At 41.4% G+C, this 144,179-nt stretch overlaps 4 protein-coding genes and 1 pseudogene across 5 annotated transcripts; all 5 read right to left on the bottom strand.

Annotated features, from left to right (window-relative positions):
- Positions 1–44,731: 44,731 nt before the first annotated feature.
- On the bottom strand, positions 44,732–68,716 carry LOC125902607 (sodium- and chloride-dependent GABA transporter 2-like). The gene is made up of 16 exons (XM_049599092.1): positions 68,624–68,716; positions 65,507–65,710; positions 65,209–65,343; positions 65,062–65,101; positions 60,045–60,145; positions 59,585–59,669; positions 59,360–59,492; positions 58,748–58,882; positions 50,468–50,571; positions 50,249–50,373; positions 49,929–50,041; positions 48,548–48,685; positions 48,299–48,401; positions 48,091–48,191; positions 46,774–46,944; positions 44,732–46,240 (listed from the first exon to the last, which is right to left on the bottom strand). Exons 1-16 carry the CDS (start codon positions 68,646–68,648, stop codon positions 46,103–46,105), a joined length of 1,851 nt encoding a protein of 616 aa, XP_049455049.1. The 5' UTR covers positions 68,649–68,716; the 3' UTR covers positions 44,732–46,102.
- A 4,896-nt stretch (positions 68,717–73,612) lies between these two features.
- Positions 73,613–88,905, bottom strand: LOC125902579 (sodium- and chloride-dependent GABA transporter 2-like). The gene is made up of 17 exons (XM_049599044.1): positions 88,873–88,905; positions 85,510–85,552; positions 85,252–85,323; positions 83,289–83,493; positions 83,005–83,139; positions 82,753–82,893; positions 81,349–81,433; positions 81,124–81,256; positions 80,519–80,653; positions 79,962–80,065; positions 79,721–79,845; positions 79,419–79,531; positions 78,178–78,315; positions 77,864–77,966; positions 77,567–77,667; positions 74,421–74,591; positions 73,613–74,058 (listed from the first exon to the last, which is right to left on the bottom strand). The coding sequence occupies exons 4-17, from the start codon at positions 83,473–83,475 to the stop codon at positions 73,924–73,926; spliced, it is 1,806 nt and encodes a 601-aa protein (XP_049455001.1). The 5' UTR covers positions 83,476–83,493; positions 85,252–85,323; positions 85,510–85,552; positions 88,873–88,905; the 3' UTR covers positions 73,613–73,923.
- Positions 88,906–92,069: 3,164 nt separating this feature from the next.
- LOC125902581 (sodium- and chloride-dependent GABA transporter 2-like) lies at positions 92,070–116,894 on the bottom strand. 2 transcript variants are annotated; one of them, XM_049599047.1, is made up of 15 exons: positions 116,582–116,894; positions 111,175–111,377; positions 108,712–108,846; positions 108,480–108,620; positions 108,194–108,278; positions 107,985–108,117; positions 107,728–107,862; positions 104,154–104,257; positions 103,926–104,050; positions 94,516–94,628; positions 94,116–94,253; positions 93,856–93,958; positions 93,308–93,408; positions 92,982–93,152; positions 92,070–92,752 (listed from the first exon to the last, which is right to left on the bottom strand). In XM_049599047.1, exons 2-15 carry the CDS (start codon positions 111,362–111,364, stop codon positions 92,633–92,635), a joined length of 1,794 nt encoding a protein of 597 aa, XP_049455004.1. In that variant the 5' UTR covers positions 111,365–111,377; positions 116,582–116,894; the 3' UTR covers positions 92,070–92,632. The 2 variants fall into 2 exon arrangements, with proteins under 2 accessions (XP_049455004.1, XP_049455005.1); XM_049599048.1 differs by having other exon boundaries at positions 111,175–111,374.
- A 6,137-nt stretch (positions 116,895–123,031) lies between these two features.
- Positions 123,032–124,590, bottom strand: LOC125902023 (sodium- and chloride-dependent GABA transporter 2-like; annotated as a pseudogene).
- A 4,303-nt stretch (positions 124,591–128,893) lies between these two features.
- On the bottom strand, positions 128,894–138,806 carry LOC125902022 (sodium- and chloride-dependent GABA transporter 2-like). The gene is made up of 14 exons (XM_049598109.1): positions 138,610–138,806; positions 138,365–138,499; positions 138,114–138,254; positions 137,817–137,901; positions 137,608–137,740; positions 137,353–137,487; positions 135,184–135,287; positions 134,955–135,079; positions 133,603–133,715; positions 132,781–132,918; positions 132,523–132,625; positions 129,609–129,709; positions 129,281–129,451; positions 128,894–129,013 (listed from the first exon to the last, which is right to left on the bottom strand). Exons 1-14 carry the CDS (start codon positions 138,797–138,799, stop codon positions 128,894–128,896), a joined length of 1,794 nt encoding a protein of 597 aa, XP_049454066.1. The 5' UTR covers positions 138,800–138,806.
- Between the last annotated feature and the right edge of the window lie 5,373 nt (positions 138,807–144,179).

The following is a 144,179-nucleotide window of genomic DNA, read 5'->3' as shown; positions in this document are numbered from 1 at the left end:
CACTTAGACATAATCTTTTTTTTCTTATTTAATTTCCCACCATCCTCTCAGCTGATTCTCCCCCTGTCACTTTAGACGCAGCTGAGAGAGTGATTTGGCTTCCATAATCTCTTCTTGCATTCCCCCTCTCCTCTACTTGAAGAAACCTCGAAATATCATAAGGAGATTATTTCATTCGTAATTGATTGAGTGGCTCCTCACCACAGACCAAGATACTTCAAAGTGTCTGAATTAAGACTTGGGGTGGGGGGGACTGAGGCAGGGAGGGGTGCGAGGAGGCAACGTGGCTCCATGAGGCTACTGCCGGGGTCGAGCAGCTGAGCCTCTTTGGCTGGCAAATAAGAGTTGAGTCTGATCCTGTGATGGCAGCTAATTGGCTAAAGCAAAGTCGTATCGGTTGGGGGAACATTTAGATGAGGCTCCTCAGCTCCTACACACTGATTTCAGGCTACAACTTGGGCCACTAAGGCAGATTCTTATGAGGAGGAAGTTTGTAAACTTCAGACACCTCTAGCCTTTTTCCAGACAAGTTTTGATGCAGTTTTCAGTCTCTTAGCGCACTTTTCCTGAAGGTTTAGTTGTAAAGGAATAGGTAGGACAGTTGCTTTTTTGTAATGCGTTTGGCGGTGCAGACCAGTCAGCATCCAATGAGGAGTTAGTGGCATCTACAGAGGTAGAGTGGGTCGTCCACTAATTAGAAGATTTGAGGTTTGATCCCTGGTTCCCTCCAGCCCACATGTTGAAGTATCCTTGGGCAAGATACTGGACCCCAAATTGCTCCCAATGGCTTTTCCATTGGTGCATGAGTGCAAATTAATGGTTACTGAGTAGCAGGTGGCAGCCTGCATGGTAGCCTCTACCACCAATGTGTGAATGGGTAACTATAAATGTGACCCTCCATGTTGTCTTTCACAGTTGGAGAAGTAATAACCCGTGCAACATCCTTACGCACTCAGTATGGGAAGCTACTGCATCCTACATCGTAGCCTTCGATTCAGTAGGCACTCTCATCGTAAAGTCTGCACACATCAAACTTGATGTTGTACCCAAGTTAATAAGATCCATGTCGCACAGTGTAGCTGCACTAAACTTGCTAAAATAAAAGATTGCTAAAATCTCACAGTCTCTATGAGGCTTAAAGCAAAGTGTAAAAACAACTAGTTGTGGTTTTACGGAAGGTTACATGCTTGACGGATTCTTGGCTGGGAGCAGTGGCTTCCTGGACTTCCCTTTTGCGCGTACACTTTGTATGGATTAAACAAATGAGATGTAGCATGCAAATTAATGAGCTTTAGCGCTGCTGAAGGGCAGACCTTGTTACCTCTATCCAGAGCCAGACTAACTGTTTCCCCCTGTTTCCAGTCTTTATGCTAAGCTAGGCTAACAATGCCCTGGCTTCATATTTGATAGATAGAGTGGTATCAATCTTCGTTTTTAACTCATGACAAGAAAGCAAATGTCTCATTATATCTTCAAAAGGCAGGTGGGGGCCATCTGTGTCTGTTAAGACTTTCAGTATGGTATCTTTGGAACCAAAAATGGGGATGGTACGGTTCCATTGGTACCATCCACAGCTTTTCACAGTGGAAACGGAAAAAAAGTGTACAGAACTGGACTGAACCATACTATACTGCTCGGGGGAAATGGGGCTTTATTGACCACAGGAATGCTCTATCTTACAGATTTCAAGCTTCCTGAGCGCTCAGCGTTTGAACTCCCAGTCCGCTCAAACCTTCCTGCAGCCTTCAAGCTCTTCCCTCAGCTGTGGAGGTGCCGTCGACCCCCCGTTGTCTGCAGAGTCAGTCCAAGTATCAGGTTAAGCATTATCCCGCCGCTCCCTATCAGGGGGACGCACAGATCCCAAATGATCACTTATGAGTCTGAATCAAAGTCTCCGGGACCTGAAGGAGAGAGGATGAGAGGGACAGTTTCTCGAGTCTCCATTTCACATCTCTTCCCCTCAAATCACCCATCTCTCGCTCATTTTCTCTCCTCTCTTTTACCCCCTTTTCTCCTTTCTCTTCCACTCATCCTTTTGTCCCGCCATCACCCCATTCCTCACTATCAGGCCTGACCCATTGCTGATCTTAATCCTCTTACCTCACGGCTCCATTACCCACTTCAGCCATTTTTGCATACACACCAAAGAAAGAGGGGCTCCTCTCCTCTTTCCCAAACCCCCAAAGCTCAGTCCTCCAATCTCCCCCCCAAATATAGATCCCCCCAAACCTCTGCCACATATACCGTCTCTTATTGTATATGATTTCATTTTCAATCAAGTGTGGATGTTTCTAAATCTGAGGGGACAATTTTATGGGGCGACAATGAAGCTTTGGAGGGAGGGGGTAAATTATTCGTACCCCTTTTCTTCTTCCATGCCCTCATCCAAATTGAAAACGGCGTAAGTCAGTTCCCAGGCGGGTGTGGCCGAGCTGTGGGATTATCTCCTGTTTTGTGTTGTTTTTAATCCCTAAATGCCACTTCTGGTCCCATCGCTGCTGATAGGGAAATGCAAATGTATCCCCACGCTGCTCATTTGCTGTATCGTAATTTACCACGTCATTGTCGGTAACATACGTGAACAAGAAGTCATCCTTCAGGCCATTTCTTTATTTATCTGAAACATGCTTTTTCATGCTCTGTAATTCATCACGTCAGCTATCTGCCTTTCAACGCGGCTGTTTATGATCTCTTCTTTTTCTCCCCTTCCTTCCTTTCCTTTCTAATTTACTGTTTCTCTCTCTCAGGGGAGAGATTAACCCCTAATCCCCTCATGTCCCATGGTTAATTGATATGATTTAACTATTACAAGGCCCTGGGTGGTTCCACACTGCTACCTCAGAGAGCGCTCACCCTCCGCTGAGAACCACGACCTTCCCTCGTTCCCCCGTCCGACCCTCCCCTATAGCCTCCCCCTCCTTCGATCCTCCTCTCCTCCTTTTTTCTCCCATCTATCTCTTTCATCTCGCATCTTGTTGTGCCTCCCCTTTCCCTCCACCACATCCCCACTTCTGTTCTCCCCTGACACCACTCTCTGCTGTTCCCAAGGGTCACCGTTTAGAAGCAGTTAGCGGAGCACACTGGGAGTTAGTCCGCACCTCGAGACCAAAAGTTCAGCTGACAGACTTTATAGAGCCCGAAGTGCCTTGGGATGGTACGTATTGTAATGTATCAGAATTATATGTATGAGGTTTCCCTTTCCACCTTTTCTGTTCACCACTGTGACAAAAACATAGGGCTGCCGTCGACTAAGAATTTTCCTCGTTGACCAATAGTCATCATTTAGGGCCATCAGTCGACTAGTCGCTGCATGTTTATGATATCAATTTAATGAATAAATCATATATTTTGGGCGGGGCAACACAATGGTTTGAGTTGAAGGTGTGAGAAAGAATAGTATCAGTAACATTGTTAACACTGTGCTACATTACAGAGAAATACAAAACTGTACTAATGAACCTTCATTAGTATAGGTCTATATTTTATCTACAAGTGCACGTCACACACTGAGCGAGCCGCCTGTTAATGACGCTGTGGGCTAATGGGCATGTAGCTACTTCCATGTTTCAGATGATACGTCATGTTTGTAGTCGACCAATGAAGATGAGTTTACATATCACCTTGGGTTCGTCCTTCACCTCATCAAAATGATCCCACACTTTGGATTTCCTGCACGACATGTTATTAACTAGCCTGTGGAATAACCGCAGGTACCAGCCCTGGAAATTAACCTGACTCCTGTCTGACTGCTGAGCGTGGACACTTCCTGTGTCTGTCCTTTCAAATTAAATTCCCACATGGTCCAGTCATATAGGTTTTGATTTGTTTTGACAAGGCGCAGCTCCTGAAAGAGTTTCACGTTTGTTTGTTTCTTTTGGGGGGGTTTTCTGCGACTAAGCGACCAATGAAATCTTGCGGACTAATAACCTTTCTGGTCGACTATAAGGGGGCAGCCCTACAAAAAAATCACCAAAACACAAAACAATTTTCTGTCTAATATTAGACGAACATGTTGAAGTAATATTCAGTGTAGGAAATTTGTTGCTCGTTGTTCAAAAAACGTCAAAGCTCTAGCATTGGCAGTGTATATGCCGCAGCTTTACCAAATAAGTTTTCAACCTCATCTTTAAAATAATAATTATTTTTTTAATCTTTCATTAATAGCGTATTGCCACACCCTGTTATGAACCTCTGATGGCTCAGGGTCATGAAGGCAAATAGTGAAAGCGCTGTGTATCTCTGAGTGGATTTAAAACTAAACCACAGTAGAAAATCCCAGGATTTTTGAGCATTTCCCACAACAAATCCAGCGATTAGTCCGCGTCTCTGTTGCCTATAATCTTCAAATCTTGTTTGTGCACTAGCAACATGACGCCATGAAAATCCCATAAAAAGAGACACTAATAGGTTTTATACATTTCTTTTGTGCTTTCTGTATTTCTGTTGTTCTAAATAAATTAATTAAATCAGTTTGGTAATGTCTTTCCCCTCCCTCACACTGCCTTTGACTTACCCATGTGAACACTGAAGACCTTATCTCTATAGTTCTTTGAAGCTCAATAGTTACTCATAAACATGTTTGAATTTAAAGGAATTGTGCATTTAAAAAAAAACACTCATTTGTTTTCTTGCTTAATGTTAAATGAGAAGCTTGATATTATTTTCATGTCTGTATGGTGAATATGAGGCTACAGTCAGGAGACAATAAGCTTAACTTACCAAAATGACTGAAAGCAGGGGAAACAGAAAGCCTCATCCACAGGTTAAACAGCTTCTCTAAAGCTCACTAATGCCACACAGTCTGTAATTATCTGCTGCTCGGGGTCTCACAATCAAAACAATAACAAAAGAGGGTGTTCACTGCTCAGATGATGAGCCAAATTATCTGCAGAAGTCTCTTCCTCTCCAAAACAAATGGACAAGGTAATTCAAACTGGTTTCATGTTGAAAATCAGTGTTTCTCAGACGCTGTTTGTCTCGTTGCAGATGGGCCATTAGCCTAGCTTCTGCTAATGTGTGCTCACCATTTTTCTCTGATAACTTAAGAGCCAGCTGTTCAATAGGTTTTTACTGGGAGCCAATTTATCTGCAGAGGTCTCTTCCTCTCTAAAACAAACTGACCCACTGATTTAAACCGGTAAAAACACTGAATAAAGCAGTTTCATGTTAAAAGTCAGTGTTTCAGTAATCAGAGGCTCCAATCAGTGGAGCCGAGCTGTTACTAACGTTTGCTCAGCTTGTTTCTCTGATAACTTAAGATCCAGACGTCCATTTCCTACAATCCTTCATGTGGTTAAAACATATAGTTAAAACAACCAATATCTAAAAAGTATATCATAAAAATGTGACTTAAAACAGGATAAAAAGTCAATTCATGACGGCTTCTTACAGACAACCACAACCCTGACACATGCACAAAGAGGATATGACACCACTGAGAGGTGACGTGACCTTGAGCACACTCACTGATTTCTCTGGGTTTGAACATTGCTGAAAACATTTGGAATAATGTAAGTACACTAGACAAAAAATATAACATTGATGTAGTTGTTTTTAGTCATTTTTTTAATGCAAGAAAGTTACATATTATATCTTGAACACAATTTATCTTGTTTGTTTAATATGTACAAGAAACAAAGTGTAATAAGGATTAAAATGAGATATAACATGTTTGTGCTGGTAGGAGGACTTTCTTTGGGCACATTCACACCAGGATAGTCCGGGGGACTTGTTTCGATTGGGCGGAAATGCCAAAACATTTCACACCTTCATTTGGTTCGGTTCATTTCACACTGCACTTTTTAAAGCGGACCAAACCGCCTGGACAACATCACGCAGTTTGGGGGCGGTATTGCCCAAAATGAGCACTGACCAGGAAGAAGAAAACGCGCTCAAAGTCACTTCCTCTCTTTGGTTCACTGGATAGATTTCCCACTGTAAGCGAACAACACCAGGGTTCACTTGCAAGTGAACCGAGACCTCCAGTTTTCAAGTGGAACAGGTTTCGCTCCTTTGGTCTGCACCAGAGTTCAAATGAGTGTTCACACCACTCCAAACGAACCGAACTATCCGTGGAAGCGGACCAGGGTTCGCTTAAAGCGGACCAAATAGCGCCAGTGTGAATGCGTCCTTAGACACATTAATGTGGAGGAAACACAGGTCACAGCAATGAACAAATTCATGCAGTACTGGGCCATGATTATATTCTGATCCATGAAGACGGCTTACAATAACACAGTCGTCTGCGTACTTAGGGATAAATCTTGATGTATCTATCTTTCCATCTACCTCTCAGCAAAACAATCAAATAATTGTTCTCCCCAAGATGCCAAACTATTGCTTTACCACAACCTGCATGTCATTAAGTAAAACAGCTGTATTTCCTGGCTCCTCAAAGGTTTATATGGTGCTTTAGATTCACTCATTTAAGCTTGACTCTGTAGTCTGATTGAATAAATTGTATCTGAGTGAGTTTGTGGTGAAGAGGAGCTTTTATCTGACACTCTTGCATTCCTCATATACATCCCTCTGCCCCTAAACCTGTGCAGAGTGTGTTGACTCTATTATCAGCCCGGTGCTGAAATGTTACACCTCGACTGCAAATACGTAACATGAACCTTTCACCACGTCTCTCGCTTTCTTCTCTCTCATCTCTTCCCTTCCTCTCTCAGTATATATACATAATCATTTTCTGGCGTCCATACAGACTCACACATGTCGTCCACACACACCAATACATCCCTGCCTACCTGCGTTGAAACCTGAGAGTGTGTCGGTGAAATCACTGTCATATTTCTCAGGCTGATGGAACATTCTGCCCAGGTCTGAAAACATAATAAATAGAGGGCCGCACTGTCTGCTCTCGGCTTTAGCATGTATTCGTAATGTGATCATTCTCCAACCCGCAACCTCCTCGGGTGCTTTTATCCTCGGCTCAGATCACAACATCCCTCCCTCTGCCAAAAAATACTTAGGTTGCCTTTGATATTGTCCCAAATTAAAAGAGATATTATCTTAAAATTGACCGCAACATGCCCTCTGTTTGTGTTTTGAAAAGTTAGTTTCTGACAAGTTGAACATGTGTAATGAAAAAGAAAATGATGCAATGAACAAGGCCTTGTGTTTTCAGTGTGTGTAGTTGTTGTGTCAGCTGAGGACCTGGCTGTATTTTCCTCTGAGCCCTGCGTAGGTGTTGAGAGAACATGTCGTCAGAGGGATAGAGGTGTTTTGGGTTTGGAGTGTCGATGGGGTGGGGCTGACAGGGTATCTGTGTGTGTGTGTTCGGGGTTATCTGTGTGCGTTGCCCTGCCGTTTACCTTTTGGCTCACCTAATCGTCTGCATCAACTCGTCTTTCTTCTCCTCCCACTCATCTTCCTGCCCTGTTCCTTGTAGCTCCCGTTAAGTCTCTGAGGTATTTCCACAGCAGTGTGTCAGTGTTAATATTTACTCTGATCTCATGGCTGGACGCAGGAGCCCCTCTGCGTCGCCTGGCGCACACCTCTCATAACCTGTCGGCCCTGTTTACAACACTGAATGCCAAAAACTGAGTGTATGAAAACAGAGCCAGCTAAAAATAAAACTCCTGCAGATTATTACTGATTTTATTTCAAGCATTAGGATGTGTCTGATTGTGTTTGGATCGCCAAACAAAGATTGTAAATGTAATTCAAACAGTCATCAACCATCAGTGTTAGAGAATAATAGTTACATGGAACAGTGTTACGTGATTACAGTACAAAATAAATATGTAAAAGTAAAAAAAAATGTATTTAAATTACAGTTACTAATCAAAATGTTGGTGATTACAAAGGGGTTACATCCTAATCAACACATTCTCACTTCGTCCTTGTCACATATTGACATTTGGGTCATGGACTTTCCATGTTCAGGTACGATGTGCAAGGTACCCTGAGTGCGTTGGTTGTTGACGTTTTAGGACGCCATGTCAAGTTCTCTTCTTTCAGATACATATCTGTTTTCACAGGAAATTTACTTTTTACATACAGTTGTTTTTTTTTTTAAACAAAACCTACTACGTCAGTACAACACCAGAAATTAATTTTTTTTTTCCTTCAACAACTAACACACATGGTTGGCTTTAGGAAAAAAGTACAGGTTTGGCTTTATAATCTCACAGGACGCGAACACCACTCTCTGCCGGGCTTAAACTTAAACTATAACGGCAACCGGCTGCATATCATGCAGACATTAAAGGACGGCTTTTTTCATCTGTGTCTGATGCCGGTAGTCACTGCCCAAGCACTGGATTTCGACAGTTTCGGAGTGAGATGGGATTGTCCGAATATATTCTTTTTTACTTATTTAAATAACTGGATTGACTTTTGGTTTCACACTGGGCATGAACAATGATCTCCAGGGTGAAAGTCTGGAGTTTGTTTGACCTGTCCTCCTCCCTCCCAACTGCCCTATGTGGGCTGTCTTGTTCTTTGTACTACAGTAGTTGTGGGGGCTGTCTGGTGTGTCATATACTGTCGTTAAATGGTTGCCTCAGTGTGTTGGTATATGACGCTGAGGGCCACTGACCAAGCGTCAGTTTTTGATGAGTTGGGACGGAGACTGGTTTGAACTTACAGGTGTAACAGTGTTGTTCATTTATTAAAGAAAATGTCTCCTCACGCTTTTCTGGTGCTCACTTTACCTCAAATGGCCTTTTCATCTTCTTCTTTTGTTTCAAGTCGTAATTTCCGACATTTCCCAGAATTACTATTAAAAAACTTTAGCAGCACTGAAGTTATAATTAGGCTTCTGTAATCACAGATGTAAACATCTCTGCTCACCTAAGGATGTTACAGGTAGCAGCAGACTCACAAAGGAGCCGATGTGCACACCTCCTAAAGCCTGATTTATGGTCCTGTGGCGTACCTACATCGCTGCCGTGACGCCATCGTGAACCCTTCGAACTTCTCCGTCACTCCATTTCGTTATGGTGCAATTCACCACCAGAGCAGTAGGAGGCTGCGTTCCTTTTCTGAATGGTTATCGTCTTCTCTAGTTGATTCTTTGTTTAGCTTCTGGCTTTTCCGGTCACAGAGAAATGAACGCGGAGCACGGACAGACTGCTCCGTCCGTATCCATATCCATATCCGTATCCGTATCCATATCCGTATTGAACGTTGAGCATAAATGGGCCTTAATACTGCAACATCTACATCGCAACAGAAGATGTTTAAAGATGGCGGGGATGGCGCAATCTGGAAATACGGAACTGGAAATGCGTTGCTACCAAGCAAACCAATCACAGCCCTCTCGTTCTGCGCTGTGTCTGCGTCGCCTTGACGTGTAGTTACATTTTTGGGGAGGTGCACGTCAGGCTACACTGGGAGCTACGGCGAGCCTTCTGCGTAGCCACGTACCCTCCGACGTAGTGACGTTGTTGATTTAACGCAGGACCATAAATCAGGCTTAAATCTCAACAATGCATCGTGCTGACCTGCACTTCTAACAGGCTGATTGGCTGGTCAAACTCCTGCAGGGAAGTGGGCTCAAAATAATTGAAAAACGTGTAAACATTACACAAGTTTTGCTAATGACAGCAATGCATTGTGGTCCCTTAAGCCCCTTTTCCACTGGACAAAACCCCCTCTAATACACTTACATCTGGGTTTCGTCTTTAGTGGGAACAGTTACAATCGTCATGGGACAAATGACTTTGCAGTAGTCACAGGTAATCACTGGCTGCATCTCTGATGATTACAGTGATGTAAATATGATACCCAGGTGGACGTGCTAATTTTCACCCTCTTGCCCTCACTGTATCATTAATAAATACAATGAAATTGGGAATGCTGCTCCTGTAAGGTGTCGACAGTTAAAGCCATGTCCTAAATAATAGACAAGTGTAATAGGTAAAAAACTACACATTCTCTGACTGTGAATATTGCATATAAAGTGTAGTAATTACACCCATTAAACCAAGGTTCATCCTGTGTATTTGAATTCATTCAAAGTCCATATTGCTGTGGGGAAAAACCTGTGTTTGAGTCAGTTTGTCTGGATTCTTAATGATCTGTAGCGCCTTCCAGAGGGTAGCAAAGTCACAAATTCTGTCTGTCTTTGTCCAAGGAGTGCTCGAACATTGTTCCAAATTATTTGGCACTGAGTTTGAGAGAGAGACTTAATAAGTAACAAGACATTTTCACTGGCCTCCATGCTGCTTTGAAGTGTTTACTAACCTGTTTTCCAGAGTCTTTGTGACATTAAAAGTGACACTGCAGTGGAAACAAGGCCTAGTCATATACTGCAGAGCTGGCAATAGGAAAGGAGTCTATCACCTTTTTTTCTGCATTTTGAAACCCTGATTATCTGCACTGATTTTGGTGGGAAAAAAGCTATAAGCCTCCTCTGAGAAGAATCTGCTTTTCTATGATTGTCTCTGGTGCAAAGTGGCAACTTCAGAAAGCCTTGCTCGTTTATTCAGACAGACTAATGTGACATTTATATACCTGTCAAGAAATCTAAAAATCTAAAAAAGCCTAATATAAGCCATCAGAGCTCAGGAGTTCACACTGTTATTGTTTATTATTGAATCTTATAATCTGTGCTTGTGTGTGTGTAAGGTAGAAGTGTGTGTGATGTTAGAGGTTTATCTTTGAAAGCGGCGTTCCATGGAGCTGAGTTGTCTCGGCCAAACCTCCGTGTGTGTGTGTGTGTGTGTGTGTGTGTGTTGCAGAAGTGTGTGTGATGTTAGAGTGTTTATCTTTTGAAAGCGGCGTCTCCATGGAGCTGAGTTGTCTCGGTCAAACCTCCAGGTCACAGGGTCGTGAACCCTGGGTAAACTTCAAGCTGCTGCCTCCCAGCAGGAGATAGAGAGGCCCAGTCAGTCTGTTCAGCAGATCAGCTGCACATCAGCTATAATGCTGCGCTGAACATAAAGGCGACATCACAGAGCTCTCTGGGAAATTTAGGAAAACAGGAACATTAAATTATAAACGAGGAGGAAATGCCAGTTTTTTGCAGCATGTTTTGACATTTAGGTAAAGCTTAATTTGTATAAGTCCTGGTTTTGTGTCTTAATTCACATCTGAGCTATTTAATAATACATAAGACCTGTGGGTGGGATGTGGACTTGCTGAAAATCCCTCTCACAAAACCTTCAATTGTTGGTACAATATTTATATTGTTTATCGTCTCTCTGGCCCCGATCACAAAGAGTTTAAAGGTACTTTATCAGCCCTGCGGTTCTGTCTTTTTCTGTCTTGTGTTTTTCCCGATTCATTGTTTTCTCTGCTATTACAGCGGACTATCAGACTTTTAATTGGCCCCTGGCAACAATTTGACAGTCGATAGACCAACGACCCTCATTAAACACCTATTTCACTTCCATCTGAGGAAAAAAAAAAAAACAGGGAAAAAAAACAATCAGCAGAGTCTGACTTTTGATTGAGAACAATGATGATTTAGTTAAACTGAAAATCCAATGCCTCCCTCCCTCAGCCCTGCGATCAGCACAGAAAAACACCTTATCCAGTCGATCCTACAGAAAAAGAAAGGGAGGAGGAAAAAAAGAAAAGCTGGCTCCTTTTCTTTATCCCCAAAGCAGGATAACAGCCCGCGTTAGGGGAATATCCACGCCTGCCAATTGCAGTAATGGCCCCTAATTCCAAATTAATTCAGTCTAAATGAACTGTCAGAGGGAGATTGATTTGTTGGAGCTGCTGTCTTGATGAGTGCTGTCGTGGGAGGGGGTGATTAGGCGCTGAGGCCTGCGCCGCTCTCCCACAGCCGCAGGCTAAGAGGCTAGATTTTTTTTAATTTTTTTTTTTTTTAGACCTGGACCTGAGCAGCAGCAACAGCAGCTGCTTCTGGGATGACAGGTAAGGGGACGTGTGGCCACTTGGGGATGACGTCCGCTGTGGAAGTGGGGAGCAAACGATCTGGGGCACATTTTCATGGAGTTGATGTGACAATCTGACGCTGAGGGGGGGAGGCTGATATGGTTTCTGAATGTGTAAAGAGAGAACTTCCTGCAGAAATACCCAAAAAGACCACCTCATTTTCAATTATTTGCTCACTTACGTCTTTGTGTTTCGTCTATAAATTGAATTCCCGCCTCCTCCGCACCAAAAAGTTCCTTCTGCATATAGTTTCAGGCTTTTTCTCTATGAAGACAACCTTATTAATAGGCTCTCTTCAAAGTTAATTAGCTGTGGAAACGAGGCCAGGGGCACTGGCGTTTTTACCCCAGAGGACTTTGCTATCCCCGCTGATTCCCGGGCTAGGCTAATTATTTCCCAATAACCTTACTTACTGGCCATGCTCCCTCCTCTGGGCCTGAGCCTAACAAGCGTCACCCTGCGACTCGAGAGGCTGTTCTGCTTGGAAGTTTTTAGCCACCTGCCTCCCTGCATGCCCCGCCGCCGCCGAGATGATTTCCTCCTCTTCCTCCTTCTGAGAGGAGGCGAGTTCAGAAGCTCTCGGAGGCGAGAGGGTGCTGGCTTTCTAAAGGCGCCGCTGTTTGATGTTGGAAATTAAATTCCTTCAAATTCGCCATTAACGCTATTACTTAAAGTATTGGACACACTCCTAAGTATCCCAATGGCATTATGTCTGCTGTCATTAATTTTGCCCTCTCCTGTAGCTCTCCCTGCAAATATCAATATATAAAAAAAACCCTAACCTTATTACGCTGGCTGTTTATTTTGACTGTTTATTTACTTTCTTATTTATATATTTCCTCTCCCACACACCCAAAGCAGAATTGTCTGCTCTCATATACCGCACATATGAATAAATATGGGCCACATACATATTCTGAGGGCTGAAAGCTGTTTATCATGCAAAGAGGGAACATCAGAGGCTAAGAGGGGAGGTGGCTAAAATAGGCTGAGCTATTAGAATAGATATTAGAATATATTAGAATATTGGAAATTAAATGTGAACTTGTGATCCTTTGACATACTTGAAGATGAAAGGAGAGAAACACTTTAAAGACCAACATTTAAGATAACAGTTACCGTATAAAATGGCATTTTCCAGGTGAAGGTCACAATAATTATTCAAATGGAGCATCGAGGAATGTCTGTTTCACTAAATTTTGCTTATGACAGCCTGACACCCATTAACCAGTGACTAAGCGGTTAATTTTTGAGGAAAAAATAAAAACACAACATTTCGTTTATCGAATCAATGGGGCGGCATTGATTCAGGGTGTCTGTGGCTCAGGAGGCAGAGCAGGTCATGCTCTAATCAGAAGATCGGCAGTGTGATCCACAGCTCCTCCAGACCACATGTGAAAGCATTCTTGGGCAAGATACTGAACCCCGAGTTGCTCCTGACAGCTGTGTCATAGGTGTGTAACTGTGTGTGCACTGCTAGAGATGCACTGCAACCTAAAGCAGGATTTATACTTGAGTGTCAGCTCTTTGCAGAGTCCAGGCACGTGGCCTACACCGTTGTGAGCATTTATACCTGTGCGGTGGTGTGTCTGTGTCGCTCTGCAGTTACACCTCCGAAACACCAGTCGGTGGCGAGATTTCTGTGAAGTGCTGTAAAGTTTAGTTGATTCAAAACACACATTAAACATGGCTTAATAGCGACAGTTTCCAACTCAAGAACACAAATTGACTTCACTATAACTCGCAGCATTCACAGACAAAGCACTTGTGAGAAGTGAGTCTACAATCTAATATATATATATATATATATATATATATATATGACCCTTTGTAATGTATTTGTCCTATTAATTATCACTCATGTTTGTTTGTACAGGAGTGTTTTTCTCACTCGGCCACACTGCATTAATCCCCCTTTAAAGCTGCCCCATTACAATCCTCACTAAGCACACAGCCTGAGGCCGCTGCACTGCACACACACCAACACACCACGCTCACTAATGGTCAGAGAAACATGTTTTTCTTCTTGAGTGATACCGATCATAACAGATTAACTGTGAGGTTTCTTCATAATAACCCAAGGATGCATGACACGTATCTTTGATAAGTTGGTTGTTTTGTTGCAGACCTGTCATGCATCCAGCTTTAAGTGCTGCTAATTCCTGACAGAACAACACCAGCTGAGAAGAGATGTTTGTCAGATAAGAAAAATATCTGCCTCGGACATGAGATGCTACTTTGTTGTTCTTGTAATCTTTTGCTACCACGAATGTTTTGATCAGATCAGGCACAAAGTGAGTTTGGAGTCATCTTGAGGTGTTAGTGGAATACATATCAGATATTCAGAGAAAAACAGAGGCGATTGGTATCACCACACAGAATCTACTGACTCTAAAAGGATCTTGACTGTGATATTTTGGATTCTCTTTTGGTGCCTTTCAATTACTATAATATAAAACATTTGATTTAAGAAAACTAAAAAGCTCCAGTAATACATATTTAGTATTTCTGTTTAGCCTCGAGAGAGAGAGAGAGAGAGAGAGAGAGAGAGAGAGAGAGAGAGAGAGTGGTTGACTTTAGCTGTTTGTTTACTTTCCTCACTTCTGTTTCTTTTCTCGGGCGCTGAGCTGAACTGCCAATCAGAGTGATTTCATTCACTGACAGGCTCCGCAGTCTTCGACACCAATTTAACGTGCTGAATCGGCTGAAAAAAGCCGACCAGGACCAATGGTGTGGGACACTTGCAAAGACTAGGGCAACGCTCAACAACAGCCAACGATTGGCTTGGTGTGTCAGGGCCTGTACGATGTGTTTTAGCTGTGTGCCACCTTGCTCTGTGAATTGTTATGAGACACCAAGGGGCATGACAAAGCGTCTGTATACATCGACCTTGGAACAAGAACACATTTTCCATACTTGGACTTTATCGCTTTCTATACTTTGTCACCTGGCTTCCTCCTTTGCTCCTACAGCCACTAGAGGTCGCTGCCCAACAAAAATTGGAATTATTGGTCACAATAAGCTGCTTGCAAATTTATTTAGTTATTTTTGGAGCACGGTCTCACTCCAACGTCGTCAAAATCCGGCGCTTAGGAAGTGACTTGCGGCTTCAGAAACCAACGGGAAAAGCCGTCCTTTAACGTCAGCCAGTTGCCGTTATTGGTGCTCCACGGCGTAAGGGGGAAATGCGGCAGGACAGAGTGGTGTTCGCATCCTGTAAGATTCTAAAGCCAATCCCTGATCTTTTTTTTCTAAACCTAACCACATGTTTTTGTTGTTGACGGAAAAACAATGTCAATTTGCGGTGTTTACCGATGCAATGTGTTTATTTTGAACGAGACTGTATATGTAAATTTCCTGTGAAATCAGAAGTGTATTTTGAAAGAAGACAAGGCATGTAACAGGCAGAACTTGACACGGCGTCCCAGAACGTCAACAACCAAAGCACCCAGGGTACCTTGCACGGTATATGTGGACGTAGCAAGTCCATGACCAAACGTCAATATGTGACGAGGTCGGAGTGAGAATGTGTTGAATGCTGACTGTTCTGAAGACACCAGACTGTCCACTTAAAAATAGATTCAACACAATTCAAGTCACCTTTGTCTCCATAAAAACAACAAAGAGATAAAGAAAAAAACTTTTAGCAAAAGACATGAAAAGGAGCAAATAAAGACTTTTTTTGTTACGAACTAAAAATAAAAACCAACATCTCAGAATAAAATAAGCATAATGTGAATTCTCTCCTGTTCTTTTCATTGTCTATAATCTATTTCCACCAAAAGTTTCCTTTTGTCCTCCCATAATGCACCTGGGGCCATAATAGAACCCGGGCGTCTCATTTCCCTGATGGAGCTGCGCTCTGCCTGACACCACTGTCCACACACTCGTTAACAACTTTACTCCTCTGGTTGCCCGCGGCGATGCGCTGGATGGATCGACGGCCCCCGACGTCTCCTTGTCTAACTCTCACTTCGTCTCTCTCCACATCGTTCCTCTTCCTCTCTCTCCTGTACCATAACATTCAGCTCTGACCTATCACTCCTCACCACTATTCTTCTGTTCCCTCGTTTTTTTCTGTCCTCATTTGTTCAAGAACTGGGAGCTATTCTGCTTTAAGCCCGCTCTGTGATCAATACAGAGTGGGGCTTTCTGACTGCATACATCCTACACCATGGCAGCTTAGCCTATCAATACTATTTAAATTCTCCTTATGGCCCCAAACAAGCCACTGCATTATTTAGCAGGTGTGCGGTCAATTGCACATTACCTACACAACATTAACAGGTAAATGGTGTTCGTGTGGAATCTGTCTAACAGTAGTTGTTGAGCAATGTGGCTAACAGCGTCTTTGTCACAGCAGACAGTCAATATGGAGGGTTTAGTCTCTGAATCCAATGTGCAGATCTCCTTATCTGTCTCTAACTTATATGACATTTTCTTAATTCAGTGTAAGACAGAGAAATGCTGGTGTCTTTCAGGAGCAGAAAAAACTTCAGAATAAAGCTATTAGAGAGAAAAACAGCCCCAACATGCCGTTACGAACTGCAGGTAAAACCCACTCTGTTTTTTTTTTTTCACAGTCTCCTTTGTTGCCCCGACTAAATGGAACAACCTTGTTCAATCCGAAGCAGCAACACGACCATAAGTGTAATGTACCTCTAGATGTAGGAAAGAATGGGCTACAATAAAAAACGCTTCTCATTTGGTGTGGGAATGTTTTCCCATCTCCTGAGTTGAAAGGGGAAATATTCATTAAGGAATAAATCAAATGAGGCATGACTGCGACAAGGTTGCAGCGGAAATTCAATTTGTATTCATAAACAGCCACAAGCAAGGAGGTGATAATTCAGAGGAGTTGGGTTACTGAAGCTGTTTGCTACTTGTTATTTAAAAGACCTGTGCTCTGTATGTGTGTGTGTGTGTGTGTGTGTGTGTGTGTGTGTGTGTGTACAGTACATCCATACGTGCGGTTGTGTCTGCCTGTGCGTGTGTGTTTCCTGCACCGGATCCCCTCATAAAATAATGAAGTCTGTTGGATCTATTAGTGATGATCATTTTCCAAGTATTGTTTAAACTCTAAACTCAATCACGCTAAACAGGCGCCATGCAGAGCTAATGTTGTTTCATTAACGTAATGAAACACAAGGTGTTTGTGAATTGTTTTGCAGACTTCATTATTAAAACTATTGTAACACTGGTTTAAATGAAAGTCCCTCACATGTGAAGTAAATAGTTTTTCTTGTATTTGTGAAAATTAGTATATAACCAGTGGCGTCCCCAGAAGTTTTTCACAGGGGTGGCAAGACTGGGCCCCTAAATTCGTAGGGTGGCACACCAAAACCGAAAGTTATCACTGAATTTCAGGAATTCTATTATGGTGTTGTAGTGTGTAGGCCAGTAGACAGTTAGGCCAATTTAAGGAATCGCATACTGCTATACCTAAGTTTCTTCTTTCACAGTTATAAGAATACTAACCATGTGTGTGGAAAACTTCTAGCATGCCTCCATGATGAACGAAGAATCCAAAAAAAGGTGGAACATTCTTCATGAATTGAAGTAAACGAGGACCACATTAAACAACAGCAAAACTATGTCAAAGCATCCATTTATAAACTCACACAATTCCTGCAGTATAATCTAAAGCGGGACTTGCAGTGGTGTGTCTGTGTCACTCTGCAGTTACACCTCCAAAATACTAGTCGGCTGTGGGGTTTCTATGAAATACACAAATCAGCTTCACTATAACTCGCAGCATTCACAGACAAAGCACTTGTCTTTTTCTGGACACATTTTCCCCACAAATACAACATGCTAATGTTTTTAGCACAAGCCTATGGCATTTTACATTGTATAAATTAGCCTAGCAGCTAGCGGACTTTTCCTCTACTCATACGAAGTCAGGGACAACAGCAACATCTAACAAAGGTAACATTACAAAATTTGGCTCCATTACAATTCACAAGGTTCACTGACAAAACAACTGTCTTATACTAAACACGTTTTCCAAACAAATATAACATGCTAACATTATTAGCACAAGCCTATGGCATTTTACATTGTATAAATTAGCCTAGCAAATAACAGAAATTTCCTCTGCTCCTATGAAGCCAGGATAAATCACACACAAGACTTAAAATGCTATTTTAGTGGAGGCTTTATTGGCTTCACTATTTATTGTTTCTTATCTGTAAATTAAAGTAAATAAAAGCTTTGTTTCCACTGAGGGAAATGGTTTCAGCTTCCAGAAACAGACAGGAGGTCTGCGTCTGACCCGGAAATCAATGACCAAGCAGCGATATTTGATGACCTCAGTATAAGACTGGGTTGCCTGGGCGCATGCGTGTGTTTGAACTCTGCCCAAGTGGCGCTCAAATGCACTGGCATGCCCAGGGATGCTCAGGGTGCACTACTGGTATGTGTAAGTGTTGTATATTGTATTGTTTTAGTATTAATGAATGTGTTTGGGAAGTACTACAATTAGACTTTGATGATACAGAAGGAGTTGTGTGAGAATTTGTTTGTGGATGTTTTGATGTAGTTTGCATTTTTCAAATGTGGACACTGTTTTCAATTCAAAAAGTGTTTGCCTTTTGGATTCTCCATTCAATGCGGAGGCATGTTTTCTACACAAATTTAAGGTAACACGCTGTGAGTAATTGATTCATATATTCAGTGAAGCAGTTATTTATTGTTACTAATTAAGTGATGTGCATAGACTAATACCGGTACAGTTAACATTTGGAGTTCCACAACAATCCTGTTTTAATGTGTTACATACCTGTGTATAGATGTGTTAAGGACCTGACATACCAAGTCAATGGCCGCCTGTCAGTCAAAGCTGGGCTGTTGGTGAGCATCTGCTGCCCTAGTCAGTTCAGTGTGTCCTGCACTGTTGCCCCTTGTCGACTTTTTATGTCTGAATAAACATGTTGAAACAGCATTGGTGACAGTGGAGCCCGTTGGTGAATAAAATCAGTCTGATTTGCCACTCAGCTCAGTGCTTGAGAAGAGGACACAGAAGCTAAAGTCAAGAGGGAGTGAGACCAAAACAAACTTTTTATATAAGGTGAAATTATTTTTTTAGCCCCTGAGCTCTTTAGCAGAAATGTTTCGTGATGGTTTGTGTTATTGTTCACTGGCACACAGTAAATATGTTCTGTTCTTTCTGTATTGGATTGTGTTGTTAATGTGCTAACAGGCTAACTAGTGTCAAACATGCTCTTCTGGTTTCCCTGTTTGACTGATGATTACAGACTACCACTGTCTGCTTGTAGGAGGAGTTATTGCCTCTCATGCAGGTGCAGAACGTACGTGCTGGTTGACTGTCAGCTGTCTATCTGTTCATGTGCAATTATTTTGGCTGAGACATGGCAACCTAAGCAACCAATGAAACCTTGCTGACTAATGACCTTTCTAGTCGACTATTTGGGAATTTAAGGGAAATTTTTTTTATTTCAGATGTGTGTAATTCATTTCACTGTAAATCCAACTACACTACCACACAACACCGCCAACTTACATGTACATATAGTTTGAAAGCAGATGAACCCAAAGGCCGAGGTTTGGTAAGTGCACATCTCCTTTGTTACTTTTTAACCGCACCTCTTCAAGCTCACCCCTCCATCCTCACAAACAGCTGGAGCCTCTTCTCTTCTCAAAGTGTATGCTAGAAAAAAAAGAACAACAAACATATTTAGAGCAGAGAGAGAGAAAGGAGGAGAGATGAGAGATGGAAAGAGGATGAGTTCTCTGCTGTGTTAGAGAGGCCGCCAAAATCCATTACCTAAGTGTTCTTTATCTTTTCCATATGCTTTTGTTGTCTAATCTATCTCTGCAAATCCTGGATTCAGAAAACAAACAAATGGATCAGTCCCGCCGCTTGCTGCAACCAAATGCGCCGCTGCAGACACCACAGAGGCGCACACACTGCTGCAGCGCTGCCCAGAGGCCGGGGGCAGGAGTGCAGGGAGACGTGCACAAAGTGACGGGATGGATGGATAAGTGAGAGGGTGTTGAAGATAATCAGAGACAGCAGCTGGAGGAATTCAAGGACAGGAGACGGAGTTGCTAACTCTACTTTCTGCTCTGTCGGATCCTCTGCTTTGGCCCTCGCATCCTTGATCCTCTCGGCTTTGACTCCCCCCACCCCCCCTTTTTCCCTGCTCTCTTCTTTTAAGGAGGATTGGAGTTTATTCCAGACAATCCACCCCAGTTCAGGAAGTGGAACGAGAGGGACTCAGGGAAATGCGGGATCATGGACGGACTTCCGAGGGGGAAAATCGTATCACAATAGTGCTGGGACTCTTATCAGATTTAAGTGAAGGGGTTTGGGGTTTATAAAGCCAAGAGCTCGGGCTCAGTGGTAAACTTTTAGATTGGTGAGGGGGGGTGAAGGGTGGGGGGATGCACTGATTATTGAAATGGGTCTGAGCCTTAAGGAAGAGAGAGTGGAGAACACAGAGGCACATCATGCGTCACCGCTGCAGCACCCTGATTAGCTCTTAGCTAACACTGAAACAAGGTGCTAACTGCTCTGCTAGATGCAGACTCAACAGTAAAGGACAGGTTGTTATGAATCCCACTTTAGTTACTGCATGCAGAGGGCCTCAGCACTTCTACATAGGAGTAACACACAGACTGTATAGTTTAGTCTCTTTCTCTTTGTAGTCTCTCTGAGTTTTTGTTCCTTTACTCCATTACTTAAATTTCTTCTTCGTCTCCTACAGTCGTACCGTGCTTGAGCTACACTACCCTGCCTCCATGATCTCCGATGGTACTGCTCTGTTTAATTGAATCCGTAAGCTTTCAGACAATGTGCACAAATAGGGACGAAATGAACGCAGAGTACAGACACAAGGCTCTGTCCTCGTCTCCATAGCTAATGTTGAGCATAAATGAGTCCTTAGTGGTCATTTTGTGTCTTTTTGTAGTCGTTTTGTGTCTCTTTGGGTAGTTTTGGATCTCTTTGTAGTTGTTTTGTGTCACTTAGTATGTATTTTACATCTCTTTGTAGTTGCTTTGTGGCACTTAGGGGTGATTTTGCATCACTATTGAGTCATTTTGTGTCTCTTAGTGCTCATTTTGCATCTCTGGAGTTGCTTTGCTTTGCTTCGTGGTCATTTTGTATCCTTGTGGTTGTTTTATATCGCTTAGTGGTCACCTAGCATCTGTTTGTTGTTGTTCTGTGACTCTTTATGGTACTTCTGCCTCTCCTTGTCGTCTTTTTCTGTGTCTTGGTGGTCATTTTACAAGTCTTTGTACAGTAGTAGCTCTGTGTCTCTGTGGTCGTTTTTCATCTCTCACTATGCATCTGTTTTTGAGCATTTCTTTGTAGTCATTTTGTGTGTCATAGTGCTCATTTTGCATCTCGTTGTAGTTGCTGTGTGTCACCTGGTGGTTATTTTGTATCTTGTTGTGGTTGTTTTGTGTCTCTTAGTGTGTATTTTCCATCCCTTTGTAGTCATTCTGTGTCTCTATAGGTAGCTTTGCGTCTCTTTTAGTCCCTTGGGGCTCTTAGTGGTCATTTTGCATCACTTTTGAGTTGTTTTTTTGTCTCCTTGTGGTCATTTGCATCTATTTGTAGTCTTTTTCTGTCTCTTGTCATTTTACATGTCTGTACAGTAGCTGTTCTGTCTCTTAGTGGCAATTTTGCATCTCTCGTTATGCATCTCTCTATGGTTTAGCATCTCTTTCAACTCATTTTGAGTGTCATAGTGCTCATTTTGCATCTCTTTGTAGTTGCTTTGTGTCTCTTCATGGTCATTTTGTATGTCTTTGTGGTTGTTTTGCTCCTTTCGTAGTCCTTGTAACTCTCTTTGTGTCTCTTCGCAGCTGTTTCTGGTTCAGTAAATGTTAAGTGACATTTTACAGGAGAGGCCATGGGGACCCTGATTCTTAAACGGTAAGCCCATTCAGTATCCCATCCTGGTTACTGGTGGAGGAGACGTCCCTCCAAGTTTTTAACTACACAGCAAACCCAGATCTGATCTCAGCCTGTAAAGAAATCGTTAGACATTTTACAAAAACCCCAGTTTCACTTTGTTGTCAACAAGAAAAGAGAATTGTCGGCTTGGTGTGCCTGGTCTCTAAGGCTTGAAGTGTGAGTATTGCTGAAATCTGCCCTACCTTTACCTCAAAGGCTCACTAATTAACATGCTGCATCCTGTCTGTTTAATGTGAAAATGTGAAACTAGAACTATTGCTTTAATGTACAGACATGACAAAAGTAAAGTTTCCTCAAATGTCCCCAAATTTGTTCACAAATAAATGCCTTAACATAACAATTTTCAGCCATTATGTCTAAACCCAGCCTTCCGGGTTATTAACACTGATGGGTTCACGATTTTAGCACGCAGGTAGGACGTCAAAAAAAGCCTATTGATGCTCTTTTCCCTGTGTTTAATATCAGTTAACTGCAGACAAATGACTCGCTGGAGCACAGCCACACACTTCTGTCATGCTTCAGCCCTCCTCCTGCCCCCCCCCCAGCATGCTGTAGGCTAAACTAGCGAGTGATCAGTCCCAGTCATTAAGCCCAGCAGCAGAAGCAGCAGCATGCTGTGTGAACAAACATCCCTAATCACAGCCTCTTAAAGACTCCTAATGAGTCTCTGCTAATTAGGCCTCTCTCTCTGAGTCAATCTTTTCTCTCTCTGCCCCACTCTGTTAGCTCGGCCTCATTTGTCTGCTATAGATTAGTGGATGGAGGGTGTGTGTGTGTGTGTATGTGTGTATGTGGTTCCAAATCAGGCTATTGAAAATCACCAGTAGTTAAAGTGAGGGTTTAGTATGGAAAGTCATCAATGATTAAAGTTGAGGTTTCGCCTTATTAGAGGTCTGTTATCCAAAGTCCATCCAAAAATATTCCAGATCAGGACACAGTAAATATCTTCTGTTAGCCTCTGCTGACAAACCATAATTCCTCCTACACGTCTTTGCTAGGTTTCAATAACTAAAGCGCACATTACCTGTGTCGACACTCATTTAGGCCTCCAAACTTTATTGTAAATTAACTTTTTAAAAACTTTTTCCACCTCTTTTGTTCTCCACACAGACTACTTGCCGTTCAAATGCGATCTGTCAATACTACTCGGACTACAAATGGACTAGAAACTGAAACTTGAACGCTTCTGATAACAAAATCTTGTCCCCTTGCTGACAGATTCTCCACGCATATGCAAATGTATGTGTATCTGATTATCCAAAAGAAGACTGCATACATCAAGATGTCATGTTTATGTTTATGCAGTTGTTATTATAAAGAAAATTCTGGGCTTGACAGCAGAGGCCTCGACTTTACTTCCTTGTAATCCTTGTTTGTTGATGAGCATCTGTTGTGCTAAGATCACTAACACAGCCCCAGCATTACTAACGACCCTGTATTAGAATCTGTTATACAGGCCCTCACGTCACTTTTCAGAAAGCTTAACTGGGTCATCAGCCTCTCCACAGAGTCAAGGCTTCCAGCAGCAGCAGCTCCAAAACCCCTGGATTCACATCCACACTGAACAATACAAATCCTGACCAGGAGTCACAGAAAGAGCGACCTCATCATCTGCCAACCTATGAACCATGTATGTGTGTGTGCGTGTGTGTACAGAGATCTCAGAGGATATGTTAGGAGATGAAGATGATTTGCCTTGGGCTGTCACTGACCACACACTCAACTGTTCCCTGTCTGTCTCCTTTATTCTGTCTCCTTTCTTTTCTTTGTTTCAAATCTGTGTATTAACTCTGCTCCATCTCAGTGGGGCTGAATGTGACCGTCGCTGAACAAGCACCCGAACTACATATTTCTAAAAACAACAGCTGTGTACAGATGGTACAGGCTTATTGTCTAGCTCAAAATTCAGTTCAGACAGAATAAAATGAACAAGTTCATGTTTGAATTTTTAACTAAGTTCACAGTCCCCACAAATGAAGCAGTGTTTTTGTTTTTTTTTTAAATGAGGAATGCCAAAAAATTTCACTTCTTCATCTGGCTCGGTTCACTTTCGCACTGCACTTTTTAAAGTGGACCAAACCGCCTGGACAACGTCATGCAGTGACAACAGCTGCTGGTTTGGGGGCGGTATTGCCCGAAATTACCACTGACCAGGAAGAAAAAAAGCATGAGGAAGAAGAAAACCCAGCTCATCGATTGGCCATCCCCTTCAGTCACCTTAATATATTGCTATCGCAGTTTTTTTGTTATTTTTTTACCCTGATGCGATACTGATCCGCCAGCCAATTAAATCCGCGTGCCACGATCCTCTCGCTAAACAATTTAAAAACTGCTTCTCCCGTTTCGCACTGTTGGCTTTGTTTTTTTTCTACCCAAAATGCACTGCATTCTATGTCACTTCCTCTATTTGGTTCACTTCCTCTCTTTAGTTCACTTCCTCTCTTTAGTTCACTTCCTCTCTTTGGTTCACTTCTTCTCTTTGGTTCTCTGGATAGTCCGTTTGCATTTTGCACTGTAAGCGAACCGCACCAGGGTTCACTTGCAAGTGAACCGAGACCCCCAGTTTTCAAGCAGACCAGGGTTCGCTCGTTTTGTCCGCACCAGTGTTCAAATGAGCGTTCAAACCACTCCAAAGAAACCGAACTATCCGTGGAAGCGGACCAGGGTTCGTTTAAAGTGGACCAAAAAGTGCCAGTGTGAATGTGTCCTAAGTGGCTGCGATCAGCCCAGGTTGCTGCCAACTGCCACTGCACTCTACTGGCTGCACTTTTCTAGTTTATATAGTAGTAGGTGGCACGGTGGTGCAGTGGTTAGCACTGCCACCTCACAGCAAAAGGGTTTCTGGTTCAAACTTATGGTGGGGGAGCCCTTCCGTGAGTGCATGTTCTTCTGGTGTCAGCGTTGGTTTTCTCCAGGTACTCCAGCTTCTTCCCACAGTCCAAAGACATGCAGGTTAATTGGTGACTCTAAATTGGCCGTAGGTGTGAATGTGAGTGTGAATGGTTGTCTGTCTCTGTGAGAATCAGCGAACTGTCCAGGGTGTACCCCGCCTGGGATAGACCCCAGTCCCCCTGCGACCCCCAGGCAGCTACGGAAAATGAATATAGTAGTTTTTGTTTTTATTGGTGGAGTCCTCCTCATCAGCACAGGAAAATGGCTCTACTGTTAGCTACATACTTGACATGAAGAAGGAAGCATGCAGCTGTCTTGACTTTCTTCTTCATCAAGACAGTGAAACAATGTGATGCAATGAATCATCTCTGCACATGGTGTGTTTGGCTGTGCCCTAAATAGATACTCAGGTTACTCTTCTTCTGTTACATTTCTGACAGTGTAGCCTCTTAATGTGTTTGCCTCTCCAAGCGGTCGATACACATGTTATTTACAGTGTAATTGTGAGTGTTACTGATCCTTGACACTTGCCATTACTGGTTACCATCAGAAACCAGTAACAGGTGTCACCAAGTAAACCAAGACTTAAATCTCAAGGATTATAACTTTAAACACTCTTCTGTGGGGTATGATTGGTTATAATGGCATTTTACCGGGTTGATATTGATGTGTGAGCTGACAAACCAAACCGATTTCCTTTCGGCAGCTTTGAGAACACACACACACATTAGCGCACATACAAACACACTCCGTACTGCCCCGTGGAGGGAGGCGGTAATGGCTTGTTGAGCTGCTATAAGGCCGGGCCTCGGGGCCGGTCACAGCCATATCTCACACAGTATCGATTAGCTCAGAGCTAAGTGTGGCCCACAGCCCTTCATCCCTTCCTTCTTCATCTCCCTCTCCCCCTGTTCTTGATCCTGTAAAGTTATAACTGTACTCGTGTCAGCCGGGTAATTATCATTGATCTGCTGCTGCAGAAGGTGACAAATTCCACTGTTGCTTTAGCGGCTGATCTGTGATCTGTCATGGCCCGCTGCCCCGACTTCACCACAGTGCACATGGACGTTTGTTGCCATGAGCTGGAAGAAGGAACTTGATTAAGACAGAAGTGTTTAACATCACCATCATCACCCAAAGCCTTATTTGTGCACAGATTGACTTTAGAATAAGTCAGTTCCTCTCTCTGGCACTTATAAACAGTTAAAGGCATATTGTATAGGAGGGTAAAGTTAACACTAAAAACAAGTTAATAACAAGTCATGTTTTCTCAAATTCTAGTTACTGATTATGATACTGATACTGATTTTGCTGACAGGCCACAAGCCTCTTATTAATATTAATATTAGCCATACAAGCACTGGTGTCAGGTAGTTGCAGCTTCTACACGGTTTCTTGTTTAAATGAATGAATGAACTTTCCAATCATATTATAAACACAAACTATGAAGCCCAGTTGTGAGGCTAAAATGTTGGCTTCTGCACAAACGTGCTACATTCGTAAGTTTCACTCATATATCATTGTTTCTAAGGTGACTCTCAAGCTGACTCTGTCATGGAGGGGATGGTAGATGACATGACACCTTGGTGAGATGCCTGCTAAGCTGCAGACTACTGTTCAAGACCAGCAAACACTGTTTTTCATCTGTACTACTGTTAAATCATCGCTGTGGTTCCAGCAGCTTTTTAGCCACCAGACAGGGGTGTTTTTTTAGCAAGCTGTTGCTGTGTTTTCACCCAGGTCTTTTTACAGAGACATTGCTGCATTTCCTGCCAGGATAGTGCCACCAAAAGTGGGTACTTTAAGCCATAACATGATCTTTTCCTTACCATAACTCAGTGGTTTTTGTGCCTAACCAAATGTTAACCACAGGGTTGTTTAAATGTTAAGTAACCATGGTTTGCAGAAACGGTTAATGCCAACAGTTATTGTGGCGATTGGGTTGAACATGATGTTTCCATAATAGTCCAATTGTTTTACCCAAGTGGGCCCAGGATAAGATACCCATTTTGGGCCCACACCCACTTGGTGCCCAGGTAGCCATAGCATACCCCATGTGTGGCCCACTTGGGTAAACCCACCCAAGTCAGCAACTGGCATGGGGCCATTATGGAACCCGTGGAAAATCACATATAGGGCCCATTTTTAAGCTCATTCATTAAACGAAGTACAAACAGCTCGCACACCGCAGGGCTCCAATGCTGAAATGTTTAATGAAGTAACGTTTCGAGCGTTATGCTCTTCATCAGACTTACAAGACAGAGTGTACCACCATCTTAAATATGCACATGATGTGGTCACGTGATGCAATGATGCGTTCAAGGAAAGGAGAAAAAAAAAACCGGTAACAACTACTTAAAGAGAAAATGTACCTTGTTTCATAATATCATAGGGCACCACAATGTACATGTACTTAATATGGAAAAGAAAGAAAGGACAAAGATTGGTAGGTGTGCACATGCACACACACACATGCCTCACAATCAATCTAAATACACGTGAGCGTCTACACACAAATAGATAAGCTAATTTATTAACCGCATGGGGCTCACAAGTAAATGTTGACTGGGTCTCGCCCGTTCACAGCGACAAGTGTTGGACGTCTGTTTGTAGCTTTGTGTCACTGGCTTCTGTTGAAAATGAATTGCAGCCTGTTGCTGTGTCGCTCGTAGTGTGAGCACAGTATAAGAATGCACCTGTACCTATGGTCATAATTAGATCCTAGTCCTAGAACAAAATGATGTGGATTTGGGGTATATCCATACCGAATACTTTCTCAATCTGGTTTTGGACTGATAGGCATTTGTCTGGCTGTGCAGGGTGCATAGTATTAAATGTGATTTCTGTTAACACGAGGGAGTTATTGAAACACTGACAAACTTCATCAACTGCATCCAAACTAGCTTTGGATGATTAATGTCCACCTTTTTACAGCTAAACTTGGATGAAGCCCCCAAAACACAGCTATGCATTGTAAAGGGGGGACAAACAGTGTTGTGAGGGTCCCCGGACTCAACACAAGTAACCATTTAAAAAAGCACTTGTAAAAATTGGGTGTACGTTCAATCACAGTTGTGCAGTATCAAGTGCTTCACTGGCATCATAGAGCATCCTGACGTTTTCATCCCACTTACCTGCCGGTACACACGAGCAGCAAGTTCATCATCATAGAAAAGAGTCTAGATGGTGTCACATCATAACAAATTAGGCGGACAGGGCAACAGGGCAGCAGATTGGTACATTCATCACGGGAGAAATAGATCATGTCACTGTTGTCTGTTCTGCGGAGGCCTATCTGCTGCTGCTGTGGGCCTACGGATGGGGGGCGGCCCAGGTACTACATCAAACGCAACTGTAGGAAATGAGGCCTTCATGACAAGTAATAGGTTTTATTGAGTGGATGATGAGTGTGTTTGAAATATATCAGCGTGTGGCACACTTTGTACTTTCTCACAGAGCACGTAAAGTTGTGCTTTTCCCTCTGGAAGGCTGATGGATGAGTGATTACTGAGGTGAGCAGGAAGATTTATTAGTGTTTATCCCGTCACCTGCGGCGCTGAAACCTCAACAGGAAAAAAGTTTGCATATGTGTTTTGATCCGTCTCTGCTGCCTTTTAAAATGTCTCCCTTCAGTTTGTGTAAGCATTTAAGCAAAACAAAATCAGCAAATCAAAGTCCATTACGGAGGGAGTGTGATTGCGTGTGTCTCAATGTCCCTATATCCTTTTGTAAAACACAACTGATAAATTCCCTTTTTGTAACCTCTGCAGGGTTCAGTGGCCACGTTCAATGACTGTGAGAGAGAAAGAGACAGGGAGAGGAAGAGCGACAGGCAATCATTTCTCTGTGCGAGCGGCAGAGCGGGTAGGCGAGCAGATGAAAGCCCATTTTCCTCTGATTAAGTCCTCTGAAAATATTCCATTTGTCAGTGCCACTGCAGCTGAGACAGGCCCTGGCCTGCACAGCCAGCCGACTGTATCTGTTGACTATGTAGCCGCCGCGATTTACATCGCTCACTGACAACATCATCATTTCCTCCTTTAATGTCCTCCTTCACTTCTGTCTATACCTCCCTCCCATCCCTCTATCCCTCCACCTTCGCCACTGCTTTCCCTCCTTCATTCCCCCTCTCTCATCCCATCCACAGTGCTCAGCGGCACCACCGCCCCCGCCGCCCCCCTAACAGCCTATTTTTGTTTGATCTGCCCTCATTGCAAGGTTGACTGCTACCAAAGAGCGGAGAGCAAAGCGGGACCTGGCTCTGTCTTCGTCATAGTCATTTTCAATGTCATAAATTTCAATTTCCAATCTTTCTGCCCTTTTTTTCCCTCTTGTTCTTCAACCTCCTCCTCCTCCCCCTTCTCTCATGGCATACCCATCATGGGAATTTGTCAATTCTGTTTCTCTCTGTCTTTCCCTCTCATTCATTCTGACTCCGTCTCTCCAAACACCTATTGGCTATTATCCTGTCTCATGTCTTCCCCAGACTTCTGCCACACAGAATGCAATTTTCCCCCGGTCGCATCTGTGATGAGATCCAAATGAAAGATCGTTAATATTTTGTTCAAAAAGAAATGGAGTCGTGTCTCCTATTTTAAATATTGTCATTTTCCCTCCCCGTGCTCGTCTGCCATTGAGATGCTCCTTCTCACCTCCACCACATCAGGGGGATGCAGCTGATCATATTTTTTTTTTTCCTGTTTCTTCTCTCTCCCTCCCCCCAGCTCTGATGAATGCATATGTGTGCATGCGTATGTGTGGGTTTGTAAAAAGCTGTTGAAAACCCGACAGGCATACAAAAAGATATTTGCCCTTTGTCTCCTCAGAAGGTCTTTAACTTGCAGACACTGACAGGAGCAGATGAAGCAGCTGTGAGTGTTGTTGTGTCAGAAAAGACGGAGTGGCACCATTAACAGAACCCGCGCTCTCTGACAGACTGACTCAAGTATAAAGAGAATAACTGTTCAAGTCGAGTTTATTTATTGATGGCACTGATGTACAGGGAAGGCTTTGTTAGTTAAATGAGTGAAATGAAATTACCTCTGAAAGGAGTCTGAGTTGTGGGGGCATCGCGACAGACATGATGTACAAATGTGCTGTATAGGTCGCATTAATGTGTCACTATTCTGTTTTGTGTTTCTTTGCATTATGCTTTTCACACATTTTCTCATTAATTAACACAACTCAGTTTAAGACTGCAGCTTTTGGGGCCTCTCGAGACCCGGGATCCCAGAGTCCACTTTGTCTGGTTGAAATCCCAGTCTTACATCCAACTTCCAATCCAGGAGCCCAATTTAAACGATCTGTTATGCATGGTCTAAAGTGCACAAGTGTGTTTAGGGGGTGTACAACAACTTTTGCGACTTAATCTGGGCACATAATCTGGGTTTAGAGTAAGGCACAAGGGTTTTATTTAGTCCCTTAATTATTATAAGTCTGTTTTGGGTTTAATATGAGTCAGTAGCTGTTTTTACACTGCCTGTTAAAGGCAGGAATATCGCGCCGATATCCTGCCTCGCCATTCTGTATAAAAGGTACGATCGTGAAATGAGGGGGACGGAGTCTTGCCTCTGAGCTGGGAACAGAGGTAGTAACAGTGCCAAAACGATGCATGTATAAGTGGGACAGGTGGCATGAAGGGATCATGGGCAGCATAGGTGTGATGTTTTGGCGATGTGTAATGCATGCGACCTGCTGAAAGAGATTTAAAAGGTAGCTGCCAGCAGTTAGCAGCTAACTCAAACAAGAACAGAGGCCAAAAAAATTGGGAAAACAATGAGATCCGGGAGCTCGTGTTATATGTCATACTAAAGGCGGAAGCTATTGTGTTACATGTCATGCCCCTCACGCCTCTTTTGATTTTGCAATGCTGGCATGCTGTCTAAAATCGCTGAGAGTAATTCAGTAAGGGCAGTAATGTCCCTGCAGCAAATATTGTGGGACAGTTATGTAGCAAAATTAATAGCTGCCATTAAAAAGTTACAGAGCAAACAGCACTAAACCTTTAGCTTCTGAAATAATCAATGAAGTGACGCTGCTCCTTGTGCATAAATGTGCATAGCATCTCTCTTAACGGGGAGTCAGACAGCAGCTCTGCAGCTCTGCTCTGGTCTCTGCTATGTTCACATTTTTAGAGATGTTTTTTTTATATTTTGTCCTCATTAATGATGTGTTATTTCACCCACCTGCAGCCCATCAGAGTGTCCCAGTGTGTGTAACAAGCAGGATGTACACGCACTGTGGACCCACCTATGTAGATGCATCTTACTATCTTAATAATACACCCTTTAAATAGCAGGAAAATACTGTGTCATGCTGACTTTATAGAGGGTTTTTGTTGGTCAGTGGCGCAATCGCAATTCGCCAATGATGCACCTGACCACACCTTATTTTAAGACCTATACACCCATGGGTGCACAGGTGGGTGCATATACTTTTGCTACTTGCCCAGTGTGGGTGCAAGTTATGAAAATGACAACTGCATGAGTCTGAAACTACCAATGACAGTTGTGCTGCATTGTGCGCTGCTTTGTGGTGGGTGTGAGCCCCATGTGTTGAACATGAGGAACACAGTAGAAGCCGACGAAGAAGCACGAGAATCCCAAATACAACAAACAGCAAGACTAGTTGTGTAGAAGCTGAGGATTTCCTTTGCTGAATAGTCGCTGCTGCAGTGTGAGTGTGTGACTGCTGCTTCAGGTGGCTTTAAATCTGAGTTTAATGGAGCTTTGAAAGACGAGCCAGTCCAAATTAACGAGCAAAGAATGAGACTGATCTAACAGACAGGATGATGGGTTTTGATGGAGACTGTGCACCACAGGAAAAAGAAACAATAAAGTTGTGAAATGTAATTTGGGAATTAATCAGCATTCATTAGCCCACAGGGTCTTTCCTCCAAGTCTCTGTGTCTCTCCATCTCCATCTTTCCATCGGTTAATGTTCCCTCTCTCATTGAGGCATCATGGGTAGCCCGCTCACTGCTCACCCAAGCGTTGCCCATTTGCCTGCTGTCTCGCCGGCTCGCTCTCTAACCAAACTTTACCTCCTACCTGACACTCTCCCCCTCCCTCCCTCCCTCCCTCCCTCTGCTCATTAGCATCACATTAGCATTTCATTTGCATGGCCTCCAATCTGAGTCAGTTCAACCTGCTCTGTGTCTCTTTAGTCTTATAGATTTTTTAACTTCTTGGCTGTTGCTAGAATTTGTCCCTTCTTTGTTCTGGATTGTGTTCTTGAACTTTGGCTTTTAATTTTGGGAATTTCAAACACATTCGAAGGAAATTACGTATTTTTTGCTTCTACAAAAGTTTAAAGGGCTGTACCAGTGTTTTTTGCATGGTTTCCACACATGACAAACCCCTTATACTTTACTTTATGGTTAAAAAACATGGTGAAATGTGATCAGTTGATCAGTTTAACATGACGTGTCATTTATCGTCAGCGTTCATTAGCCAGACGGAGATGAAGCTCTCATAGTAAAATATCACTAGAAGGACAAACCTGCTGTACTGTACTGTATTATGACAATGTCACTAACCTCGCTTTTCATGCCAATGAAGCTTGAATGGAGTCGAATTCATTTCAATCTCTTGGCTGGAAAGACACAGTAATTAGCCAGGTGAGCAGAGCGGGGCGGGGTCATGCTCAGGCAATTAAGAAAGTGACAGCCCATCCAGCACGGTGACAGGCCGAGGCCTCACACACACACACACACACACACACGCACAGAAATGCATTTGCAGAAATACAAATGTATATGCACAACCAACACCCTCGTAATAATTTTGTAAAAGTCATCCACGAGCAAACTAATTAACATAACAACACTGGATCTCTGTCGTCCACTCTGTCTCACAGCCTCGTCCTGCTCAGAAGTGGAAACAAGAAATTCAGCGCTGACATTTTTTACCCTCATTTCCATTCATGAGGAGCTTACTGATCATTTTAAGTCATCACTTTTATTTATAAAGCGCTTTTCAAAACAGAGTTACAAAGTTCTTAACATAAAAACAACAACTAGGAAATAAAAGACAGTTTAAATGAACTTAAAACTCAAGCTAAATCAGTAAAGGCTCTCCAATAAAAGTATATTTTAAGAAGAAAGAAGAAGAGAAAAGACATCACTGACTCAGCCAACCTGATTTCCTCGGGCAGATTGTTCTCGAGCCTTGGGGTCCTGACAGCAAACGCTCTGTCCCCTTTAGTTTTCAGCCAGACCTCTGGAACAGACAAAAGAGGACCTCAAAGTACGTCCTGGTGTGTATGGCACTAAGAGGTCAGAGATATAGCTGGGAGAGAGACAATCAGAGACTACTTGTAACATGACACTAAAGCTTTGTGTGTAGAGTGAGCACAAGTAGACCATAATTGTATCAGGAAATTGTGATTGCCATCTCACTGCAGTGACTTGTTGGCGTCATCAGTTACACCTGTGCTTTTCCGTCTATAAGAAGTCTAAATGTCTGTCATGAAAACAGTCTTAAGACCATGGTACGTAATGATTCTATATGGAGAAACACTCCTATGAGTTGCGTTCAAGTGGCAACCTCTAGGGCTGGAAATACCAATAACTGTAATTCTCTGAACGGCCACTTGGGGGTGGCTCCAGAACTGAGTCAATCCCCATAGACCCCCATGTTAAAATGCCTGACTTTAGAGCAGAATTTAACATGTTTACATCCTGGTACAAAAAACAGTTTCGGTCCCTATAGCTAATTTCCCCATTCATAACAACTGTAGAGGGGTGAATGTTTTGTATAACTCACCCACTTACATTTTATTAAGGCCTGTCACTTTGAATGACAGGCTGTCTGCTGATAGTGTCCTTGGCTTCTCAGTCAGATCAGCCCCTCGCTCCTCCATAGGTCCAGTCTCTTCCCCAAATATGGTCAAAAAATAAGATGGTGACAGCTGAAATGCCGAACTTGAGGCTTCAAAATGGGGGTCCACAAACCAATGGGTGACGTCACAGTAGCTATACATCCATTACTTTTACTCTCTGTCTCTTTATTGAGAGGTAGGAAAATATGACCTATGTGGTCGTTTGGGTTGGAGGACTTCTTGTTTTCTTGGCGACTGCAGCTGACTTCATCAACAAGCCATTTAAAAAAAATTGTGCTGTTGATGGTAACTGTACTACAATGCACTATAGATAGAAAATGGAGTGACCTACTCACAACTGAAAAACAATTGTGGATGATGGTGAAGCAGCTCATGGAAGTTCTAAAACTAAACAAATGTATAAATAATTATGAGCGGCATGGTGCTGCAGTGGTTAGCATTGTCCCCTCATAGCAAGAGGATTCCTGGTTTAAGCCTTGTGGTGGGGGAGCCATTCTGTGCAGAGTTTGCACATTCTCCCTGTGTCAGTGTGGGTTTTCTCCTGGTACTCCAGCTTCCTCCCACAGTCCAAAGACATGCAGGTTAATTGGTGACTCTAAGGGCTCATTTATGCTCAACGTTAAATATGGATCCGGATACGGACGGAGCCTTCTGTCCGTGCTCCGCGTTCATTTCGTCCGTATTTCTGTGCGTTTCCATAAAGCTTACAGATACAGGCCAAACGGAGCAGTACCACCGGGAACTGTGGGGGCAGTGTTGCTGTCACTATCTGATACGTAGCTCTAGAGAGACACGAAGAAGAAATAACAATTTAATTTCTCTCATCAGCAGTACTAGAGACAAGAATTCTCCGTCCTCCAGTCGCGATGTATTTAACAGCCTCACCGACCACCGCCTCCTACAACGCTGCCTCTGTTTTTGTCTTTTATGCAAGAGGTACATTATCAATATCTCCTCCACAGTTGCCGTGTTTGTTTTTGAGTTTGTTGTTGTCATAAACTTTTGACACTGGGCTGCCCCCTGGTGGATATATTTGTTGACATCCATGCCAACGTAAAGGGCGCATGGAATTATGTGGGCAGTGACAGTAACATCGTTTTAAACGGACGTGTACATTTTCGTACGTAAAGGGAGCATAAATGAGCCCTAAATTGTCCGTAGGTGTGAATGTGAGTGTGAATGGTTGTCTGTCTCTATGTGTCAGCCCTGTGATAGTCTGGTGACCTGTCCGGGGTGTACCCTGCCTCTCGCCCAATGTCAGCTGGGATTGCTGCTCTTGGACAAAGTTACGTTAGCAAAGTTACTGCTGATTTTGGACTCAAGACAAAGAGAACAAATAGCACTGTGTTGGAGGATGAATTATTGTAGATGTTAACTACAAGCCAGTTCAGTGTTCAAAATCACCCAAATGACACAACTTTTTTATTTATTTATTTTTTTACAGTATCTAGGACCTTGCCAAACCTATTATAAAGTCTGTTTATTAAGTATCAATGTGTGCATGTCTGTGTGTGTCCATGTTTAGAAGCGAACTTTGAGACAGAACTCTTCTGTAGTTCAGGTAGTTCATCTCCAGTTAAATCACTCCCTCATTCTGCATACACACACCTGCTCCTGCTTGCTTTTGCACACACACACGCACACACATGTATTCTCACAGTCATCTACAAAACACACAGTTTGAATGTGATGCAACACTTTCACACAGTGCTCATCTGTGCAGTTAAGTGTTAATGTGTTTGTGACATTAGCCAGAGAGGGGTGAGTTCTCCCTTTGTCTCCCATCTCTGCGTTGCTACCCCAGCACCAAACTCTCAGTGTGTGTGTGTGTGTGTGTGTGTGGATGGGTGTGTGGGTGGGTGTGTGATAGTGTGAGGTGGGATACGGCGTCAGGCAGTTATAAATGGCCATCATTTCCCAAACCACTCTGTTCTCCATTGTGGAGCGCATGTCGCCGCAGGGCAGGAGGGAGGTGATGTGTGTGTGTGAGTGTGTGTAGGAGGATGTAAGGGTGTGTGAGGGGGTAATAGAGGAAGTGAAGGGGCTGGTAGTCCCAGAGGGAAACTGTGACGGTAGAGAGTAGCAGAGACGCACCACTAGGTAGTCTGGAAAGCTGTACTGAAGTCAGTGTGCATAGAGACAATTGTCTGAATATGACGATATCAGACTGAATATTATACAGTGTTGTACCGAACATGACCAAACTCAGATCCTAATATCAAAACATTTCAAGATACTGACTCTGAAAAATATCAGAATCAGTCTTAAAAAAACTACTATGTGTAGTGTGTGTGTGTAATAAAAGGAAGTTAAACACTTCATCAGGTTGTTAAAGGGACAGTTCATCCTAAAAAGAAAAATACATATTTTTCCTCTTACCTGTAGTGCTGTTTATCAGTCTACAGTGTTTTGGTGTGAGTTGCAGAGTGTTGGAGATATCGGCCGTAGAGATGTCTGCCTTCTCTCCAATATAATGAGACTACATGGCACTCAGCTTTTGACAAACTCAGTAGCAATGTGTCAGAGTTTTTTGCTTTAACTTATCATTATCAAGTCTCACTTTCATTTCTGTCTGTTAGCAAGTACGACCTCCTGGGAAAATGAAGGCGTGATACTGCAAAAATGAAGTGCGTCAACCATTGCGCAACCTGGTAGCTGTCCCCAGTCAACACATGCTCACTCCAACCTCGTCACATATTGACATTTGGTCGTGGACTTTCCACGTCCAGATACGACGTGCAAGGTACCCTGGGTGCGTTGGTTGTTGACGTTCTGGGACACCGTGTCAAGTTCTGCCTGTTACATGCATTGTCTTCTTTCAAAATACACTTCCGTTTTCAAAGGAAATTTACTGTTTACATACAGTCTCTTTCAAAATAAAAGCACTATGTCAGTACAACAGCGCAAACTGATGTTTTGTTTTTCCTTCAACACATGCATGTGGTCGGGTTTAGCAGAAAAAGAACAGGGTTTGGCTTTAGAATCTTATGGGACACAAACACCAGCAGGTCCCCCGAAGGTCCCCCGACACTGCCAGCAGGGCCGGCCCTAGCCATTTTGGTGCCCTTTGCGAGATTGAGATTTGGTGCCCCCCGAACCACATTACCCCACTGATACTGGGGACACAAACATCAGGGACCACAATGGTTTCAAGACAAAAAGTGCTGCTGGGGTAGATGTAAATCATAAAATGTCACAGAACTCACTAATAGTAGTAAAACAGCATTTTTTTTATTTAGTCTAATTGCTAATAGGCTATTAGCCAATTTGCAACCCAGTAATCCAGTGTAGACCTAATTCACTGATATATTTCAATATCAATCAAGCTTACTACAATGTGCTACGATGCCAAGTGGCACTCACATCTCTGGTGCAAGCCAGTGCAGAAATTTGTTTTTGTGGATAAGTTTGTGTTAGCCATTATCACTGATATTTGTCAGCAAAATTTCAGCACAAGAAGGAGCAGTTATCCGGATAGCTAGCTATTGGCTTGCCATTCAGTCTCATATCCTTCAATCTGTAACATTATCTGAGTCCAACAGCTATCGTAGCATTATAATGTAGCATTAGCTTTATTGCTACTTAGCTAGCTAGCTGCAACAAATGAAACACCTAACAATGTTACACACAGAACGGCATTTTAAAGATAACATAAGACAGACGACATACCTCTATATCGGACTTTCTTTTCCTCCTCCTCCCGCACCTGCAGGCTTGGACCTTTCCATTATTATGAAATGCAGGTAAAACGTAAATATCTGCCTATCTTGACCAGATTTTGACACAGACCCCACTCTCAGTGCGCACAGTACAGGTGCAGGGGCAGGGCAGATGAAAAATTTTGAGCAACAGGGTGCAAAGTGTATTTCTTTTCTTTCTTGCTTGCTTCCTTTCTCTCTTTCTATCTCTTTCCTGTATTTGTTCATTTGTTACCTCTGGAAAAAAATAGGATGGGCGCCCACGGGCGAATTTTTGACATTATTATTTTTTATTTTATTTTCATTTTTTTCCCAGCGCCCACCAGAAAATGTGGCGCCCTAGGCGACCACCTGTATCGCCTATGCCTTAAGCCGGCCCTGACTGCCAGCCACCGCTAAACTATAATGGCGACCAGCTGCATATCATGCCGACGTAAAGCAAGGCTTTCTTCGATGGCGTCAAACGGCAGAAGTCAATGCTTCAGACTTCACAGTGAGACCGGGTTGCCCTTGTAGAGTATCAATGTATGTTAGAAAGCCCACATTGTTGTGCATTGTTGCTGTTCTTTCTTTTCTTTTCTTTTCTTTTAGCCAAATTGGAGTTTCTGTGTTTTTCAAATAAGCAAAGCTACTCCACCATCTCCTTGCGTAGCCCCTGGTACCTGCAGCAGTACCCTGTGTCTCAGCCTAGCCCTGGTCGGGTATCACTGGATTAAGTTAAATGAATATTAACAGATGTCTTTCAACATTTGGAAATAATTTCATTGCTAAATATCTGTGCCGCAGTGCTGAGCCCTCCATTTCCTCGACTTGTGTTAAGGGTTCATTCAAAGTGTTACTTTCCTAATACTGCAGAGGCCATTTCTGGTGCCAGCTAAACCTTCGGATATAATTGTCTTTTGTTTTATTCATATATCCCTCTTCTTCATCTCCATCTCTCCAGGCATTTTATTCACTCTACTGTTCACTCACTCTTATAACTTAAGAATCTTTTGTTAATGGTATTGTGTTTTCTTCTGGCACTGGTGAAGTTTAGGATTTAAAACTGTTAATGACGTTTGGCTGTGCTTATATTATCCTCTTTTCTCTTAAACTGTTAAAGCAGTTTGGTTACACTGCGAGTCCAACCGCTGAGATTAAATTGGTCTATCGAAAGCAGCTCTTGGCGAGGTTCACTTAGTAATTTGGATTGACATCGGTGGATGTAATATAGAAGATTCCATTGTCTTCTTCTGCGTGAAAGAATAAAGCAGTTGTGTGAAATCTCTTGATTTCTCTTTCCTCAAAGCTGCACTTTGTTTCATAAATTAGGACTTCCTTTTCTCTCTGTCTTTGTCTGTGACACACCAGAGTAACATCTGTGTGCACTGTCTGTCCTTACTGGTGCTGTATGTGAAACTCCATCATTGGGACACATTCACAAATTGTCAAAACCCACTGAGGTTCCTGCTGATGATCTCATTTCCCTCTGTCACTCTGGACCACTGTCATATCGATATCCAACCCTGTCTCCTAGAATTTACGCGAAAGGTCCCACTGTGAGAAGTTGTGGATGGTACCAATTGAACTGTTCCATACCATTCCCATTTTTGGTCCCCCCTCTGTTGGGGTACCTAGCACACAGATCTGGTACTAAGAGGTGGAGCTGTGAACACTGCAGTCTGATTGGTCATTAGAGGACGGTCACTCTGCTCAGGGCTGAGTTGTGGCTGGTTTTGAGGCTCATGTAAACACTGTTCATACTGTGGAGAGTTTTATTAGTAAACTGTAACTATAAAATGAAAGGATGTTTTGCTGCCTCTCGCAGCAGCTGTAGACTGAGAAAAATATCTTAACTCACTGGGCTGACTGCCGGCGACTTTTAAGGTGGAACGTTAACTTGTAATGTTACTCACTGCATGAGGTGACAACTTGAATCCATCAACACACCTTAAATTTCACTTTAACAACTTTGTCCATTACTTTAGTTTTTATATGACATACACTTTTAGTGTATTTAGTGTCAGCGTGCAGCCTCATTCTGTGGACGATAAACAAGGTGCAGACTTCCCACTTTGTCACCTGTAATGAGGAAATACAGTGAGTGCTGGACGGAGCAGTGAGTGACAACAACCCCGCCCACATTTAAGAGTACTGTTTGCAGTGGAGACACTAGGGTCTAGGTACCATGTCTGAAGGGTTACTGTTGGTTCCAAAGGTACCATACCGAAAGTGTTTGGTGGAAACGGGGCTTAAAGGTACAGATGACCCTGGCCCAGGGCCAAGACAGGGCCCATCAAAAGGTCAGTGGTTGACCCTGAAATGGGATCAAGTACAGCAATTTACCCACTGACTTAAATCACTGGTGGCAGAAGTTATACGAATTTACATGATAAATAAATGTAATTTTATGATTAAAACATATTGCAGGTCTCTAAAACAAACGGTCCCAGTGATTAAACTGGTAAAGCATGGAATAAAATCATTTTCACAACAACAGCACTGTTTGTTAATGAGATGCTGTAAACCACAGTGAAAAATGTGAAAATGCAAGTGTCCCTATCTAGAGCCAGTGTTTGGTTTGTCTGTTCCAGGCCACTGTAGAAACATGGCATTGCAACATGGCGGCATCCATGGATGAGGACTCGCTCCCTGTGTAGACATAAATGGCTCATTGTAAGGTAACCAAAACATGATGATTCTTATGTTTAAGTGATTATACACTAAAGAAAACATGCTAATTATATTATATTCCATTTGTGCCAGTAAATCCCCCGAATCCTCCACACTGGACCTTTAAGATTCGGGGAAAGATTGTGATTTTGCGACTTGACAGTTACCTTAATTAGCAGCATTTCCTCATTTTAATAGAGAACATAATTTGCTTGGCATTACACTTCTCTCTAAAGATATTTGCTGTTTCAAATTAGTTGTATATAACCATAGTTTCTAGGAGACAGGCCTGGACCACCACACCTTTCGTCTTGTTCTCGGAAATGTTATAAACGCTCCATCTGTCCCTCTCCCCTCCAAAAGAGGTTAGAAATTAAATGGCCAAAACAGCAGGGGACACTGTGAGAGTGTGTGTACACCCACTTCAATATATTACAAATGTCTTCCACTTAGGCCTTTTCCAACCAGGGGCCTGATACGGTTTTGATACAAGAGACAAGTGAGGAAAAAGAGAGGGCCGGTTAAGGAGGGGAACCGGCCGGTGTTTGACAGGAGGCCTTTCTAAATCCCACACTCATCCATCATAAGTGTCGTTTGTGCACTCTGAAGGCCTGATAATAGCCTTTTGCATTTTCACACAGCGCTTTGCCTTCTGGATTTGATCAGGGAGCGAGAGAACGACAGAGGGAACAAGGTGTGGGATAGTGAGGTGGGGTGAGGGGGACACATATATATATATATATATATATATATATATATATATGTATATATATATACTGCGGTTTCATTCAGTCTTTTCTTTTTTTCCCCCAACTCCTCATCATCCCATCCTCGCTCCTTCAAGGCTGCTTCTCTTCTCTTCCCTTCTACATTTTGGGAAAATCACTCTCTGAATTGGAAAAGGGACCCTGGGGCCACAGGCGAAGGGTCCGTGTTTTTTTTTTTTTTTTTTCCTCCTTTGGATAATTGACTCTCGTTGCCTGGTAATTCATCGCTTGCATATGCCAGCTAATTCATCAGGAGGAGAGAAGCTGCCGACCTCACAACCTTGCATGCCCCGCCACCCCACGTCCCCCAAACACACACACACACACACACACACACACACACACACACACACAATTCATATCCTAACACCTCTCACATCTCAACCTCACATTGCTAAATCGCACAAATGCATGCACACATACACAAACACACACACACACACACACACACACACACAGCCTCCACCCGCCCCAGAAGAGCCAGGAGCTTGGAATGAGAGGAGGGAGCAAGCGGCAAGTTAGTGGATGAAAAACCTGAGATGATAGATGGGGCGCATTGTGGCATTATGAATGAATTATACCTCCCAAATACCTTGAGCAGTGCAGACTGTCAGCCTGTATCTATACTAATCTGGGAGAAAATATAGCTGTTTCCACATTAAAGGGGGCCGGGGAAGAACAGGCCGCAGAATTAATTGAGCAATCAGGCCATTAGAGAGAAACATCATACTGAGCCCCGTTTGTGATGTAACAACATTTATCACCGCTGACCACCAATCTGCTTCCATCCCTGTGTGTTTTTTTCCTCTTCCTTCCTCTCTAATGTGGCCCCATCTTCAAACAGATTAGGATTATTGTGACAAGACAAAGGTATCTTTTGTCTCTTTCCGTAGCCGTGTCAGTGCCTGCTGCATTTATCACGGTTGTCACACAGTCTTAAGGCTTTCAGCTCGCACACCTTGTCCCATTTTTCTCCCAGCGGTGGGTCCATGTTAAATTTGCAAAGAAAAGTACATTATTGGAAAATGTCCCCTGATAAATCGTCGGTCTGTCAGATACACCAGCATTTGTTTGCCTTCTTTTTTTTTTTTTTTACTTTAGTTTTATGTTTATCAGGAGGATCTCGGCAAAATGTGAGTCCGATTTTTTTCTTCCTCAAAGTGACAGATTTTGGTAGATGGTGGTATTAGAGGTGCTCAGTGATATTTGAGATACGACACCAGGGTCAACAGAAAGATAAGTATAAAAAATACAATGAAGTCAAACAAACAGTGTGTGTAACACATTTTTAACAAATACAGTCATCTCACTTTTGTGTGTTAAATGCCAAATATTCATCGATTGCATCAGGACTGAAATCTGAGGATAAAAGTCAGCTCTTGTAGGCGTCTGTTTTTAATGCCTAAATGAGAAATCCACATTTTAGATTAATGATGCAGAGCAACTAATTACATGTAATTAAATTACAATATAAATGTGATTAAAATCAGTTAAAGTTACTCAAATAACTCATCAAAACATTGGTGATTTAAAAGCAGTTGAATACAGTTGGGTTTTTTTTTTGGTGAAAAGTTTATGTATTTTCTATTTATTTAACCTTTATTTAACCAGGAAGTCCCACTGAGATTGAAAGCTAAGGTAGCAGCCAATCAAAACACATTTAAAATGCAACAAATACAACATATAATACAAAAACCTACAATAAAACAACAACTATTCAAACACAGTGGCCTCTCAAGAAAAACAGGAACATGTCTCTGTCACCACATCCTTTATGATGCCCTTAAATTCATCGATGGATAAAAGTGTTTTAGATCTTTTTGGAGGTTGATCCATGTCCAAGGTGCAGAGTAGGAAAAAGCAGTTTCCCCCAGATCTGTTAAAACCCAGGGTACATTAAAAAGCAACCAACTTGGAGGAGCGTAGCTGGTTACTACCAGTGCCAGCACACAGAGGGTTGCAGAGATAGGCTGGAAGTTAAAATAGGAGATAAAAATATACCGGTGCTGTTGTCTGCTAATGGTCAGTGATGTCCAACCAACCAAATCATAAAGAATGCAGTGACGAGTGCGGGACTTTGTATTTGTAATAAAGTGTAGAGATGCAGGGTATACTGAATCAAGGCTACGTAAAACGGAGGAAGCTGCACTGTCACTGTAATCAATCACAGACAGAAAAGAAGCTTCCACAAGTTTTTCTTAGCAATGAAAGTAAAACAAGATTCATTTCTAAAATAAAAGCCAATCTTCACTTCCAACCAGTGGAGCAATATTTGCATTAAATGAAAGCTTGTCATCTCTCCGTATACCCAAACACTTGTATGAGGACACCCCTTCAACGGGTTTACTGTCAGAAGTGGAAATGTTAAAATCATCAATCAACTGTGAGTGAGCTTTAGAGGAGAGCATGAACTCCATTTTCTGAGCATTTAAAATAAATTTTAAACTCAGCAACACAGTAGAATATATGTAGAATAAAACATTCACTCTGTTGCTTTGCATCTTTTCCGTCTTCTACAGTCGTAACCTATTTCTAGACATTTTTCAGTTTTATTGCTCTGTTTAAAACATTTGTTAGAGAAGTTATCAAAAGGTAATAAAATAAAATAAGTTACATTACTTTGATTAAATAATTTAAATAGTTACCTATTAAGATTCAGGGTAACAGGGTAACTAGTAATCTTAAACCTATTAAATATTAAAAGTAACCTTCTATAAAATGATGAATTTTACAGGATTAAATAATAAATGTTTATTTTTTTTCCTCCACGATGAAGATTACTTAGAAGATTACTGATTACTTATTTGAATCTATGGGAGCAAAATTTAGGTTCATCATCATCATCATCATCATCATCATCATTATTATTATTATTATTATTATTATTATCATTACAGCATTCAGTATACTACTCGTATACTGAATGCCAGATGCAGTTGTTGCAGACATTTACAGCTGTATGTAGCACCACTGGCTGAGTCTCTTGGGGACTGTTCAGGATGCCGTGACATCACTATCATTGTATCGTGCATGCTGCGGTACTTCAGTGTACTACAATGCACTAGACCAGGGGTGTCAAACCCACGGCCCATGGGCTAGAATCTGGCCCACTAGATGACTAGAGTAAGAGGTGCAAGGTTTTAAGAGCAGTTTAAACAGTGAGTATCTGCTTTGTGTGAAATGCTGCTATAGAGGCGTTTCCATTTTGACCAGGAAATGGTTCCAGGATATTTATAGATACAGAATATTGTGCAAAATATTGTCAATCAGTAGCTTCAGTTCAAAAGAATCTGTATCAGGAAGTGTCTGGATAAATGAACATGTAATGGCAGTGAGAGGTTGACTGACTGAATGTGGACAAATTGACACTAAACTGAGTTTGACACTCCAGCACTCGATGTTTGTATGTGCTTCTATTGTCCCTCTGACACAGTGAAGGCGCCAACAGTTACCTAATCTACCTAAATCTAGAGGTGATGTGTGTGTGTGTGTGTGTGTGTGTGTGTGTGTGTGTGCTACAGGTGCATGTTTGTACAGTAGCTAGATCCTTTGAGAGGAATTCAGTCAACTAACAAGCAAAGTAAGATGAAGCAGGACATTTTTGCTTGTTCCAGTAGGCGGTAACATTAAGATGCCGTACATCTTTGCACTGTTTGCAGTAACATAACCTTCGTTTTACCCCACTAACGTTTATAAATTTCTGTGCATGTGCCAGAAAAAGTCTCTTACTGCAACAAATCAGCCCAGCAGCTTGTTTGCTTAGCATGGACCATCTTACAGAATAAACCCATTCTAAACCAGAGATCTGTGATGATAATGCACATATAAGATGAGTGTCCTCACAGCGTCTGACGGGACGGGACAGTTGCCTTGGTGGTCTAATATCTAACATCTATCCCCCTCTGCTGGACACATGTGAGAACTGTGCCAAGCTCAAGCTCTGTTTTCTAAACATCAGTGGTTGTTAATGATGTTAAATAGTCAGTAATCTCCCTTTTTTGAAATCACCACCTTAGATTTGAAGTTATAACATGTTCATTTTCACCTACAGTCAACAGAAACTTAATTCTCTACTGACTTTAATCAGCTGATTTATTCATTTAATTATTAGAGGTGGGATACATCATATACATATGCATACATACTGCAAATTCACACATACAATACCGTAAATAAACTCCTGTAAGTTGTTACATGTGTTTTAAGTATGATGCTGATCTTGTCAGAATCCCAACATTTTTGCATTAGGTAACATTAAGTCAACCAAATAAAACATGCTGTTAAATACATTTCAGACCATTTTCAAAAGGATGTTTAAACTCACCCTCCACTCCAAAATGTGTTTATTTCCCCATAAATGTACTCTATGTACAAATGTTGATGAAGTTTTTCAGCATAAAAAAATATTTATATGTTACATCAAAATGTTTTAATAATCAACTTATTTTAAGAGGTTGGTCAAAATCAAAAACATTTTTGACATTTTTGAGTACACTGGAAGCAAGTTAAGTAAGCTGGAATATCTTAAATAAATTAATTTGATCAATAAAAATTACCACAACTTTTGGCTAAATATTAAGTTGGTTCAACTTAATTGAGTTTTTCAAGATCAAAGCAAATCATGCTGATTCTATTAAACTAATTGGGTTTGTCGGATTATTAAGGCCAGAGTTGGAAGTACCAATAAAGATTAATGCAAATTGTTACCTTTAATTGTTTAAGTTAAACCAGTGGATTCTATTTATAGTGTGTCTGACCATGACTATAATGACTTGTATCTGTGCAAAGCTCATCACTAGAGAGATGTTTTCATATTCCTCTACTGAAGGGGGCGATGTCTGTGCACTTTCCCTCAAACCTTAGATTGAAACATGTGCAGGCAAGCTACATCACCACTATGAAAGCCAATCGCTGTCCAGTTTGGTAAACTCATATAGACGGGAACAGACTCCAGAACCTCCAGCACAGACCGGACTTGTCAGGACAGAGAGCAGAGTTAGCATTAGCATAGTGAAAGTTCTGTCAGGAAACATGGGAGAGTGTTTTTGAATGTAAACTGAACCAATGTGAACTCATTGTAGCAGATATTAATAAGTGTTTACAACCACTAATACTGTGTCAGCCAATGCAAGTTACAAGCTAATAAACAACATAAATAAAAGATGTTAACTACACTCACCATTCTGACATGTCTGCTGGGCACCGATTTTTTTTTTTTTTTTGTGCACAACTGACTTCCCATCTGAATCTGCGTCTAACTGAGGCTTAAACATGTATGGCTGAATGTCTTCGATGTTTCCTCGACAGCCATCTTGCTGTGCACTTTTTCAGGGTTTTCTTTTTTTAACTTTTTATGAAGGAAAACTCCAGTAAATAAAATATAGCCTAAATCATAGCAGAGTATTTTTACACACTTCAAAATGAGTCCACAAGGAAACGTTCAAACCTCATTACAGGTGATTTTTTTCAGTCATGTTCAAAGCACACAGTTCATGTTCATCGTAGGAAGGACATGTTTCAGAACTGAGAGTTTTCTTTCGTGGTTCTCTGGACAGGTCATCTGCTGGAGTGGTCATCACGTCCAGTCTCTGTGAGGAGAAAAGGAAAAAGCCACCATGAGTAAAAATATTCTAAGAGGCTGTTATTTATTTATATGGGGGGGGATTTTTTAAGCACTTGGGAGGGACTTGTTTTTGTTGTGAGTTTGGCTTAGGGGAGGGACATACAATTTTAAATGGTTGTACTTTGTAATCATTTTAAAAACCTGCTGAAACCCAAATTCAGCCTTGTTTTAAAAGGCCTGTTTTCTTAAAGAATCAACATAATCCATTTATCACAGCCGAAAACTGTAAAAAGAGAAATTATCGTAGGATTTTCAAATTTCCAGTGGTCCTTAAAAACATGTGGGAGAAATGCTTCCACCAGGAAACCTGAAACCAAACCTTGGCTGTAATGCAGGGTCACACATTTTCCCCCAGTCACTCAGGGAGACTCAAAATATTTGTAGCTTCAGGAAAGGTTAAGATGAAAAAAAACACACACACACACACACACACACACACACACATCCCTCCTCTGATATATAAAGTACAGTCCCTAACATGTGTAATAGCCAGAGTACCTCTCTCAGTGTTCCTGGAGTTACAGTCAGACTGTAGAGAAACCACAGTGGCGCCATGATGACTGAAGACAAAGTGAAAAATAGCCCGAGGGCGTGGCCCCACCAGGGGTACTGGTAGGTGCTGCTGAACCTCAGCGGGCTGAAGTTGACCAGAGAGAAGAGCAATGTGCCCTATAAAAAAAGATACATAACATAACTTAGGCTAATAATAGGGAAAGCGAAGGTACGTTATGCCATGTAAGGTGGGGGCACCATCTTGTGAGAAACACGCTCTGCTATCTGAGCCTGCATTAGGGTTTACCTGCTTACCTACTGTATTTTGTTTGAAAAGAGGAGAGCCACCTTAACTATGTGAGTTGACTGTGTTTGCTGGCTTGTGAATTAGAAGATCTTGCACCCAGCCACCGCAAAGGTAATGCATCTGTGTTTTCCCTTCTCTATCTCTTCCCTTCCCCATCAGATTTGACTGCTAAAACTTTTTAGCAAATCAGAACAAAAGACAAGTACGCTGCAATGGATGCAGTGGACGCCACGCTAATGACATGAAATATGCAATATAAGCGTCTTGAATGAAGCAAGTAACGCTATTTCGCATCATACGCTTACTCGCGAGAGTTGAAAAATCTGAACACAACAACCAATTTGCACCACGATAGCCATACAGCAATGAGATCCTTCAGGGATGCACTGTCAGAAGTTCATTCATCGATTTTACGCGCATGACTTGAGTTATTCGTGCGTATGAAGCGAGTCACACAAAATATTCTAGAGTTAAAACTGGCGTGAGTAACCTGACGCAAAAATCCACCTGAACACAACATGAATGAGACGGTGGCAGGTGCCAGGAAGAAGAGCAGCTTTGCCCGGTCAGCGTCCAAGATGACATTATCGCCATTTTACAGCTCACAGCTACTAAATACAATACAGTGTCTGGCTTTTGTTTGATATCTAGTGTCGACAATAGTTAACACGCATTAGCCCGGAGCGCTAAGTTGGCTTGTTTACTGTATCATGTGAATGTCACTGTCGTCCTGAACGTCCGCCAAACCCCGTTTGAACTCTCAAAACCTGTATTAAAAAAAGGAACAAATAGTCAAATATTTGTATTGAACAGCCAAATCTGATTCAACTGACTAACTCTGAATCGAGTAACGGCCTAAGCACTTAACCACCACAGCAGGCATGGGTAACAAAGCTTGCTCCTCACAAGATGGAGCACCTGTCCCAAAATTACATTACAATACATTTATTGCCTTTCGGTTTTTTTTTACAGCGTAATTCACACCATAGTGACAACAATTCACTGTATATACTTACTGAGCATACACATGGAGTGATGTACCTCCAACAATACTTCATATAGGGCATGGGGCGGTAGCCAATCATGTCTGTAATATTACTGTAGAAGTGATCAGCACCTTGGAGACAGACAGTCATGTTATTATCACATAGGTGCGTTAATCCCTGGCTGGTGAAATGCTTGTTTAGTGCTGGTTGACTGGATGAGATGTTAAATGTTGCTCACCATATACCCATCCTATACAAATGGACTCCAGCATGGCAAAAAGTATCAATGGGATTCCACTGCAGGCGTAGTAGTCAAAAAGCTGAAACACATAAAGTCCTCCCTGCAGACAGAGAGGAAACAGAGGGAGAGATGAGGGGGACATCATTTTTGAAACAGTGGCTCTTTTCTGCTCAGTTGTATGCCACAAACATGCACAAACAGGCCGCTATTTTCTTTAAATCATACAAAAACAAAAAAGGCACATACATCAGTGACCATACAGAGACCGATGAGAAAGCATAAAGCACAGACGACCAGCAGAAGCAGTTTACGTCGATGGCCAGTCAGAAAGAAGGATGGATACATGTCTGATATGGATGTGATTAGGGCCTCCAGATACACAAACTGTGGGTAGAAAAAAAAAAGTTTTTGTAATAGACAACAGCAGAGATTAATGCTCCACATTTACACTGAATCAAATGAGAATTCAGCAGTTCTACAGTTTTTTGTTCAGCAGTCACTTTATGTGCTTGTGATTGTCTCATGGCTTTCACTACTTTTAATGATGACTACTCAGCTCCAACAGGGTGCCCATGTTGAGTCCACTGGCACCACTGTTGCCTTTACTCCTCACATCTTTTCCAGCTCCTTGTTCAGCCCTTGGTATTTTTCCAGCTTCTCGTGTTCCTTTTTCCTGATGTTGCTGTCGCTCGGGATTGCTACATCTATCACCACTGCCTTCTTCTGTTGTTTGTCCATCAACACAATGTCCAGTTGGTTAGCCATCACCAGTGTGTCGGTCTAGATCTGGAAGTCCCACAGGATCTTAGCTTGGTCATTCTCAACCACCTTAGGACATGTCTTCCATTGTGACCTTGGGACTTCCAGCCCATACTCACTGCAGATGTGCCTGTACACTATGCCAGCCACTTGGATATGGCGTTCCATGTTCGCTGTTCCTGCCTGCATCTTACACCCTGCTGTTATGTGCTGAATTATCTCAGGGTGCTGTTTTTCAGTCCAGCCTTTTCCAGCCACTGGTGGATTTCTTGATGTTGACCACTTCTAGCTCAGTGGTTAAGGCTACTGACTTCACGTGGAGGGTTGGGGATTGGATTCCGGGTCAGGGCAGTGTAACACATATCCAGTCTGGGCCCTTAGGCAAGGTCCTTAAAGCTGCTAGACCATCTCAGGTCACTGGCTCGGACGTCGCCGGATCAACAAGGTCCGTGTCAGGTGTTGGGGAACCAGGACATCCTGATGAGAAATGGGCTACTGGAACATGACATGGCTGATCTAAAGTAGAGAATATGGATATATACATGTGTGTGTGTGTGTGTGTGTGTGTGTGTGTGTGTGTGTGTGTGTGTGTGTGTGTGTGTGTGTGTGTGTTTGTATTAGGGTGGTGATAAAAATTGATACAGCATAGTATTGTAATATTTTGTGTAGCAATATGCTACTGATACACTGACGCCAAGTATCGATTTTTATATCACTTATTAATTTTGCTGTAATAAAAATGATTGAAGTGAGAAACATTATATATGCATATAGTCTATGGACAAATTTTAGGGGTAATATTTCCTAAGTTCCTAAGTAAGTTTCCTAAACCCACACAATTTGCCACAGTTTGTTAGTAACACTTCACCTGACTGTCCAGTCCAAGGAAGATAATCATAATGAAGAAGAAGGCAGCCCAGACATGGGGTAAAGGCATCATGGCTACTGCCCGAGGATAGGCAATAAAAGCCAGGCCGGGACCTGCAAGTGGTACAAAGCAGATGCCAAAATATGTTAGCAAATGATTAATACAGTAATGTGCAGCTTCGGCTCATTACAGACAAAGTAATGCAAGTCACCGTTTACAGTATTTCTTTGAAATTTACAATTTACAGTAAGTTTTGAGATGGACATCACAGGTCCTTTTTAATACAGTGCCCTAAAGTGGAGTTACATGCAGCGTCATACCTGATTCAGCCACTGCTGAGATGTCGACATCCAACTCATAAGACATGAAGCCAAGGACAGAGAATATTGCAAAGCCAGCAACAAGGCTGGTTGCACTGTTCAACAGGCACAGGGCAAATGCATCTCTGGAATTGAAAAAAGATTTCACATGTATACTGACTCATATGAAAACTGACATACTGTAGTACAACAGAGAGGACAAATATTTATTTTCCATACTTGTAGCAGTTGTTGTTGTATTTGTTGTAGCTTCCCATAGATGCCATACAGCCTGTGCAGACACAATAGGAGAATAATATCTGGCTTCCAGCATCCATCCATACCTTTGAACAATGAAAAGATATTCAATTGATAATTATCTTTTGTTGTTATTGTTTAGTTACATATCCATTTTATTTAAAGATACAGAAAGACATTTATAAGTCTCATAGTTTCAGATTGTGATTAGGATTGGTTTAGCTGCGTTCAGTACTACTGCACCAACTGGTCACTTATTGTCATGTGGGTATTGGATGCTTTCTTGAGCTAGCAGTACCTTCAAAGACAGGACATAGTTTCCTCCAACATGTGATTCCACCTTGACCAGTTAACTGTCCCAGAGATAACTCCAGACAAAAGACAGGCATTCCACAGGTGAACAGGAACAAAACGTAAGGAACCAGGAAAGCTCCTGCAAGGAGGAATTGTATGAAAAACAACATAAACTGGAGCATTATTTTTGATTGCAACAGGTCTAGCTGTAATTCATACTTTGTGTTCTTGTCTTGCCCTCTATTTTGTCTTTATTTTCTATTTAATTATTGTGTAGATGATACTTTTAGTCATTTTCTTACCTCCTCCATTTTTGAAGCACAGATATGGAAATCTCCAAACATTGCCCAGACCAATGATTTCTCCGATTACTGCCAAAATGAACTCTTTCTTGTTGGCCCACTGGCCTCTCAGATCAGACTTTGATGGAGGTTGATTTGGATCATTGTCATCTTTCATCAGTTCCTTGTCTGGATTACTCACTGGCTCCATTTGGAAAGGTCAACTGAACTGCAATATTGCATCAAAACAGTGACAGTGTGTATCATAAGCAGTAGTGGCAGGGATGCACTATCAGGAGATGTAAACCAGGCGAAGATTTGCATGCACCAGTGAACAACAAAACAAACCGTCACAAAATGTTTCTGCTAAAGAGCTCAATGGCTTGAGAAAAATAATCTTACCTTGCATAACAAGTTTGTTTTGGTCTTACTCCATCTTGATTTTAACTTTGTTTATTTTCCTTACTTCGGTTTCTCTTCTCATGCGCTCAGCTGAACTGCCAATCAGAGTGACTTCATTCACCCACAGGTTCTGCAGTCGCTGATGCCGATACAACATGATGAATTTGTGGAAAAAAGCTAACTAGTGCCGATGAGGCCCAACGGTTTGGGACACAAGGCCTGGGGACACTCACTGACAGCTCAACTTTGACTGGTGAGCGACTGCTGGCTTGGTGTGTCAGGGCCATAAATGGTACCCCTTCTTACTACCGACAGTAAGCTAGCTACCTGTAACTGTAATTCAAACATAGGTGAAACCGTCAACCCAATGAAATGAGCATACCATTCTAGTCACCAGAAATGCATGAAAAACAAGAAGAGGAATAGGGAGGTGTTGTGATGCCTTGATGGGCTTCTTTGCCTGCGGCCCCCCCAGAGTCTAGGATTACCACTGAGTGCTGGACAGTAACTAAATACATTTACTCAAGTACTCTACTTATGTAAACATTTGTAGGCACCTGAGTATTTTAAATGTATGTTAGTTCATACTTAGGGAATGTTGCACTTTCTCTTTGACCAGTCCATTCTTGCTTTTTGTCTCTGTTAAAGAAGTGTGTCCTAAGTATGGATGCTTTTACCCAGAATGCAATACGCCATAACATCATTGCATATTCTCTGTAGTACGTATAGGAACATATCTATTGCCAAACCTCTTTGGCTTTAACTCATGCATAACCATTGAGATTTATGTTTAACTCAGCTCTGAGCATTTCCACTAACAGATAGTTTGTACATTGACTTTGAGAGCAGTGGCTCTGCCGACTTTACTATTACTGTGTTTATAAAACCCGTATCTATGACCTTTTTGTAAAACACTCCACACGGGCCAAGTTACTGAACATGCTATGTTGCTGCCATATAAAGATAGTATTGCTTTAAGTCAGTAATATTATGCATTCTTTATCATTTTGAATTATTACTGAATGGTAGATCACAGCGAGTATATAGTCAATAAATATGATTATTAGTTTTATTGCAGAGCAGGTTAGCATGGATCAAAAGTTCAATGCCAATTCACAAATGATCCTAAATCAGCAGCAAGGTACATAAGAGCTGGTCAGTACTTACATGTGCCTCTGGAGCCCTGTTGCATCAACTGGATGGAAGCTGTGGGGGAGAATCTTATGCAAGTGTTTGGTTGACGCCTACAGAAAGCATTCAACCAATGAATGTCATACACTGGTCAGGCAGTTTTTACTTGTTGCTTTCATAACATTAGTTTAGTTGACAGTGGATCATAGCAGATCACAGATTTAGAAATCAGAGAATCAGATATGCAAATGATATCAAACATGACATCGGTAAATAGTGCTGCCCGTCTGCAGGAGACATGTGGGAGGTCCTGACAGTGGTGTGTGTATAAATATAGGCTTACTGTAGCTTTTTACTGACTGGTTTTAAGGTTTTTCATGTGGTTGAGCTCACAGTTGCAGCTTGATTGGAGTGTCATTGATTTTAAATGATGTTAAATGAATAGCCAGTTATCCCTGAATCTGAAGTTAATACATGCTAATTTTCACCCACAGTCAACACAAACTTAATACTCTACTCACTTTAATCAGCTGATTTATTTATGTGCCTGCTCAAGGTGACATAAAACAAAGACATTTCCATGCAGAGCCTTCATTTTGCCACATACACACTGTAAATACACACATTTAATACATACAATACCATTAAATAAATTTAATAACCACTGAAAATGTAATTACCATTAAACTCCTGCAATATGTAATTTAATTGTTTCATTTTAAGCAGATAATCACTTCAGATTCCTCAAATCTGTCAAAAGTAAAACCATTGGTGCATTATATAGTATTGAGTCAACCAAATAAAACATGCTGTTATATTAATTTTAGAAAATCTTTCAACCCTTAGAATTAAGGTTGATCTTTTTCAGTCATGTTCAAAGCACACAGTTCATGTTCATTTTGGGAAGGACATGTTTCAACTGTAAGAGTTTTCTCCTGTGATGTTCTTGACAGGTCTGCTGGAGTGGTCACCACTTTCAGTCTCTGTGAGGAGAGAAGGAGAGAGCCACCATTAATCAGGGTGTCTGCAAGTCTTTGGAAAGTCTTCAAATGTCTTAAATTATTTAAATGTCAGGTCTTAAATGTCATTGCATAGTCTTAAATTTGAAGTTGTGAAGTCTTTTTTGCAACAAACATTTTATGTAATTTAATTTATCCATCTTTTAATTTCTTTTTTTTAAAATGAGCCAAGTTCTTCTGCATAAACATTTCTGATGTTACAAATCTTTAGACCTACCATTGAACCTAATACTGTCTTTTTACTTTGTACATGCACTTACCTGTTGGCAAAATGTGGATCAATCTAACTAGGGCTGCCCCCTAATAGTCGACCAAACGTTAGTTAACCAGAAAGGTCATTAGTCAGCAAGATTTCGTCGGTCGCTTAATCACAGAAAAAAAAAAGTGAAACTCTATTAGGAGCTGCACCTTGACAAAATAAATCAAAACCTATATGACTGGACCATGTGGGAATTTAATTTGAAAGGACAGACACAGGAAGTGTCCACGCTCAGCAGTCAGACAGGAGTCAGGTTAATTTCCAGGGCTGGTACCTGCGGTTATTCCACAGGCTAGTTAATAACATGTCGGGCAGGAAATCCAAAGTGTGGGATCATTTTGAGAAGGTGAAGGACGAACCCAAGGTGATATGTAAACTCATCTTCATTGGTCGACTACAAACATGACGTATCATCTGAAACATGGAAGTAGCTACATGTCCATTAGCCCACAGCGTCATTAACAGGCGGCTCGCTCAGTGTGTGACGTGCACTTGTAGATAAAATATAGGCCTATATTAATGAAGGTTCATTAGTACGGTTTTGTATTTCTCTGTAATGTAGCACAGTGTTAACAATGTTACTGACACTATTCTTTCTCACACCTTCAACTCAAACCATTGTGTTGCCCCGCCCAAAATATATCATTTAATAATTAGTTTAATATTGTAAACATGCAGGCGACTAGTCGACTACTTGCCCTAACTGATGACTATTGGTTGACTAGGAAAATTCTTAGTCTGGGGCAGCCCTAAACCTAACTCACTCTAATAACCATATTTCTATATAAAACCTACCTCTGCTCAGGACCACATATATACTACTTACCTTTATACGTACCTGCAATGCTTGAAGAAGAAAAGATGATTTCTCCAAAAATCAGTCTTAAATTTGGATAAAAATGATCTCAAAAGGTCTTAAAAGCATTAAATTTAAGTTGCTGATAACTGTAGACTCCCAGTTAATCCACCAAAACTAGAACACCACTCTGAAAACGGTAAAAAGTAAAATATCCTAACATGTGTAATAGTCAGAGTACCTGTCTCAGTGTTCCTGGAGTTACAGACAGACTGTAGAGAAACCACAGTGGTGCCATGATGACTGAAGACAAAGCGAGCAATAGCCCGAGGGCGTGGCCCCACCAGGGGTAGTCGTAGATGTTGTTGTACCTCAGAGGAGTGAATTTGACCAGAGAGAAAATGAATATGCCCTGTGAACAAAGATAAGAGTTGGGGAGCAATGGAATACAAGTAACTAAGTTACATATTTAAAATAGAAAATGTGAGTAACAGTTACAGATTCAGTTTAAATTTTGAGCTGAGCTTTTGGCTCAGCTGATTTGTGAAGTTGAAATGAGGAATTATCTATACAATACCTATAGCTAATAGGTATCAGGGGTACTTGGTCTGCAGCGGCGTTTGAGTGGGTAGAACATGACAGGTGGTATCCACATTAATGCCAGAACCAAAGGTTTCCCAGCAGAACAATGCATTGCAACAAAAATAATCAAAGTTATTCACTTCACCTGTCAGTGGTTATAATGTTTAGGCGTTTAGACATACTGTTTAGCAGGGCTATTCAGCTATATTGTCCAGGGGGCTTAATTTCAAGAAAGCTAGAGCCCAGGGACTGGATGTTTTCCTAAACTATTATTTCTACCAGGGAAACTGAGTTATGACTTGTGAAAAACATCAGATTTTGATGGCAAAACATGAAAATATGATGAATATTCTTAACACTTTCTTTGGTAAGTGACCATGGTACAAGCAGGATCATGCCTTTTGAGGCGTCCATAATCAGGAAAAAAACGACCTTTGTGCCTCCCTGTTGGCAATTAATATTGATAATGGAAACCTTGAAAAGCATTATCCCTTACTTACATTTTTTTATTCTTTTTTAAAGATTATTTTTTTGGGCTTTTTGCCTTTAATGGACAGGACAGATTGAAATGGGGTGAGAGAGAGAGAGAGAGAGAGAGAGAGTGAGTGAGTGGGGGTTGACATGCAGCAAAGGGTTGCAAGCCGGAGCTGAACCTGAGACCACTGCAGGGAGTCATCGCCTCTGTACATGGGGCACCAGCACAACCCACTACGCTACCGACGCCCCAACTTACATTTTTAACAGTGTAATTCACACCATAGTGACTTTGTTTGGCTCAGAGCGACAACAATTCACTGTATATACTTACTGAGCATACACATGGAGTGATGTACCTCCAACAATATTTCATATAGGGCATGGGGCGGTAGCCAATCATGTCTGTAATATTACTGTAGAAGTGATCAGCACCTTGGAGACAGACAGTCATGTTATTATCAGGTCATTTATACTAAAAAATGTTGACATGATGAAATATAAGTCGGGAAAAAAAACAGTTTTATATGAATATCAGAAATAGAAACTTGACTTTGACCCATCAAATCAACATGTAGGTCATGTAAAACTGATGTGGAACTGGACATAGGTGCATGAATCATTGGATAGTGAAATGTTTAGTGCTGGTTGACTGGATGAGATGTTAAATGTTGCTCACCATATACCCATCCTATACAAATGGACTCCAGCATGGCAAAAAGTATCAATGGGATTCCACTGCAGGCGTAGTAGTCAAAAACCTGAAACACATAAAGTCCTCCCTGCAGACAGAGAGGAAACAGAGGGAGTGATTTTTGAAACAGTGGCTCTTATCTGTTCAGTTCAGCAGGAAGTAATATTATGCCTGCATTTCTAACTGTTGGCACAAACATGCTGTCAAACAGACACACAGATGGACACAGAGAGTGACGATTTTTTTAAATCACACAGATAAAAAGACATCCACATCAGTGACCATACAGAGGCCGATGAGAAAGCATAATCCACAGGTGATCAGCAGAAGCAGTTGACGTCGATGACCGGTTAGAAAGAGGGATGGATACATGTCTGATACAGTTGTGACCATAGCTTCCAGATACACAAACTGTGGGTGAAAAAACCCCACCAAAAAACAATCATCATTTTCAGCATAGATCAAATGGACGGTGCACAAAAAAAACAACAACATACTTTTCCTCTTTACTGTTGTGCTATATTTCAAGCTAGAATTTTTTGCTGTGAGTTATTGAATGTATTTTCTCAAAAAATTGGAACTACAGAAATAAGATTCATCACATCGACTGAGCTGCAAACAGATGTCAGCTTGACAGCTTGTTGAAATCTGTCAGAAGCTGTAATGATGGCTGACCATTCAAGTAATTGACGATATGTAAAAATCTACAACGTATGCAGTTATCGCTTATTGCAAAATGCGGCATCAGAGCTCTCCAGGTTGGCCTTCCTCTCAGGTGAGCTTCAAGGTCTTCAAGGTAATGGATATATGAGGAAGTAAAAGTAAAAGTATGTGATTCAGAATGCACCCATGATTTCTGGAAAGAGACACTGCTCAGATGTGTTGTTTTGGTGAATGCCATCTAATAACATTATATACAAGGGAAGACAGACATTTCTGTAGCTGATATCTCCAACACTCGACTGCTCACAGCAAAACAACCTAGACTGATTAATAGCACTGCAGGTAAGGAAAAATGTTGGGGTGAACTGTCCCTTTAATGCTCCATATAACACTGAATCTAATGAGTTTCTATGATGTCAATGGTACAGGTAATACTAATGGCATTGAGCTGTTCTACACAGCACTGAGCTGCTTAGTAACACTTCACCTGACTGTCCAGTCCAAGGAAGATAATCATAATGAAGAAGAAGGTAGCCCAAACCTGGGGTAAAGGCATCATGGCTACTGTCCGAGGATAGGCAATAAAAGCCAGGCCGGGACCTGCAAGTGTACAAAGCAAATGCCAAAATATTTTATGTAATGATTCAAACAGTAATGTACATGTTAGGTTCATTACAGACAAAGTAACACTGTTTACAGTATTTTTTTTTTGGGTTTTGAGTTTAGAGTTTACTTTACGTTTTGAGATATACACCACGTCTTTACCAGTACAGTGGGCCAAAGCTCATACAAGCCACGTGTGACATTACATGCAGCATCATACCTGATTCAGCCACTGCTGAGATGTTGACACCCAACTCATAAGACATGAAGCCGAGGACAGAGAATATTGCAAAGCCAGCAAAAACGCTGGTTGCATCGTGTGGATGCGCGCGCATATGTAGTGGCAGCTTTTGCAAACGTATGCTTGTTATTGTTTCTTAATGTATCCCTTTTTTACTCCACCTCCCTGCATACTGTGGGGTCCGCAGCTAGGCACGATGATTGGCCAGCTCGGTTTATGCTTTTGTCAGTGTGCAAATATGTGCTTGTTAGTAAAGGAGTATTACCCAAAAAGTCCAGAAGAGGGCTCCACCTGTGCTAATAGAACTAGGGTTACAATATAGTAACCTTCATTTGTTTGAATCTACCTTGGCTGTTGGAAAACAACCAGTCAGACCTGAGGAGTCTCTGACGCAGCCGTCAATCATGTCAGTCGCTGCTGGTCAATTATAAAAGTTAATAACCACAGTTTAAATGCAAAACTGTATTTATAAATACCATGTTTGTGTGAGCCTAACATCTTGTTGAGCCAAACTTACCTGTAACAGAGACACCACATGACTGTCGCAAAAGTCTGTTTTAACATATTCTGCTATTTCTTTACCCCTCTGCTGCTGAGGGGTAGAGTGTCTGCTCCCAAAAGAACTAGCAGTGGGCATCCAAGTCTAGATGACCAAGGATCATCAATAAGTGGGTTTGGAGCAGTGGCCAGAACTTTAGAATTGTCTTACCATGTATTGTACTACCTCAGTAACAAACAATGCATTCTGTTTCATTGCATCTTTTAATAAGACTGATGTATAATCCATAAAGGAGAGCACTCATCACCCACATTTGCGCCTCACCTGAGGATCAGCCAGACGTGTTGGGTCAGGAGAAAGGTAAAATAGAATACCATCAATGGCTCCTGGCAGTGTCACACCACGGATCAGCAAAGCAGTCATCATGACATAAGGAAATGTTGCTGTGATGTAGACGGCCTGAATATGTGGGTTGGACAAAATAAAAATGCACTTAACAAAACCTGCAATAAATAAGACTTTGTTAAGCTCATATATATATATTGTTGTGGCTAGTAACTCGGTCCGTGGGGACCTGGCTTGGGAACCGGAGGGTTGCTCAATCAAGTCCCCACATTGACAAAGTTATAGGATGTGGACTGGCAGCTGGAGATGTGCCAGTTCGTCAGGGCACTGCTGAGGTGGCCTTGACCAAGGCACTGAAAGCCCACACTGCTCCAGGGGCACTGTAGAAAGGCTGAGTTTGCGCTTACCCCTCTTGTTAAATGTGTGTGGTGAATGAATAAAAGAGGTGCACAAGAGGAGATACAAATCAACTGTGGATTGTCTGATTGTGTGAATTGACAAACAAAGACATTTAATTCAAATTTAATGAATGTCAAACAGGAACTGACTAAGTTCCTTGGTATTGCTAGACATTATTGTTTGGGAGCTCACCTTTCCCGAGGACTTGACACCTTTCCAAACACAGAAGTAACAAATAATCCAGCTGAGCAGAAGACATCCAGCCAGGTCCCAGTGGATACTTCCCATCTCTTCAATACCTTTAGACAAACCCAGGATTCTCCTCCTGAACACAACATACTCTATGTTTAGGACCATCTTCCTTTCTGAGTCAATCAATGAATTACATTAACAAGTAGAGTATTTGTGAGCACATACTGCCAGAATTCTTCAGCTGAAGAAGCTGCATTCTGAGAAATGTGGCCATTTGATGAATGATTCATTTGAAAGTCAACACAGTCCTCTGGTGGTGAAAAACAGTAAGGGTTACATTGGAAGTTTGTAGTTTATGAATTTAAAATCTCGACACTTAAACCATATTGGTCACCTTACTGTCAGCTCCTAGAAATGCTATCAATGACTCTTCCTTGTATCCCTACTTTTCCATAATTGGATTTCTTTCATCTGTTGTTCAAAATATTTGTTCATGGAGAAGGACTTGCCAACAAATGTAACACGTCAGATCTTGACTACAGCAACAAAACTAACGATCTCTCATGGAATCTTATGGAATTGGCAACACAAAAATATACAATTTCCCTCATAGTTACCCTTAAAATCTGATCTGTAAGCATGTAACATACTGAATAATATCATAGGCCATATTGTATCTGTGCACCTGTGTTCCAGGTGTTGTTGCAGCTGGCCCAGGGGAGTACAGCGTGGAAGGAGGAGAAGAGGTAGAAGAAGGCCCAGGCCAGGATGACGATGTAATACATCAATCAATCAATCAATCAATTTTATTTATAAAGCCCAATATCACAAATCACAATTTGCCTCACAGGGCTTTACAGCATACGACATCCCTCTGTCCTTAAGACCCTCACAGCGGATAAGGAAAAACTCCCCAAAAAAACCCCTTTAACGGGGGAAAAAAAACGGTAGAAACCTCAGGAAGAGCAACTGAGGAGGGATCCCTCTTCCAGGACGGACAGACGTGCAATAGATGTCGTACAGAACAGATCAACATGATAAATTAACAGTAATCCATATGACACAGGGAGAGAGAGAGAGAGAGAGAGAGAGCGAGAGAGAGAGAGAGAGAGAGAGAGATATGCAGGTAATGACAGTATCTTACAACAACATTAATGGAAGTAATAATATTATAGTTATAGTTCTGGTTACTGCGGTACAATATGTTGAAAGTATGTATTAATACCTGGCAGTATACATGTGTGACAATAATCATATGTGTATAATAACAGAAGAAGTATGACTAATGACTAATGATGGCAGCAGCAGCAGGAGGCATCTGGCGGGACCACGGCAGCAGCACAACCACACACGTCACGCTGTCCAGGCACCGCTGTGATATGAGTTAATCTGAGAGACAGTGGAGCACAAAGGCTCCGGAGAAGAAGCCGAGTTAGTGACATCCAGAATGGCCGGGTTAGCTAGATGCAGTAATAGGATACGAGAGAGAGAGAGAGAAGGAGAGAAGGGGCCCGGTGTATTATAGAGGGGTCCTCCGGCAGACTAGGCCTAAGTCAGCCTAACTAAGGGCTGGTACAGGACAAGCCTGAGCCAGCCCTAACTATAAGCTTTATCAAAGAGGAAAGTCTTAAGTCTAGTCTTAAATGTGGAGACTGTCTGCCTCCCGGACCGTAACAGGAAGATGATTCCACAGGAGAGGAGCCTGATAGCTAAAGGCTCTGGCTCCTGATCTACTTTGGAGACTTTAGGGACCAAGAGTAAGCATTCGTTCTCAGAGCGCAGTGTTCTGGTGGGATAATATGTCACTATGAGCTCTCTAAGATATGACGGAGCTTGACCATTTAGAGCTTTATAAGTTAACAGTATGATTTTAAATTCAATTCTGGATTTTACAGGGAGCCAGTGCAGAGAAGCTAAAACAGGAGAGATATGATCGCGTTTCTTAGTTCCTGTTAGTACACGTGCTGCTGCATTCTGAATTAGCTGGAGAGTTTTTAAGGACTTACTAGAGCTACCTGATAATAGAGAGTTACAATAATCCAGCCTTGAGGTAACAAAAGCGTGGACCAATTTTTCTGCATCTTTTCGGGTCAGGATAGGCCTAATTTTCGCAATATTACGCAGATGAAAAAATGCAGTCCGTGAGGTTTGCTTTAAATGAGAATTAAAAGACAAATCAGATCAGATCATCATCAGATAAAGAGTCTCTGAGTTGTTTGGGGCCAAGAACAATAACTTCAGTTTTGTCTGAATTTAACATCAGGAAATTGGTGCTCATCCAAGTTTTTATGTCTTTAAGGCAATTATGGAGTTTAGTTAATTGATTGCTTTCTTCTGGCTTCATTGATAAATACAACTGAGTATCATCCGCATAACAATGGAAATTTATAGAGTGATTTCTAATGATGTTACCTAACGGAAGCATATATAGAGTAAACAGGATTGGTCCGAGCACAGAACCTTGCGGAACTCCAAAACAAACTTTAGTACGTAAGGATGGTTCATTGCTAACGTCAACAAATTGAAAACGATCAGATAAATAAGATTTAAACCAGCTTAGTGCTGAACCTTTTAAGCCAATTAAGTGATCCAGTCTCTGCAGCAGAATTTGATGGTCAATTGTGTCAACGCACTAAGATCTAATAAAACAAGTACAGAGGCAGTCCTTTGTCTGAAGCAATCAGAAGGTCATTTGTAATTTTAACTAGAGCTGTCTCAGTGCTATGATGCACTCTAAATCCTGACTGAAATTCCTCAAATAAATTATTATCCTGGAGAAAATCACACAGCTGGTCTGCGACTACTTTCTCAAGGATCTTTGACATAAAGGGAAGATTAGATATTGGTCTATAGTTGGCTAACACCTCTGGATCCAGGGTGGGCTTTTTTAGTAGAGGTTTAATTACAGCTACCTTAAAAGACTGTGGTACATAGCCTGTTAATAAGGATATATTGATCATATCTAATATATGAGTGTTAACTATAGGTAAGACCTCCTTAAGTAGCCTAGTTGGGATGGGGTCTAAGAGACACGTTGATGATTTGGATGAAGAAATCAATGCAGTCAATTCTTGAAGAGAAATTGGGGAGAAGCAATCTAAATATATATTAGATTTTACAGCTGTGTTTGAGGTTAGATAGGTACTATCTGAGGGCAGGAGGTCATGAATTTTGCCTCTAATAGTTAGAATTTTGTCATTAAAAAGCTCATAAAATCATTACTGCTAAGGGCTAAGGAATACAAGGCTCAATAGAGCTCTGACTCTCAGTCAGCCTGGCTACAGTGCTGAAAAGAAACCTGGGGTTGTTCTTATTGTCTTCTATTAGAGCTGAGTAATAGTTTGCTCTGGCATTGCGGAGGCCCCTCTTATAAGTTTTGAGACTGTCTGTCCAGATTAAGCGAGATTCTTCCAGTTTGGTCGCCAATTCCTTTCAAATTTTATATTTGTTTTAACTTACGGGTTTGAGAGTTATACCAAGGAGCGAACTTTCTTTGCTTTTTAACTTCTTTTTAAGAGGAGCTACAGAGTCGGCGTTGTTAAATGGCGAGCCTACGGTGCTATCAACAAAATGATCAATTCGGGAGAGGTTAAAGTCGGCACGGGAAACCTCTGTTACTGAAGGTATTGGTATTGAATTTAACGTGAAGTAATCTTTTCCTTAAGTTTTTGCGACAGCACTATCTGATAAACATCTAGTATAGTAACTGTTGCTGAGTGGCGTAATCGAGTAAAAGAAATCAAAAGTAATCAGATAATGATCCGATAGCGAGGATTCTGTGGAAAGACTTTTAGGTTATCAATTTCAATTCCATACGTCAGAACTAGATCAAGGGTATGGTTAAAACAATGAGTAGGTTCATGTACACCTGACTGAAGCCAATGGAGTCTAATAATGAGATAAGCGCGGTAGCCAGGAGTCATTATCAACGTCGACATGAATGTTAAAATCGCCTACAATAATAACTTTATCTGATTTAAGAACTAAACTGGATAAAAACTCTGAGAATTCAGATAAAAATTCAGAATACGGGCCAGGAGCACGGTACACTATAACAAATAAAAGTGGCTGCGAGGTTTTCCAGGTCGGATGTAAAGACTAAGAACGAGGCTTTCAAATGAATTATAATCTAGTTTAGGTTTAGGACTGATTAACAGACTAGAGTTAAAAATGGCTGCAACTCCCTCCTCGGCGCTGCCTCGGAATGTGGGTATTATTATGACTGGGAGGAGTGGACTCATTTAGACTAACATATTCATCTGGACACAGCCAGGTTTCAGTGAGACTGAGTAAATCAATATGATTATCTGATGTTAATTCGTTTACTAACACTGCTTTAGACGATAGAGACCTGATATTTAACAGTCCGCATTTAATTCTCCTGTTTTGTCTTTCTGTCACAGAAGAGGTTTTAATTTTTATGAGGTTGTTATGCACAACTCCTCTTTGTTTAATTTTAGATTTAGATAATTTAGGCGGTCGGGGGACAGACACCGTTTGTATAAAACTATTAAAACTATGGCTGGGTAACTGAACTAGAAGCTCAGAGAGGCGTTTAGGACTGCGACTCTGAGTCCTGATCTCAACTCTGGGTTGTCAGGGATTTAAAGTACTAATAAAGTTTGCCAGGTTCCTAGAAATGAGAGCAGCTCCATCCAAAGTGGGATGAATGCCGTCTCTCCTAATAAGACCAGGTTTTCCCCAGAAAGTTTGCCAATTATTAACAAAACCCACATCGTTTGCTGGACACCACCTGGACAGCCAGCGGTTAAATGATGACATGCGGCTAAACATGTCATCACTGGGCAGGTAGGAGGGTCAGAGAAAACTACGAGTCCGACATCGTTTTGCGTATTCACACACGAAGCAATATTAATTTTAGTGACCTCCGATTGGCGTAACCGGGTGTCATTGGCGCCCGACGTGAATAACAATCTTACTGAATCTACGTTTAGCTTTAGCCAGCAGTTTTAAATTTGATTCAATGTCGCCCGCTCTGGCCCCAGGAATACATTTGACTATGGCCGCTGGTGTTGCTAACTTCACGTTTCTCAGAATAGAGCTGCCAATAACCAGAGTTTTATCCTCAGCGGGTGTGTCGCTGAGTGGGGAAAAGCGGTGTCATGACCCGTGACCCAACCTCCCAGCTGAACGGGAGTTACCGGAGGACAGTTAGCAGAGGCTAAGGCTATGCTATGTGGCTCCGCACCGGCTACAGGGGACTGGCTAACTACCGCAGCTGCTGAATGGTTTTCCAAGGTGCGGAGCCGCGCTTCTAATTCACTAAGCCTCGCCTCCAACGCAGCAAATAAGCTACACTTGTTACAATTACCACTGTCGCTAAAGGAGGCAGAGGCATAACTGAACATTTGACACACCGGGCAACAGAGGGCAGGAGAAGGAGAAGCCATGGCTAAGCTAATGTAGCTACCAAGGCTAAGAGCGTGCAAACAACAGCTAAGAGATTAGCGAGAAAGTCGTAGAAAGGAGGAGAGCTATAGGTGCTTAAACAGAACCAGTGTGGGTTATGACTTGAAGTAGACGTTAAAGCAACTGAGGTGAGAAAGCAGGCAAGTGGAATTCACCAGAGCAGTACAGAGACGCTGTCACAGAAACACCGGAAATGACACAACTCGCTTACCGCAATACGTCAGCACGTCAGATGATCAAATCCCCAGGGGGGGCCACTTGCCAACAACATCTCAGTGTATAGCATGATCAATATACCACCGTAGCCTAAAGCTGAGGAAAGAACATTATAAACATTATGTGCAAAATAATTGATCAGCGCACACATTTGATATTATATCTCTTATGTTCCACTGTATTAAATGTTCAGTTAGCAGTACCTTCAAAGACAGGACATATTTTCCTCCAACATGTGATTCCACCCTGCCCAGTTAACTGTCCCAGGGTTAACTCCAGAAAGAAGAGGGGCAATCCACAGGTGAGCAGGAACAAAACGTAAGGAACCAGGAAAGCTCCTGAAGAGAAAAATTGTATGAAAAGCAACACAAACTGGGGCATTGAGGCCTACTGATGATTGCAACATTCCTAGTTGTGACTTACAATGTATATTCTTGTCTTGCCCTCTATTTTCTCCATATTTATTCTTTGTGTGGGTGAGTCCTTTCATCATGTTCTTACCTCCTCCATTTTTGAAGCACAGATATGGAAATCTCCAAACATTGGCCAGACCAACGATTTGTCCAACTACTGTCAAAATGAACTCTTTCTTGTTGGCCCACTGGCCTCTCCCATCAGACTTCGATGGAGGATAATTTGGATTGTTGTTATCCTTCATCAGTTTCTTCCCTGGATTACTCATTCTATTTGGAAAGGTCAGTTGAGCTGAAATGTTACAATCAAACAGTGACAGTGTGTGTTATATGCATTGGTGGGAAATAATTAAGTCCATTGCCTCAAGTATTGTATTTAAGTACACATTTGATAGAGGAGTGTCGTACTTTTTACTCCATTACATTCATTTGATAAGTTTAGTTTCTAGTTACTTTGCAGATTAATATCATTAATACAAAAATCCATCTATCTGTCAGTCATCCGCTTATTCAGGGTCAGTTAGCAGGGGCAGCAGGCTAAGGTAGTCCCAAAGTCCCTCTCCACAGCAACGCTTTCCAGCTCATCCTGGGGGATCCAAAGGCATTCCCAGGCCAGATGAGTTTTATAATCCCCACAGATTTCTGGTTCTATGCCACGGTCTCCTACCAGTTGGAAACCTTTACTGGGAGGCGCCCAGGAGGCCCTCTTTTCAAATGCCCAAACCACCTCAAATGGCCCACTTGATGCGAAGGAACAGTAGCTCTACTCCGAGGTCCCTCCAGATGTGTGAGCTACTCTCCCTGTCTTCAAGGCTGAGCCCACCCAACCTACAGAGGAAGCTCATTTTGGCCACTTGTATCCACAATCTCATTCTTTTGATCACTACCCAAAGCTCATGACTGTAGATAAGGGTCGGAACGTCAATGAACTAATAAAGTGAGAGCTTTGCCTTCCAGCTCAGCTCCCCCTTTACCACCACAGTCTGATGAAATGCCTGCATCACTGCTGATGCCACACCAAACACATGTCAACACCTGTCCATCTTATGCTTCATTTTACCCTCACTCATGAATAAGACCCAAAGATACTCCAGCCCCACAGGCATTGTCCCTGACCTCCACACAACACTGAAAAGGTGTTTCGGCCAAGACAGCCCAACAATGTCCAGAGCCTTCAGCATCTCATGGCAAATTTTATCCACTCCTGGGACCTTGCCAACAAGGGGCTTTTTGACCACCTCAGCAACCTCTGCTAAGGATATGGCAGAGGTCTTCAAACTCTACCTCCTTCTCCACAGAGGACATGTTGGACGATCCCTGCTTTCGATTCCTGAGTTGTCTGATGGTTTGCCAGTACTTCTTTGAGGTCACCTGAAAGTCCTTTTCCATAACATTTTCCTGAACTCCTCCCAAACCAGGGCTTTTGCTTTGGTGACCACCATTGCTGCAGCCCCTCTGACAAATTGATACCCATCTGCTGCTTTAGAAGAACCCCAGGCCAGCCAAACCTGAAAGGCCTCTTTCTAGAGCTTTTTGGCCTTGCTGCTGGTATCCACCATCAGTGGGTTCTTAGGTTGCCACCCAGACATCAACAACCTTCCAACCACAACTTTTAGCAAAAGGTCTCCACAACGGAGGTTTGGACATGGCTCACTCAGATTCCATGTCCCCAACCTCTCCCAGGACCACAAACTCGATCACTGATCTTTGGCCTTTCCCCTTCAAGAATCACCACCCAACCTGGTGGAGGGGTTTGCATGTCCCTACATCCCTTGGCAGGGCTTTCTAAGGGAAAAAAGTGTCCAATGGGAGGGGTCAAACATAGAGTGATTCAACAGACCCTAAAAAATCAGCACCACTGTGTCCTCTTTAAGCCCCAACAAAAGCACCCATTAAAAATTTGGAGAGAAGTATAATTGATTTTGAAGGGCAAATGTTTTTAACATATGAAGCAAGTCAGTATGCTTTAAACATTTAAACATAAATAAAAGAAGAACTTTCTAAGAAGACCTGTGGACATAGTTGTATTGTAAAGTATAGTAACAGGTCAACTGCCAAACCTCTTGGCTTTTGGTCATACATAACAAATGAGATTTATGTTTAACTCAGCACTAACAATTTCCACTGATGGATGGTTTATATATTGACTTTATTTTATCACCGCCTGTTCTAAAACCCACTCAAGATGACATTCACTAATGTTTTCTTAAATTCTACAGTTGTGTAAAAATATTAAGGATTTAAATCACAATTAAAATTTTATAAAGTTATACTATTTTTTGGGGAATTATTTTGATTATTTTACAGAAGTTAGTTTGGTGTCTTAAAATTTACACAACACTAACACTTGAATTCACAACAGTTATTTTAATGGGATCCATCGCATCTAACAATAAGTGAGTGATCATGCTTGAAAATATCACGGGTGGTTTGGGTCGGTGAAACAAAAATTGACAAAGCAGCGTTGAGTAAGTTATTATTAACTTACAACAAAACCATTACTTGAAATAGTCCAACTTTTCTCTAGCTCTCCGTGTCACTTTGTCAGATACACACCACACACGTCTCTGGCCCGACAACTGTGCTATTTTAATACATAAAGTTTACAGTTTGCTGCTTGGGTGGTGGATCAACACATTGTTTTAGAATCTGGTGCATCTTTTTGTGTTATTTTATAGGCAGTACTGACTCTACTACTACTTACGACAGCTTGTTTGGAGTTCACTTTCTGCAGAAGTAACTCTGCTCAAGAATTACTGAATTTTTTGTTCTTTACTTTTTTAATCTTTGGAGTCCAGTCCAACCTCTTTAGCCTTTTGATTAGGCATTAATTCTCTCATCTTTCTTCTCTTTCTTCTTCAGTTTCTGTGGTAACACGGCCCTGGAGTCTCATGTGCTTTTATGTAGATTTGCAGAGCATTTAGCTTTGCTAATTATGATCCAGTGGCATGCACTTTTAACTTATGAGGACAATGGGATCAATCATTATAAGAACACAGTTGCGACCAATTCTGCATGTTAAGAACAAATCATGAATCTGACAGTAAGTTTTCTCATGACCTTTAAGAACAAATGGTAGAAAAAACCTCCAAGGCCCATTAATATTATATATTTTACATGATTTTGGTCAGCATGGATCAAATTCACCACTAATTCACAGATCTGAAATTGGCAGCAAGGTACACAAGGGCTGGTCAGTACTTACATGTGCCTCTGGAGCCCTGTTGCATTAACTGGATGGAAGTTCTTGCAGAGAATCTTATGCAAATGTTTGGTTGACGCCTACAGAGAGCATTTAACCAATGAATGTCATTCAAAGGTCAGGGAATTCTGACTTGTTGCTTTCAAAAAATTTGTGAAGTTGACAGTGGATCATAGCAGATCACAGATTTAGAAATCAGAGAATCAGATATACAAATATTACCAAACATGACATAGGTAAATAGTGCTGCCCGTCTGCAACATACATGTGGGAGGTCCTGACAGTGGTTTGTGTATAAGTAAACACTTATTGCAGCTTTTTACCAACTGGTTTTAACGTTATTCAGGTGGCTGAGTTTACAATTGCAGTTTGATTGGAGTGTCTTATGTTTTGAGGTCACAAACTGGCGGTACATTGGGTCCACCACTGTGTTGGGTCATGATCTTTTTCATCACTTGTGGGCCCTCTGACCCCCTGAAAGTTGTGTTTTTGCTGCACTGCTGTACTGTTGTACTCCAGGACCCTGTGACATCACCCAGCATCATGTGAAACAGGCCTCAATCTTAAAACCAGAGAGGATGGTTAAAGGCCCCCTGTGGAGTTTTCTTGTAAAAAAAAAGAACGTCTACATTCAGTGTTGCACAGTAAAATGTGCTGTGTGTATTTTTGAGGTTTGAAACGCATGATGAATGTGTTTCCACATTTTTAAAGCTGTTAGTTTGAAACCCACATGTCAGGATATTGCTGCATATTTTGGCATGTTGCGTCAGCACTGTTGACATAATCTGAAAGTATAATTAGTTAATATCTGAACGCTTCACTTAGATAAATAAAGATATAAAAGGAGCGTCTTGGGAGGACTGAAGAGTTAGTTATTACATATGAGTAGATGGCAACGTTTCCACTATGGGTTGTTTTAAAAAGACCCCCTAACATCAGAAACATGTTGGTGAGGGCAGATCATCCACCTAAGTCAAGTCAAGTCAAATTTATTTGTATAGCACATTTCACCTGGAACCTGGAAACTACAAATGTGGAAACTATCAACAGAGTAATTTCTTTCACGAAACCAAAACATCCTATCACCCACACATGGGAGAAGTCCTTATTCTTTAAAGCAATGGTGTCAAGCATATGGCCAAAAGGTCCAGTCCAACCCTCTGGATGACTTTGCACACCTAATGTTGATGCATATGTGAAGGCTGAGAGGTTTCAGGAGAAATTTAAGTGGGTAGATACTTCATGTAAAATACTGGCTTACCCTTCTCTAGAAATGTGATTTATTTTTTGATTTACAGTTTGAACACTTTGTCACCCAAAGTCCTTAATAACGGAACTGACATTCCCCCCTTTTTGTAGCTGTCCACTATTACTGATCAGCTATATCCTCTCTGTGTTACTTATCATTTGCGTGGTCTCTTTACTGTTGGTTTCTGGTTATAGATGTTACACCTGGTAAAACACCTGGTATCATCAGTAGTGGGGAGAAAAACTGAGAACGATTCTAAGGCCCCATGACTGACAGGGCCCTAGTATTAGAACATGTGTAATTATTTTTTTCAATAACAGTTATTAACTTGTCATTGTTAACAGAAGACTTCATTTCGAATGTGCAAACTAATACTGACCATTTCATTTTCTTGTTATTCGCAAAAGAAGTAAACAATCAGAGAGCCTCTGTATTGGTCCTTCCCCCTGTATTTTTATGAAACAGTTCAGTCCTCCGACTGCAAATCTGGAACGAACGGCACAGGCTAGCAGAGAGAGGAGTGGGGTTTTTCAGTGGAGCTGTGCTTCATGTCTCAGCTTCTAAGAAAAAATCGGGGAGCAAAAACGGAAAGAAACATAGGAGAGAGCAAAGAAAGGGTGACTGTATGTCACCCAATTCTTCACAAAGAAAGGTGGGTCACAGCTGGTAGTGGAAATTATGTTTTCTCCAATGTTAAATAGACTATGTTTGCTCCCCTAACAGTTAATATATTCACAGAAAATTCTGAGTGTTTCCATTCTGCTCCTCTTCAAAACATCATTTAATCATTACAGACAAACTTTTAGTAAGCTATTCATACTCAGCCAGTCGTCCCTGTCCCTGCCGGTACCAGGCCAAAGTACAGAGGCCTCGTCCTCAGCAGCCTTGTCTCCCCAAACCTCCCATTATTAATGAACCAGCCAGAGGCCGACTCCCAATTGAGGAAGGAAGTGAGCAGCTATCAAATAACATGTCAGTTCATAGTAACAGAAGTTTTAGTATTTATGATGTTTTTACCAGTGGTGAAAGAAGTACTCAGATTCTGAGGAAAAAACCACAGTCTAGAAATACTCGCTTACACGATAAAGTCCTGGATTCACAGTGTTACCTAAGTAAAAGTTAAACTGTATTACCAGCAAAATATACTAAATGTATCAAAAATAAATGGCTCATTTCAAAGTATCATAACCTAATTTAAAGCTTTGAATAGGCTGATTGGGTCTTGGAGGTGTGGTTACAGTAAATGTGCAAGATTCACAGTTGGGCTCTGATGGTGGGGCCCAATGTGATATCATTTGATGGGGCCCCAAATCCCTGATGGTGCCCCTGCCTGGTATGGGACAAATAGAGCTACCTCTTTAGTATTATCCCAAACTAGATGATGGCCTTTAGGCACGATGGTGGTCAGGGACACCCTTTTGAGTGTCTACCTCTTGATGTATATTTGTGTATATACGGTTTCTTCTCATTTTTTTCTCCTTTGGGAATGTTGATTATCTCCCCTAGATGAGGAGAGATGATGCCTGGAGGGGGTCATGCGTTTGGTCATGTATTTGCGTGCATGCATGTGTGAATGACATGTGTGTATCTTTCTGTCTGCAGTTAATCTCACAAACTACTGGACCAATCAGCCTAATATTTTGTGTGCACATGTATGACTTATTGTGTTTACTCAAGGACCTTTTATGGTTGGGGTGATTCACAGTTGTTGAAAAACTTGTTTTATTGACTGTTTTATACCATTATTGAATGCTGACTCCTTACTCCTCTCACGGGCCGGTAGGACACAAGTTTTCTGGGAAAGTGGCTCGGCGAACCATCTTTTGCAAGCCACATTTTGGCCTTCATGTTGACTTAAAAAACTGATATCCACAGAAAAGTCTGGTCTTATTTTGAACCGGAGCATCTACACATGAATTCTGTCCCCAATATATGTATAATTTTTTGTTATCTTTGCCACCATCTTGATTGTAAAGGAACCAGGAGGGAAAATTCCATCAGACACAGACTTGCGACTCGGCTTGTTCTGTTTGCCGCATGGCGTCATGCCTAGTCTCTATATACAGACTCTACATTCAGTGAATGTAGAGTCTGCAGGCAAACCCTGGAGATCTTGCCTCCGGAAGAAGAGCGGAAGAGCCCTGGTTTCCGGTTGTAGGCTGTTTGTAGTCCGCGTGATATTGACCAATCACGTTTGAGCCGGCTGCAGTTGTTGCCAGGTTAAACGGTCCGTGTGGTGAACTAACGAGGAGGAACATAATTGGCGTCACTGCAAACTCTGAATCCATCACAATGGTTCAGCATATTTACTTATATATAAGGGTCTGCCCCCAGAGGCTGTATCGCTGTCTGCCAGAAGTCAGATGCCGAATACAGCCGATGGGTTCCAAGAAGGCATCATGCCTAATTTTTAGACTCACAGATTTGTTATTTTTTCTTGATATTTGTGCTCCTACTATAAGTAACTGAGTAGGCAGTTCATTTTTTGGTCTATTTTAATTGTGTTTATTGTTGTTATTTCCTCCTTTGTTGTGCTGTGGCCCACACACAAAATTAATATTGTTAAAAATCCATTTATGAAAGAAATGGATCAAAGAATTATGGCTGTGTTTTAGTCATTAATAATACATTCATCTTCATCTTATTGTAGAATAAGAATAATTTTATTGTATCTGTATTTTATATATAGTGCCTCTTAGCAGGAAAATTCGGTCTGCTCTGTGAAACAGGCCATGGCTAAAAAAAAAACACTTCTTCTGAAACACACTGCACTTCGGCTTGTCCTCATTTATGAGCCAAACACTCTGTAAATGCCAAAGATTCATTGATAGCATCAGTCACTGAAAGAAGGATAGATTGATCCTGACTTTTTTTATACCAAAATGAGAAATCCACATTTTAGAATGATTAATTCTTACAGAATTTAACAGTAAATGTTTGTATTTATTATTATCAATTATAGCATCAGTGTAAACTATATTGATCAATGCAGTTGATGCAGTATGAAAGCTGAGCAAACCATCTGGATCTCCTATTTATTGATCTCTTGACATAATTGTTATTGTATTAATTAGTAACTGGATCTAGAGGTGAAACATAATACTTTGTGTGTGTGTGTGTGTGTGTGTGTGTGTGTGTGTGTGTGTGTCTGTGTCTGTGTGTCTGTGTGTGTGCTACAGGCGAATGTTTGTAAAGTAGATCTTCTGAGAAAATTTCAATGAAATGAAAAGCAAAGTAAGATGATACAGGGCTTTTGGTGTTTGTCAACAAGGAGTACAGTATGTAAACACTAAGATGCCATATATCGTCACCCTTTGCAGTAACATGGCCTTCGTTTTAACCTTCTAACATTTCTTTAAATTTCTGGGATGTGTCAAAAACAGTCTGTAACAACTACAGCAAATCAACCCAGGAGCTTGTTTGGTTAGCATGCACCATCTAACAGAATAAACCCACTCATAACCAGAGATCTGTGATGATAATGTACATAATAAGATGAGTCTCCTCACAGATACTGACGAGGCGGGACAGTTACCGTAGTGATTTAATATCTAACATCTAGCCCCCTCTGCTGGACACGTGAGAACTGTGACTTGGCAGAACAGGTGATTTTCTAAACCTCACTGATTTTGAATGATGTTAAATAAATTGTCAGTTATCTCCCTTTTTGTAATCAACACCTCAAATCTGCAGTTCGAACATGTTAATTTTCACCCACAGTCAACACAAACTTAATACTCCACTGACTTTAATCAGCTGATTTATTCATTAACTTGCCAAAGGTGAAATAAAACACAGATATTTCCATGCAGAGCCTTCATTTTGGCACATACACGTACATACACACTGTAAATATTTACATACATTTGACCACATACAATACAATTAAATAAACTCCTGCAATATGTAATTTAATTGTTTCATTTTAAGCAGCTAATCACTTCAGATTCCTCAAATCTGTCAGAAGTAAAACATTTGTGCATTATATAATATTTAGTCAACCAAATAAAACATGCTGTTATATTAATTTCAGAAAGTCTTTCAAACCTTTGAATTAGAGCTGATTATTTTCAGTCATGTTCAAAGCACACAGTTCATGTTCATTTTGGGAAGGACATGTTTCAACTGTAAGAGTTTTCTCCCGTGATGTTCTTGACAGGTCTGCTGGAGTGGTCACCACTTTCAGTCTCTGTGAGGAGAGAAGGAGAGAGCCACCATTAATCAGGGTGTCTGCAAGTCTTTGGAAAGTCTCAAAATGTCTTAAATTCAGTATATACATGTTAGGCCTCAAACATCATAACATAGTCTTAAATTTGAATTTGTTAAGTCTTAATTGTCACAAATGTTTTTTATGTAATTTCATGAATCCATCTTTTAATTTCTTTTTGTGAAAATGAGTGAAGTTGTTCTTCATGAAAGTAAACACTTAAATTAACTGTAGATGAAGATTACCTTAAAAATGATCTTAAAAAGCATTAAATTTAAGTTTCTGATATTGGTAGATTCCCTGTAAATCCACCATAAAAAGACACCACACCAAAGTCAGAGTACCTGTCTCAGTGTTCCTGGAGTTACAGACAGACTGTAGAGAAACCACAGTGGTGCCATGATGACTGAAGACAAAGCAAGTAATAGCCCGAGGGCGTGGCCCCACCAGGGGTAGTCGTAGATGTTGTTGTACCTCAGAGGGGTGAATTTGACCAGAGAGAAGATTAATATGCCCTGTGAACAAATATCAGGGTTGGGGAGTAATGGAATACAAGTAACTAAGTTACATATTCAAAATACAAAATGTGAGTTACAGTTACAGGTACAGTTTAAATGGGTGGTGTACAGTTGCTGTCTTTAGAAATAGATTACTTAAACGGATTACCTTATTTGCTTTTGTTTTATATCGAACACCAGGGGGCATGTTTCAAGAAAACTAGAGCCCAGGGACCGGACTTTTACCTAAGCTGTTATTCTCAATATGTATGTGCATTTGACACAATGTGCAGTTCATCACAATCACAGTTTCAAAACGTTTAGTTCACTACATTGCAAAAGTAGCCCTAATCATAATGAAAAAAAACAAGAACTTAAATAGGCCTTCTTTTGAAAGATTTACCGTGGCAAAATATCCATTATCTTTGGGATTATTTTTTCTGGTTTAAACTTTTTTGTAAACATAACCTTATAACAATACAACCATATTGTGGTCTTGGTGAATACTCGATTCTGATTGATGGCAGCCTCATCGATCAAATCTGCTACTTGTCCTCCCAAGGCATTGTATGTTTAGTTTTTGTGCTCCTGGATTGAAGAATTATGTCTGATCAGAGTAAGATTACTGCCACCTCTTTTGGGAAGATGAACCTCTTCTTGAGGTCCACTTGCGTCTCCCATTCAGAAGCTCGATGCAAAACGGAGGACGGGTCCCATTCAGAAGCTCGATGCAAAAGAGAGGGTGGGTTCTTGGCAGTTATTCTTGCCTTGTGCACCTTTTCTCTTTCCTTTTGGAAACTGATGACTCTAGGTGATGGTGCCTGCTAAGTGTTGGCTTTGACTCTATGCAGATATGTCCATTTGGCAATTACTGTAAGGATCTTGTCGTGCCTCCACCTGTATCGACCTACGCCCAGTGCTTTGGGACATCTAGTCAAGATGTGATTCAGGGTTCAGAGGGTTGCTCCTCACTGCTTGCAGGATGCATCCTCCTCTTTGCCCCAGATCTATAGATTGGTTGGAGTTGGCAGGAGTTTGGCCACAGCAGTGACACCCCATAGTTCCTTCCAGGACAGTGAGCATGCAAGTGGCTGGTTTTACTGTATCCACTGGCCTTGGAAATTGAGCTCTACCACTTTTACATGAAAGTCTTCTGCTACATCTTAGACCCTTCACCCCCTAAGTCCTGCCCTGCCTTTGGCATTGGCCTTTGTAGTCTTGGCATTGTAGTTTCCAAGTCCTAGCCATGCTTGACGAACCACCCCAACAACATCCCAATGTTTCCAGTATGCTTCTGCTTCCTTCACTGCTTCCTGAGGCTTCCACTTCCTGTCACACTTCATGGTCTTGTTAGCATGTTTGACTTTCTCATCCTGAGACAGCAGCAGTGTCCTGACTGCTCTTGCCTTGATGGTTTTGAATCCTTACACCACTGATGAGACTGCTTAGCAGAGCTTGGAGGTCTTGCTGTACAGATTTGCTGAACTGAAAGATGATGGAACACCTAACCATCTTCAAAAAAAACAGATTCTTGTTCTTGAATCATTGGAATCTCAGACCCATGAATATACCCATATGAATAGTTTGTCCATCTATGATCTGCTGCTAGTGGTAGATTCAGGTGTGGTTTCTTCCCAAAGACCTCTAGACTTTCTGACTCGCCCCCTCTTCTTCTGCTCTGAGCAGGTTGTACAACAATTTTGGCATTACCCTACTGTCTTGCCACATCTAAACTTGTAGACTTTATACATTGTCCAGGTCCTTAGCTGTGTAATCCATCCTTAATGATAGATCATCAGTGATCATCTCACATCCCATTCACTATTCAACTTGTAACTTCAGGCTGTGGGTGACAGTAATGTTACATATGGCATATAGTTTGTTTGTGAAAATCTTAACACTAATTTGAGGACAGTGACATGGCTGGGTAGCCAGTTAGTCTTGCTGTTAAACATACTGTCAAATTATATTTACTGGCTGTCAACCATATGAAATGTTACTGACTGTGAATCTTGCTAGCGTAACGTTAGCTTTGTGGTTAACAGCTGAACCAGAGGGTTCTATGAGCTGGGCAGACCAGAAATATCTCCTGTTGCCAAGTCATATCCAGAGTGCGTCCTTTTTACTGGAGTCACATATAACATTTCCGTTGTGTAAGAACCGTATGGGATGGTAATGATTGTTCCAGGTGTTTAGTAAATCCTGAGGTATTACCAGGGAAACTGAGTCTTGCCTTGTGAAAAACATTGGATTTTGATTGCAATATGCATGAAAACAACTAATGTATATTCTTCGTGTTTTTTTTCTTTGGTAAGTGACCATGGTACAAGCAGGATAATGCCTTTTCAGGTGTTCATAATCAGGAATAAATGGCCATCATGTCTCCTCGTTGGCAATTAATTCCTGATAATGGACCCCGCAGAAGGCTTTATCCTTTACTTATCAATGGGCCAGTCTGGCTTGACTGGTGGGCTGGAATTGGCATATGGGCCACCGGTTGAATCGCCCTGATGTTCAGTCTACATTAATTTTCTTTCATCTTTAAAGGTAGGGTCTAGAGGATTTTCCAGTTGCTGTTTGTAAACACACATTCAAATTTGGCCCCTCCTATCAGGCTCAACTCTCCCGGGTGTACGGAGCCCGGAGGTATGGAAGAAGGCTTCACAGAAGAGGTTCAGGCAAGGCTCGCACTGGTGCACGCTCGGACACGCTCGGGCACGGCACCTGCACTCTCTCATTGGCTGGGGAAATCTCCGCCCAGAAGCAGTCCGAGCTCACAAAAACATCAAAGTTAAAGGGCAGGAGCTCTGCAAACAGAGTCACCACCACACATGAGTAGAAGCACATAGGTGATGATTAAGCAGGATTTAATTTGTACATGTCTATATTTTGTTTTGTTTGAAAATCCTCCAGATCCTACCTTTAAGAGTGTAATTCACATCATAGTAACTTTGTCAGGCTTAGAGTGACAATGATTCATTGTATTTACTTACTGAGCATACACATGGAGTGATGTACCTCCAGCAATATTTCATATAGGGCATGGGGCGGTAGCCAATCATGTCTGTAATCTTATGGTAGAAGCGATCAGCACCTTGGAGACAGACAGTCATGTTATTATCAGGTCATTTAATAAAATGTTATCATGATGAAATATAAGTGAAAACAACCGAATCAGCATGTAGCTCATGTAAAACTGATGTGGAGCTGGACATAGGTGCGTTAATCCCTGGCTGGTGAAATGCTTGTTTAGTGCTGGTTGACTGGATGAGATGTTAAATGTTGCTCACCATATACCCATCCTATACAAATGGACTCCAGCATGGCAAAAAGTATCAATGGGATTCCACTGCAGGCGTAGTAGTCAAAAAGCTGAAACACATATAGTCCTCCCTGCAGACAGAGAGGAAACAGAGGGAGAGATAAGGAGGACATTTTTGAAACAGTGGCTCTTATCTGCTCAGTTGTATCTACAGCAGAAAACAATATTTTGCCTGCATTTCTAACTGATAACCCAAACATGCTGTTAAACAAACATACAGGCGGACAGACATAAATAGTGGTTATTTTCTTTAAATCACAAAGAAACAAAAAAGACACATACATCAGTGACCATACAGAGACCAATGACAAAGCATAATCCACAGACGACCAGCAGAAGCAGTTTAGGTCGATGGCCAGTCAGAAAGAAGGATGGATACATGTCTGATATGGATGTGTTTATGGCTGCCAGATAAACAAACTGTGGGTAAAACAAACAAACAAAAACAACAACAATGCTTTTTTATCAAGAACAGCATAGATTAAATGGGAAGTTCACACGAAAATCAAAAATACATATTTTACCTCTTACCTGTAGTGCTAGTTATCAAGCTAGAGGTTCTTTGTGTGAGTCTCCGAGTGTTGGAGATATTGTCTGTTTTGAGATGTCTGTCTATATTTAGAGATGTCTCTCAAATATAATGGAACTAGATGGCACTCTGCTTTTGGTGACCAAATAGCCAATTTACATACATTTAGAAAAACTCAACAGCAATGTCTCTTTACAAAAATCATGACCTGGTTACTCAAGATAATCCACAGACCTTGTTGTGAGCAGTTTCATGTAGGAACTATTTTCTTTCTACCAAACTACAGCTGCCAACTGAATGACCATGTAGTAGGAAGTGTGCATCTACTGCTAGTGCAGTACATACGAAGCACCACTGAGCTAGCTAATGTTACAGCTAGGCCGAGGATGACACCATTAATGTTTACATCTCACACTGTCAAGAGCACGACCCTCTTGTTTATGAGCTGATGCGTGCTTACAGTACTTCTGGGCAGTGATACGGTTGGGTATAGTGTAGTTTCGTAGAAAGAAAATAGTTCCTACATGAAATGGCTCACACCATGTTAGGCAGATAGTCTTGAGTAACTGTGTCATGATTTCTTGAAAGAGGCATTGCTCCTCTGTATTGTTTGCGAGTGTCATCAGGTTCCATGACAATTGACAGAAGGCAGACATCTTTACAGTCCATATCGCCGACATTTGGCAACTCACCCTAAATAATCTAGATTGATAAATGGGTAAGCATCAAAGATCCACATTAACACTGAATCAAATGAGTCCCTACAATGTCAAAGGTACACTAGCCGTACTAATTTCATTCAGCTGTTCTACTCAGCATTTCGATGCTTTTAGGACATTGTTTTTTCTTCACTGAGCATTGATTGTATATGCCAGTGGTTTCGTATCACACCCCTTTCTAATCATTGTGGTGACTAATCAGTTGGCTCCAAGAGGAAGCCAAGCTTATCAGGTTTTGTTTCTTGTTTTCTTCCAGTTTGTTAGAAACATCCCACCTCAGTATCCAGTCCGAGGAAGATAATCATAATGAAGAAGAGGGTAGCCCAAACATGGGGTAAAGGCATCATGGCTACTGCCCGAGGATAGGCAATAAAAGCCAGGCCGGGACCTGCAAAGCAAATGCCAAAAATATTTTAGGTAATGATTAACATAGTAATGTACACCTTAGTCTCATTACAAAATAATACTGTTAACAGTATTTCTTTGAGTTTTTAATTTACTGACACTACAGGTCTTTTTCAATACAGTGCGCCAAAGCTCATTCAGGCCATGTGTGGCATTACAAGCAGCTTCATACCTGATTCAGCCACTGCTGAGACTTCCACACCCAACTCATAAGACATGAAGCCGAGGACAGAGAAAATTGCAAAGCCAGCAAAAAAGCTGGTCGCACTGTTCAACAGGCACAGGGCAATTGCATCTCTGTAATGTAATGTACATTGAATCATATGAAAACAACATACTGTGGTATACAGAGAGGACAAATATATTTTTTCCATTATGTTATATTTTTAGCATTATGTATTTAAATTCTTTACTTGTAGCAGTTGTTGTCGTATTTGTTGTAGCTTCCCATAGATACCAAACACCCTGTGCAGACAGCGTAGGAGTATAATATCTGGCTCCCAGCATCCATCCATACCTTTGAACAATGAAAAGATATTCAGTTTATAGTTGTCTTTTGTTTTTGTCTGTCACTAGCAGGGGTACAGTTCGCTCTGTTGGTCAGTCCATTGGTCCTCAAAACTTTTAATTTTTTCTAAAAAATATTTAGCTGTGACCAACAAAACTCATATGGCTGGTTGATTGGTACTCAAAAATTCCCCCACCATTTGGCGGCCACAGTTTTTTCCCTGAAAGGCTGACATTTGAGAGTAGTCAATGAGAGTAGCCTATCCCAAATAGGTGCATAACTTCCAAATAGATTTACAGAAGGGGATTGGGAACAGTGACCAGAGGTTTAGAAAAGTCTTACCATGTATTGTCCTACCCCAGTAACAAACATACATTCTACTCCATTGCATCTGTTATGGAGAGCCAGTAGTGATGTAGAAACCATAAAGGAGAGAACTCATCACCCACATGTGTGCCTCACCTGAGGATCAGCCAGACGTGTTGGGTCTGGAGAGAGGTAAAATCGAATACCATCAATGGCTCCTGGCAGTGTCACACCACGGATCAGCAAAGCAGTCATCATAGCATAAGGAAATGTTGCTGTGATGTAGACGACCTGAAAGAGAAGTAAAGATATAAATACGTGAGGTGGACAAAATAAAAATGCACTAAAAAAAAAAACTAAACATACATCTATTGTTGTAGCTAGTAATTCGGTCTGTGGAGACCTGGCTTGGGAACCAAAGGGTTGCTCGATCAAGTCCCTAAACAGTCAAAGTATGGAGTGTGGACTGGCAGCTGGAGATGTGCCAGTTCTATGTGGCACTGCTGAGGTGCCCTTTAGCAAGGCACCAAAACCCCACAATGCTCCAGGGGTGCCGTACTACAGCTGACCTTGCGCTACTCCTCTTGTTTTATTCTTGTGTGAGGTGTATGACTTAAAGAGGTCTACAAGAAGAGATACATTTCAAGTGCCAATTGTCTGATTGTGTGAATTGACAAAGAAAATTCAATTCAGATTTAGTTAATGTCAAACAGGAGCTGATTAAGTCCCTCAGTATTGTCAGACATTGTTTGGGAGCTCACCTTTCCCGAGGACTTGACACCTTTCCAAACACAGAAGTAACAAATAATCCAGCTGAGCAGAAGACATCCAGCCAGGTCCCAGTGGATACTTCCCATCTCTTCAATACCTTGAGACAAACCCAGGACTCTCCTCCTGAACACAACATACTCTATGTTTAGGAACATCTTCCTTTCTGAGTTGATTAATGAATTACTGTATCAAGTAGAGTATTTGTGAGCACATACTGCCAGAATTCCTCGGCTGAAGAAGTTGCATTCTGAGAAATGTCGTCATCTGATGATTTATTTTGTTGATTATCGATACAGCCCTCTGGTGGTGAAAAACAGTAAAAATAACAGGTTAGAGTGGAAAGTTGTAGTTTGTAAATTTTAAATCTTGATGTTTAAAATATATTAGTCACCTTACTGTCAGCTCCAAGAAATGCTATCAACTCTTTCTTGTATCCATACTATTCTTTTATTAGATTTCTTTCCTCTTTTGTTCAAAATACTCCTCCATGGAGAAGGAGGTGCCAACAAATGTACAAACACATCATTCATGAAGCGGTCGCACTTTATGTAGTCACCACAACATTATCAACATAAGTGGCTCAAAAATACTTGGCAGGATACACAGTGAATCAGATGCTAAAGGATGTGACAGTTTATAATAACCAGCACTAAATAAACAAAATTCACAGAAAGCATTAGTTGATCTCTCTGTACTGTCCAATATATTGTTCCTACTGAAGATGTAAACCTTTTAAAATGGGGCACAAATGTGTAGTTGAATGTGTTAGAAAGACTACTTAATATCTAAAAATGCAGGGCACTGTAGTTTGTAGCAAATGTTACTCAAACATGAGTACAAAAGGCATTTGTCAGGGACTATTTTCAGCTGTGGATTGCTTCGCAGTGTACACAAGCATTTTCAACTCTGTGTGTGTGTGTGTGTGTGTGTGTGTGTGTGTGTGTGTTGTGTTTGTGGGATTAAGTCGAAAATAACACTATGTTAGTGGTAATGATGGATGTCCCGTTAGTACAATCTGATGGCTCAGAGGCTATATCACATTTTGGCTACACTGACAATGCTAACGGTTGCTGGTTGCTGCTTTTTTTTTTTTTTTTTTTTTTGGTAATTTGGAATATGGAATTTGTTTGTAACACAAAAATATACAATTTCCTCATGATTATCCTTAAACTCTGAAAAAGTAAGCATTTATTCATTCATTCATCTTCTAACTGCTTCATCCTCTTGAGGGTCGCGGGGGGGCTGGAGCCTATCCCAGCTACATCGGGCGAGAGGCAGGGTACACCCTGGACAGGTCGCCAGACTATCGCAGGGCTGACACATAGAGACAAACAACCATTCACACTCACATTCACACCTATGGACAATTTAGAGTTATCAATTAACCTAGTCCCCAATCTGCATGTCTTTGGACTGTGGGAGGAAGCCGGAGTGCCCGGAGAGAACCCACGCTGACACGGGGAGAACATGCAAACTCCGCACAGAAGGGCTCCCACGCCCGGGATCGAACCGGCAACCCTCTTGCTGTGAGGCGAGAGTGCTAACCACCACACCACCGTGCCGCCCAGTAAGCATTCAACATATTAATAATATCATTTGAGTTGATTGTGTATGTTCACCTGTGTTCCAGGTGTTGTTGCAGCTGGCCCAGGGGAGTACAGTGTGGAAGGAGGAGAAGAGGTAGAGGAAGGCCCAGGCCAGGATGACGATGTAATACATCTCAGTGTATAGCATGAGCAAGATACTGCCATAGCCTAAACCTGAGGACAGAACATTATAAACATTATCTGTAAAATAACTGATCAGTGCACACATTTTATATAAATCTGTTATATTGAGTGGTATTGAATTTTTACTTGAGCTAGAAGTACCTTCAAAGACGGGACATATTTTCCTCCAACATGTGATTCCACCCTGCCTAGTTAACTGTCCCACAGATAACTCCAGGAAGAAGATAGGCATTCCACAGGTGAACAGGAACAAAATATAAGGAACCAGGAAAGCTCCTGAAGAGAAAAATTATATGAAAACAAACATAAACTGGACCATTGAGTCCTGTCAATGATTGCAGTGGGCCTAGTTGTAATTTATAATGTGATCTTGTCTTCCTCTCTATTTTCTCCATATTTATTCTTTGTGTGGGTGAGACTTTTACCTCCTCCATTTTTGAAGCACAGATATGGAAATCTCCAAACATTGCCCAGACCAATGATTTCTCCAATTACTGCCAAAATGAACTCTTTCTTGTTGGCCCACTGGCCTCTCTCATCAGACTTTGGGGGATGATTTAGATCATTGTCATCTTTCATCTCTGTCTTTTCTGGATTACTCTCTGGCTCCATTTGGCAAGGTCAGTTGAGCTGAAATGTTACATTAAAGCAGTGACAGTGTGTATTATAAACAGTTGTGGAAAATGATGAAGTACACTGACTCAAGTAATGTACTTAAGTATAAATTTGGTAAATTTAGTTACTAGTTACTTTGCAGAATTAGATGATCAACACAAAAATCTATCCATTTAGCCAGCAGGGGCAGCAGGTTAAGGTAGTCCATACGTCCCTTTCCGCAGCAGCGCTTTCCAGCTCGTCCTGGGGGATCCAAAGGCATTCCCAGGCCAGATAAGTTTTATAAACACAGCAGACAGTTCTGGTTCTATCCCAGTTGGACGTGTCCTGGAAAACTCTTACCAGGAGGCTGCCAGGAGGCCTTCTTACCAGATGCCCAGACTACCTCAACTGGCCCCTTAGAATGCAAAGGAGCAGTGGCTCTACTCTGAGGTCCCTCCAGACATCTGAGCTGCTCACCCTGTCTCTAAGGCTGAGCCTACCCAACCTACAGAGGAAACTCATTTCGGCCACTTGTCTCCGCAGTGTCATTCTTACGGTCACTACCCAAAGTTCATGACTGTAGGTAAGCCTTGGAACATGTATGGACTAATAAATCAAGAGCTTTGCCTTTCGGCTAAGCTCCCTCTTTACCAGCACAGTCTGGTGGAACACCTGCATCACTGCTGATGCTACAGCAAATCGCCTGTCCATCTTACACATTTTTACACTTTTTTTTTTTTTTTTTTTTACACTCACTCACGAACAAGATCCCCACATACTTGAACTCCGTCACTTGGGGCAGTTCCTCACTTCAAACCCAGACAGGGCAAGCCAGTGTTTTCTGGCATAAAACTATGTCCTCAGACATGAAAGGTACTGACTTTCATTCCGATCAAACTGGACGGCTTCTGCCTCAGTGGGTGCCAGAGGTCACCATCTGAGGAAGCCAATAGGACCACATCATCTGCAAAGAGCAGAGAAGCAATTCTGAGATAATGAATATTACAAACTGAACTGGTGACAAGGAATTACCCTGGTGGAGGCCAAAATCCCCTTAAAACATGACTGACTTTGTGCCGAGTGTACGGACAGAGGTCTTGTTGTGGATTTATTTGTTGCCCTCGAACCAAAAAATAGTCTGTGGTGTTGGTCAAAATTCAGTAAAAGTTGCTTCCAATAAAATCAAAGAAAGTTCAGAACACTCTGAAGAAAAACCAGGAGGCTGATCAGAATGCAATGCATCCAGTGCAAGAAGGTATATTCTTTGTTCAAAGATGACATCCAAATAAACCCATGTGAGTTGGTGGTCCAGACCAAGAACTGAGCCCAAAAGGCTCGAGCACTGACCTTTATACGTAGTCTCTCTCTCTCGATCACTTTCCTAAGTTTTGTAACCAATCATATATGTAGAATTACCCTTATTTTTTATAAGTCATACACGTCACAATATCACTTTTACGTCACTTGAACCGCAGACCCCCCTAAAACCAGTTAAAACCAGTTGTAGGGGGGCCTTCATTCTTGAAAGTATCAGCCTCAGCACTTGACATCTTCCTGTCTGATCAACACTCACTTTGGTCAAGTACACAAAAGACATGTTTTTACTGGATGGGAAAACTCCCCCATGATTCCTCCAGCAGCCTTGCAAGGGTAAAAAGCCAGTCCATTGTTCCACCTCCAGCACATAACCTGCATTGCTTCTCATTCATGAATCTGAGGTTCGACAGTTGGTAGGCGTTTCCTTTGCAGCACCCTGAAATAGACTTCTGGGGAGGTTGAGCAGTGTGATACCTCGATAATTGTCTGCCACTCCACAGGCACTGTCCCCAATCTCCATGTGACACTGAAATGCACCTCAACCATCTGCAACATTAAAGTTGTGCTTATTATGAATACATCAATAATTACAATCCAGTTATAAGATATATATTATCCTGAAATGGGTCATTCTTTGTAAGTTAGTACCATTCCTTTTGGTATTAATACATTTGTACTTCTACTCAAGTAAAAATTTTAATGCTGGACTTCTATCCTTTTTTCTACACTTACTTCAGTAAAAGGTCTGTTTTCCACCACTGGATCCTCTTTAAACCTCAACAAAAACACACATCAAAAAAAGTAAAAAGTATAATTGATTTTGAAGGGCAAATGTCAAAATATAAAGCATGTCAGTATGCTCAGCACGTTTTAAGATGAATAAAAGAAGAACTGTCTGAGAAGGGCCCTTGAAGGAATAAGACTGCTTAAGCCTGCACACAGTATAGGCAAAAGATCTGTTGCCAAACCTCTTTGGCTTTTAGTCTATAACCAACAAGATTTATGTTTAACTCAGCACTGAACATTTCCACTCATGGATGGTTTATATATTGACTATAGAGAGCTGAGGCTTTGCCGGCTTTATTATTACTCTGTTGGTAAAACTTTGTTAACATTTTGTAGAACACTCCACACAGATCAAGTTACTGAACAGGCTGTGCTGCCGCCATATAAGATGGCATTACCTAAAGTCACTGGGCATCAATCACCAACTGTTCTTAAGAAAATAATTATTTTTAAAACCCACTTATGCAGTTTTCACAAAGACTCTTAGCTGAGCAAATCTGGTACGTAGAACCAAAATTTGACTGAGTGTACCTCTTGGGTCATTCTTTTGAAAAATCCCATTACCCACGTAAATTTTAAAATGTCTTTTATGACAGAACTTCATTTTCTGGGCCAATTTCAATGATTCTGGTGTCACATTATAGTATTATTAAAGTTTCTTGTGTAAATAAATACTTACCACTTCTCCCATGTACTTCTCTCCATCACAGCCAGATAGAAATGATGGGTGCTTCGTGAATTTATGGTCACTTGCACAGTAGCAGAGAAGCCACAGAGACCGCAGATGTAAATAGAGCGTGCCAGTAAACCCGGAACTCCGTTAGTGCTTTTAGCACTTCCAGTTCTCTTGTCTAAAAGTCAATACGTTTTTTGAATGGGATTTTGGTAAAATGCCTCAAATAAGGTCTGTGGTTAACAAAAGCTTAAGCGAGTTTCAGGTTTTGTTCTACGACATAAAACACGTCAGTAAATACCCTACTTGTGAATTTTGAAGCTTGCTAGGTTGCTAACAAGTTGCTCAGTACGACTACAAACCCTGTCGGGGACATTAAACGTCATCACCCCCGAACAGGCAAGAGTGCTGGTAGTCCACCATTACAGCTTCTTATTTAGCTTAAACAGTCCGATTTCCCCATTATACAATGTTTTTAAAATAAAGCAGCCGAAATCAGTTGAAAGCTTAGTGGTAGTGACGTCAAGAGTCACGCAACCGTGGAGTAGTCATGTAGTCCGTTAAAGGCTAACGTTAGCTTTTTACTTCTGGTGATCGCATTTAAGCTTCAAATGCGGTATGAAAGGTGTTCATATGTGAAGAGTATATCACTGAACAAAACCTGTAAGTATCATAAACTTGTTTTAGCCACAGAGCTTATTTTCTGACATAATCCAAAACGCAATGCAAAAATCACATTCACTTACTCTTCCGGGAACCAGCGTGATGCTAAACTTCCGGGTTTTGACGTCAGCCCTGGCACACTCTATTAGCTATATAGCTAATTTGGGCTGAACGGTTGTGTTGTGGGTTAGGGTTAGGGTTATAAACTAATTTAAAAACAGTGTGTAGGTCAATTTACCCACTGGCTCACCTTAAGCCACTCTCCCCTGTGCCATGTGTAGCAGTCCAGAGATCAGTAAGCATAATATTTTCTTTCAATGGCTGAAATATGGTAGAAGGAAGCTTCTTGGCCTCTCCAAACAATAAATCTAGCCTCTCTGTGGTCAAAAATGTATGATTAGATATCAAGATTTTACTTATTGGACAATTTTTCACAAAGTTGCACTCTGGGATTGAGTTAGCGGCCATCTTGGGAAAAATGGCGGCCATCTTGATTTTTGCGTGGCTAATGGGTTTTATCAAAAGAACAACCCCCAAGGAGTATTTGTGCCAATTTTGGTGCTTCTTTCCGCTTGTGAAAGATTTTACTGAAAAAATGCAATTAGCTGCTTAGCTATCTGACATTCACCAATTCATTCTTCTTCATTCATCTTCTAACCGCTTCATCCTCTTGAGGGTCGCGGGGGGGCTGGAGCCTATCCCAGCTGACATCGGGCGAGAGCCAGGGTACACCCTGGACAGGTCGCCAGACTATCACAGGGCTGACACATAGAGAGAAACAACCATTCACGCTCACATTCACACCTACGGACAATTTAGAGTCACCAATTAACCTGCATGTCTTTGGACTGTGGGAGGAAGCCGGAGTGCCCGGAGAGAACCCACGCTGACACAGGGAGGGCTCCCACACCCGGGATCGAACCGGCAACCCTCTTGCTGTGAGGCGAGGGTGCTAACCACCACCCCACCGTGCCGCCATACATTCACCCATGTTTTCTTCAATTCTAGTTGTAAAATATTATAGCATATCACAGCACATCATATATCACAATAATATTTTTATTATTTATAATACTTATAATACTAATAATAGTAATTATTTTGATATTTTTATTAAAAAAATATTACAGTCTTTTAAAATAAACATTACACTAAAACTTGAATTCACATCTGTGATATTAATGGAAATCATGGCATCTAATTATTAGTAATAAATCATGCTAGAGTTCAGGTGGGCGACACAAAAAGTGACAAAGCAGTGTTCAGAGTATGTTATTAATAAGTTACATTGCTTGAAATAGTCCAACTTTTCTCTTTCTCTATTTGTCACTCCATCAAACACACACCAAATACACACCATGCACATCTCTGGCCTGAAAGCTGTGTTACTATAATACATATAGTTTACAATTTGCTGCTTGGGTGGTTGATTAATGCATAGTTTTAGCATCCTGTGCATGTTTTTGTGCTATTTTATATTCAGTACTGACTCCACTAATTAGGACAGCTTGTTTAGAGTTCTGCAGAAATATCCCCACTTAAGAACTATTTATTTTTTTGTTTTTTCCTTTTTTTAATATTTGGAGTCCAGTCTACCTTCTTTAGACTTTTGATTGGGCATTACCTCTCTCATCTTTTCCTCTTCTTGTTCTTCTTTAGTTTCTGTGTGTGCACACGGCTTTGTAATCTTATGCCCTTTTATTTAGATTTGCAGAGCATTTACCTGTACTAATTAGGATCAACTGGCGTGCACTTTTAACTTACAGGGACAATGGGATTTATCATTATAAGAACACAGTTGCGAACAATCCTGCAGTTCAAGAACACATCGTGAATCTGACATTGACTTTTCTCAGGACCTTTCTTGATTTATTAGTTTTAATGCAGAGCAGGTCAGCATGGATCAAAATCACTGATAATTTACAATGATCTGAAATCAGCAGCAAGGTACACAAGGGCTGGTCAATACTTACATGTGCCTGTGGAGCCCTGTTGCATTAACTGGATGGAAGTTCTGGGGGGAGAATCTTATGCAAGTGTTTGGTTGACGCCTACAGCAAGCATTTAACCAATGAATGTCATTCACTGGTCAGGCAGTTCTTACTTTCTCTTTAAAGTGGGTCACTTTCACATAATTTGTTTAGTTGACAGTGGATCATAGCAGATCAGAGATTTAAAATTCAGAGACTAAGAGATGCAAAATAATACCAGTGGGTTGTCACATGAGAGTAATGAGTTGAACAAGTAAGGAGAAATAACAACACTGCTGAGCGCTGTAGACAAAGTAGTTCTAAATCGGCATGTCTTTTCAATATGGCCTGAATTTTGTAATTTATTTTACTTTGGTCCGCTCCACTCCTAAAACCCCGGTAAAACAGATATGTTGGCATGGCTACGCATCAGTGTGGATGTGTGCGGATGATGTTTGATTCAGCCGGATACGTCGGTCTCTTGTGATTGATCCTTGAAAATCAAATCCCCCTCCACAACAGAAATTAGTTAGATTGGACACAACCTCAAACTTAAGATGGAAACAGAGTATAACAAGTTGACAGGGTTTACCCTTTAAGTCATGAGTTTTGTCAGTCAGGTGTTATTTTCGGGATTCAAAGGGAATTCTGTGTCCTTGTGAACAGGGTCCTGTGTGACTCAGGAGGTAGAGCAGGTTTTCTATTAATAAAAAGATGGGCAGTTCGATGGCTGTGCCATAGGTGTTTCAGTGTCAGTGAATGGTTAACTGAGCAGCAAGTGGCACCTTGTATGATTGCCTCAGCCACCAGTGTATGAATGTGTGTGAACATTTTTTTTTGTGTCTGCAAACAGAGTTTTATTTTTGAGTTCAGTGGTTTAAAGAATGTGTTTACCTGTCATAGTTTCTACAAAGTAGACAATATCGGATGTCCAATAGCGGTGCATTGGCTGTGACTTCCAGCATAGAAACCTGCATAATTCTTTTTTTTAAAGATTTTTTTTTGGGGGGCTTTTTGCCTTTAATGTTCACGATAGAGTGAAATGGGGGAGAGAGAGAGTGGGGGGGTGACATGCAGCAATGATGGCAAGCTGGAGTCGAACCTGCGACCGCTGTGGCGAGGCATTGCCATTGCACATGGGGCACCGGCACTATCCACTACAATACCAACGCCCCGAAACCTGCATTTTTTACTGGCAGCCAGTCTAGTTCTTTGTCGGGACATTAGTACATGTCTTGACAAGTCTCAAAGTGTAACTTGTTAATGTATAAACTTTCCATTTAGGGGACACAAACAAAGTCATTTTCAGTAGCAAGATGAAAAAAGTAACAGCAGGGGAGGGCTGATGAGTTATTTATTACACATGAGTCGATGGAAAAGTTGACACACAGCTTCATACAGTAACATTTATGCAATTACATACTCCAAACTACTTTAGTTTTTAAGGTTCAATCCATGTTATGACACCCACCACCAAAATGATGACCAAAAAAAATGATTTAACTACAATCACTCAACTAAATCTAAATTATTTTTTACATTTGCATTTTACATTTTTTTTAAATACTGTTGTCAAACAAGCCAAATTAAGTAACCTGAAATCTATATTTGAAAAAAATGGGGGAATATAAAAACATCAGGCCTTTAATCAACTCTTCTATTTTTTTGTCCTCTGTCCATACAATACATTATACCCATGATCGATGCACAAAGAAAGGAGTTAAAAAAAAATATTTATTTTGGAAGTTGCGTTGTCAGGGAACTGCCCATTGGTTCGACAGCCCGTTGGTTCGACATCCCATTGTTCCGACCATATTAAACTCATTGTTCCAAAGTCCGTTCCGAAATCATCATGATGTCCTGTGGTTAAGGTCTGGTTAGGTTTAGGCACAAAAACCACTTGGTTAGGGTCAGGAAAAGACCATGGTGTGGGTTAAAATGAAAAAGAAAGTGACAAACTCATAAGCCGTGAGCCTGCTCCACCTCAAGCCGGTCGCGGCGCACTATATGCCCGTTGCGAGCCGTTCAGAACCGCGGACAGTCGGACTAATGGGATGTCGAACCAATGGGCTGTCGAACCAATGACATGGACCCACGTTGTCAGTATTAAAATCCTGAGTAAGAACACCAAATGATCACATTACAAATATTCTGGCCTCCATTCACGAGCTCCCTGTTTAAGCATCACTGGCGATAGCACTGGCGATCTGAACTGGTCAGTGGCGAAAAAACACACACTTCACACACACATACTCATTTACAATACAGAGCGGGGAGACCTTCCGCCTTTCTGCTCCAACACTGACTGACAGCTGACTCCACTCATTCACACTCACCACTGCCCCAGGGCTACAACCATATGCTATTTACAGAGATAGCACTGGCGATCTGAACGGTCAGTGGCGAAAAAAAGCACTTTTATACGGGACACATGGTGGCTATTTAAATAAGTCATGCTGACAGCGTTTGAGCCAACCACAAGAAGGTGTGGAATTTCGTTGGTTTCATTTATTGTTTGTCCTGTCACGGTGTGTTTTTTGACGTCTGTGGTCCACTTGTGGAAAAATCAAACATCCCAGTACAATAAATCAAACGCACCCCAACCGCTGTGTTTCGGAAGTAGACACGCATGTGCAGTCACATACTACTGAGAGTGAAATCCCTGATCGTTAGCTCACACGCAGCTTATTTAAGCTGATGATGAACTGGATGACATTTAACGGAGTGTTGCACATCTCGAAGGCTGGGCTCATAGGAGACCACCAGACTCTCTCCCAGGGGAGGGGCTGGGGGAGAGAGGGAGATGTCCGACTCCGGGCAAGGCTCCATCCAGCATGGACCAAAACACAGCACGGACGGTTCAGAAGCAATTTGGAACGAATTAAAAGCAATTAATAAACAGACAAAGTGTTTAAAACTGCATATATTGCTAGCCGATCTATTTTCTGGTCTGAGGTGTGGCCATGACTGGTTCTGAACGTGGACTTCAGCAGGCAGCCACTCTCTCCTCTTCCTGGTACTGCGTAGTTCCGCCACTGAATCTTTTAGTGGTGGTATGCAGTACTGGACCGTACCAACTTACTTTCAAGAGCTTGCTTCTGCCATCCTTTCGCGTGTAGGTATGCCATGTGTAGTTTAACTTCCTCGCCACCCCCTCGCTCTGAATGTAGGCATGGACTGTAACACTATATACCGGAAGAGTCATAGCAATGATTCTTCTCCTGGTATTCTTCCGTTTTTTGTTTTTTTTTTCAAAAAAATGAATATCACTGGGGGTTTTTCATCATGGTATCGAAAGGTACGCAAGTATCGGTTCTCATGACATCACTGGTGGAGACAGAGTTCAGGTGCATGTTCCAATTAAAACAAATAAACCAATTCCTCATGGCATTTATAGCAACAAAAACATAGGCAAGGCACTGTTACCCTTATTACTATCACTAAACAACAGCAATGACTTTCACAGTAAATGTGTGTAAGAATCAGTATAGATGCGTTCAAATCACTTGTGGTCAAAAAACTGTTCCCCTGGCTGTAGGCCTCACCTCTTTTTAATAGAGGTTCAGTATCCCGTGGTTATCTATTTAGTAGCCTAGCCAGCAGGGTGTGACGATGCAGAAATGAAACTCAATAAAAATACTAAATGGGCTCAAACATACCCACTCCCCAACACCAATCACCAAATGACTATGTACAATTAAATGTAAGGCCTTTGGTCACTGATGTGTCTGATTACAGGTGACTCATCTTCAGAACTGACATCTTAAGGTTTTTCAGTTAAATCATGCAGCTCTGTATCAGACAGAGGTGTTTCAGGGTAGAGAGTCTTCTTTAGTGGAGCGTTACACAGGTCAGCTGCTGGAGTGCATAAAGTTTTCAGTCTCTGTAAAAAGACCAAATTCCCATTGAATTCTTCAGATCATTCACAAACAGACCTTTGCTTTGGATATTTGTTAATACACTAGCTTGCAGGCGTAGCTCCATGTAGGCAGCATGGTGATTGGTCAAAGAGAGAGGTTGTTGACTTGACCTTTTACTGTAAATGGTTACACTGATTTAACTGAAATAACACAATGCTTTATTAACCTCAGTATCAGTTGACACACACATACCTGTCTCAGTGTTCCTGGGGTTACTGCCATACTGTAGAGAAACCACAGAGGAGCAAGCAGAGCTGAAGAGAAAGCAAGAAGTATCCCAATGGCATAGCCCCACCAGGGGTACTGATAGGTGTTGTTGTATTTCAGTTGAGTGAACTTGATCAGCGAGTAAAACAAAATTCCCTAATAAAAAAGAAGAGACATGCAGAGAACATCAAATGACCAGCCTACATTTTTTGTGAACATATATTTAGAAATATATTTTTTTCTTCTTGTCCAACTTTGTCTCCTGAGCTTTACAGCTCACAGACACAACAATACACCAAAAATTGACTTACAACACAGATAGATGGTGTGAAGAACCTCCAACAATATTTCATATACAATGAGGGGTAGTAGCCAATCATATCCTTTATTTTGTTGTAATAACGATCAGCACCTTGAAGACAGACAGTGGTATTGGGTATATCAACTTTAAAAGCATATGATCAATATCAATATCATTTGAGTATATCTGAGGAAATGTTAGTGCAGTGCAGATGAGAAATATTTGCGAAGTGAGTCAAATTAGAAAATATCAATTCAGAATTTTCTTGTTAATATAATTCATTCTTAATTATAATTTATTTTTTTATGAAAACAACACTGATGACACCAAATGTCTTTGTGAAGGTCTGATTTAAGTCTAAATTACCAAGAAGTGGCACTGCCATCAATCATGGTATATTTTAAAGGGATACTGCTACTTTATGAATCATCAAAGCCACCAAAGTAAGTCAATTTTTAAATCATGCAGCCTACGTTAGGGTCAAAATGTATTTTTGAATCCATATAATTAAAAGTGTGTGTGTGTCACCCCTACTTCTGATTGATTTTTGTTGCTTACCAAATATCCATCCCACACAGATGCACTCCAGAATGGCAAAAAGCATGATTGGTATTCCACTGCAAGCATAGTAGTCAAACAGCAGAAATACATAAAGTCCTCCCTACAGCACATAACAGAGAAGAAAGAGACAGGAAGAGAAACGAGATGGTTTGGTACAAGGGCAAAACATATTTGCCACAGAGGAAGAGACTTACTGACAAACATTTGCAGTATTTCTAAACAGTTTTTATTTCATAGATTAAACAATGAAGTCTTACCTCAGTCACCATAAACAGGCCTATAATCAAAGATACACCACAGATGACCAGCAGAAGCAGTTTACGTCGATGACCAGTTAAAAAGAAGGATGGATACATGTCTGATATGGCTGTCACCAAGCCTTCCAAACACACAAACTGTGGGTAAAAGATGAGAGTTACTTTTACATTTATTTTACATTGATACTTTTTAAGTAAGTTAGCCACTATGAGACCTTCTATTAAAGGACAAAATCATTAAAAGTGATAGGATGTGGTTTTCAAGAGGAGAAGTAGATTGAAGTTGTCTTTTATGTGGGGATTTAGTGATAATTTAAAGCACAAGAACAGAGGGGCTTATGATTAAATGTTATAAAAGTATGATGTATATTTTAACCACAACTGAATGATAACATTTTACCTCACTGTCCACTCCAAGAAAGATTATCATCATGAAGAAGAAGACAGCCCAGAGTTGGGGTAAAGGCATCATGGCTACGGCCCGAGGGTAGGCAATAAATGCCAGGCCAGGACCTGCAAGTGGTCCAAAGTAGATGTCAAAAAAAAGGTTTGACATTAGTACTGTACTGTTTGTTGTAAGCATTAGACCAAAACCTGCTGAGTTTGTGTCCAGAGTTGGTGAGTAATTAGAACTAGAAATAACTTTTTCCTTGTTCTGCTCTTATTGCTTAATATGACATCAATTTTTGATGGCGCTGGTTCTTGAAGAGAACTATTCTCAGTATTTACCACGTCTTCATAGAAAAAAACGAAATAAATGGGAAGAAGGTAATCCATATTTCTGTTGTAGCTGAACAAATGAAAGAAATGTCCCATTTTCAAACAGATGACAGAATTCCTGGATACCTTTATCATACCAAAATTTAAAAGTGTCATCCTTACAACATGTAATACTTGGATTCTTCCAAATTGGGGAAAAGGGAGAAAGGGAGATCTTATAGCCTAACAATTTATGAGACAATTTCCAGATACTAAGACTATTTAATATAACCGGATTCTTAGTAATTTTATCCACTTCTTTGAACTCAATATAAGGTAAATATTCCAAGCTGTATGGAAGGATATCCAAACATTCTATTCTTTTCCATGAGCGCATGAAATATTTAAAAACCATTGTTTAAATTGATTAAGCTGAGATGACAAAAAAATAGTAATAAAAATTGGGAAGCTTCAGGCCACCAGATTCGTATGGTAGATGTAACACTGACATCCGAACACGTGGGGTTTTATTGTTCCATATGAAGGAGGAAACTAAACTCTGTATTTTTTTAAAGAAAGATTGTGGTGGAATAATTGGAAGATTTTGAAATAAATATAAAAACTTGGGCAAAACAGACATTTTAACTATATTAACCCTACCCACAAGAGAAATAGGAAGATGTCCCATTCTCTTTAATTCCTCTGTTATTTTACTAACTAATGGAAGGTAATTCAAATTAAAGGTGTCCTCCAATTTTCTAGGAATAAACAAACCCAAATACTTAATACATTTAATAGACCAATTCCAATTAAAATGATTCTTCAATAAAGGGTGGTCGAAATTGGAAATTGGCATTATCTCTGTTTTGTCCCAATTAACTTTAAAACCTGATAACTTCCCAAATTTTCCAAATACTGATAAAATAAATGGTATTGAATTTAAGGGGTCATAAATATACAACAAGATATCATCAGCATACAAAGATATGAGATGTTCCTCCTTCCCAATCTTAATACCTTTAATCTAATCATGAGATCTGATCATTGCAGCTAATGGCTCAATAACAAAAGGCGAAAAATGCTGGAGACATCGGGCAACCTTGTCTAGTGCCTCTAGAAAGTACAAACGGTTGTTTGTTTTTACAGCAGCCATAGGAGAACTATAAAGAGCTGATACCCAGTGACAAAACTTAGGACCAAAATTAAACCTTCTAAGGACAGACATAAGATATTTCCATTCAACTCTATCAAATGCTTTTTCAGCATCGACAGAGAGAATAACATTATGGGAATTTAATTTATTAGTGTGATAAAGAATATTAAAGTACCTACGTAAATTGTCAGTAGAGGTACGACCACGAACAAAACCAGTTTGGTCTAGATGAATAAAACTAGGTAAAACTTTTTCAAGCCTTAGTGCAAGAACTTTAGCAATAATTTTATAATCTGCATTAAGAACTGAAATTGGCCTATAAGAGGCGCACTGAAGAGGATCTTTATCTTTCTTTTGGAGAAGGTTTATAGATGCCAAACATAAAGATTGAGGAAGACAACCTCTCCTAAAACAAGCATTGATCATAGCAATAAAGAGAGGCAATAAATAATTAGAAAAATGTCTGGAGTCACGTGATGCAGGCAGTGGAGATGGCAGCCTAATCGGAGGCTCTGCAGTCAAGTAGCTTGTTTTATTTAAACTAAGGGTTACATAGTGCTTTATTTTGAAGTCTTAGTGTCACATTTCATGCTGGAACACTCTGAAACTATATTCATATAGTCGCGATGCCCAGCCAGCAGCAAAAATCCGCATCACGACGCCAGGATGCTAGCAAACCTGGCGAAGCTAGCAAGGATAACACAGCTAACGCTAGCAGCATGGATAAGGACAGCTCGCCGTCGCCCTCCGCCGGTCCCAGTACTGGAGCTACCCCCGCCGACCAGATGGCCAAGGATATATCGAGCATCTATGAACTCTTAAAAGTAACCTCAGAGACTCAAGAGCGCAAGCTGAATGCTATTCAGCTAGCAACTCAGGCTGTGGAGGCCAAGCTAGCCGACATTGCTACGCGCATGAACAACGTTGAGTCACGCATAGATTTCCTGGAGGACGCTAATCGGGCGCTGGAAGCTAATCCTCCTGCTACTCAAAGTGAGGTGGAAATTTTGCGACAGAAATTGGACGATTTGGAAAATAGGAGCCGGCGAAATAATCTACGCTTTGTTGGATTCCCGGAGGGATGCGAGGGCCCGGACGCACTGCGTTTTTACGCAAAGTGATTTTCAGGGAGTTCTCGAAATCGACCGTGCACACCGGTCCCTTGCCAGACGCGGACCCGACGGTCAGCCCCCCAGACCGATCATTGCTCGATTCCTGAGATTCCAAGACAGAGAGCGGATCGCCGGGGCTGCGCGGAAGATGGGAAAGGTGCAGTGGAACGAGCACCACATCATGGTCTTCCCTGACTACTCCAAACTCGTCGCCGACAAACAGGCTGCTTTTAACCAGTGCAAACGCCTGCTACACGAGCGCCAGATCAAGTTCTCCGTGATGTATCCAGCTGTGCTCACCCTGAGAGCGGCGGAGGGCAAACGGGAGTTTACAGACCCCAAACAGGCTCTGAAATTCATTCGCTCTCTGCCCTCGTGAGAGCATACTGACTCTTCTACCCGTAAAGTTACTGTTACCAGTTACCAGTTGAACTGTACAGTTTCTCATTTGCACTGCTAAACACACTTGAATATGAAAGACTGTTAAGTTACTCAAATTTAGCTTACTTTTCTTGTTTACCATCCTATTACTCCCATCACTCTAGGATTCGATCTGATTTTGTTGTTTTTGTTCAAACACTACTATCATTAGAGTTACTGTGGGAGCAAGGACATCTTATCAGGAAGTTATATCATCCCCCGAGCTTACTGACTTGCCTTTTATAATTTACTCACCTACTCCCTGTTTTTTGGGAGGAGAAATGCATTCGTTTTGCTCTCTCCTGCTCCTCCCCATCATTTCCATTTGCATTATAAATCAACCTGGAGTTGATGAGGACCTAATAGGAATATATCTTATTTTGGATAGAATGTGTTATGCAGGTTTAACTGGCTGGGAGGAGAGATGCTTGAAACTAACTTGTTCCTAGTATTTTGGTCATGTTCGACTGTTAATCGCATATAATCCTTACACAGTTTTTTGTACTGATGTAACCCATACCAACTAGTTACAAAATTATAGCTGCTTGACTGCCCTCTTTGTGGGCTGTTGGACTGTTCAGAGTCACGGACCAAGTTTTTTGTGTGTTAGGTTTGGTGCCTTTCGAGCACCTACAGGTGACGACAGTTCATGGTCACCATATAGTTGTATGTATGTATATATGTCTTTTTTCTAACATCGCTTTGTTTCCTCTCTCCCCCCCCTTTTTTTTTTCCTTCTTCTTTTTTCCCCATTTTTTACGTGCATGGTGCTTACTGCTCAGCGATGGTGGTGTCAACGATGGGTCATGCCCCTTATATACATCAGTCACTAGACCTACTTGATGATGCAGGCTGATAAAGGAAGGACTTTGAAACTAATGACATGGAATGTGCGAGGTCTCAATCACCCTATCAAAAGGAAAAAAGTCATAACATTCATTAAGTCGAAAAGATGTGATATAGCATTTCTGCAGGGGACTCATTTACTAACTCAGGATTTTAGGAAGCTCTGCAGAGACTGGGTCGCTCATGTCTCTGCCTCATGCTGGAATAGCCATAGTAGGGGGGTAGCAATTCTAGTTCACAAACAAATACAATTTAAATGTATCAGGGAAAGCATTGATGATGCTGGACGGGTCCTGTTGCTTCTCTCTGAGATTCAGGGACATAAAGTGATACTAGCTAATGTTTACGCTCCTAATATTGATGATCCTACATTCTTTGGGCAACTAGAGTGTAAACTCAATGATATGGGAGATTACCCGATTCTGATGGGCGGTGACTTTAATCAGGTCATGGACAACATATTGGACCGTAGCACCCCATCACAGCACCAGTACAAATCAGTCTCCATTATACACAAAATGTGCAAAGCTTCTGGCCTAGTTGATGCTTGGCGTCTGTTAAACCCTACCACCAGAGATTATACTTTCTACTCTCCACGCCACAACACATTTTCTAGGATTGATTATTTCTTTGTTTCTGGATTTGGTACCTCCTCCATAGTATCCAGCTCCATTGGTAGCATTATACTCTCCGATCACACCCCTGTGTTTCTTTGTGTGGCTCCTTTCTGCAGTACCCCTAAGTCTCCCAGATGGAGACTTACTTCCAGACTTTGCTTGACCTAAGTTTCAAAGAATCACTAAGAGCTCAAATTAATCTTTTTATAGAAACTAATGTGGCCTCAGCACCATCTGCTGGTGTGGCATGGGAAGCGCTTAAGGCTTTTATTAGAGGTCATATAATACAACACGCCTCTTTCAAAAAGAAATCTAACATAACAAAACAACTTGACTTGGAGAAGAAGATCTATGCTGCTGAGGCTGTATTTAAGCAAAATATGACCCCTTCAAATTTGACCAATCTGACCAGACTAAAATATGAACTTAATTCCATTCTGACTCAGAAGGCTGAGTTTTCCCTCTTCAGAGCAAGGCAAAAACATTTTGAAGAAGGCGACAAAGCAGGAAGACTATTGGCAAGATACATTAAACAGAGAGAGGCTCAGAGCACAATAGCAGCAATTAAGACAGAAGGAGGAGCCCTTACGCGTGATCCCACTGAGATAAATAAGACATTTAGAGAGTTTTATGCAACACTTTACTCGTCTGAAGCACAAGTTGACCAACAGGAGACACAAGCATTTTTGACCTCCCTTGCCCTCCCCACCTTATCAGTGGACCAGGTAAACTTGCTTGATGCACCAATCACAATCGAGGAGATAGCTGATGTTATTAGAGGCCTTCCATCTGGCAAGGCGCCAGGCCCAGATGGCTTCACAGCAGAATTTTTTAAGGCGTATGCTGAAGAGCTGTCTCCTTTACTTTTGCAGATGCATAGTGAGGCTCTGAATAAGGGCAGTTTGCCCCCCACACTTTCTGAGGCATTAATCGCTCTCATTTTAAAAAAAGATAAGGATCCATTAGACTGTAGAAGTTATAGGCCAATCAGTCTGATTAGTTGTGACAGTAAAATTCTTGCTAAGATTCTAGCTGTAAGGCTAGATAAGGTGATCACAAAACTGATCCACCCCGACCAAGTTGGCTTTATTCGCACTCGGAGCTCCGCTGATAATATTAGACGTTTAATTGACATCATGTGGACCTCTCGAAACGCGACCTCTCCTGCTGCGGCCCTTTCATTGGATGCCGAAAAGGCTTTCGACAGGGTGGAGTGGCATTTCTTATTCTCCACCCTCGAGGCCTTTGGTTTTGGTAGGATATTTATCAGCTGGGTCAAACTCTTATACACCAATCCCAGGGCTTCAGTGACGACAAACAGCATAATCTCGCAGTCATTTGAGCTCCAGAGAGGCACTAGGCAGGGATGCCCTTTGAGCCCATTACTTTTGCACTGGCGCTGGACCCTTTAGCAGCAGCTATCTGCAGGGACCCTGACTTTCCAGGTATCCAAGTAGGCAGTAGTAGTCATAAACTTATGCTTTACGCGGATGATGCTTTGGTCCTGATAACAGAGCCAGAACGTTCTCTCCCTGCTTTGTTTAAAACTATTAAATCATTCTCCAAATTATCAGGATATAAAGTGAACTGGGCCAAATCAGAGGCACTTCCTCTGACACCCTACTGCCCCAAGACCTTATTCCAACCTGGGGATTTCACCTGGCCCCAGTTAGGCATTAAATATTTAGGCATCCTCTTTCCCCGTCTGAATGATTTGGTCCAGGTTAATTTTGAGCCCCTTTTAAACAAATTTAAGATTGATATAGAATGGTGGTCTCCGCTGTTACTTTCCCTCTGGGGCAAAGTTAATGTAATAAAAATGAATTGCACCCCCAAATTCAATTACCTTCTACAAGCACTACCAGTGAAGATCCCCCCAAAATATTTTAAGCAGTTCGACAGGTTATGCAACAAATTCCTATGGAACAATAAAAGACCCAGATTAAACTTGAAAAATTACAGAGGCCAGTAGATCAAGGTGGATTGGGTGTCCCAAATTTACTTTTTATCATTATGCATTCAGCCTTAGGCACCTGATGCACTGGGCGCCTCCTGAGAGAGCACCTCCATGGTTTGGTCTAGAGAGTGGTCTGTGTAACCCACTCCCTCCTATACATTACATCACCACTAAGCTTTTGTTAGAGGCACAGACCCATCCTGTTATTTCACATTTACAGTGGGTGTGGAAAAGAATGGCCTTCATATTCGATTTTAATGCGAACCTCCACATAGCAGCCTCCATATGGAACAACCCTAAACTCTGCATAGGGAAATCCCCCTTTCTCTGGAAATCATGGGCCAACAAGGGAATCCTGGTTCTTGGAGATCTGTATGCTGGGGATACTCTCAAGTCTTTTTCTGATATTAAAACACAATTTCATTTGCCCCAGAATCAGTTTTGGAAGTATTTACAACTCAGACACCTGCTGCTCCACACATTCGGGTCTCTCTCAACACCTCCCCCCACTGCAACCTTTCTTACACAAATAATGAAAATTTTCGGTAGAGGTCATGAAGCTTCAGTGTTCTACTCAATGGTTTTAAAATGCTCAGACAAAGGTGTGTCTAGCCTTAAACTGACTTGGGAGGGAGATCTGAAGGTTACTTTCACAGATAGGGAATGGAGCAGGATCTTACAAAACATGAAAAAGATGTCCAGAGAACTCAGAACCAGGCTTGTCCAATTCAAGCTTCTGAACAGAGTCTATTGGACCCCCTCCAGGTTATATAGAGTCAAGTTAAAACAAGACCCAGAGTGCTGGAGATGCCAGAACGGGGAAGGTACCTCAACTCACATGCTGTGGAACTGTCAAAAAATACAGGACTTTTGGTTTGAAATTCACAGTAATGTAACAAAGATTATAGGACGTGACATCCCCTTCTCCCAGAGTCTGTACATTCTGGGGGACCCGTCCCTACTCGATGACCTCCCATCCCACGTCGCAGAGTGGGTTCAGGTAGCACTGATGCTGGGGCGCAAGCTTATTATTTCGAATTGGAAGGCATCTTTACCCCCCCCCCCGTCAGCCTCTGGCATGCTCACCTAGCCAAATTAGCTGCTCTGGAGGGCCTATCATATAGACTAATAGATAGGGTGGAATACTTCAATCTGAAATGGGAACGATACCTACTGTCGCTGAGCACGTAATCATGTGAGCTGTTATTTTTTGTCTTTACCCCCCCCCCCCCCCCCCCTTTTTTTTTTCTCTCTCTTCTTTTTCCTCTCTCTCTTATTGTCCTTGCGTTGTGCTGTTTTGTCCTGTTTCTTGTTGTGCTGCTTTTGTCTTATTGTTGCTCTTTTTTTGTTGTATATTAGAGCACAAACACTGTACAGTATTTGCTTACTTTCTATATCCAATTCTCAACATTGCTGCATAGTCAGCATTTACAACATGTATACATGTATACCTGTTTTGTGTGGAAAACCAATAAATTGTGAATCATAAAAAAAAAAAAGAAAAATGTCTATAAAACTCAATTGGCAGGCCATCTAAACCTGGCGCTTTACCATTTTGAAGTGTTGCCATAGCAGACACAAGTTCTTCTGAGGATATATCTTTTTCTAAACTTAGTCTATCAACTTGTGTTAAAGTAGGTAGCGAAATATTATCTAAAAATGATTTACACTCACCTGAAACGTATTGTGAGGTAGAAGTGTATAGTTCTGTGTAATATGATTTGAAAGCATCATTAACTTGAAGAGGGTCCATTGTAATGCATCCATCTTGTTTTCTAATTTTAAGAATTGGTCTATCTTCTGACTCCTTTTTTATCTGTCTAGCTAGTAATTTACCCGCCATCTCTCCTTGTTCTAAATAAGATAATTTTGAAGAGAACCAGTTCCACTGGCAGCCATGCATGGCCATGACATAACAGTACTTCCACCATGCTTCACTGATGAGGTGGTGTGCTTTGTGTTTTGGGTGTTTTATTCTCTTGTATTTATTGATGATGTGACTGCTGATAAGAGCAGCAGGATGAAAGCTGAAGTGCTTGGGGCTACATTATCTGTTCAGATTCAACCAAATGCTTCAAAACTCATTGGACAATGCTTCACAGTGCAGATGGACATTGACCTGAAGCATACTGCAAAAGCAACCAAAGACATTTTTAAGGCAAAGAAGTGGAATGTTCTGCAATGGCCAAGTCATATCATCTGACCTGAATCCAATTGAGCATGCGTTTCTCCTGCTGAAGCCAAAACTGAGAGCAAAACACCCAAAACACAAGCAGGAAGTGCAGACGGCTGCAGTAAAGGGCTGGCAGAGCATCACCAGAGAAGAACCCCAGCATCTGATGATGCCTATGTGTCCAACACTTCAGGCAGTCATTGACTGTAAAGGATTTGCAACCAAGTATTAAAACTGGCTGTTATAATACTTATGAGCCCTTAAAGTTGGGGGACTGTGTGAAGAAATGGTTGTCATTCCTACACGGTTCATACTACATTTTTGAAAAAAGCCTTAAATAAAAGCTGAGAGTCTGCACTTTAAGCAGGTATTCATTGTTTCATTTAAAACCCACTGTGGTGGTGTACAGAGCCAAAATGATGACAACTGTATCATTGTCCAAATAATTATGGACCTGACTGTATATATATATGTATATATATATATATATATATATATGACAGTGTATATAGGTAATATATATGATGAGATGTGTAAGTGCATCACCAGAAAATGTATGTTAGGGTTAAGAAATAGAGAATGAACATAGTCTGTAGTGGGTCCTCATGAGTACGCTCAGAGTGTGACCTTCATGATCACAATTTGCAGACCCAGCATCTGACAGCACCATAAGGACACATGTGACATCTAGGAACCAAAATCCAAATGTTGGTTCTGACAAATTTTATGCAGTTTAATTTAGGGTTAGGAATTTGGGAGGAAGTGAATGCAGGTAAGTTCTTAATATGTACAAACAAATTTAACACAGTGTCTTTCTACAAACCATCCCATACCTGATTCAGCCACAGTTGAGATGTCAACACCCAACTCAAAGGACATGAAGCCGAGGACAGAGAAGACTGCAAAGCCAGCAACAAAGCTGGTTAGACTGTTCAGTGTGCACAGGAAAAAAGTGTCTCTGAAAATAAATTAAAAAACACGATTATGTATTGTATCCTGCATCACATAAACACTTATGGGAATGGAAAGTGAGTGCATAGAATAATACTCATTTTCCTTACTTGTAGCAGTTGTTGTGGTATTTGTTGTAGCTTCCCAAAGCTGGCAAACAGCCAAGGCAGACAGCATAGGAGTAAAGTATTTGGTTCCCAGCATCCATCCACACCTTGAAATAATGACATTAGTTGTGACTGGTATATACCTTTTAATGTTTCATCATTACATTTTTATACTTATCATATTTCTGCCACTTTGCCCCTTCCATCAGCCCCATTCTCACTCTTTAAGACTTTCCATTCTCCATCCATCCATCAGATAGCCTCAGACTTTCCTCCCCATCCCACTCATCTGTTCCTCTTTTCCCAGTTAACCCCCTCCTGCTGGCAAGATCATCAACGTTGCTTCATGCCTCTGCTTTCCATCTTCTGAGACCTGTAACTTTAACCTTGTAACCTGAACCCTAATCTGTACCTGCCTTCCTTCCTGTCTGCAAGGACATGCACAAAGCCAGGCTGAAGTTGCCCAAGCAACAGCCTATTTGCCCTCTGTGGCTGAGCTGCTCCACAGAAGCAGATGTTGTATTTTTGCTGTTGTGGTTGCATACATAAGTGGCCAATAATTGCTAAAGATGGACCAGATTAAATCACAATCATCCAAAATTTCAATACTTTTTGCTAGGTATGCCCCTGCAAAGCAATGCCCTATGACTGCTGTCTTGTGTCATTGAAGCATCCAAGCTTGGTATTGTTGCTGTTGTGCCCTCTGGGTGAGTCTTTTTAAGTTGTGGAAATGCTTAATGATGAATAGTTTAACCAGTGGGATGCCCTGTGAATAAAAATCTCCACATATGCTTCAGAACAATGTGCAGCTTGCCACATTTGTATCACTGTGCGCAATATTACCTTCTAATTTGCAATCACATAAACCAAGCTTAGCTAGCTAGCTGGTTAACATGGTAAATGGTAAATGGACCTGCATTTGTATAGAGTGTGCCAGGGCTGACGTCAAAACCCGGAAGTTTAGTATCGCACTGGTTCCCAGAAGAGAAAGTGAATGTGATTTTTGCATTGCGTTTTGGATTATGTCAGAAAATAAGCTCTGTGGCTAACACAAGTTTATGATACTTACAGGTTTTGTTCAGTGAGATACTCTTCACATATGAACACCTTTCATACCGCATTTGAAGCTTAAATGCGATCGCCAGAAGTAAATAGCTAACGTTAGGCTTTAACAGACAACATGACTACTCCACAGTTGCATGACTCTTGACGTCACCGCCACTAAGCTTTCAACTGATTTCGGCCGCTTTATTTTAAAAACATTGTATAATGGGGAAATCGCACTGTTTAAGCTAAATAAGAAGCTGTAATGGCGGACTGCCAGCGCTCTCGCCTGTTCGGGGGTGATGACGTTTAATGTCCCCGACAGGGTTTGTAGTCGTATTGAGCAACTTGTTAGCAATCGCCTTTTTTACAACACGTAAAAGATTCAAAATTCACAAGTAGGGTATTTACTGATGTGTTTTATGTCGTAGAACAAAACCTGAAACTCGCTTAAGCTTTTGTTAACCACAGACCTTATTTGAGGCATTTTACCAAAATCCTATTCAAAAAACGTATTGAATTTTAGATGAGAGAACTATTATATCTGCACAAAGTATTGTAAATTTGTTTCATTTTTGAGGTAATGTTAAAAAATGTGCTTTTCTATAGTGGGCTAACCCCCAAACAGTACAGAGTGTTAAAGAGCCCTTTTTTCAGGTTAGAGCAACAGAGCCTCTGTCGATCTGCCATACATGCCACTCTCTTAGTTAACCCACTAGATTTCCACTAACCCTGCCTCTCCACCACACCTACCTCCCAGCCTATCACCTGTCCACACATCTGCCACTCTTCCTGATCCACCTCATCCACCTCATCAAGCCAACTGCACTCACCTGTGGATCATTACCTCCTGCCAGTATAAAGACTCCAGCTTCACAAACTCTCCTTGCCAGTTTGTTCCTTGTCACTCATGCAAAACTTTCCAGGATTTATTTCCAGACTGCATCCTTGTTGCTGACCTCACCTATCTCTGGCTCTCCTGCTTAGTCTGCTCCCCAGTAAACCACTCTGCTCTCTGTCCCCAACTAAGAGTTCTGCTTCTGACTTCCTGGTTGCTGTTCGCCTGTTCTCCATGTCTGTTTGGAGAGATCGTCACCCAGCTCTCCAAAGTTAGTTTACCGGTTCATCCATCTGTGGACTTCTGTGCTGTGGATTGCTTCGCCGTGTGGCTGCACATTCCACCTTTGTGTGTGTGCCGCGGATTCCACTCATCATCGCTGCTGTCAAGACCCTAGCTGCCTACAGTTGGTTTTGCACCAGTGTGTTGGCTTCTCCCACGTGTACTCCTGGTTCCGGACTCCCTGCTTGTTAGATACTGCGTTCTGCCTACCCCTTCACGGTACCATTGCACACATTTGCACTGTTTGCCATTTGTGTGCATCCAGCACGCGCCACTGACTCACCTGCTCTCCGCTTCGGTTTGCCACACCAAGCACTTGGGACTGAACCTGTGTTTTGGAAGGTTTCAAGCCAACAAACTGACTCTCACTGTTTTTTCATCTGCCTGCTCACTCTGTGTTAGACAAGTAGTTTCATTAAAGACTATTATAAACTGTCCTCCCCTCTTTGGTGCTGCTATTTGGTTCTAAACACACCCGTGACACCCTCAAAATGTCTGCACACATGCCTATACCTTTTACCTGCCCCAGTCATGTTAACCTTTGGATTCTCAACAACTTCTGCTTGGACTTACAACCTTCATCTGTAAGCTCATGTATAATCACCCTATTGATAAATCACTTACTTATGCATCACTTCCTCTCTGCCTGATTGTCTGCCTTTAGGTCCTTTTCTTGCTGCCTCATACACACCTGTTTGACAGTTCCTTCTAAATTGAAACATGAGCAGATGCTGCCCTGCTCAAGTTCCCAGGAACCTCACTGGTGTGGAAGCACAAGGAAGCCAGTAAAACCTCTTCAGCGTATATACGCCCAGAGAGAAACTGTTATTGGAATAAATTATTTTTGAATATGGTATCTACTGAAGTTCTTATCTTTTATCCTTACCCTGATTAATAGCACCTAACTGCTCTTGCTACATCAGCAGTTGCTGTGGATGGACTACATTTTTTACATATTAACGTAATACCAGCGTCTCTCATCCACAGCAGCTTGCATACTGTATGACGTCTTCACTGGCGACTGATAAGCTCCGTATACAGCCATCTGAACTGAAGGATAAGGCTGGAGTTATTCCATGTTCTACTTTCTGCCTACAAATCAAAGTACAAATCACATTGCTTGTGTTCATCATAATGTAAGAACATGTCACTCAGTACAAAGTTGTTGTTTTTTGTGTTTTTAATGGGTTTTTTTTTTTGACAACAATGGAGATGTTCAACATTAGGCTTTGGCTATGTGGGGAACATTTGTTAGTAGGACCATTTAATATTTGGTTTTGGTCTTTGTTGATTATAAGAAAACAGATTTTTTTCAGCCTCATCCTAATGTTAAAGTCAAAGTGTCCCAGTGTTAGACAAATAGTGCTACAGTGTATCACATACATCCACTCATCAGTCACACATAAGGCTCACCTGAGAATCAGTCAGACGGGTCGGATCAGGAAAAAGGTAAAATCGAATTCCATCTACAGCTCCTGGCAGTGTCAGACCGCGGATCAGTAACACAATCAACATCATGTAGGGAAAAATGGCTGTGATGTAGACGACCTAAGAGGAAAGCACCAATACATACTGAATTCAATGGTGGTTGCAATTCACATCACAGTTAAGGTTTTAATGAATCTGACGTTCTATTAACACTGCACTGATAAGAAGTGTATACACCTTACCTTTCCTGATGTCTTGACTCCTTTCCAGACACAGAAGTAACAGATGATCCAGCTCAGCAGAAGGTATCCAGCCAGGTCCCAGCGGATACTACCCATCTCCTCAATCCCTCCAGACAAACCCAGAACTCTCCTCCTGTGTGCAGAAGGAAAAGTATGTCAAGATACATTTTTATGACTCTAAAACAATTTTTGTGATATAAATGACTTACCGCCAGAATTCTTCAACTGAAGATGTTGCATTTTCATTGATCTGGCCATGAACTGAATCATTCTGACTGCAATCAATGCAGTTCTCTAGAGGTGGAAGAGTAAAAAGTAAAAAGTTAGAATGGCGAGAATTTTCAAAATTTGCTACCATGTTGATAATAAGTCAGCTTTGAATGAAAAAATAGTGCAGCAGTTTTAAATATATTTTCAGTACCTCTCACGTGTCACTACTGACTGTAGTTCTATACCTATACAAGGCTGTGGCACTAACAAAATGTAGATGCGTACCTGTGTTCCAGGTGTTATTACAGCTGGCCCAGGGGAGTACAGTGTGGAAGGAGGAGAAGAAGTAAAGGAGGGCCCAAGCAAGAATGATGATATAATACACCTCACCGTAAAACAATATTAATTGACTGCCATAGCCTAAACCTGGTGACAAAGATATGATGAAATACACTATTAGTGTAAAAGGTTATTTCAGATACTATGCATACTGTATTGAATATGTTGCTATCAGTACCTTCAAATAAAGGACATATTTTCCTCCAACAGGTGATTCCACCCTGACCAGTTAACTGTCCCAGAGAGACCTCCAGAAAGAAGAGGGGGATCCCACAGGTGAGCAGGAACAAACCATAAGGAACCAAGAAAGCTCCTGAAGGGAAAAAAATAGCAACGTAATCAGTTACAATGAGAAAAAGATGATCAGAAAATGTTAAATACAGCCATAAGTAGTAATCCTGGGTTCAAGCCGTCTCTCTGTCAGCAGAAGGAAGCAGCTCAATTGCCAAAGTCAATGTCACACCGACAGCGAGCAGGCTTCAGGCTTCACGGAGATGATCAAAGTCACTTTAGTCAGTTTAATTAGTTTAAAAAAGATGATGATTATGATTATACAATTATTTATTACGATGTATGCAGCATTTCAATAACTGCACACTCAAAATCCAAACAAACCTGGGTGGGTACATTTAGGACAGAGTGCCAGATGTGTCCGCTGAGTTTAATCAGACTATTTGATTGATTGCAGCCATGTTTTTGGACCAATTTGCTCATTAATAATAGGATTGTGTATCTAAGTCCTAAGATTAGTGTTTATGAAGTCAAAATCCAAAAAAGACTATTCATATTACTGTTTTTCATAATATGCAAATTGGCAAAGAATCCATCATGGTAGCCTTAATTGTCCAAGAGGCTTTTTTGTAGAGGACATTAATATGTGGGTGAGTCAAATTTTAGCTCAGTCAGACTCATAGTGTGAAGGGTGTGGCCTGTCAAATTTTTTTTCCATTTTGGACTGTCAGTTATATCACCATTATCCGGCTGATTGGGATCAAATTTGATGTGAAGCATTAGAATATCATTTCTGGTTATGGTTTTGAATTTCGTGTCTCTAACTCATTCTAGCTCACAGTAAATTTAGCAAAGGAATGATATGGCATATAATGCTAACTAGGCCACGCCCACATGCAGCAATCATTGTAACACTTCATTTTTTGTTGTTACTCTCCCCTAGAGCATGCATACACATTAAGTGAAATTCTCTCCACCATGCACCACCGGCAGCACGGTGGTTAGCATTGTCGCCTCACAGCAAGAGGGTTCCCAGGGTGGGGGAGCCCTTCTGTGTGGAGTTTGCATGTTCTCCCCATGTCAACGTGGGTTACGTACAGCGTACTCCGGCTTCCTCCTACAGTCCAAAGACATGCAGGTTAATTGGTGACTCTAAATTGTCCATAGGTGTGAATATGAGTGTGAATGGTTGTCTGTCTCTATGTGTCAGCCCTGTGATAGTCTGGCGACCTGACCCCCCACAGAATAAGCAGTTATGGAAAATGAATAAATTAATGAATCTGTCCACCAGGTTTTGAGGTTCACATATGTTGTACATAAGATATTTACCAAGATTTATAATTATTGGACAAGTTGTTAATGAATTTTGTCCAACTTTGTTTAAGCCCTGCACATTGCCAAGACTGTCTGATTGATACCATCCACATTTTTTTTAAACAAATGTGCTTATTCAAATGTGTGCATCTCAGTCCCACAAGGCTGTGTTCCAGTATTGGTGTGGCTAGAGTCAAAATCAATAAGTATATTCATTTAACTGTTTCCACATTCTGCAAATTTGCCAAAAAATCTATCGTGGCAGACTTTTATGGACCAAGAGGTTTTCTTTTGTAGAGCTCATTAAACTGCATATGTATACCAAATTTCAAGTCAGTCAGACTAATGGTGTTAGGGCCGTGGCCTTTCAAAATTCTGCCCTATCTGGGCTTGACCCCTGATTGAATACCATTCTTTCAGTCTGTTCTCATCTAACTTTCTGCTGCACAATACAATGAGACTTTTAACCCATGTAACCCAAATATGTTCCGAACACAATAAATATTGTAATGGTGGATATCTACTCTTAACGCACTCAGAAATAATTAGGGAAAAAATGATTGGGATACTTATTTATTTATCTATTTATTTTCCTGTCCATCCCAATAGACGGAGAATCTGAACGCAGAAATTACCTAATAGTGATATCGCATCAGAACAGTATTTCCCCTGTTCATTTTCCAGTGACACTCAGATCTACCAGCTATTCCAATGGACAGATGTCCTTGAAAAATCCTGAGTAACAGCTATAAATCTTTCATGTATTTTTTTTCAAATCTATAAGCAATATAGCTTCTTATTTTTTCTTTAAACACAGTTTAAACACAAATTATGTACTTTAATAATTTGATTAATAAACCTATATGTGCCTTACGCTTCTTCCTTGCCTTACATTCAACCATGCTTGTTAATAAAAAGGGGCGTGGCTCTACTGCAGTCCACTTTAGATGATGTGGAAAAATTTAGATTGGCTTAAAGACATCCCATTAAATAAGTCTGTGTATTTGGGTGGAGTCAGATGACAGAACAGATGACCTAGAAAGGTTATGTCCATTGAAATGGACGATGGCTCTGAACAGGTTAATCATGTTCTTACCTCCTCCATTTTTGAAGCAAAGATATGGAAATCTCCAAACATTGCCCAGACCAATGATTTGTCCCATCACTGACAATATGAACTCCCTCTTGTTGGCCCACTGCCCTCTCTTGTCACACTTTGCTGGAACATGATTTGGATTGTTGTCATCTTTCATCAGACTCTTCTCTGAATGACCTGCTGGCTCCATCAGGATATGTCTGCTGTGTTGAAATGTAAGTGATGAGAAATTATTTATGTTAGGCTGTTCTTAAATACAATATTTTTCCTGCTGTATTTTACATGTGTGTTTAAAAAGGATAGGCTTTATGTCCAAAGTCTTTAGAGCAATAAATAAATCTAAAATTCTACTGTAGTTAAAATTTCCAACCTGTAATATACATTATCTACCTTTAGGTTAATGCCCCAAAGGTACAGTCCTAAAATCATGGTCATGGCCAATTGGGCATCAGTGGTATAAAATGTTGACAATTCATGAAATTATAATTCTCTCTGTACACAGTCTCTCTGGACTTTTTTACATGATGTAAAGAATAAGTAGATTGATTGATTGATTGATTGATATTTTTTTGTATCATGCACACTTACATGTGCCCAACCCTCAAGGGTTTATAAGACACCATCACAATGACATTGCAGTAACAATCAGAAGTTTATGTAATTTAACTACTCAATCCAGAAACAAAATACTCTGCCTTCTATCCCAGGCCTGGCAAAGAAATTCAGCCACAAAAAAGGTTTCCTTTCTGAAACAAAACTCAAATTTTTCATGATCATCCAACCAAAAGAAATCAACATACATAGAGGTCATTTTTCAGGGCTAACCTGTGGCTAGTTTTGAGGCTCATGTAACCACTGTTCATACCGTGGCAAGTCTTACATACATTAGTAAACTATAACTATAAAATGAAAGGATGTTTTGCTGCCTCTTGCAGTAGTTGTAGACAGAGAAAAAAGTACCTTAATTCACTGGGCCGACTGCCAGCGACTTTTAAGGTGGAACGTTAATGTTTACGATGATAAACAAGGTGCAGACTTCCCTCTGTGTCATCAGTAATGAGGAAATACAGTTAGTGCAGGACGGAGCAGTGAGTGACAACAACCCCGCCCATATCTAAGAGTACTGTTTGCAGTGGAAACGCTAGGGTGTAGGCACTATGCCTGAAGGGTTACTTTTGGTTCAAAAGGCACCATAATGAAAGCGTTTGGTGGAAACAGGGCTTAAGGCTAATGGTAACTGTTCACATAAGGTTACACACTATAGCTATTTTTTATGAGGCAAAAAGTTCGCAGCTTTGGTTTATACCATATGTCAACAGACCACTTTTCTCTGAACATGTGAAACATTGCACTCCTAATCCCCTGAATATCACAGGTTAACCTGCTCTGGAAAATAAATGACAAATTGTTAAAATAAAATAATGATTTAAACTTGTTAGCCCAGGTATGACAGTGGGAGGTGTCCAATTAAAAATCTTTTCAGTTAGTCTCTGATTTGACATCTTCACAAGTCTATTCCAAAGCATTTTACATTCATGCCTAATGTTTGGAGGATGGGGTGTTGGGTGTGGCTGAGGGTATGTCCATGCTAATTGGTCATCTGCTGACCCGTTGGGAGACTTTCAGTAGTGTCCAAACCAAAAAACAAGGACTGACAACACAGAAAAATGAAGGTACAAAAACCTTAGAGTAGTCACTAGGTAAAGAAGAGAATTAGGAACTAACTATTAGTCAGTGGTCAGTTCTTAAATAACAACTAATCAAATGTCAAAGCAGCTAGTCAATGAGGAATGAATAAATCAGTTAAAAGTCAGAGTCAAAGTCAGCTTTATTGTCAATTTCTCCACATATACCAGACATACAGAGGAATTGAGACGACGTTTCTGCATAACAGATAAAGACATTTACTAATACAAAAAGTAAAAAACAATAAAATAAAATATAAAATCTATAAAAACTCAAATCTAAATATATATAGCAGTGTAGTACGGAAGCCCTAAACGGCCATACATACAAACATTTTATTTCCTCCGTTTTCTCGTGATAACGAGATAATTTTCATCCGTTTTCCCGTGATAACGAGATAATTAATTTGAGAGATAATGAATGAAACGTGATAAGCCTGAAATTTCCATCACAGTGACATGTCATGCTGACTGATGTCTCCTTGAACACCAACTTTAAGCCTAGTTCTCTGCTTGTTTGTGTTTTGTTTTGTGTTTTGCAGCGTGCATATCAGTCTGCTCCTCTCACTCAGGAGAAACTGGACACAAATAACTACCCCGTGTGTATCGATACCTAACGTCAATGGCGCCACCAGGGGGTCCGACTACCCATAACTCCGACCCGCTAATCTGACCATGCAGGTCTACGGCGAGTTTTATCGTTTTAGTCCCATAATGTCGACTGCCCATTAATCTGACCATTTTAATACTATTATTCCGACCATCAGATTTCATATCTAGTAGTCCAACTGTCCATTAGTCTGACAACAACACTTCCAACACCAAGCAGTCTGTGCTGCTCTCCCTCACTGCGCCGGCACGGACTGTGAGGACAGTTGCATTTATCTCATCGAGGGAAATCACATCCATCTGCTATATGTGACATAACACTCATAACACTTTTTTAAACATTGTTTGAAGCTAAATGTGGCAAAATGTTGATGTTATTTTAAAGCTATAGTGCGTAACTTCTACAGGTCCGTAAATGTCCGTTTCACCCAAGCCACTACTAGAGGAGATGACACAATGCTGATTAAGCCAATTGGTTCCTCTAACATCTCGCGGTATTTTTCAATATATATAATTTTTAGTATGCGTGTCGACCGGCGACATTCCCGCACTGGCACACAGAAAATGCCTCCTCACAACAAGAAGGGGGGGGGAGGAAGAGCGGAGAGGTAGAGCGCAGGTAGAAAGAGAAAGCAACATGGTGGAGAAGTGGCCGAGACACAGTTCACAAGTGGATCCTATCACAAAGGCAAGTGTTACTCTGTGTACGGTGTGTGGCGACTGGCGAGTGTTACTCTGTGTACGTGGAAGTGCTGCTGGCTTATTAGTTGTAATAACACATTATCCGCTGGGAGGCAACAGAAGTTACACACTATACTACTTTACAAACGGAACCCCATACAGCCGAGGGAGGCCTGTACACACCAACCACATAGATGAAATTGCACGAACCCAGATTAATCTTTAAGGTCAGCACTTCCATAATAGAAACAGTAAAACAAGATTTAACAAAGATGGCCACACCACCTCCTTTTCCAATTCTGTCACATCTAAAGACATTAAATGGATGTAAAGCTACAGCAGAGTCACTGACAGATTCCTTTAACCAAGTCTCAGACAGAATGAGAATATCAGGATCAGCCTGTGAAGTATTTTGATATGATCTAATTTTTGATGCTGGAGGACACTTCGTATATTTAAATGAATTAGTCCCAGGCCTTTCCTTTCTTTAAAAGTAGGCTACGTGGGTTGTTTAGGAGTGCTGGGTGGGATCTAACCCTGTAGACTGTTTAGGAGTGTTGCTTGTAGCCCTATCACAGAGTCTTTGCAACTGTGTGCATTTCAGTGAGCTGGAACAGTGAGCCCTGATGATCCACACCCCTTCCCCGGACACCACGGTTGCAGTAATTCTGGCAGGAATGATAAAACTGACATTGCCACTGAGGGCAGTAGAGGACGCCAGACCACCATCAGTAGACCTGTCTGTCATTTCTGTGATGATAGTCTGGATACTGAAGTGAACCGGTGAGGGAGGAAGGACAGTGGGGGGGGGGGCTAGCGCTGGTGACAGTGACTTGGGATGAGGCAGGAGAGGAAGAAGGGGGTTTGGGAGTGGGTGTGTGCTGTGAAAATAGTCACTCACGTGGAGAGGACTTGACTGCAGGCTGACAACATCTGGCTACCTAACTTGTTTGGATGGATCCCATCTCTTTCCAGGAAGGTGCCACAGTTACAAAACAAGTTGAGATTATCAATAAAGATGAAACTGAAAGACCTGCATGTGAACTGCAACCATGTATGCAAATACAGAATGCGGCTAAAATGATCGTGGATGTGGACTGCTTGAATGAGTGACTGAGCGCTCTCCCAATTCCTTCTGCGTTGTGGACGACGGTTCAGGCTGGTGGGATTGCATAGGCACCTGGGGACCAGCGGTCTCGGCTCGGGGAACAGTGTGACGAGTTGCTCGACCAGCGAAGCGCACTGGTGGAGGAGTTGCAGCGGCGACAGGAGTAGCAACGTCGGCTACAGGTGGGAGAGGCGCAACAGCGGCAGGCAGAGCGTTACCGCCGGCCACAGGTGGAGGAGACGCAGCAGCGGCAGGAGGAGTGGTGCTGCTGGCAACCGGTGGAGGAGACAGAGCTGCGGCAGCATGACGGGCCGCGAGAGCCGGGATGAACCAGAGCCTCCTCCATCAGGATGACGAAGCGGCTGGAGAGAGCCACAGCTCAGATAGCACACACACATCTGGCCGACGTCGGCCCGATGTAACCCGACGTATCAAGTTTAGATCTTTGAGACGTAGCAGGGAGAGCGTTTGCTCACTGCCAGTACGTCGCTGAGACCTCGGTCTTTAATCGAAAATGACCATCACACAACGTTCAAACGATCAATAAAAGAAGCTGCGCTCGGTGGGCGCTCCCTCTATATTAATACTCATATGCTTCGTTAACTACGACCTATATTCATTTAGGTCGGACGTTTCAAACTACAAATATTTCACCATCCAATGTGAGAAATCAATGCTAACATTCAAAAATAGCTTTAGCTTTGTTACCCGATTTCGTGTGCTTACAATGAAGAGACAAAAGTCAATTTGAGAAACTTTATTTTCAAATTTCCACAAGACGTGTGCAATCTATGCACATAGACATTAAGATTGAGTTCAGTTCATAAATAAGTCATAAAACTGCACGATCGTTAAAAATGGAAAACTTAAAACAGCAAATAAAAGTAATCCCACGATTGGCAAAAGAATGGCGTTTAAATAGTCTACAGGTTTTAAAAGGCCCGGACCATGTGCTCGCGCTCCGTGTTAGCACTTGCAGAGGACAGGTCCGTAAAATAACTTAAAATCCTCGTCCGATGGCCAAGATCCTTCATCCAGTTACAGAATATGGATCAAAAAGCAATACAAACGTGTACCGACGGGATATGGGCAATAGCTACGTGGATGAAACTAGTTAAAAGTTAAAAATCACAGAGCCTCTGGTACAAGCTCCCACTTGCTGGGTAACATCAAGCAACAACAAATAAGCAGCAATATATGCATGAAGGAAGGATGATAACGGTCTCTTAGCAGCAGCAGTTAAAAGAAACAAGCAAATGCATCCAAATTTTTCACACAGAGTGAAAACAAAATGAATGCCCGTTAAATGTCAGAAAATACTCACAGAGATGTATGAATGCCTCGTTAGTTTCCGTTACCTCTGTACCTGTTGTGTCAGATTGATAGGTGTTTCGGAGATGGTGGTGTAGAGAACAGAATTTGCCACTCCCTCCTTAAGCAACGATTGATTTCACAATTGTGTACAGCAATTGATGATTAATTTTTCGTCATCTGAAAGGAATAGCCTACTTCACTCACAGACTGATATTTACACATTAATGACTTATTCCGTTTTTACCATAAATTTATAAATTCATGTTTTTGTCGCATGCCTCCAGACGAAAGAAGAATCCAAAACCATATAGTTTTGATGAAGTGCCAATGAACTGCCGATGAACTGGAGAGAAAGGGCGGCACGCCCTTTCTCTCCAGTTCATCAGGACTGTCTGGTTTTGGATTATTGCAAAACCGTATGTAACATTGCAGTCCCATTTACTTATGTTCACTTACTGTTTGTCTTTAACTCAAAGAGCTCTGACAAGTTTTGGATTTTGAACTCATTGTCTTGACTATTTAAAATTTTTGTAAGCTCTGTCCAAGTTGACTTAACTTGCCTTTGTAAGTTATCTGTAGAAAAAAGAGAGACAAGAAAAACGGCGAGAGATGGGGTTTTGGAGTTAGAGAAAAAAAGGTGTGGCCTTATTTGAATATAAAATAATTTCCCCTTTAAAGTGATGGTATGGATGAAGCATGGACATAATATCCTGAAGACAAGTCACATATTTGAATTCCTACTAAAATAGGGTCAGTTTGAGGAGAATGAGAAAGGACTGCCACCGGCGGAGGGAGTCTGTGTCTGTGTAACGGCCTTCCAACTGAGGCGGAGCAATACAGGTTAACCGACTGTCTGCGAGGACGAGCGGGGAAACGTTACGGTGTAGATTTAAGGTGAGTTTAAATGAACGTTATATTAAAATGGTACGATGTCTTCCTTAAGTTTGGATGCTGTAACTTCAATTGAGTTAACCTGACGCCGTGCTTATTAATAGCCTGGAAATACTATGACTTGACCTTCAGATTCAGATTCAGATTCAGAATACTTTATTAATCCCCGGGGGGAAATTGTTTTTGTTCCAATGCTCCGTGCAATGTATAGAAATACAGCATGAATGGAAACAAGAGATAAAGATGAAGATATAAATAAAATACTAAAATAGACAATGAAATAAATAAAATAAAATATTAAAGTAGACATTACAATAAAATAAAATAAAATAAAATATTAAAGTAGACAATAAAATAAAATAAATAATAAAATAATAAAGTAGACAATCTGAAATATATACAATATACAATGTAATGGTTGTAGCGTTATAAATGAAATAAGAATGAGTAATTATATTGTGTGTTTTGTTTTATAAATAGCCAAATGAGTCCGATCATCAGAGGGAGGAGTTGTACAGTTTAATGGCCACAGGTAAGAATGACTTCCTGACTGGCTGAAGGTGCTCCTCTGTTGCTGACCAGGCGTTGTGGAGAGGGTGAGAGCCATGCTGAAGTATCGCCCGCACCTTCGACAGCATCCTCCTGTCTGACACCGCTGTCCAAGGGTCCAGCTCCACCCCCACAACGTCACTGGCCTTTCTGATCAGCTTGTTGAGTCTGTTGGCATCGGCTACTCTCAGTCTGCTGCCCCAGCACACCACAGCAAACAGAATAGCACTGGCCACCACAGACTCATAAAACATCCTCAGCATAGTCTGGCAGATGTTAAAGGAGCGGAGCCTCCTCAGAAAATAGAGGCGGCTCTGTCCCTTCTTGTAAAGGACTTCAGTGTTCTTAGTCCAGTCCAGTTTAATGTCAATGAACACACCCAGATACTTGTAGTGTTCTACGATGTCCACGTTATGCCCCAGGATGGAAATTGGGGTCACTGGTGTCCTCGTTCTCCTTGACCTTGATGTTAGCTTAAAAATGTATGACTCATGGTGGACTGACTTAACGTTAATCAGTCATGCTTTTGATACAAGCACTTAGGGTTAGTTTTAAACGTGTCCGCAATATTTGTTTGTCATTTTTAACTATACTTGTCAAGATTGACATTCAATGACTTTGCTTGCTCCTTGCATTTATATCGACCAGTAACGTTAAGTAGAAAAGTTAATTTAGTAATGTTGTTTAATAATTATTTATATGCCGATAATTACTTGTGACCTTAGTCGCTGCAGAGATAAGTTACAACTCAAACTGAGAGCGGACATTTTCTCATCACCTTTGCCCTGCTCTGTGTGTATCGTTATGTGTGGTACAGACAAGCATTTGCAGCAGCAGAGAAGCCGCATGTGGAGGAGACTTGTTGTTAATGACGGAGTTTATTAAAACAATTGAAACTAACGTGCTGGTGAATGACATCGTAACCAACCAGGTGCACTGTTAAGATAATACAATTGTATAAGGAGGCCTTTTATGGAGCTTTCAAATCTTTTTTTTTTTTTCTTTTTTTTTTACTTTCAGATCTTTTTTTTAGTTTCAAATCTGTTTTTTGAGTTTCAGACTTTTGACCCTGATGTGGCGTGGGGGGCGTGGCATCAACTGAGAGGGGCGTGGAATCGTGATTGACAGTGCCTTCAGGGAACGTAGGAACTAAAAAAATTCTGACTCAACACTTATATACACCATATTCATGTGATTGGCAGCGTAAAAATTGATGCCAGTGACAAACTTTAATTTAGAAATCTGTTTTAGACAGTACTGAGCACCAATTGCAGTATAAGAGCGATAAATTATGCCAGATTTTGCAGTTCAACAGCCACATTTTAAGTGCTGACGTCTGGTCGGTCGGGTCAACCTGCTGGAGCCCATACATCCAGCACACAGGTGAGAAATGTTAACTAAGTTTTGGGAAATCATAACAAATATTAAGGGGTCGTTTTTGTGATGTCTTTTAAGTGGCGAATTTGTCAGAGCTGGAAAGTGTGATTGTCCACAGCTCCATCAATCCTAAAACACCTCCCTACTCACCTGACCTGGCTCCAGGTGATTTTTGTGGCACCAGGTGAGTAGGGAGGTGTTTTAGGATTGTTTCCTTTTCCCCGAGCTCAAAGGTTTCATCCAGGGGACACATTTACTGGATGAGGAAGCATCAACAGGGCCGTGATGATGGAGCTGTGGACAATCACACTTTCCAGCTCTGACAAATTCACCACTTAAAAGACGTCACAAAAAAAAAGTATGTTGTCACAAAAACAACCCCTTAATATTTGTCGTAGATGGTTGCATATTATTCATTATGGAACTATTCACAGCGTCCTTCATGGAGCATGTCAGGTGTTACCAGCTGGCCAAAAGAGACCCTAAAGTAACTGTGGTTGTTGATCCTCACAGTCTGAATGACTACACTCCCCTTGCTGCATACCTTGTTGAAGGAAAGCTGCTCGTCACTCCAAGGACGTTCCTGTTACATTAAGGTAATGTTTGATTAGGGAGGGTTGTTTTGTACATTTAAATACACCCTTCCTCTCTGTAGCATATAACAGGGTAGTAGTAGTCTTCTTTGTTCACTGTGTTTCAGCTGTTGGTGACTCCTCAGTGATGCTTCTCCGAGTTATCGTCTCACCTCAGTCAGTTGATGAACTGTGTAAAGTACTGCGCAACACTCTGGGCCTCAGAGGGAACTTCATTCTACAATTTGAAGATCCAGACTTTGGGAATGAGCTCTGTAATTTGACAGATTTCAAGGACCTACCAATGGAACGAGCCACACTGAAAGTTTTGGTCACGTCCTCTGAAGTGGCTTCTGACTCAGCATTAGACACCACAAGCAGGGCTTGACGCTAACTTTTTTCCCAAGGAGCACATGTGCTCCTAAGTTGAAAAAGTAAGGAGCGCACAAAGAACTTTAGGGCACAATGTAAATTGATCAAATAATGTGTTTTACATAGTAAACATGATGCAAATAGACATTTACAAGCAAAATTATTTAATGAATTTGTATACAAAATATACAGAAAAGTAAAATCATCAAGTTTTGAAAAAGTATTGCACTTTCATTTTGTCTTTAATGTTATTATCTTATATATATTATCTTTGCAATATGATTATCTTATATAATGTTATTACTATCCTAAAACATTCTCCAGGTCCTCTGAAACTCTGCAGGACTTGCCTTTTTCACACAGAGCTTTCGCGGCACCCGCCGAGGGGCAGGGCGCAGAGGACAGGATTTGAGGGAGTACAGGCTCGTTCAGGAGCTACAGCTCCATGGTGACCACTTCTGGGTCTACTTCAGGCTCTTCTCTGCTATTGGACGCGTGGCGCCGAGGCATCGTCACAGCGCGTTGCAGTGAAATTAAAAAAATTTCAATTCGAGCGCAGGCTGGCGGCGCGAACCGCTCAGCTCGGCGGCAGAGCGGTGCGCTCTTGCGCTGCGGTACCGTGGCGAACGGTCCCTAAAGGCCTCTACACATGATCAGCTGTAAAACCGCTTTGCGCTGGCTGTCCCATTGTTTGTCTATGGAGAGGGCAGCAACGCCTGACAAAGCGGCACCGCTACCCTTGGCGTCGCGCACGATATTCATTGTGCCTGCCGACAGTGGCTTGGAAAACCGCCCATAACCGTGTCACACAGGGAAGAGGGAAGAGGGAAGAGAGAAGGCGGCTGGAGTTCCTCCAACATTTGCGGTTAGATTATCATATTTTTTTATTGACAAAAATATAGGCTGCTTCGGTTGATTTTTTATGCGCACATGTGCCCCTAAATATTTTTTACAGTTCACACACACCTATTTTTAGTCGCAAATGCAAGTGAAATGCTCGCACTGTTGAGCCCTGCCGCAAGCCTTGGTTCCCCGACTAGTTGTGATTCAGCTGAATGGCCTGAACCCTTTGTTATCCCAGCTTTTACCCATGATGTTGAGTTTCAACTACGGGAAGCAAATGATGCCTATGCCAAGGATGGAACTGTGATGGTCATCTCAAAGGGTGTGAAGAGTGAAATACTGGACAGACTTGCTGATATCGTATCCAAAATCACAGCCTATCCCAGCAAAGACCCTTATGAAAGCGTAGCCAAAGCTCTTGTTGCAAAGCACCCTTGTCTCAGGGAGCCTGGGTCAGGTAAAGAATGGTATTGCTGGGTGTTCAGCTTGAGATTCAAGATGGGCAATTACCGTCAGAGAATGAAGGCAGCTGGATGTCCTGAAGTTCTTGTAAATAAAAGAAAAAGGGGAGAGGGATGCTGCAAGCCAGTCAAGAAGTCAAAAAAGGGAGAGATCCACTACCTGCCAGAGCCACCTGATGGACAGACTGCAGAGAAGGATCGAGAGACAATGCTTCTAGAAGTGCAGAAGAGAGATCCAGATTTACAACTCCTGGATGAACTGATGATTGCAACATTCTCACAGCGAAGACAGGAGGTCATCAGTGATGAACCACTCATCTCTGAAGTCATGGAGAGATGGCCTGCACTGTTTTGTCAAAGAGAGGTAATCCTTTGCCAACTCAGTACTGCATACAATTCCTGTATTTTGTTATGTGTAGTCAAAAACAGTAGTGGAAGTGAAAGTCATTTACTCAAGTACTTTATTCAGTTACAATTTACTAGGTACAAATTATAGGTACTTGTACTTCACTGGAGTATTTCTTTTTTGTACAGTTGTCTACTTTTACTCCTCTACCTCTCACGGTAAATATTTTACTTTTTACTGCACTACATTTGTCTGATTTATTTAGTTAGTAGTTACTTTCAGATTGCAATTTGTCATCCCCTTCCTGTCCAGTGAAACCATGTATCTCCAGATGTTTTTAATTTGAACGCGGTAGTGATACTAATCCATAGACATCAGATATAATAGTAAAACACTGACAGCAGCGCTCGACAGTGCGAGCATTTCACTTGCATTTGCGACTAAAAACAGGTGTGTGTGAACCGTAAAAAATATTTAGGGGCACATGTGCGCATAAAAAAATCAGCCGAAGCAGCCTATATTTTTGTCAATAAAAAATATGATAATCTAACCGCAAATGTTGGAGGAACTCCAGCCGCCTTCCCTCTTCCCCATGTGACACAGTTATGGGCGGTTTTCCAAGCCACTGTTGGCACAATGAATATAAGTCCCACTGTCGGCAGAGTGGAAATAAGTCAAAGGGCTCTAGTTTCTCGGCGCAGCACAGGGTGGCGAACCCCGCGCAGAGCTAGTATCGAGCAGCGCAACCCGAGGCGCGCTCAGTTTGGTAGTTTGGCAGACCGAGGTGCGCTGAGATGGGTGTGGCGGCGCAGCAGGGGGAGGTGTCGACAGATCCAGCTTGACGCAGTCACAGTTTCGTGGCAAAAGGCTTCACCGAAGGTGCGCTAAAAGCTCGCCATCTGAAACCAGGTCTACTGTCAGCGCAGGCGGAGCGCAGCCGGTGTAAGCCGAAGTTGACCGGCGGACAGTGCGCACACGTCACCAAAACCTCACAGGCAGGTTTCCAGAATGTCAGGCACATTAATGATGCAATAAATACCCAAAAACCACTATTCAATGCAACTATCTGCAATCAGCACCTAAATGTATCTCTATATCAACTGTCCCATCACATCTGATGTCAGATCAAAGGGGATTGGCACTGTTTGGCACGTTTGGCACGCGTAATGGAAACCCAACACACAGCTGCAAACTAATGAGTTCACATCCCTCTCAGCCAACCACAAACAGCCACAGCATCAGATAGGGAGTATATATTCAGCATCTGTCATCTTAGAAAAGCCAAAAGAAAAGAAACAGAGTGAGACTGCGAAAGAGAAAGAGAGAGCGCGCGCGCACGAGAGAAACGCAACATTGATTTACAATTGTGGTGACCTCCTCCCAGGCTACCTTTGCATCATCAGCCCGTGGAGGTCTGCTCACAGTTCCGTATATTCGCACACTGTGAGCTTGGACCTCCCGGACCAAAACATTATTTTCCTCCTGAGAGAAGTTTGGCCGTCTGACGCTGCTGCTCTCTGCTGCCATGGCGAATTGAGTAAACTCTTATTACACCTTCGTGTGGCACATTTAGGGCGAGGAGAGGGGCTCATTTGACTGGTGTGATGTGTGTGTAAAACCCACTCCACGCCTTCTCTCCTCCCTCTTTCCAGCTTGCGCAGGTAGGAGGGACGGAGATGGGACAGACGAGTAGCTGCGCCAGCGCGCACGGTGTGCCAAACTTGCAAAATCCGCCTGGCCACACCCAGTTGGCGAAGCGCAGGTGCGATGCGCCCCCGCCTCGCCCGGTCTGCAAAACTAGAGCCCAAAGTGTGGAGAAGAGGGACCGGGAAAAGCGGCGGACCTCCTTTGGGGGGGGGGTGATGATGTCTCCCCCCCCCCATTTTTTAAAACAGTACATGTAAGTACCTCCTCTAGAGTCAAACTACAGTCATGTGTCACCCTTGACTATAGTTCTATACCTATACAAGGCCATGGCACCGACATAATGTAGATGTGTACCTGTGTTCCAGGTGTTGTTGCAGCTGGCCCAGGGGAGCACAGTGTGGAAGGAGGAGAAGAGGTAGAGGAGGGCCCAGGCCAGGATGATGATATAATACATCACAGTGTATAGTATTATCATTTGACTTCCATAGCCTAGACCTATTGACAAAGATATGATCAAACTCCAATATCAGGTACACACCAGTAATGTAAAAAGTATTTCAGATACTATGCATACTGTATTGAATAGTTCACTATTTGTACCTTCAAATAAAGGACGTATTTTCCTCCAACAGGGATTCCACCCTGACCAGTTAACTGTCCCAGAGAGACCTCCAGAAAGAAGAGGGGGATCCCACAGGTGAGCAGGAACAAAACATAAGGAACCAAGAAAGCTCCTGAAGAGAAACATTTAGCAAAGTAATGAATTATACTGAGGAAAAGACAAATGTTGTGTCATGTTGTTACCTCCTCCATTTTTGAAGCAAAGATAAGGAAATCTCCAAACATTGCCCAGACCAATGATTTCTCCAACTACTGCCAAAATGAACTCCCTCTTGTTGGCCCACTGCCCTCTCTTGTCACACTTTGCTGCAACATCATTTGGATTGTTGTCATCTTTCATCAGACTCTTCTGACCTGCTGGCTCCACTGGGGCACATCTGCTGTGCTGAAATGTAAGTGATGAGAAATGATTCCCTTTTGTTCAATACTTCTGCTGTACCTGATATGGATGTTAAAAGAAAAGAGGCTTCATGTCCAAAGTCTATTGAGCAATCCAAAACTTTACTGGAAATTTTATACCTGCAATATTTGTTATCTGCTTCAGTGAAGTTTGATGACCCACAGGTACATTTGTAAAACTATGATTTGATAAGACGGCCGGTTGTGGCCTTCAGTATTATATGATGTGTTAACCACTTGTATCTTTAACAAGCATAGCGTCTTTGCACCAATATAATGAAATGATAACTATCTGGGCACTGGATGTGGCTCAATGTCTCCATGCTCATTGGTCATCTGCTGACCTGTCAGGAACCTTACAGTGGTGTCCAAACCAAATAAAGAGGATTGACAATAGAGTAAAATTAAGTAAGCTAGTATCCAGCACCCCCTCTTAACCACGGCAGGGAAGAAAAGGGCATTTGTGATAGCAAGAAGATCCATGTGGCTGGGACCACAGCCAATCTTCAATCACTCCATGTCCATACCAGCGACTCCAAAAATGCAGTGATGGATGCAGAGATGGTCCTGTCCATCCATGTGGTCTAAACTGAAGCTGGTGTTGATCCTCTCCTCCTTTTCCTTAATGTTTACGGTGAGGTTATGTTTGACAAACTTTGAAAGTTCCACAAAAACCTGACCTGACCACTCGTTATCCTTTTTGTGTAGTGTTGCATCATACTGAGTAGTTAATGAGCACTAAATCATCACTTAATCATTAACTGTCCATTAGTTCCAGTTGGGTTAAGTCTCCCTTTTTCGCCATCTAAGTAAAGTGGTGCAACCCCCCTTTGCTGATTAATAAACACTAAGTTATCGTTAGAAATCCATCAATACTTGATCCCCTTCTTCACTACAATTTTACACTTACGGACAAAGTTTCTACCGGTATTCCATCATCATTTAATGATAAGATTGATCCAAACTGTATGTATTGTTTGTGATACATCACAACTGTATGATTACAAAACTTACAAGACTCGAACAGGAAGAAAAAGAACAAATTAATTGTACATTTGAATGTTTTACTTGGTACATAATATCCATTAAAAATTATTTAATTTTAATGTAACATTTAACTTTCCTGGGGGAAAAAATCATTCTTAAAGACAACTCCTGAAACCAGTGCATTAGAACTTAGTAACCTTCTCATTTTAATAAATGAGAACTTCCTTCAGGTTATGTTGGATTAGTTTGTGTTTTTACTGGGGTAACACAAGATCAAGGCACTCTTTTTAGATGTCACCTTCAGTATGTTTTATTCTGTCAGATAGATTTCAGCTCTAGCTTCAGCTTTTCTAGCGGCATGATGATAGTACAAACACTGCATAATTATTAGTTTCTGTAAAAAGCACAAAGCATTCATACTTATGTGTTATTACTAAATAATAACTAAAGGCATTTATGAACTACTTTCTAGGTGTATGTTAAATGTCAAAGTTGCAGTAACCACCATTGATAATAATAATGATGATAATAAAGTTTATTTATATAGCATCTTTCATACAAGAAATACAACACAAAGTGCTTTACAGTGAGGGCAGTGTGAGCACTGAGCGCTTCACATGAAAATAAACAGAATGCACATGAAACAGAACTGATTCATAAAATCATATAATTGTAAAACTATAAATCATGAAATCAAGTAAGATTTTAAAAGAGTTGCAGCAGCATGAAACCTAAAATGGAAAGTAAAAGCATAAAAAGAAAGAGTTTCAGACCTGTATCAGGAAGTCAGAGCTAGTTAAAAGCGAACAGATGCATTTTTAGCTTTGTTTTAAAAAATATTTAGTGAGCTAGCCTCCCTGATATCTATAGGTAGTGTGTTCCATAGCTTTGGGGCGTAACTGGCAAAGGCTGCATCCCTGATCTTCTTCTGGCTGTTTCTGGAAACCTCCAATAAACCAGCAGCAGATGATCGCATGCGTTCTTGGAGGCAAATAGTTAACAAGGGAATAAGCAATGTAGCTTGGTCCCAGCCCATGTAGGGCTTTGTATACCAGGAGGAGGAACTTAGAATCAATTCTAAATGTAACAGGAAGTCAGTGCAGATCAGCTCAGACTGGCCTGATGTGCTCTCTCCTCTTGGTTCTGGTTAGTAGCTGAGCTGCAGATTTTTGAACAAGCTGAAGTCTCTCAGTGGTCATCATTATCAATACAAGCAAGTCAGCTAGGCTAGCCAGTTGGCTAAACACTTAGCAAGACTTATTTTCAAACAGGCTAATTGCAAAACAAATCTTACCAACATTACATTAGTTCAACAAACATACACAACATTTGCAAGTCAGTATAAAATACAGAGAGAAAATGAAGTTAAATGAACCTCACGAAGGTAGCACTGTAACGCCATCAGTGACAAAGGTAAAGAGTTTCTGGACTGAGTTTAGAAGTGTAGTTCAGGCTGTAGACTGTTCTTTGATAATACGATCACCAGGGCCCGTATTCACAAAGAATCCTAAGACTAAAAGTAGCTCTTAGTGACGTAATTTTAAGAAAAATCTTAGAATTCCTCGAATTCTAAGGTTTTTCTTAGAATTTTCCCTTGGTAAGATAAAAGTTATTCACAAAGCATCTTAGGCCTTAAGAAAGCTCCTAAGGTGAAAAACTGTTAAGAGGAGGGAGGAGGACTTTTAAGAAGCCTAAGATTGTCTTAAACAGAGAAGATGGCGGAAAGACAGAGAGGAAGGAGAGATATTCTCTGTATATTGAACAACAGTGATTTAATAAGACGCTACCGGCTTGATCATGTAGGGATAATGTTTGTGGTTGACCTCATCAGGGATGAACTTACTTTTCCCACCCAGCGTAGTAACGCAATAACGCCCGCTTTGGATTGCAGCACGTACCAGCGCTTCTTACACTCATCGCTTGTGCGTAAAAGGAGAGGGAACGACGCAGTGATTTGTCGGGCAATGCGCTCCCAAGTCTGCCTCTTCCCTTGTGCCGTGATCCCGGGACCGAATTTCCCTCTTAAAACTCCTTTGTTCTCCTCCACAAGCTGTGCCAACAGCAGGCACTGCTCTTCTGTCCAGTTCGGCTTTCTTGTTCTTTTTTTCTCCAATTCGTTTGTTGTTTTGGTCATTCTGCCAAATCAAACCGCTTTTTACAAGGAGGCCAGCAATCACAGTAATTGTTGACAGCTGAGTCTGCCTCCACCATTAATATCAAATAGATTAAATAATAAAATTACCAGCATGGCGAGTAAACATAACAATAAGCAAATCAATATAATAATCGGCATGTGCATGAGGTAAGTTCAAACATTTTGAAACTGTGTAACAATTAATTTAATTTTGCTGAGTTTCATCATCATGACATAGCCTAAAATTATTTTCACGATTACACATTTCTTAATACAGTCTAAGTTCTATGGTGGTTGATTTCACTGTCCATTCATTACTAGGAGTGCATTTGTTTTTCTTTTTTCCTTTCCAACCAATCACAGCTTTTAGAAGACTGCGTCATACCTAGCAACGGGGTCAACCACACCTCCTCACTAAGATAAACGTTTCTGTCCCCTCCTTGCTCAGAGTTGCTCTCAGAAACTTCCTGAATCACTCTTAAGCTAAGATTCCTTGCTAGAAATTTTTAGGCTAAGTTAGGAGCTCTCTGAGAGGACTCTGAGAATCTTTGTGAATATGGGCCCTGGTCTTCTGTGGTGCAAAACAGTTTCTGTGAGGATGGAGAGAAACAGAAAGTAATATTATACTACAGTATTACTTCACTACATGTACTGTAATGGCCTTTTCAGATTCAGTGTAACTAATACTGATGCAGCATGTAGAGACAGAAAAGGTGAGTCTTCCATATGTTCTTCAGCTAGAGTCTAAATTAATTATTTTTGACTTGGTGACATTTGAAAATGTTTCAGTACTTTTCATTTTGTTCTGTCATAAATATTATCTTCAAGTAGCTATGCTGTAGCTTTTATGGCCCACACAACTACAGAAAAAAAAACTTCAGATAAAAACCATGGATTGCATGATGCTCATTATGTTACTGTCCCAATGTTTAAATTGTCTTTTTGAACTTAATCTGGTCAAAACTGTGTGGACTGAAGAGACAATTTAAGTGAAACTGAAATCAAAAAGTCAAATTATTTGAGTCCCCAACACCAGTCACTACATTACTATGGAAAATTAAATGTAGAACATCTGATCACTGATGTGTCTGATTACAGGTGACTCATCTTCAGAACTGACATCTTAAGGTTTTTCAGTTAAATCATGCAGCTCTGTATCAGACAGAGGTGTTTCAGGGTGAAGAGTCTTCTTTAGTGGAGCGTTACACAGGTCAGCTGCTGGAGTGCATAAAGTTTTCAGTCTCTGTAAAAAGACCAAAATTTGCCACTTAATTTTTCAGATCATTTGCAAGCAGACCTTTGCGTTAGATATTTGTTGCTAGACTATCTTCAGGTGTAGCTCCATGTAGGAAGCATGGTGTTTTGTCAAAAGGAGGTCAATGACTTCACCTTTTCTTGCAGATGGTTACACTGACTTTACTAAAATAACAACATGCTTTATGAACTTTATCTTTGGCAGTAAACCTTTGTGATAAACAGGGTACATTGTGTTATCAGTGGACACGCTTACCTGTCTCAGTGTTCCTGGGGTTACTGCCATACTGTAGAGAAACCACAGAGGAGCAAGCAGAGCTGAAGAGAAAGCAAGAAGTATCCCAATGGCATAGCCCCACCAGGGGTACTGATAGGTGTTGTTGTATTTCAGCAGACTGAACTTGATCAGAAAGAGGGACAAAATTCCCTAGTAAGAGAGAAGAGACAAGCAGAGAACATCGAATTGACATTTTCATCAACATATATGTAGCATATTTTTTCTTCTTGTCCTAATTTTAGGACTTGACTTTGTCTTCCGAGCTTTATAGCTAACAGACACAATAAAACACCAAAAATGTACTTACAGAACAGGCAGATGGTGTGAAGAACCTCCAACAATATTTCATATACGATGAGGGGTAGTAGCCAATCATTTCTTTTATTTTGTTGTAATAACGATCAGCACCTTGTAGACAGACAGTGGTATTAGCTATATCAACTTCTTAAGCTCATGATCAAACACTGGGCATTCATCTACATTACAATGTGAGGATATTTAAAGATACATGACCTTTTAAAGGAGTGCATATGAGAAAAATGTACAAAGTGCAAAAAAGGCAAATATCAATAATAACATTCTTGTTAACATAATTTCTAATATTTAAATGAAAACAACGCTCAAAATGACACCACAACTTTTTGGAAAGTCCGACCTTAGTTTTGGTCATTTTCCATTTTAAGGCACAACTGATTTATACAGATAAGCACGTGCTCTATGCAGTGCAGATTTTTGAGTATTCTGTTGGGAAATGCATTTGCAACTCTACTGGCCAACTCCCACTTGCGTTAAATAGTAGTCCACTCACATGTTTTGGTAGAGTTGAAGGTGAAGAAAAGCAATTGACCCATGGCTAAGCCCTGCCCTCAAACGCAATGAGCCAATCACAGTGCGTATAGCCATTCCCATACACTCGGACATTTTCTGCCTGGACGTTCATTGAAATGCATTACAGAAAGTCAGTTTTGTTCGTTTGTTTTATGAGCTTTTTCGGAGATTTGAAGTTTAAACATGGTCAAATGGTGTGCATGGGGTACATGCAACTCTGACACAAGGTATCCTGAGAGGCTGGGCGATGAGGTGTCATTTTTACACTTTAAACCGCATCTCAACCGAAAAAAGTGTCTCCTTTGGATAAAGTTGTGTGGTAAAGTTAGACCACAACATCAAGTCAACGTGAATAGGATTAACAATGATGTCTACATCTGTTTTAAGGTAACTCAACATCGTGTTGAGGCAACATATTGTCACTTTGCTGGAAATAAATATAAAGTTATCTTTAACATCTCTAGCTAACATTAGGCTAACTTTAGCTAACGTTAGCTCCTAGCTGCGTTGTTCATCATGTCAGCTTGTTTGCTGGGAGTTAATTAGCCTATTTTGTTCTGGTTTTGTACTTTGGTGATCGTACATCATTGTTAGCTCTAGTTAAGCTAACGTTAACTTCTGGAGCTTAGCTTCATTAACTTATCTGTAATCGCAGAGATAACAAAGGTTGGCAAACGTTATGCTGAATGATTCAGTGTAAATACTGTAGCACCAAACTAACGGAGAGACACTCTTGGTAAAGATGTTAAAAAGGCCGTTATCCTTTTCTCATATTCTGAGCCAAAAAGTGACACTTTAACTTGTTGTCTTTGATGGCGACGGCAACGAGATGCGGTTCACAAGCGTACACTGTGACCTGTAAATTTTGGCTTGTAATTTAAGCTTTTCATCGACCTTCTCAACAATAAAATGATTAATATATCCCTCCAATGCGTAGTTTAGGTCCTTTTGGTTACTTCTCAATGACATCTGATCATTAAGTCCCCAAAAATCATCAATTGCCTCCTGCGAAATGTCGTGTACTGTGACACCTGCCATAGCGCTGGTCACTGAATGTTGATAGTTTGTCCGAGTGAGTGGAGGGGGGCGTGACTTCGCCATAGGTCGGTCAATTGCTCCCAGAAGTGGAACAGGAAAACAGTAGCTTAAGTGACAGGAAACACCCTTTAATGTGTATTAGAAAGCTTGTGGGTGTGTCAACTGCTACTACTTGTTTGTCAGACACTATAAATTGTCATTATGCACCCATTCTTTGGCCTTTTCACAGGTAAACCCTTAAATGTCCAATCCTATGTGTTTTGAGTCTCTTTATTTCACAAAAAAGCCTCCTTAAGTGCAAAAGAGTGGCATTTATTATGGCAAAGTTTAAGGTGACTTCAGGCCCGTTTCCACCACAGGAACTTCAGGGTTATTTTACGGAGCTGGGGCCGTTGGTGCGTGTCTCCACCGCAGGAACCACCCCCGAAGGACAGAGTTCCGGAACTTTTACAGGGGCTAAACAAGTCCCTGCCTCGGAGTAGGTACTCAGAATGGCCCTGAAAGACTCCTGGCTAGGACTTGAGGATTACTTGGTGCTGATTGGATATACTCAAGGCGGGAAGTGACATTTTGTAATTACTATGGTTATCGTAGATTAGCTGGGCTAACCGTTAGCTGTTAGCCATTAGCGGTGTCTGTATTAACTCACTAACTCACGGTCCGTGAAAAAGATACTTTTTCCAGTGGATATCTTAGTTACAACATGATTGAGCTAGCAAAGCAGTTTTGTGTTGCTATGTGTGGTATTTATTCAGTTTTGGGAAATCACGATTTCTAGAAAGCAACAGTAGTGGCTGCAGCTGACAGGGACAGCTAACAGCAGCAGCAAAGCTAACATCAGGACGTCATCTGGTAAAAGCCTCCCGTTGTCGGATACGACATGAAACTACTCCAGTTAGCTCAATCATGTTGTAACTAAGACACCCGCTGAAAAAAAAAAAAATTCACGGACCATTTATTGAGTAATTGAGTTACCGCTAATGGCTAACAGCTAACTACGTCCCTACGTCGCCCCGGTCAAAATGGTCGCGCCACATCCAGAGCCCGGTAACTTTACAAGAACTTTCCTCCTACTCCGCTCTCTCAGTGGAGACACGGTGGTTGAGAGGGCCAAGCGAGAGGACGTTCCTGTAGTAGCTCCTGCCCCCCAAATAGTACCAGGAACTTCTTCAGCGGAAATGGGCCTATTGACTTTTGGGTTCACAAAATTGGTCAAAATCCAAGTCAGTTTTCAATTTTGTACATCAGGACAGTGTTACTTGTGGCATATTTTGTACACTGTACTTTTAAATTCACATTTTTGAAACCACCTTCACTTCTGCTTGTCCTCGACTACATGACTTTTTGTTGCTTACCAAATATCCATCCCACACAGATGGATTCCAAAATGGCGAAAAACACAATTGGTATTCCACTGCAAGCATAGTGGTCGAACAGCAGAAAAACATAAAGTCCTCCCTACAGCACATAACAGAGAAGAAAGAGACATGAAGAGAAAATAGATGGTTTGGTTCAGAGGCAAAATATATTTGACACAGAGAAAGAGACTTATCAACAGGCATGAGGTATTTCTAAACAGTTTTTATGTCACAGATTAAACAATGAAGTCTTACTTCAGTCACCATCAACAGGCCAATGATCAAAGATACACCACAAATGACCAGCAGAAGCAGTTTACGTCGATGACCAGTGTAAAAGAAGGATGGATACAAGTCTGATATGGCTGTCACCAAGGCTTCCAAACACACAAACTGTGGGTAAAAGGTGAGAGTTACTTTTACATTTTATATACTGTACACTGATACTTACAATTAAGTCAACTAGCCACTATAAAGCTTTTAGTTCATTCATTCATTCATTTTCCATAACCGCTTATCCTGTTAGGGGTCGCAGGGGGGCTGGAGCCTATCCCAGCTAACATTGGGCGAGAGGCAGTGTACACCCTGGACAGGTCGCCAGACTAGTACAGGGCTGACACATAGAAACAGACAACCATTCACACTCACATTCACACCTACGGACAATTTAGAGTCACCAATTAACCTGCATGTCTTTGGACTGTGGGAGGAAGCTGGAGTACCCGGAGAAAACCCATGCTGACACAGGTACTGTAGGGAGACAATGCTAACCACTACACCACCATGCCACTGCAGTTGCTGATAAATGGTTTTAGCTTTTGTTCATTTACAAGTTCTATTAAGATTCTAGATTCAAGAAGTTTATTGAGCTGTGCCATTTTATCACACGCTGGAGGGTCTTCCTGTCCTGAGCAGTTCAGTTTCCATACCAAACTGTGATTGAACTGGTGAGTACACTCTCGACTCTACATCTGTAAAAGTTACTGAGGATGTTGGTTGGCATGCCAAATTTCCTGAGCTTTCTCAAGAAGTACAGTCGCTGCTTTTTTGATTTACAACAGAATTATTACACTTTACCTCAGTGTCCAGTCCAAGGAAGATTATCATCATGAAGAAGAAGACAGACCAGAGTTGGGGTAAAGGTATCATGGCTATGGCCCGAGGGTAGGCGATGAATGCCAGTCCAGGACCTGCAGGTGGTCCGGAGCAGATGGAAATATAGGTTTGGCATTGATACTCTTCTGATTCATCATATATTTATAGTAATAGGTTGATTTTCATGCAAGCATTAGAGCAAAACTGCTGAGTTAGTGTCCAGAGTTGGTCAGTAATTGACCTCTAAAGAGATCGTGTATCTCTAAAGAGATCGACCACACATATTATACCAGCATGATCTCATCTGTAGAATTTCATTAACTCACTGCCATCCAGTGTTTGCAATATTATAATATATAATATTTCTAATATTTCTCTGACCTCTTTGTGTTTCCACCATTTTCTCCTCTGATTAAGAAACCCTTAAGCCTCTTAATAGTCCTCCACCACGTCTTAATAGTTTTTTACCTAAGGAGCTCTTTTAAGGTCTGAGAAACTCTGTGAAAAACCTTTGTCTTTACAAGGACCAAGTCTTAACTTTAAGGAGAAATTCTAAGACAACATCACAATTCTAAGAATTTTCTTAGAATTTTGTCACTTCGAACAACTCTCATTATGAGGAAGCTTTGTGAATACAGAAAGTCCCAGAAAGCCAGAAAGTTTGCTGATCCGGCAGGGAGTTGGGGGACAGTTTGCTCTGGCTAAATTTGAGTTGCCACAGTCTCTGTAAAAGATGACAGCCACAGGAGGTTGGCAAATAGCGACATGGGTAGTTGAAGGGAAACTGCCTATTTTCAACCAGCTCTGTGTCTTTACATTGTGTGCAGTGTGTGCAGATGAATGTTGCTTGGCTTTGACGGCGGATCAGCAGGGAGCTCCAAGTGCTGGCGTCATGGAATGAGGGGAAACCAAACACGTGGAGCTCCTCGCTCACTTACCCTGTGGGTCCCAGGGACTCCCTACATTTAAAACCTATCAACACTGCTGGCCCACGTGAATCGAAAATATGATGTATATTTCAGGCTATTGTTCAGATTAGGGTGAAGAAATAGAGAAATGAATATAGTCTATTGACAGTCCTCATAAGTACTTTGCATGTACAAAGATGGGAGTGCAACCTTGTTCATCACAATTTGAGGACCCAGCACCTGGCTACCCACAGCACTGTGAGGACTCACATGACATTTGGGGACCAAAATCCCAATGTTGTACAGTTTGTACAGTTTAATAGAGGGTTAAAAATTTGGTAGAAATTGAATGCAGGTAATTTCTTAATTTTCTATTATATGTTTAAACAAATACAACATGGTGTCTTTTTACAAAACATCCCATACCTGATTCAGCCACCACTGAGATGTCAACACCCAACTCATAGGACATGAAGCCGAGGACAGAGAAGACCGCAAAGCCCGCAACAAAGCTGGTTAGACTGTTTAGTGTGCACAGGACAAAAGTGTCTCTGAAAATAAAAAATAAAAAAAAGATTATGTATTATATCCTGCATCACATAAATACTTACAGTCATAAGAAATAAGTATATAGAATGTTAGTTATTTTCCTTACTTGTAGCAGTTGTTGTTGTATTTGTTGTAGCTTCCCAAAGCTGACAAAGAGCCAAAGCACACACCACAAGAGTATAATATCTGGCTCCCAGCATCCAACCACACCTTAAAACAGTGAAATGATTTATGATTGATATGTGCCTTTTAATATCAATTTACTGAACGTTTATACTTGTTGCATTTTTGTCCCTCTGTCCCTCCCTTCAGCCACATTCCCACTTCTCCGGGCCTTTAAGGTTTTCCATTCTCCATCCATCCACCAGAAGCCCTCAGACTTTCCCACCAGCCCCTTTCACCTGACTCCTACAGCCACCTGCTCACCTGTTTTTCAGTCAAGTGTACTCTGATCCAGGATCGGGTCCCTGATGTAAATGCCCACTTATACTCATCAGTCACATGGAAAGACCTTTGCTCATCAAGTCTGTATTTTTTGTATGTGCTTTTTGTAAAGAGACATTTGCTCCATTGCTTCTCTCCGCTGGAGTTACCTCCCTAGGCTGCAGTGACCTGAGTTATGAAAGGATACTGTGCAGCTATTAAATTACACTCTGCTATCCACCTTATTCCTAGCTCCCATTATACCTTGCGTGAATTAATAAGTTATGAGTTCTACTTCCGGCGTTGAACCAAAACCGATACTTTACAATGGTAACAGTTTGTATACAGTACTCTATTCTTCTTTCCAAGAGCAATTTGGAAATAAAACGTGGAATAAGCCACCTGTTATTGCTCAAATAGGATTATGTGATCATACCTCTGCCATCTCTGACAGCCATCTCAAAGCAATCTCAAAGCATTGTTTTGTTTTCCTTTTCAACCGAGCACGCTAGCAGTTAGCTTCCCTTGCTCTGTTAAAATATTTTTAACTTTAACATGGCCCGAGGTAGCTTAAGGTAAACATCTGCTCCTTCTAAAGATGATTTATGACTTATGATGACATATTAAGAGATACTAACACATTTGGCAAATGTGTTAACTGTGTGTTAACTGGAGCTACAGTTAATTAAGTGTTAACTGCAGCTCCATGTAAAGTGAATAAATGTGTTGTTTCCCAGCTAATCCTCTGCTTGTCTGCGTTAACAACGCAGTTTACACGTGTTTTTTTTTTGTTTGTTTGTTTTTTTTTACTTCTGATTTATTAAAAAACTATTCTGAGTGAAACATGATGCTGAATTCTGCAGCAGACTTCAGTAATAGTCATATAAAGGAGTAGTAAAATAAATAACTTTTGGCATTCATTTTTTTATATGATATAAAGGAAGAACAGTAAATCAGTAACACATTCTCAGCCCTAATGACTAAATACATATTTAGAGGTTTGTTGCTGAGTTTATTTTACAACAAGCAATTTTCTAATGTAGGTTGAGAATGAAGTCAGATGGGGAAAGACAGGGATATCATGTACTGACGTTGAGTGACGGACCTGTCAGTCTAGGTGTCATTCTCTTCTGCAAATTCTGATTTCATACTTTTTCGCTATGTCTAGTGAAACTCTTGTGGTTTTATTTCTCATATCAGCGGTACCTTTAGCAACAGGAACAATCCCTTTTAGTTCTAGTAACATGTTCAACACAGTTGCTGAAGACAAAAACTTAGTTTAGCTTTAACTTTAGTTAAATATCTGTTAAGAAATAAATCAGTATTTGCTAAACTGAAGGCAAATTACTTTAGAAAATAACCAACATTGCCGGTTAGCCACCAACAGTAGCCACTGGGACTAACCACAGACAGTCTATGGGACTAACTAGCTTACTGCTACTTGTGCTATCTCACTGGAAGTTGCGCCCATAATCATTTCTACAGTAGTTCCCTCAGGAATAAGGTTGATAAGCTTCATCATTGCTGTTGTGCATTTCTGGATAGGCTAACGTTACCGTCTCTTTGTTGTGAAAGATTTCAAGAAGGTCATTGCCTTTGTACATTGCCACATGTTGGCTGCTGTACACCTCTGCTGTGTTCCTCTCTCTTGTTACAGATGTATGTGTCCTGCAGTGTACGCAGCATTTTATTAACTGCCTCAGAATAATTGTACCCGTTCCGATTTGTTCATTAATGACAGATGAAAGTTTTGCAGTCATGACAAATCGAGGTGAGGTGGTATTTATATTTTAAACATAAGACAATTTCGGATGAAATGATGGACTTGGTGTGCAAACGCCTCACAACTCACCTGAGGATCAGTCAGACGGGTTGGATCAGGAAAAAGGTAAAATCGAATTCCATCTACAGCTCCTGGCAGTGTCAGACCGCGGATCAGCAACACAATCAACATCACATAGGGAAAAATGGCCGTGAAGTAGACAACCTGATAGAGACACAAATACATACTGTATTCAGTGGTGGTCAATTTTTACATCATGGTTTAGGTTTTAATGGCTTGAAAGTTCTATTAAGACTGCACTGATAAAAAGTGTATATATCTGACCTTTCCTGATGTCTTGACTCCTTTCCAGAGACAGAAGTAACAGATGATCCAACTCAGCAGAAGGTATCCAGCTAGGTCCCAGCGGATACTACCCATCTCCTCAATCCCTCCAGACAAACCCAGAACTCTCCTCCTGTGTGCAGAAAGAAAGGTATGTCAAGATACATTTTAATCACCATAAAACAATATTTGTTGTATGAATTACTTACTGCCAGAATTCTTCAACTGAAGATGTTGCATTTTCATTGATCTGGCCATGAACTGAATCATTCTGTCTGCAATCAATGCAGTTCTCTAGAGGTGGAAGAGTAACAAGTAAACCGTTAGAATGGCTAAAATTTGATACCATGTTAATGATAAGTCAACTTCATAAGAAAAAAATACTGCAGCAGTTTTTAATATATTCTGAGTACCTCTTCTAGAGTCAAACTACAGTCATGTGTCACCCTTGACTATAGTTCTATACCTATACAAGGCCATGGCACCGACATAATGTAGATGTGTACCTGTGTTCCAGGTGTTGTTGCAGCTGGCCCAGGGGAGCACAGTGTGGAAGGAGGAGAAGAGGTAGAGGAGGGCCCATGCAAGAATGATGATATAATAACTTCCACTGTAAAACATCACCACTTGATTGCCATAGCCTAAACCTATTGACAAAAATATGATCAAATTTCAACATTGAGTACACGCCAGTAATGTAAAAAGTATTTCAAATACTGAGCACACTGTACTGAAAATGTTTCTAAGCTATCAGTACCTTCAAATAAAGGACATATTTTCCTCCAACAGGTGATTCCACCCTGACCAGTTAACTGTCCCAGAGAGACCTCCAGAAAGAAGAGGGGGATCCCACAGGTGAGCAGGAACAAAACATAAGGAACCAAGAAAGCTCCTGAAGAGAAACATTTAGCAAAGTAATGAATTATACTGAGGAAAAGACAAACACAAAATATTTATGATTATCACCCTTCCAGTCAATGAGACCTTTAATCATGTTGTTACCTCCTCCATTTTTGAAGCAAAGATATGGAAATCTCCAAACATTGCCCAGACCAACGATTTGTCCCATTACTGTCAATATGAACTCCCTCTTGTTGGCCCACTGCCCTCTCTTGTCACACTTTGCTGGAACATGATTTTGATTGTTGTCATCTTTCATCAGACTCTTCTCTGGGTGACCTGCTGGCTCCATCAGGATATGTCTGCTGTGTTGGAATGTAAGTGATGAGAAATTATTCCCTTTTAACACCTCTATTTTCATAACTCCCTCTGGACTGTTTTACATGATATAAAGTGGTGATGGGTGTGGCTGAAGATGCGTCCATGCACATTGGTCATCTGCTATCCGGTCAGGAGACTTATAAAAGAGTAAACCAAATAAAAGAACTTGACAAAAGTAAGTAAATTATATTATTATTTATTAAATTATTCATTTACTGATTGTAATGTTTTAATGTGCATTAACTATGACTTTTAAGTGGTTGAGGTGGAGTTAATTTTCAGTACTTATACACTATTACATAGTTTAATCTATATTTTACAACAAGTGGATCCGACCAGGCAATCCGATTGGTCAACTAGACACTAAGAACATGACAATACATGTCTATCTTTTATATTTACATATATAAGAATAACATACATTAGTATATTGAAAGCATTTTAATAGGCTATAGATTAAACAACTGCCTGTGTTGAGGGAGTGAGGGAGTTCAAGTATCTCAGGGTCTTCACAAAATGTCTGTAGAGGAGCACTTCCAGGACTCAAATTGCTTGCTTGAAGTGCTCTTTGGAAGGGACAATCATATATAGCAAAACTTTTTTTAGCAAAAGTTTTGCTATCTCAGGGTCTTGTTCATGAGTTAGGGTAGAATGGAGCGTGAGATGGATCTGTGGTTTGGTGCAGCTTCTGCAGTAATGCAGGTGCTCCATCGTGGTAAAGAAGGAGCTGAGCCGGAAGGCGAAGCTTTCAATTTACTGGTCCGTCTATGTCCCAACCCTCACCTATGGTCATGAGCTCTGGGTAGTGACCGAAAGTTTGAGGTTGCAGATATAAGCAGCCAAAATGAGCTTCCTCTGTGGGGTGGCTGGGCTCAGCCTTAGAGATAGGGTAAGGAGCTTGGACAGCTGGAGGGAGCTCGGAGTAGAGCTGCCGCTCCTTTGCATCGAAAGGGGTCAGTTGAGGTGGTTCGGGCATTTAAGCTGGATGCCTCCTGGGAACTTCCCGTTAGAGTTGTTTTGGGCACGTCCCACCGGTAGGAAGCCCCGAGGCAGACCCAGAACACGCTGGAGGGATCTGGTCTGGGAATGCCTTGGGGTCCCCCAGGAGGAGCTGGAAACTGTTGCTGGGGAGAGGGACGTCTGGAGTGCTTTGCTTGGCCTGCTGCCCCCATGACCTGCCCCCCAGGCTCGGGGGCATTCTCCTTCCTACTGCACTACATGTACTGTAGAAGACACTGATGGCTGAAAAGCTCAGCAGCTTCCTCGACATCTCTGTGTTCACCTTTCCTGAATCTTTAGATATTTAACAGTCCAAAAAATTCAGTAGGAGCTGGAAAAATTATCTGAGCAATTCAGAAGATACTGCAGTAGGTTGCTGAACGTAAGCATGAGCAACTGTGAGAGAAATCTTTTAGTTGAAGAAAACTTCACTCGAGATCAAACCGAAGAAAATAAAGAAATACATGTAAAGTATTTCATGCAGCATGTCTCTTTCTCTCAGTCACTATCATTAAAGCGTAAAAAAAAGCCCCAAATTTAAATTTTTTTAAAGGGAGAAACTGTGGGATGCTGGTACAGCAGAGCTCCCATGAGCCCCCCTAGATGGTCAAGGTGTTACCTCCTACCAGGCTGGGCGTCCCCACAGCAACCCACCGTACAGTTTTCACAAGCTGACTGTCAAACAGAAAGGCAGGAATACACAAAAGATAGAACCAAGCAATTTCTTGTTACATTTCCTTCTATAAAACTTCTACAAAAAGAGGCATTTTGTGAATTAGTTAATAAACAAAACGGTTTGGACCAAAATGAATACCTTAAATCTAAAAAAAGCAACAAGTTTAGTATACATCTTAAATTAATGGTTACGTGCTCTTATTACCTACTTCTAAATGCAACTGAGTATTTTCTTTGTATAGTTTGAAGAGAAAGAATAAGACAACAAACATGTCCAGACGTTTCGTGAAATTTCCATTGAATGTCTGAATACTCACAGATCTTAATGAATGCTCGTGAATCTGCTCGGGCAACACGGCAACTGAATGTCTTCAGGTCAGAGGGCTCCCAGTTTTCACTGAAGTCTCTATGACATCTGTATGTAAGCCTTTATATGTTTAGCAATATATCTGTGAGACAGATCAACATACCAGCCTTTAGTTTTGGCAACACCAAAAGACACACACACCACACCAAAATATGTCAAGGTCACTGGAGCTGGTTCAACTAGGCAATTTGTTCACCAATCTCAACTAAAAGGACGACACTTTCATGTCAAGGTGGCTCTGAAACACAGGAAATGTTTGGGTTTTGCCACACCACACCACCACATACCAAAATATGTCAAGGTCAAATGAAAGACAGATAGACACTATGCGGCCAGTGACTGATAAGATAAGAATATATCTATCTAATTTATCCATCACATGAGGTCATACAAGGTAAAACTCCATTGAAATATGATCCCTGGCTCCCAAGAGCATGAGTGTTTAGACCCATTTTGGATCTCATTCTAAACCAATGCATTGCTACATGCAAACCATCAAGTGGTTACTGGAACTGGTTCAGCCGGGCAATTGGTTCACCACATCAACTTAGAGGACGACACTTTCGTGTCGAGGTGGCTCTGAAACACAGGAAATGTTTGGGTTTTGCCTTCCAGGGGACAGATTACAAGTACAATGGACTGCCGCTGGGCTGTTCCCTGGCACCCTGCACCTTCAGCAGATGTGCTTCAGTCGCTGTGTGACTGTGGCATTAGAATCTTCTTTTATCCCAACAACCTGGCCAAATCCAAGTCCAAGTAACAGGCTGTATTTCACACAACCCAGATGATCTGACACCTGACCAAGCTGAGTTTCACAATTGACCGGAAGATGAGCAGCCCCCTGCCACACCAACAGGTGGAGTATCTGGGGATCAACGCAAACAGGCTGCCGTCTATGTCGGAGCACAGACGGACCGCCCTCAGCAGACAGTTGGCAAACTGAATTGGGATGTGACCCAGTGGAACTGGGTGTGCCACGGTGCACCGGGGTGTGCCGGGATGCATCTGGGTGTGCCTGTGACAGCGTTGACCATCATGCAAGTGCTGGGATTTGTCGCAGCTGCACAACTGGTAGTACTGCTGGGGCTACTGCACATATGGCACATGCAGAGATGGTTTACCAGCCTTCTCTTGGATGCCAAGAACCATTACCATTACTCCCTCAGTGCAGGATGACCTGTGATTCTGAGGATCTCCACAACGCCTGTAAAAGGGAACACTGCTGGGACAGGGGGGGTCTTCACCCCGAGGTGGTGAGGCAGTTTTTGACCTGCTTCAGGAAAAATGGAGGAGGATCTGTTCACCAGCCAACACATCACCTACTGCTTGCTTTGCTTGCTTGCAGCAAACACCACATCTCTGTACACTTCAAACCCAGCAACACATTGAGGCAAAAGCTTGTTCACCCTAGGGACAAAACACCCAGGCAGAAGCAGAGTAATGTAGTGTATGCAGTCCAATGCAGCCAGGAATGCACAGATTTGTACACTGAGGAAACTAAACAACCACTCCACAAGTGCATGGCACAGCACAGCAGAGCCAGCTCCTCAGGTCAAGACTCAGCTGTCCATTTACATCTGAAAGAAAAGGGACGTTCCTTTGATGACAGCAATGTTCACATCTTGGCCAGAGAAGACAGATGGTTTGAAAGAGGCGTGAAAGAGGCCAACAAACGCCGACTCTCACCTGAGAATGGTGTTCGGGTCCCATAAGTTTCTAAAACCAAACCCTGTTCTTTTTCCCTAAACCCAACCACATGCGTTAGTTGCTGAAGGAAAATAAAGGTCAATTTTCAGTGTTGTACCGACGTAGTTCATTTATTTTGAAAGAGACTGTGTGTTAACGTTAAATTGTGAGTGCATCTCCCAAGCCGAATACCCAGGCAACACTGCCTGCATGAGCAGCAGGTGTGCTCTTGTTTTTTTATTTGAGCATCCGTGTAAACAGATAAGAACAGCCAGTGCTGCTCAGGCATGGCCCAACCGCTGCTCAGCCGCAGCACATCTACAGAACAGGGGTCTCACCTTTTAGCACAGTTTCAATGTCCGTATCTGTCACAGACATGTAAAAATAGAAATATTTCTTTTTAAGTCAATCTTTCCTGTTTCCTTTCAAAATAAAAGCCCTCTGACAACATATCTGCAGACAGAATCCCTTCATTTGTAAACACAAGGCTTTTTTACTGTGAAATATTGTCATGACTGTGTTGTTGACAATTCAGTGGCATTGCTGAATGTCAAAAAATTGTCTTTAGCTAGACTCAGACAAAATAGAGGTTGTTGTCATGGGGCCCCAGCAGGGTCAGGTTCCTGCTCGCCCTGCACCACAAAATATTCAAGATTCGTCACATATTGACTTTCCACATCCACGTACAACGTGCAAGGTACCCTGGGTGCAATGGTTGTTGACGTTCTAGGACACTGTGTCAAGTTCTCTTCTTTCAAGAGACACTTCAGTTTTCACAGGAAATTAAACGTTTACATACAGTTTCTTTAAAAATAAACTGCTATGCTGCTATTTTTTTTCCTTCAACAACAAACACACATGTTCGGGTTTAGGCAACAAAAACATGGTTAGGTTTAGGAAAAAAAGAGCAGGGGTTGGCTTTATAATCTTACAGGACGCAAACACCGCTCCCCTGTGTGAAGTTTGGTGTTTGTTGGACCCATCCACCACCTCTCCCGCCCACCCCACTCGGACTGTCACCAACGTATCTTTTGTCCTTGTCCCGCCGCATTTTCCCCTGACGCTGCAGGACGCTGTTAAACTATAACTGCAACCAGCTGAGTATCATGCTGACGTTAAAGGAGACCTTTTTTTGTTGGTTTCTGGCCCCACAAGTCACTGCCCAAGCACTGTTTTTGGGAAGTGAGACCAGGCTCAAAAATGGGCCAAAATCTCATCTGAACCCTGTGAGAGATGAGTTTCTTCATACAGGAAGCATCTTGAAGTGTTCATTGAAAACAAAGGCTTCTATTAGTATTAATACATTTTAGGTAGTGTGTTCAAAACTTTTTTCAAGTGTCATTCCACTTAATTGTGCATAATTTTAATAAATTAAAATGTTACCATTATTTATGACAGTGTCATTTCACCAGTTAATACCAATATCTGGTGTAAATTACATTTATGAATGGCAACAGTGGAAGAATGTTTAATGGAAAAAATGACATGCTGAATACTTCTTTCCTCCACTGTATGTCAAAAAGGATTAGCAAATTATTGCACTCTGTTTTTATGTATATTTTATACAGGGTCCCAACTGTTTTAGAATCTGGGTTGTACAAACAAACAATGCTATTTCACCATC

The sequence above is a fragment of the Epinephelus fuscoguttatus genome, linkage group LG15 (genome assembly GCF_011397635.1).
Source record: "Epinephelus fuscoguttatus linkage group LG15, E.fuscoguttatus.final_Chr_v1".
In the NCBI taxonomy this organism is placed as follows: domain Eukaryota; kingdom Metazoa; phylum Chordata; class Actinopteri; order Perciformes; family Serranidae; genus Epinephelus; species Epinephelus fuscoguttatus.
The sequence above is the reverse complement of the archived record's forward strand: the minus strand, read 5'-3'. Positions and strand labels throughout refer to the sequence as shown.

Excerpts from the sequence above, each read along its gene's own strand:
- LOC125902607 (XM_049599092.1), bottom strand. The coding sequence starts at position 68,648 with ATGCAACAGGGCTCCAGAGGCACAT. Across the intron at positions 65,344-65,506 it reads GTGCTTCAAAAATGGAGGAG|GAGCTTTCCTGGTTCCTTAC; the intron begins GTAAGAACATGA and ends TTTTCTCTTCAG. Across the intron at positions 46,945-48,090 it reads TCACTCCATGTGTATGCTCA|GGCACATTGCTCTTCTCTCT; the intron begins GTAAGTATATAC and ends CTTTTTTTATAG.
- LOC125902579 (XM_049599044.1), bottom strand. The coding sequence starts at position 83,475 with ATGGAGCCAGAGAGTAATCCAGAAAAGACAGAGATGAAAGATGACAAT. Across the intron at positions 80,654-81,123 it reads GTGTCAAGTCCTCGGGAAAG|GTCGTCTACATCACAGCAAC; the intron begins GTGAGCTCCCAA and ends CTTCTCTTTCAG. Across the intron at positions 79,532-79,720 it reads CTCAGCAGTGGCTGAATCAG|GTCCCGGCCTGGCTTTTATT; the intron begins GTATGAAGCTGC and ends TTTGCTTTGCAG.
- LOC125902581 (XM_049599047.1), bottom strand. The coding sequence starts at position 111,364 with ATGGAGCCAGCAGGTCATTCAGAGAAGAGTCTGATGAAAGATGACAAC. Across the intron at positions 108,847-111,174 it reads TTGCTTCAAAAATGGAGGAG|GAGCTTTCTTGGTTCCTTAT; the intron begins GTAAGAACATGA and ends TTTTCCCTTCAG. Across the intron at positions 108,279-108,479 it reads TAATAACACCTGGAACACAG|AGAACTGCATTGATTGCAGT; the intron begins GTACGCATCTAC and ends TTCCACCTCTAG.
- LOC125902022 (XM_049598109.1), bottom strand. The coding sequence starts at position 138,799 with ATGGAGCCAGCAGGTCACCCAGAGAAGAGTCTGATGAAAGATGACAAC. Across the intron at positions 137,741-137,816 it reads TCAGTTGAAGAATTCTGGCA|GAGGAGAGTTCTGGGTTTGT; the intron begins GTAAGTAATTCA and ends TTCTGCACACAG. Across the intron at positions 129,710-132,522 it reads CTGTGTGGGATGGATATTTG|GTGCTGATCGTTATTACAAC; the intron begins GTAAGCAACAAA and ends TCTGTCTACAAG.